Source organism: Zea mays, chromosome 5 (genome assembly GCF_902167145.1).
Source record: "Zea mays cultivar B73 chromosome 5, Zm-B73-REFERENCE-NAM-5.0, whole genome shotgun sequence".
NCBI classification, from domain to species: Eukaryota; Viridiplantae; Streptophyta; class Magnoliopsida; order Poales; family Poaceae; genus Zea; species Zea mays.
Genome location: NC_050100.1, coordinates 212800592 through 212942665, shown reverse-complemented (window position 1 = coordinate 212942665; position 142074 = coordinate 212800592). Strand labels below are relative to the sequence as shown.

The window sequence follows — 142074 nt, the reverse complement described above, 5'->3', positions numbered from 1 at the left end:
CATTCCGAAGACGTCATTCATTACCAAGTATGGTTTGTATGAGTTCACAATGATGTCTTTCGGTCTAACAAATGCATCGACCTTCTTCATGAACTTGATGAACAGTGTATTCATGGATTATCTTGATAAGTTTGTGGTGGTATTCATTGATGACATTCTGATTTATTCTCAAAGCGAAGAAGAGCATGCAGATCATTTGAAGATGGTATTGCAGAGATTGCAAGAGCACCAGTTGTATGCAAAGTTGAGCAAATGTGAATTCTGGATCAATGAAGTCATGTTCTTGGGTCACATAATCAACAAAGAAGGATTGGCTGTGGATCCGAAGAAAGTGGCAGACATTCTGAACTGGAAAGCGCCAACAGATGCTCGAGGAATCAAGAGTTTCATTAGAATGGCCGGATATTATCGGTGATTCATTGAAGGATTTTCGAAGATTGCGAAACCAATGACAGCGTTGCTAGGCAACAAAGTTGAGTTCAAGTGGACTCAGAAATGTCAGGAGGCCTTCGAAGCGCTGAAAGAGAAGTTGACTACGGCGCCTGTCTTAGTCTTGCCTGATGTGCACAAGCCCTTCTCGGTGTATTGCGATGCTTGTTACACAGGTTTGGGATGTGTGTTGATGCAAGAGGGAAGAGTTGTGGCTTACTCGTCCCGACAGCTGAAGGTTCATGAGAAGAATTACCCAATCCATGATCTAGAGTTGGCAGCAGTGGTTCACGCACTGAAGACATGGAGGCATTATCTGTATGGACAGAAATGTGATGTTTACACAGACCACAAGAGTCTGAAGTACATATTCACTCAGTTAGAGTTGAATATGAGGCAGCGAAGATGGTTAGAGTTGATCAAAGACTATGAGTTGGAGATTCACTACCATCCAGGCAAAGCGAACGTAGTGGCAGATGCTTTGAGCAGGAAGAGTCAAGTCAATCTTATGGTCGCTCGTCCGATGCCTTATGAGTTGGCCAAGGAGTTTGACAGGTTGAGTCTCAGATTTCTAAACAATTCACGAGGAGTCACAATTGAGTTGGAACCTACCCTAGAGCGGGAAATCAAAGAAGCACAGAAGAATGATGAGAAGATCAGTGAGATCCGGCGACTGATTCTAGATGGCAGAGGCAAAGATTTTCGGGAAGATGCAGAAGGTGTGATATGGTTCAAAGACCGCTTGTGTGTTCCCAATGTCCAGTCTATTCGGGAATTGATCCTCAAGGAAGCTCATGAGACAGCCTATTCAATTCACCCTGGTAGTGAGAAGATGTATCAAGATCTGAAGAAGAAATTCTGGTGGTACGGAATGAAGAGGGAAATCGCCGAGCATGTGGCTATGTGCGATAGTTGTCGAAGAATTAAGGCAGAGCACCAGAGACCAGCTGGATTGTTGCAACCGTTGCAGATCCCTCAGTGGAAATGGGATGAAATCGGTATGGATTTCATAGTCGGATTGCCTCGCACTCGGGCCGACTACGATTCCATTTGGGTAGTAGTGGACCGCTTGACCAAGTCAGCCCACTTCATACCTGGCAAGACCAACTACAGCAGTGCAGTATTGGCAGAGTTGTATATGTCTCGGATCGTTTGTATTCATGGTGTGCTAAAGAAGATAGTGTCAGACAGAGGAATGCAGTTCACCTCTCATTTCTGGCAGCAGTTGCATGAAGCCTTGGGCACACATCTGAATTTCAGTTCAGCTTATCATCCACAGACAGATGGCCAGACCGAAAGAACCAATCAAATCCTTGAAGATATGTTGAGAGCCTGTGCGTTGCAAGATCAGTCCGGATGGGACAAGAGATTGCCTTATGCAGAGTTTTCCTATAACAACAGTTACCAGGCCAGTTTGAAGATGTCACCATTTCAGGCGCTCTATGGAAGGAGTTGTAGAACTCCGTTGCAATGGGACAGCCTGGAGAAAAGCAGGTGTTTGGGCCAGACATTCTACTTGAAGCTGAAGAGAACATCAAGATGGTCCGAGGGAATCTGAAGATAGCGCAATCAAGGCAGCGAAGCTATGCAGACACAAGAAGAAGAGAGCTGAGTTTTGAAGTCGGAGACTTTGTCTATCTGAAAGTGTCACCGATCAGAGGAGTCAGAAGGTTCGGAGTCAAAGGCAAGCTAGCACCCCGCTACATTGGTCCGTACCAAATTCTCTCAAGGCGTGGAGAAGTGGCCTATCAGCTCAGTCTGAGAATTTGTCTGCTGTGCATGATGTCTTTCATGTGTCTCAGTTGAAGAAGTGATTGCGTGTGCCAGAAGAGCAATTGCCAGTGGAAGGTCTCGAAGTCCAGGAGGACTTGACCTACGTTGAGAAGCCAGTGCAAATCCTTGAGGTTGCAGACAGAGTCACCCGAAGGAAGACCATCCGAATGTGCAAAGTCAGATGGAATCACCACTCGGAGGAAGAAGCAACCTGGGAGCGTGAAGATGATCTGATGGCTAAATACCCTGAGCTCTTTGCTAGCCAGCCCTAAATCTCGAGGGCGAGATTCTTTTAAGGGGGATAGGTTTGTAACGCCCTGAATTTGGGGGTAGAATTTTTTCTTCTTCTTTTCTCTCACCAAATTCAGGCGTTACTCTTTCCTTTTCCCTTTTCTTCTCGCTAAGCCTTGATCTTTTCCAAAAGTTATAGCGAGAATTAGCTCGACATCTTGTGTAAGCAAAACCTAGAACTATTTTTGGTTGTTGCATCATGCCGGATTATGCACTCTTTTGTTTGTGGTTGAGTGAATTGAAGAATTAGGCATATAAGAATTAGGCATGTAAGAAAATATGGAAATTAGAAAAAGAAAAGCTCTCCCCCCTTCTCCCTTTTGGCCCAGCCGCCCCCTCCCCCTTCGCACCGGCCCAGCTGGCGGCCTAGCCGCGCCCCCCCCCCTTCCCCCTTTGGGCCCAAGCGGCCTAGCCGCCCCTCCCCCCCAAATTCCCTCTCTCCTCTCCCGCGGGCCCCGCCCGTCATCCCCTCCCCCAACTCCCTCTCCCCTAACCCTAGCCGCCGCCGCTCCCTCCCCCCCTCGTGATGAGGCCCCCCTCCTCCCCTCTCCTTTCCCCCCTCTCTCCCTCCTTCTTCCTCGCCCGCCCGGCCGCCCGGCTCGGCCGTCCCCGGCGAGCCCCGCCCCCATGTCCGGCGAGCCCGCCCCGCCCCAGCCCGCCCCGCGCCGCCTCGCCCCCGGCGAGCCTGCGTCCGCCCTCCTCCGGCGAACCCGCCCCTGCGCCGCCTCGCTCCGGCGAGCCCGCCCCGCCCCCGTGCACCGGCTCGGCCGCCCCGTCGCGCCCCGGCTCGGCCGCCCCCGTCGCGCCCCGGCTCAGCCGCCTGCCCCCGCGCCCGGCCGTGTCCTCGCCCGGCTGCGTCCTCGCTCGCCCGTGCTCGCTTGCCCCGCCGTGCCTTGCTCGCGTTGTGACGGCCCCGGCGTGGCCTCGAGTTTGGCCCAGCGTGCCTATGGCGCGCGGCCTCGACGTGCGCATGGCTAGTTCGTGGCGTGTGCGCGCGGCCTCGCGCGCGTGCTCGCGTAGTGCGCGTGCCTTGGCGCGACCCGTCGTGCCCCTCGTCTACCCCCCGTGTCCTATGCGCGCTAATCTTGTGTTTATATTAATAAGATAGGAGTCTCAATTTGGAAATTGGTTACGTTAGTTAATTAGTGCATGTAGCTAATTCTTTTGTTAGAACCAATTGGAACTAGAGCACATAACGTTTAGTTATTCGTTTACCCGTAGTGCGTCTCGGGCATAAGCTTTAACTCTCGCGAGACCTTTCCCCATTTCTTTCTAACCAAGGTAAATTCATTATCGTATGTGATATTCTATGCATATTTACTTTATTTGTTCCCTTGTATGGTGTACTATTTGTTTCCTAATTTGAATGGATGGATGTATGTATGCTTGCAATCGCATAGAGAACGATTCGGTCGAGGAGCCCGAGGAACCCGCAGGAGAAGCCCCTGAGCAGCAGTCGGTTGGTGGAGGCAAGTGTCCCTTGACCTATCTCTGTCCTATACATTCTTTAATTCACCTCCCGCATTATACATGTATACTTAAGGATTGACTAGCTTTTGTTATCCATATCCTTGTTTACCTATTTGGGTTGGATTATTATCGTTTAGTTGTATGCTATTGCTCAAACTCTAATCAATGAACATGATGAGATTATCTATGATACGTTGTTTTCCCTTCTCTTATTATGATGTTGTACTTGTGGCCTTTAAGGGGGCTCGAGCGGTTTCTCGAGTGCCTCTCCGTAAGGACCTGTTCTATGGATGACCGCCCGGGAAAACAGTGCAACCATGAGGGTGGAATGGGGTGCCCTTAGCTGAATAATTAGAGGATCCGAGGTGTAGTTCGCTTAGCCGTTGTGCCGTCAATGGGGCTCGGTGTATGCGGCTCGCTCTGCCAAGTTTGGGTTCGCCCCTTAGGGAGGAGTGCGGTACATTTAGGAAACCTAACGGGTGGCTACAGCCCCGGGGAATCTTTGTAAAGGCTACGTAGTGATGCCCTGCTGGGTCACCTTGGTAGTGATCAATGGAGAGTCATGATCTCCGGGCAGAAAGGGAATCACAGCTTGTGGGTAAAGTGCACAACCTCTGCAGAGTGTTTGAAAATTGATATATCAGTCGTGCTCGCGGTTATGAGCGGCCAAGGGAGCTCCAGTGATTAGTGGTACTTGATCAAAGATATTTTGGTTTACAGGTGGCAATGAGATTGATGGTTCTGGTTATGACTATGGTATTGGTAAGTGGTATTCTTTCCGTTTGGAAAGAGTACATCGGGCTAATAACTTGGGTTAATGCTAAAACCTGGCTTTCTATTAGTAAATAATAATCTGACCAACTAAAAGCAACTGCTTGACTTATCCCCACATAAAGCTAGTCCACTACAGCCAAACAGGATACTTGTTAAGTATGTTGATGTGTACTCACCCTTGCTCTACACACCAAACCCCCCCATCCCCAGGTTGTCAGCATTGCAACCACTGCTCGGGAGAAGATGAAGCCGTGGAAGGAGACTTCCAGGAGTTCCAAGACTACGACGAGTTCTAGGTGTGGGTTAGCGGCAACCCCCAGTCGGTTGCCTGTGAAGGCCGCGGTTATCTATGTTTCGTTTTCGCACTTTGATTTATTGTAAGGACTATATGGACGTCTCAGACATATGATGTAATCGACTATTATTTCCCTTTTTAATACTATTTGAGCACAGTGTGATGATGTCCATGGTTCGCATTCGGTTTGCCTTCTAAAACCGGGTGTGACATTAAGCCTCTTTGAAATCCTTAAGGGTAAATGCTTAAGATGTTTCTAACATGCTTTCATAAGTGCATAACCTGTCATGAGCATCACACTTATATTATGACACAATGCACTTCACATTCTGTATGATATAGATATGTTCTCATTAACCTAATTATGTACAGTTGGCATTTAAGGCCAAAATATGTGTTCCTCTCCATGCACATATTTAGGGGGAGCAATCTATATTATATAGAACTGTTTAAGTTTAAATGACATATCCTTTTAATCATGTCTCTTTCCTTTGGTACATTTGCATATTTCCTATCTCTATTGTGCCAAGGCTAAGACTAATATGTTTTCATGAGCATCTCATGTATTAAGTCTTAGATTGAAAGGGAAATGGAGTATTCGGCAAATACATCGCTTCCACTGGTATTATCCACTCTTTGCCGATATTCCGCATGATTCTCCGCCTTGGTATAATCTTCACTCATATTTATTTGTTTGCCAAAGGGGGAGAGAAAATAAAAAGGGCTTATATTTCACTCAAGTATCCGTTTTTGGCGATTCATGCCAAAGGGGGAGAAAGTATTAGCCCAAAGCAAAAGGACCGCACCACCACCAATTTTCAAAATTTTGAGTTAAGAAAAGATTTTTCAAATTGGTGATTTTTTCAATCGGTATCTTATTAGAATTTCAAATTGGTACAACCCTTTCAAAACTAATATCTAAAATCCTCTTGAACATTAAGAGGAGGAATTCATTAAGTGGGAGTTTTGTTTAGTCAAAGGAAAAGCATTTGAAACATGGGGAGAAAATTTCAAATCTTGAAAATGCTTCTGAAAAACTTATTCATATACCTTTGACTATTTGCAAAAGATTTTGAAAAAGAATTTCCAAAACATTGCAAAACAAAACAAGTGGTGCAAGTGTGGTCCAAAATATTATAAATAAGAAGAAAGCATCCATGCATATCTTATGAAATGAATATTGGTTTAATTCCAAGCAACCTTTGCACTATCTGAGAGCACCTAGAGGGGGGGAATAGGTGATCCTGTAAAACTTGAACTTAATGCCACAAAAACTTGATTAGGTGTTAGCACAATAATGCCAAGTGGCTGGAGAGGAGTCTCAACAAAACACAATAACCACAAGAGATCAATCACAGAGATGGCACAGTGGTTTATCCCGTGGTTCAGCCAAGACCAACGCTTGCCTACTCCACGTTGTGGCATCCCAACGGACGAGGGTTGCAATCAACCCCTTTCAAGCGGTCCAAAGACCCACTTGAATACCATGGTGTTTTGCTTGCTTTACTATAACCCGTTTTCGAGGAATCTCCACACTTTGGAGCCTCTCGCCCTTACACTTGAAATTCACAAAGAAGCACGGAGTAAGGGAGGGATTAGCAACTCACACAAGACACAAAGATCACAGCAAATACGCACACACAAGACCCAGACTTAAGCTCAAAAGACTAGCACACTAGAACGAAGCTCAAATCACTAGAATGTCGAACAAGTGCGCAAGAATGAAGTGTGAGTGATCAAGAGTGCTCAAGGAATGCTTGGTATTCTCCTCCATGCGCCTAGGGGTCCCTTTTATAGCCCCAAGGCAGCTAGGAGCCGTTGAGAGCAATCCGGGAAGGCAATTCTTGCCTTCTGTCGCCTGGCGCACCGGACAGTCCGGTGCACCACCGAACACTGTTCGGTGCGGATTTCTTTCCTTATTTGGCGAAGCCGACCGTTGGTGCCTTGGAGCCGTTGGCGCACCGGACACTGTCCGGTGCACACCGGACAGTGCGGTGCCCCCTTCTAGCCGTTGGCTCGGCCACGCGTCGCGCCCGGATTAAGCGGCCGACCGTTGGCCCGGCGACCGTTGGCTCACCGGACACTGTCCGGTGCACACCGGACAGTCCGGTGAATTATAGTCGTACGCCGTTAAATTCTTTCCGAGAGCAGCAAGTTCGCCTGAGCCAGCCTGGCGCACCGGACACTGTCCGGTGCACCACCGGACAGTCCGGTGCACCACCGGACAGTCCGGTGCACCCAGACAGAGCTGACTTTGGCAGAACAAAGTCATCTTTATTTTCAACTTGATTTTTCCTGTTCCCAGTACTTAGACACAATACATTAGTCTCAAAAACAATGTACTAAGTCTGAGAAACATACCTTTATACTTGATTTGTTCTTTGTCCACCATTTGACACTCAGGCACTTGTGTTGGACACTAAATCACCAAAACACTTAGAAATGGCCCAAGAGCACATTTCCCTTTCAATCTCCCCCTTTTTGGTGATTTATGCTAACACAACATAAAGCAAGTAGGACAAGTACAAAATCAATTTCAAATAAGAACTCAAATTTGCTTTGAATCAATTTTGGCATATATGGATCATTCTTTGCCACCACTTGGTTTGTTTTCGTAAATCAAACTCAATTTCCTATCTCTAAGTCAAACACACATATTGAAACATAAAGACAGATATTTCACGAGAAATTGATCAAGGATTCAAAAACTTCCCTTTTTCCATAATTAAACCTTCTCCCCACAAGAGACCAACTTTTGACAATAAGAGGCAAACAAGAGTATTTTGACAAACAAAAACTTTAACTCTACTATTTTCAAAGTTCACAAGTGGTAGCTGATCCATTTCTTGCTTTGGCCTTATTTTCTCCCCCTTTGGCATCAAACACCAAAACGGGATCAATCTTGGCCCTTGACCCCATTGCCTCACCAAAATCTTCAATTAAGAATACAAAGGCAATAGGAGTACATGAGATGAACTTGGAATAAGTTACCCTCTCATCGGAGTGCAGTGGAAGTCTTTCATGGTCCAAGTCCACCTTTTCCCTTTCAATCCACCTTCGAGACTAAATCAGGCAAACTCAAGCACATAGTTAGTCTCAAAGGGGTCAAGTTGTAGCACATCTCCCCCTAAATTTGTGCATCACTTGCAAAGGACTTGTGAGGTCTGGGGAGTGCATGTACAACTTGAGCACCATAAACAACACAATGCAAAAGGAACATGATCAAAGGCATAAACACATGTGTGCTATAAATCAATCCAAGTTCCGCGAATCTAAGACATTTAGCTCACTTCGCAACTTGCAAAAGGTCTGCTCATCTAAAGGCTTGGTAAAGATATCGGCTAGCTGGTTCTCGGAGCTAACATGAAACACTTCGATATCTCCCTTTTGCTGGTGGTCTCTCAAAAAGTGATGCCGGATGTCTATGTGCTTTGTGCGGCTGTGTTCAACAGGATTATCCACCATGTGGATAGCACTCTCATTATCACATAGGAGTGGGACTTTGCTCAGATTGTAGCCAAAGTCCCTGAGGGTTTGCCTCATCCAAAGTAGTTGCGCGCAACACTGTCCTGCGGCAACGTACTCGGCCTCAGCGGTGGATAGGGCAACGGAGGTTTGTTTCTTGGAACTCCATGACACTAGGGACCTTCCTAAGGATTGGCACGTCCCCGATGTACTCTTCCTATCGACCTTACATCCAGCATAGTCGGAATCTGAATATCCAATCAAGTCAAAGGTAGACCCCTTTGGATACCAGATCCTGAAACAAGGCGTAGCGACTAAATATCTAAGAATTCGCTTCACAGCCACTAAGTGACACTCCCTTGGATCAGACTGAAATCTAGCACACATGCATACGCTAAGCATGATATCTGGTCTACTAGCACATAAATAAAGTAAAGACCCTATCATAGACCGGTATGCTTTTTGATCAACGGACTTACCTCCTTTGTTGAGGTCGGTGTGTCCGTCGGTTCCCATCGGAGTCTTTGCGGGCTTGGCGTCCTTCATCCCAAACCGCTTGATCAAGTCTTGTGTGTACTTGGTTTGAGAGATGAAGGTTCCATCCTTGAGTTGCCTCACTTGGAACCCAAGGAAGTAGCTTAACTCGCCCATCATCGACATCTCGAATTTCTGAGTCATCACCCTGCTAAACTCTTCACAAGACTTTTGGTTAGTAGAACCAAATATTATGTCATCAACATAAATTTGGCACACAAAAAGATCACCATCACAAGTCTTAGTAAAAAGAGTTGGATCGGCTTTCCCAACCTTGAAAGCATTAGCAATTTAAAAGTCTCTAAGGCATTCATATCATGCTCTTGGGGCTTGCTTAAGTCCATAGAGCGCCTTAGAGAGCTTACACACGTGGTTGGGGTACCGTTCATCCTCGAAGCCAGGGGGTTGCTCCACGTACACCTCCTCCTTGATTGGCCCGTTGAGGAAAGCGCTCTTCACATCCATTTGGAACAACCTGAAGGAATGGTGAGCGGCATATGCTAGCAAGATACGAATGGACTCTAGCCTAGCCACAAGAGCAAAAGTCTCCTCAAAGTCCAAACCTGCGACTTGGGCATAACCTTTTGCCACAAGTCGTGCCTTGTTCCTTGTCACCACCCCGTGCTCGTCTTGTTTGTTGCGGAATACCCACTTGGTTCCCACAACATTTTGCTTGGGACGAGGCACCAGTGTCCAAACTTCATTTCTTTTGAAGTTGTTGAGCTCCTCCTGCATGGCCAACACCCAGTCCGGATCTAGCAAGGCCTCTTCTACCCTGAAAGGCTCAATAGAAGAGACAAAGGAGTAATGCTCACAAAAATTAACTAATCGAGACCGAGTAGTTACTCCCTTGCTAATATCACCCAAAATTTGGTCGACGGGATGATCCCTTTGAATCATTGCTCGAACTTGGGTTGGAGGTGCCGGTTGTGCTTCTTCCTCCATTACATGATCATCTTGTGCTCCCCCTTGATCACATGCCTCATGTTCATCATCTTGAGTTGGGGGTTGCACCATTGTTGAGGAAGAAGGTTGATCTTGCTCATCTTGTTCCTGTGGCCGTACATCTCCAATTGCCATGGTGCGTATTGCGGTCATTGGAACTTCTTCTTCATCTACATCATCACAATCAACAACTTGCTCTCTTGGAGAGCCATTAGTCTCATCAAATACAACGTCGCTAGAGACTTCAACCAAACCCGATGATTTGTTGAAGACTCTATACGCCTTTGTATTTGAGTCATAACCTAACAAAAACCCTTCTACGGCTTTGGGAGCAAATTTGGAATTCCTACCCTTCTTCACTAGAATGTAGCATTTACTCCCAAAAACTCAAAAATACGAAACATTGGGTTTGTTACCGGTTAGTAGCTCATACGACGTCTTCTTGAGGAGGCGATGAAGGTAGACCCTGTTGATGGCGTGGCAAGCCGTGTTCACGGCTTTCGGCCAAAAGCGCTCGGGGGTCTTGAACTCTCCAAGCATCATCCTCGCCATGTCTATAAGCGTCCTGTTCTTCCTCTCTACCACACCATTTTGCTGTGGTGTGTAGGGAGCGGAGAACTCGTGCTTGATTCCTTCCTCCTCAAGGTACTCCTCCACTTGAAGGTTCTTGAACTCGGACCCATTGTCGCTCCTTATCTTTTCACCTTGAGCTCAAACTCGTTTTGAGCTCTCCTTAGGAAGTGCTTGAGGGTCCCTTGGGTTTCAGATTTATCCTGCAAAAAGAATAGCCAAGTGAAGCAGGAAAAGTCATCAACTATAACAAGACCATACTTACTTCCTCCTATACTTAGATAGGCGACGGGTCCGAAGAGGTCCATGTGAAGCATCTCCAAAGGTCTTGATGTGGTCATCACATTTTTGGTGTGATGAGAGCTTCCCACCTGTTTGCCTGCTTGACAAGCTGCACAAGGTCTATCTTTTTCGAATTGCACGTTAGTTAAACCTATCACGTGTTCTCCCTTTAGAAGTTTGTGAAGGTTCTTCATCCCCACATGTGCTAAGCGGCGATGCCACAGCCAGCCCATGCTAGTCTTAGCAATTAAGCATGCATCTAGACCAGCCTCCTCTTTTGCAAAATCAACTAAGTAAAGTTTGCCGTCTAATATACCCTTAAAGGCTAATGAACCATCACTTCTTCTAAAGACAGACACATCTACATTAGTGAATAAACAGTTATATCCCATATTGCATAATTGACTAACAGATAGCAAATTATATCCAAGAGACTCAACTAAAAACACATTAGAAATAGAGTGCTCATTTGAGATTGCAATTTTGCCTAAGCCTTTCACCTTGCCTTGATTCCCATCACCGAATATGATTGAATCTTGGGGATCCTTGTTCTTGACGTAGGAGGTGAACATCTTCTTCTCCCCCGTCATGTGGTTTGTGCATCCGCTGTCGATAATCCAGCTTGAACCCCCGGATGCATAAACCTACAAGGCAAATTTGGGCTTGGGTTTTAGGTACCCAACTCTTGTTGGGTCCTACAAGGTTAGTCACAATGGTTTTAGGGACCCAAATGCAAGTTTTATCTCCCTTGCATCTTGCCCCTAATTTCCTAGCAATTACTTTCCTATCCTTTCTACAAATGGCAAATGAAGCATTGCAAGCATGATATATTGTAGAAGGTTCATTAATTTTCCTAGGAACATTAACACCATTTCTCCTAGGCATGTGATTAATAGCATTTCTCCTAGCTACATTTCTACCATGCATATAGGAAGAACTAGAAGCAAACATAGCATATGAATCATAAACATGTGAATCAAAAGCATCATAACTTCTATTTGCATGTCTCTTATCATGATACATAAAAGCATGGTTCCTTTTAGCACTACTAGCCATAGGGGCCTTCCCTTTCTCCTTGGCGAGGATGGGAGCCTTATGGCTTGTTAAGTCCTTGGCTTCCCTCTTGAAACCAAGTCCATCCTTAATTGAGGGGTGTCTACCAATCGTGTAGGCATCCCTTGCAAATTTTAACTTATCAAATTCGCTTTTGCTAGTCTTAAGTTGGGCATTAAGACTAGCTACTTCATCATTCAATTTAGAAATTGTAACAAGGTGTTCACTACAAGCATCAATGTCAAAATCTTTACACCTATTGCAAATCGTAACATGTTCTACACAAGAGTTAGATTTACTAGCTATCTCTAACTTAGCATTCAAATCATCATTTATGCTCCTTAAGCTAGAAATTGTCTCATGGTAAGAAGATAGTTCACAAGAAAGCATTTCATTTCTTTTAACTTCTAAAGCATGAGATTTTTGTGCCTCTACAAATTTGTCATGCTCTTTATATAAAAGGTCCTCTTGTTTCTCTAAAAGTCTATCCTTTTCATTCAAGGCATCAATCAATTCATTGATCTTATCTATTTTAGTTCTATCCAATCCCTTGAACAAACTAGAGTAATCTATTTCTTCATCACTAGACTTATCATCACTAGAAGAATCATAAGTGCTAGTGTTACGAGCGCTTACCTTCTTTTCCCTTGCCATGAGGCAAGTGTGATGCTCGTTGGGGAAGAGGGATGACTTGTTGAAGGCAGTGGCGGCGAGTCCTTCGTTGTCGGAGTCGGACGACGAACAATCCGAGTCCCACTCCTTGCCAAGATGTGCCTCGCCTTTTGCCTTCTTATAGTTCTTCTTCTTCTCCCTCTTGTTCCCTTGTTCCTGGTCACTATCATTGTCGGGACAGTTAGCAATAAAATGACCAACCTTACCACATTTGAAGCATGAGCGCTTCCCCTTTGTCTTGGTCTTGCTTGGCTGCCCCTTGCGACCCTTTAGCGTCGTCTTGAAGTGTTTGATGATGAGGGCCATCTCTTCATCATTGAGCCCGGCCGCCTTGACTTGCGCCACCTTGCTAGGTAGCACCTCCTTGCTCCTCGTTGCCTTGAGAGCAATGGGTTGAGGCTCATGGATTGGACCGTTCAACGCGTCATCGACATATCTTGCCTCCTTGATCATCATTCGCCCGCTTACAAATTTCCCAAGAACTTCTTCGGGCGACATCTTGGTGTACCTAGGATTTTCACGGATATTGTTCACCAAATGTGGATCAAGTACAGTAAAGGACCTTAGCATTAGATGAATGACGTCGTGGTCCGTCCATCGTGTGCTTCCGTAGCTCCTTATCTTATTGATGAGGGTCTTGAGCCAGTTGTATGTTTGGGTTGGCTCCTCTCCCCTGATCATTGCGAATCTTCCAAGCTCGCCCTCCACCAACTCCATTTTGGTGAGTAAGGTGACGTCGTTCCCCTCATGTGAGATCCTGAGGGTGTCCTAGATCTGCTTGGCATTGTCCAAGCCGCTCACCTTATGATACTCGTCCCTGCACAAAGAGGCTAACAACACAGTAGTAGCTTGTGCATTTCTATGAATCTGTTCATTGATAAACATAGGACTACCCGAGCTATCAAATTTCATTCCACTTTCCACAACCTCCCATATGCTCGGATGGAGAGAAAACAGGTGACTACGCATTTTGTGGCTCCAAAATCCGTAGTCCTCTCCATCAAAGTGAGGAGGTTTGCCAAGTGGAATGGAGAGAAAATGAGCATTTGTACTTTGCGGAATACGAGAGTAGTCAAAAGAAAAGTTCGAATTAACCGGTTTCCTTCTCTCGTAGTCGTTGTCGTCGTTGTCCTTTTGGGAAGAAGTGGACTCATCGCTGTCGTCGTAGTAGACGATCTCCTTGATGCATCTTGTCTTCTTCTTCTTCCCATCTTTGCGTTTGTGGCCCGAGCCCGAGTCGGTAGGCTTGTCATCCTTGGGCTCGTTGACGAATGACTCCTTCTCCTTGTCATTGATCACAATCCCCTTGCCCTTAGGATCCATCTCTTCGGGCGGTTAGTCCCTTTCTTGAAGAGAACGGCTCCGATACCAATTGAGAGCACCTAGAGGGGGGGTGAATAGGTGATCCTGTAAAACTTGAACTTAATGCCACAAAAACTTGATTAGGCGTTAGCACAATAATGCCAAGTGGCTGGAGAGGAGTCTCAACAAAACACAATAACCACAAGAGATCAATCACAGAGATGGCACATTGGTTTATCCCGTGGTTCGGCCAAGACCAACGCTTGCCTACTCCACGTTGTGGCATCCCAACGGACGAGGGTTGCAATCAACCCCTTTCAAGCGGTCCAAAGACCCACTTGAATACCACGATGTTTTGCTTGCTTTACGATAACCCGTTTTCGAGGAATCTCCACACTTTGGAGCCTCTCGCCCTTACACTTGAAATTCACAAAGAAGCACGGAGTAAGGGAGGGATTAGCAACTCACACAAGACACAAAGATCACAGCAAATACGCACACACAAGACCCAGACTTAAGCTCAAAAGACTAGCACACTAGAATGGAGCTCAAATCACTAGAATGTCGAACAAGTGCGCAAGAATGAAGTGTGAGTGATCAAGAGTGCTCAAGGAATGCTTGGTATTCTCCTCCATGCGCCTAGGGGTCCCTTTTATAGCCCCAAGGCAGCTAGGAGCCGTTGAGAGCAATCCGGGAAGGCAATTCTTGCCTTCTGTCGCCTGGCGCACCGGACAGTCCGGTGCACCACCGAACACTGTCCGGTGCAGATTTCTTTCCTTATTTGGCGAAGCCGACCGTTGGTGCCTTGGAGCCGTTGGCGCACCAGACACTGTCCGGTGCACACCGGACAGTCCGGTGCCCCCTTCTAGCCGTTGGCTCGGCTACGCGTCGCGCCCGGATTAAGCGACCGACCGTTGGCTCACCGGACACTGTCCGGTGCACACCGGACAGTCCGGTGAATTATAGCCGTACGCCGTTAAATTCTTCCCGAGAGCAGCAAGTTTGCCTGAGCCATCCTGGCGCACCGGACACTGTCCGGTGCACCACCGGACAGTCCGGTGCACCCAGACAGAGCTGACTTTGGCAGAACAAAGCCATCTTTATTTTCAACTTGATTTTTCCTGTTCCCAGTACTTAGACACAATACATTAGTCTCAAAAACAATGTACTAAGTCTGAGAAACATACCTTTATACTTGATTTGTTCTTTGTCCACCATTTGACACTCAGGCACTTGTATTGGACACTAAATCACCAAAACACTTAGAAATGGCCCAAGAGCACATTTCCCTTTCACTATCTTACGCAAACTAGTTAAATTATGCACTTCTATACTTGCTTTGGTTTGTGTTGGCATCAATCACAAAAAGGGGGAGATTGAAAGGGAAATAGGGTCAAACCTTTTCCTAGATGATTTTGGTGGTTGAATTGCCCAACACAAATAATTGGACTAACTAGTTTGCTCTAGAGTGTATGTTCTATAGGTGCCAAAGGTTCAGCTCAAAACCAATACAAAGATTAAAAAGGGTTCAAGAATATAGGAGCAAAGGAAACCGAAGTGCTCCCTGTTCTGGCGCACCGGACTGTCCGGTGTGACACCGGACTGTCCGGTGTGACACCGGATAGTGTCCGATGCACCAGGGAGAATCGACCTCAAACTCTTCACCTTCGGGTTTCCCAGGCGCACCTCCGCTATAATTTACCGGACTGTCCGGTGCCACCGGACTGTCCAGTGCACCAGCGGAGCAACGACTACTTGCGCGCAACGGTCGACTCTGCAAAGTAAACAGTGCAATTCAGATGTCAGAGCAGATGGTCAGAGGGGCACCGAACTGTCCGGTGCCGCATGAGGACAAAGCCTCCAACGATCGACCAGCTCCAAGCCGTAACGGAAGGATGACGTGGCGGCGCACCGGACACTGTCCGGTGGCGCATCGGACTGTCCGGTGCGCCCATCGCCAGCAGACTTCACCAACGGCTACAATTTGGTTGGTGGCTATAAATACCACCCCAACCGGCCACTTCAAGGTGTGGGAGCCCAAGCAACATTCCAAGTCATCTAGTTGACATATACAAGCCCTCCCAACCACCTCTATTCATTGATCCATCCTATACACAAGATTTAGACCACTACAAACCACACAAGTGCCACAAAAAAGAGAGCAAGCAAAAGAAAGCCTCTTGTGAGAGTTTAGCTCTAGTGCCTTGTGAGATTGATTGAGAGATAGCGTGTGCTACATCTTTGTGTTCATTTGCGCGTGGAGTTTTGACTCCCATTGAACTTCCTCCAAAGTTTTGGAGGCTTGTAAAAGCTAGCAAGAGACACCAAAGAGTGTGGTGGTCCTTGCGGGGTATTAAGTGATCCTTGAGAAGAAGAAGAGCTCGTCGGTCTTTGGTGATCGGTGGAGAGAGGGAAAGGGTTGAAAAAGACCCGTCCTTAGTGGACTCCTCAACGGGGACTAGGCCTTCGAGGGACGAACCTCGGTAAAACAAATCACTCGTGTCTCATGTGCTTATTGCTTGTGATTTGTTTGCTCTTTCCCGTTCTAAGTTTTTCTTGCACTATTATTTGCTAATACTATTTAGTGTTGCTTTAAGTTAAATTCTCATTTAGTGAAGCAACACCTTCCAAGAAAAAACTTGTGTTATTACTCTTCTTATCTAAGCCCTCGTGATTTATTCTCATAGACTTATTAGTAGTACTAGGTATGTGCCCGTGCGTTGCAACGGCGTATAAAATATTTAACAAAATATGAGTGTTAGAGCAACTCTAACAAATGTCTCTAACAAATGTCTCAAACGGGGTCAAACTAGAGATGGCAATGGGTAAAAACCCGCTGGGTATTACTTGCCCAAACCCGTACCCGCGAAGACAAAATACGCCCACTAAAAAACCCATACCCATGACGGGTATAAAATTTTGCCCAAACCCATACCCATGCGGGTTTCGGGTACCCAACGGGTTTCCCATACCCACTAACATCAACATAAAAAATAATTCATCATGTAAATGACAATCAATACATTAATAAGCTAGCATAAAAGAAACAAGTGATAACTAATTTTAGCCTAAAAATTTGGTACATGAAGTTTATTTCAATTAGAACATATTCAATTAATAATATTATGAGACATATTTATAAGGAATGTTGATTTTAAGGCGGGTTTTAAAAACCCACGGGTTTATACCCATGCGGGTTTCGGGTACCCAACGGGTTTCCCATACCCACTAACATCAACATAAAAAATAATTCATCATGTAAATGACAATCAATACATTAATAAGCTAGCATAAAAGAAACAAGTGATAACTAATTTTAGCCTAAAAATTTGGTACATGAAGTTTATTTCAATTAGAACATATTCAATTAATAATATTATGAGACATATTTATAAGGAATGTTGATTTTAAGGCGGGTTTTAAAAACCCACGGGTTTGCGGGTTTGGGTAGTGGAAGAACAAACCCATGCCCACGTACCCGTTGGGTTTCCATTTGAACCCATTAATAAACCCATGGGTAGAGAAATTGACCCAAACCCATACCCTAATAGAGCAAAAACCCACCGGGTTTCGGGTAGCGGGTACCCATTGCCATCTCTGGGTCAAACGGGGTCTCTTGTATGAGTGTTACAAACTTTCTGCAACTCTATAGCACACTCCAAGAACACAGACGCCTTGAGAAGTATGTCCACCGAAGCTCGTTTGTTATCTAGGAAGCCTTGAGAAGTATGTCCACGGAAGCTCGTTTGTTATCTAGGAAGCGGATGCGAAATCAAATTTGGTAAAAGCAAGCAAAACAAAAAGACTTCATCTCACAAGATACCGCTTAAATTGAAAGGATATATATTTTTAGCACTATTCTTATAACAGATCGTACCGTTTCGACAACTTTAAAATTCTCGATATTGTAAAAAAATCATATGCGAGTTCAAACAGATTAAAAGGTGATGTCAAATTATCATTTTGATAGCTTTAAACTTTTTCATATTGTAACAAAAACCAGAGGTCAGTTTGAGCAGATTAAAAGGTGATGTCAAATTACCATTTTCGTTTTGGGACTGCATGTTATGTCTTTGATCGTGGCCACTGTGGTCTCTTCACCCTTCTTAGCAGTCTTTGTATTCTTTGGTTGAGACATGTATCTGCTCGACACCTCAAGGCACACCAAGTTCAGCTTCGAACAGACCTCGACTTCATGTTATGTCTTTGGTCTTGGCCACCGTGGTCTCTTCACCCTTCTTGGCAGTCTTTGTATTCTTCATCTAAGACATGTATCTACTCGACACCTCCCTGCACACCAAGTTCAGCTTCGAACAGACCTCGGCTTTTGTCTACCATCAATAGTTGGACCGGCTCTTTTTTGGCATCGTGCTTATGAATAGAGCCTTAACGACAGTCCCTTTCTCGGTTGCAGCAGCCAAGTTAGAGTTAGCTAATAATTAAAGTTAGAGTCACCTGGAACACATGTGCTTTATATGGTGCTGCATGATCACTACTATATAAAGTAGTGCTATTTCGTTGAGTATAGAAACTGAAAAATAAGAGCGCAATTACTAAAATAGCAAGAACCTCTCCAAGGCTAATATATCGTAGCTTCGAGAGAAGGCAAAGTAGAAAGGGTTTTGCTTCCTCTTTACGAAACTATAAGAAATACTTCAGCAAATAAACAGATTAAAATTGAAATTTATTCAAAAAGATAAGCACAACTGGGAACTCATATTAGTATTATTGCTATTGAACTTTAATCATTGTAAAAAACTGCCTTGCAAGACAACGAGGCATCGTGGGGGTGGACTGGTGGAGCAGGTCAAGGCCAAGCAAATCACCAATTGGTGGTGGAGCGACGACAGCGGATGTAGGAGCATGCGTCGTCAGTGAAGAAGCAGAAGGGGTGGAGCAGGTCAAGGCCAAGCAAATCACGAGTTGGTCGTGGAGGGGCGGCGCGACGTAGAAGACGAAGGACACTCCCGAGAGTCCGTGTTGCGATGTTTCTAGGAGGTCCACAGAAGGAGCGAGGAGAGGCCTCCATCGGCCAAGCGTCAAATCAAACAGAAGCATCCAGAGGTGTAATGAGCGAGGGAGCAAGAGGAGCCGTAAACCATTGATTGATGATCGGACGGTTTCAAGCCTTTTTGACGACGTGGATAGCCTGGTCGAAGCCGTTTTGAACCAGCTTTAATATATAGTAAATGCATTTGCAGATTAAAAAATATAAAATAAACTATGCATTTGCATGCGTTTTTGTTAAGTTTGCCCCTGTCGGTGTTTTGGGTCCGACCGCACACCCGGGGTTACCCCTCAAGGTGTTTTTAGGAGTAGGACGGTGTCAACGACTGTAGCAAAATGGTTCGTGCCGATCGCACGAGGGACAGTGGACAAGATTTGCAGGTTCGGGCCGCTTAGAGATGTGTAACACCCTACGTCCTGGTGAGTATTCGAGTGTGATTACAAGAGGGCTCTCTGGATTGAAGGCACAGAGAGTTTACGTGGGTGGCTAAGTAAAAATAGGGTCGATCGATCTGAAGGGGTGCCCCCTAGGCCTTATATACTCGACCGTGGGGTAGTACACGTGGACATGATAACAACAAGTAGCTGAAAGATAGTGAACCTCTTGAGTTTATCCCTACGTAACCATTGCCGACTTATCCTCGCATGGCTCTGTTGCATGGGGGCTTCAGCGCGGGAAAGTCGGGTCTCTGTTGCGATTTACTCGTTCGACGTTGTGGGCCGTCTGGGTTTGCTTCAGTCCAGTCTTACATCTTCACTGCTTTGTTGGTCGTTTCTCCTCAGGCCCACGAAGGAATGACCTTACGATTTATTGGGCTCTTGGGCCTTTCGTGAGGTCTTTTACTCCTTTAGTGGACCCGGGGGATATCTATCCCCCACAAGCCCCCGATCTTTGGGTTGATTTAGAGGTAATCAACCCAAAGATCCAAGGTCCAAAAAATGACTTCCTGCTGTCTTCTCTTGCTCCGATCACTCGTTCGACCGAAGTTTAGTTCTGTGCTTGTGCCTTAGAGGTCGGCATTTTGACTCGTAGGATTCTGAACTTCATTGGGTGCACCGGAGGTGCACCCAATGGGTGTAGCCCCCGACCTTTGAGTAGATTTTAGAAGATAATCTACTCGAAGGTCTTCCCCAGAAATTATCTTCATGTGCGCTCATGTACCTCGGTTGAGGATTGGTCTTTTCAATCTTGTCCCATGCCTTAGAAGTCGGCACTATATCGGGTTAGAATGATAATCCATGGGGTGCACCGGAGGTGCACCCAATGGGTGTAGCCCCCGACCTTCAAAGGGATTTTTTAAGGATAATCCATTCGAAGGTCTTCCTTTTGCTTGTAAAAATTGACGTGAAGCCATTCACATTATGCTTTGGAGGTCAGCATTATGTCATCAAAATTTTGCTGCAGAGGTCAGCATATATTTTGTCTTTAGCAGCCGAGTTTGCAATCCCTCCATATCTTGCTAGGTAATGCAATTTATTTGCTTCTGCGACTTGATTGGACGTTTGATGGACGTTCTCTGTCTAGTCCTCACATCGCTTCTGTCGGCCATATCTTGTACTTTGCTGGCTATATTTGGCTTTCCTCTGATCCTTACTGATATCTCATTTTTGTCTTGAGGTATTTACTGTGTGCCCTGCACGGATGTGACCGTTTTGAAAAATATACTGATAATTCCTGGGCGTCCCCCCCAATGGGTGTGGGCAAGGGACGGCTTGGTACGCTGAGTGTTTTAGCCGGCTGCTTCTGAGTAGTAATGTGATGGGACGGCTAGTGTAATCATATCCTTTGCGCTATTGACTGGAGTCCCAATGGGTGTAGTGTTGCATGAAACGGCGTCTGTCGTCTGTCGTGTCTTCAGATGGGTGGAAGTGCTTATTGAATGCTTTGCGACTGTTCAGTGACCGCGGTTGGAAGTGAGCGGTTGTCTTTCCTTTCTATAAATAACACCCTTGCTCCTCTGGTTTTTTCACATCTCTTCGCTGTTCTTTACTGCGTCCTTCTTCTCCCCTCTGTCTGCTTCCACCATGGGCAAGGGTACCAAGCGCAAGCGCGAGCCGACTCCTCCGTCGGAGGATTTCGGTGACTCGGAATACTCGGAGGAGGAGTTCTCCTTCGAGTCCGAGGGATCTCCGGCTCCCGTCTCTCCCCCGGCGTCGTCTGATGATTCAGACGACTCCCAGGGGATTGCCGTGGAGGTCTGGACGTATATCCGGGCCGTCGAGCGCTCCGGGCTCGAGGGCTCAGATGAGTCTGAGTTCTCCTCGGACGAGGAGGACTCGGACGGCGGCGAGGATGACGACGACGACGACGGCGACGATGACGACGGTGGCGACGGCGACGGTGACGGCAGCAACGACGGCGGGGGCAGCGGCGGCAAGGGCAGCACAGAGGCGGCAGCAGTACGGGCAGCACCAAAGGCGGCAGCAGTACGGGCAGCACCAGAGGCGGCAGCAGCAAGGGCAGCACCAAGGGCGGCGGTGGCAAGGGCAGCAGCAGCAAGGCTAGCCACTGGTCTTTAGATATTAGTATAGTGTAGTTAGAATAATGTAGTAGTAATGTAGAGTAGTATGTGTAGTTTAGTAATAGTAGTAATGTAGAGTAGAAGTAGGGAAGCACCAACTCGTGAAGAGTTGGTTTGTAAACTTATTAACTTCCCCTTAATGAAGAACTGTCGTTGGCCCCTTCTCGATGACTCGCTTTCTCTGATTGTTGAACTGATTCTTTTGATATAGTAGATGAATAACTTGCGCATCGCCTTGACGCTTCCAGAAGTAGCTGCCGAGTAATATTGTAGTCGGTATCGGCGTTTTAGAAGCAACGCCGAGCGATTGAAGGTTGACATCAGCGTTTTAGAAGTAACACCGAGCAATCGAACGCGAGACCAACGTTTTAGAAGCAACGCCGAGTCAGTGAAGGTCGGCGTCGGCATTTTAGAAATAATGTCGAGCGATAGAATACGAGTTCAGCGTTTGGGAGGCAACGCCGAGTGATTGAAGGTCGGCGTCGGCGTTTTAGAAGTAACGTCGAGCGATTGAACACGAGGTCGGCGTGTTAGAGGCCACGCCGAGTGACTGAAGGTCGGCTTCGGCATTTTAGAAGTAATGCCGAGCGATTGAATACGAGGTCAGTGTTTTGGAGGCAACGCCGAGTGATCGAAGGTCGGCGCCGGCATTTTAGAAGTAGTGCCGAGCGATAGAATACGAGTTCAGCGTTTTAGAGGCAACGCCGAGTGATAGAAGGTCGGCGTCGGCATTTTAGAAGTAATGCCGAGCGATTGAATACGGGGTCAGCGTTTTAGAGGCAACGCTGAGTAATAGCCGGCCGCGCGAGTTATTTTGAGGATAATAACCGAGTGATGAAGTGGCACGTCGGCTTTTTCGGAAATAACTGCCAGATGTCCACGTGGCAGGCTGAGGTTTTAGAAATAACTGCCGGGGATGACTGGGCACTTTTTGAAGCGGTATCTGGCTCAAGAATATCCCATAAGAGTTGCGCTTTTAGCCGCCTTTGCTTTCCGTGCCCTAGTTCTTGCATTTCCGCATCTGAATCTTCTCTGCCACTCGCCTCCTACTCTGTTCGCCAGTGAGAAGCAAGATGGCGCCCAAGAGGAAAACTGCGAACTCGTCTCCTGCGGTGATCCCCGCAATCGACCCCAACAGTCAGTTACCCTTCGCAGGTAACCATATGTCCGTTATTTCCGAAGTTGAACTTCTCCGCCTCGTCTCCATCGGGGTTCTTCCTCCGCGGGAGCTCTGTTCTTGGCGGATTTGCCACGGGACAACTGTCCCAACAGAGGATACCCACGAGTCTGTAGTTTACGCTCCTTTTCTTCTCCGCGGCCTCGGCCTTCCCATCTCTCCTTTTTTCCGTGGCCTCCTTGACTTCTATCATATCAACTTGACCCATTTGAACCCTAATTCCATTCTCCAAATCTCCATTTTCGTTCACCTATGCGAAGCCTACCTCGGTGTGCTGCCGCATTTCGGTTTATGGAAGTATCTGTATCATTGTCGCCCTGGGATGGCCGGGGGGCAACATCAGCTGGTCGGAGGTGCCAGTTTGGAGATGCGCCGTGGGCGGAAGACCGAGTATCTTGAGATTCCCCTCAAAGATAGCATTAAAGGGTGGCGTCTGGAGTGGTTTATAGTTGATAATTATGGAAATTCTCTCCCCTCCCGGTCAGGAAGACAGCCAGACGTTCGCACTCCGAGTTGGACTGAGTCTCCCACAGATCAGGAAGTGGCCGAGGCAGGCGTGTTGCTTACTGAAGTCGGATTACTGAAAGAGAGAGGTCTGACTGCCGAAGCTGTGGTCACTGATTTTGTTTTCAAGAACATTCAGCCACTGAAAGACAGGGCCTATCCGGCATATCTGTATCGAGGGCTGGCCGACTCAACTCGGGTTACCAATAGGAGAATTCCTTCTGTTGACTTGGTAAGCCGACTTGAAATGATCCTCAGGGGTAAAGTTTCAAATGTTGGTGCTCCAGTGGCATACTCGGCTTGGAACCTACCTCCTCCCAGAGCTTTCACCCTTTTTGTGTCAAATCCGCCTATGACTGATAGCAATTTGGGCCTTAGAGTGCGACCCTCTGCTGAAGAAGTCAGTGCTTTGGTTGCTTCGCTCGGGGCGATTCCTGATGATGAACGGCAGGTTTATTTTGAAGTGCCTCTGAACCCTAGTGATGCAGACATAAATGACATGCTTGATCTGTTAGCTGAGGATTCGTCCGATGTTGCTCCTGATGGTACGTTGGCAGTGGTGCCCCTTCCAGAGGTTGATACAACTTTGGATGTCCCGAAACCTGTCAGTACTCGCCCGAGACGCCCTAGCCGAACCAGTCAGCCCGAGCCTTCTGCTGATGAGCAAAAGAAGAAGAGAAGACGCCTCCGGCGAGTATCCAGTTTTGATGAGGACGCCGGTACCTTAGCTCCTGCTGCCGAAGAAGTGCCTGCAACTGGTCTTACTGACCCTGATCCCAATGGGTGTGCCCAAACTGTTGCTGATCCCAATGGGAGTGCTGCTTGCGTTGCCGCTGTGGAGGATGAAGAGGAAGAAGATGAAGCTCCTTTAACTCGGAAAAACAGTCGGCAGTTCATCGCCAGCGGTGGAAGTAGTGGAGTTCCTTCTCGTGCTTTGTCTGCTCTTATTGGTCTGCAAGAACTGCCCATGGCCAACTTTGATCAAACTCTAGAGGATATGGTCCCAGAGGATTTGCTATCAGAGCCTGTGGATGTTGATGCAACAGAGACTTGTGCTGTCGTGCCCGATGCTGGGTTGAGGTCATCCCGTGCCTCGTCGACCTTAGAGCATGATCTCGAGGGTCGGGATGCTGACTTGGATTGTTCTGGTCCCATGGAAGTAGCTGAAGGCCCGTCAACCTTAGAGGTGGTTACGGCAGAGAGCTTGGACCCCTTGAATAGTGCTGACACGTGCCCAGCCCCCGAGGATGTCGCCGGGGAAGACTTAGCTCGGGTGAAGAGTATAAGCCACTGCCCAGCCCCCGAGGGTGTTGCCGGGGATGATCCGGCTCAAGTGGGCAGTGCCAACTGTGACCCAGCCCCCGAGGGTGTCCGAGCAAGGTCTCCTTCCTGCACTTCCATGGATGTTCATGCGGGTTCACCTCCACACTCTGGCGGTATGGTGGTGGCCCAAACTCTGGATCAGGGAGTCGCTTTAGAGGGCAGCATCCCCGCTGGTCTGGCGTTAGGCTCTGTTGAATGTACTGAGCTCGTTCCTGCTGGTCTGTTGCAAGCTGCTTCGGGTGGTGGTCTGGCACCTGGTTATCAGCTGATTTCTCCTGACTTGGGGATCCCTTCGTTCTTTTCCAACCTCCAGGTACTGTGCTGTTGCTTTAGCTTGATCTTTACGTTGCATGAATTTTTGTCATTATGTTCATCCGCTCTTCTCATCAGGCTTTGGTGGATGGGATGGCCAGCCAGCTGAGATCGCAGGGTGCTTCCATCCCAGAAGTGGCTTCATCTCTTGAGCGTTGGAATCCGGTGTCGCTTCATCGTCGTGTATCCGAGTTGGAGGCAACTAATGCTGGTTAGTGCCCTTCTTCTTCTTCCTTGCCTTTATTCGTGGATTGTTTTACCTTCTGACCTCATTTCGTTTGATTACCTCTTGATAGGAATGACTCGGCAGATTGCAGTTTTTGAGGAAAAACATTCCCGAGATCAAGCTGAAATAGCTCAACGGTGTGCTGACTTCGAGGAGAAGTATTCTCAGAGCCAGACTGAACTGAATCAGGTCTCCGCTGCTTTGGATGACGCCAACGCTCTGAGTTCTTCTCTTCATGCTCGGCTTGACTTTGAAAAGGTAACTTACAAAACCGTGCCTTGCCTTGCTATGCTCTTATTACTTGCTTGGATTCTGAAGGAGTTGATTTTTGTTTGTAGGAAGAAAAACGTATCCTTGCTGCTTCTCGCGACAATCTGGACAGATTGTATCGAGATTCTAACAACTCGCTGACCATCTTAGAGAGGAGTCACCGCTTCACAATGGAGGAACTGGACAATCAGCGTTGTAGGTTGCAAGAATCTATGGATGAAGTGACCAGCCTTAGGCGATTGCTATCAGCGAAGGATGCCACCATCAAAGAACTCCGAGCTTCCAAGAAAACCATTGCCCAGGAGTTGGAGGCCGCTCGGCTGGCTGCTAAGGTTGCCGAAGAGACTGCAGCTACTCTCAAAGCTCAGCGTGATAAAGCCATGGACAAGGCTATTCGGGCAGGACGAATCTTGATGAGAAGACCCGGCGTGGTTGTCCCTGAAGACATAAAAGCCGATGTGAATGCTGCCCCCGATTCTTCGAATCGCCCTTCTTCGTCAGTCGTTCCTAAGAAAGACATTGGAAAATAGAGAAACATTTCGCGTGCTATGAGCGCGCGGTTAGCATGATCAAGTACTCGTTAGGGGTTATCAGCTTATCATTCAAATGATATGATCACTCTCTTATTGTATCAGAATTTATTAATTCGCAAGTTTGTGGTAATGCTGCATGATGATTATGAAGTTTGTTTTCGGGATATGGAAGTCATCCCCTGAATTGCATAAGCGCGAGTATGTTGCACCGGCTTAAGCCATCGCTGACTTTTAGCCGATAGTTCCGTTGGTAGGGCATAGTGGTCGCCCTGGGTTAAGTAAGCGTGAGCATGTTGCACCGGCTTAAGTCGTTGCCGACTTAAGTCGATTGCTCCGTTTGTAGGGCATAGTGGTCACCCCGAATTAAGTAAACGTGAGCATGTTGCACCGCCTTAAGTCGTTGCCGACTTAAGTCGATTGCTCCGTTTGTAGGGCATAGTGGTCACCCCGAATTAAGTAAGCGTGAGCATGTTGCACCGCCTTAAGTCGTTGCCGACTTAAGTCGATTGCTCCGTTTGTAGGGCATAGTGGTCACCCCGAGTTAAGTAAGCGTGAGCATGTTGCACCGCCTTAAGTCGTTGCCGACTTAAGTCGATTGCTCCGTTTGTAGGGCATAGTGGTCACCCCGAATTAAGTAAGCGTGAGCATGTTGCACCGCCTTAAGTCGTTGCCGACTTAAGTCGATTGCTCCGTTTGTAGGGCATAGTGGTCACCCCGAATTAAGTAAGCGTGAGCATGTTGCACCGCCTTAAGTCGTTGTCGACTTAAGTCGATTGCTCCGTTTGTAGGGCATAGTGGTCACCCCGAGTTAAGTAAGAATGCAGGTCAATTGTAGACGAGCTGAGTATCTTTGAAATCTCTCTTTATTGATGACGTATTTCCATTTTACAGAATACATGGTCGCCCCAGCTGTTTTGAAATACAGCTAGGGGTAAAACTTTCTGAGGTGCTCTATGTTCCAGGAGTTCCCAACTTCTGTGCCATCCATCTGGGTGAGGCGATACGATCCGGGCCGAGTGACCTCTGCTACTATGAAAGGCCCTTCCCATAAGGGTGATAACTTGTGTCGTCCCTCCCCCGTTAGAATTCGGCGGAGGACGAGGTCTCCTATCGAAAAGAAATGTTGCCGCACAGCCTTGTCGTGATAGCGCCTTAGAGTCTGCTGGTACCGTGCTGATTGGATTACTGCATTCAGTCGTTCTTCCTCAAGTATATCAATATCCTCCAGCCTGGTGGCCTCGGCTTCTGCTATGCTTTCAAAGATCAATCTTGGCGCCCCAAACTTGAGATCAGCAGGTAGCACTGCCTCCGACCCATAGACCATGAAGAAAGGAGTGTTTCCATGCAGGGCTCGGCTAGGTTGGGTTCTCAAGCTCCAAACGACATAAGGCAGTTCTCTTATCCATTTTCCTGCGAATTTTTCATTCTTATCGAAGACCCTTTTCCTGAGTGCCTCCAATATCATTCCGTTGGCTCGCTCAACCTGCCCGTTGGCTCTTGGATGTGCTACAGATGCGTACTTGATCTGAATGCTCTTTTGCTCGCAGAAGTCAAAGAATTCTGAACTGGTGAAGTTGGATCCCAAGTCAGTGATGATACTGTTTGGTATCCCGAATCTGAATATTATGCTTTGTATGAATTCCACGGCTTTAGCAGAGGTTAAAGAAGCAATGGGCTGGAACTCTATCCATTTAGTGAATTTGTCAATCGCCACCAATACATGGGTATATCCTCCTTGAGCTTTCTTGAAAGGTCCAATCATATCCAGTCCCCAGCATGCGAAAGGCCAAGTTACTGGTATGGTCTGTAGCTGCTGTGCTGGCATGTGCTGTTGCTTTGACAGGTATTGGCAAGCTTCGCATCTCTGAACTAACTTGGCTGCATCGTTCTTCGCCGTCGGCCAATAGAATCCTGACCTGAAAACCTTCCCGACTAGTGTTCTGGATGCTACATGTACTCCACACTGCCCTGCATGGACTTCCTCCAGAAGTTGCTTCCCGGTGGACGGGAGAACGCACTTCATGAGAACGCCTGACGCGCCCCTCCTGTACAATACCTCCCCAATGAGTGTATAGTGAGCTGATTGTCTGGCAATGCGCTCTGCCGAGTTCTTGTCATCTGGTTCTTCTTCATTCTTTATATACTTAATAATCGGTCGTCTCCAGTCATCAGAGTCTGACTCGGGTTGATTTATGATGTTGCATTCTTCTGTTTGATCCATTAAGATACTCGGCTAGAGAATTTCTTGCACGAAGACCCCGGGCGGGACCTGAGTCCGACCGGATCCGAGCTTGGACAGTACATCGGTCGCCGTGTTCCGATCTCTTTCTATATGATGAAACTCCAAACCCTCGAATTTATCTTCCAGCTTTCGGACGGCAGCGCAGTATTTTCCCATTGAATCACTTGAACAATCCCATTCCTTGTTTATCTGGCTGATGACTACCAGAGAATCTCCATATACCATCAATCTCTTGACGCCCAGTGACGTGGCGATGTTTAATCCGTGTATCAAAGCTTCATACTCGGCTGCATTGTTAGAGGCCGGGAATAGCAACTGGAGAGCATACTTGAGGTGTTCGCCTCCAGGTGCAGTGAAGAGAATCCCTGCTCCTGCTCCCTGCAGCTTCAGCGAGCCATCAAAATACATTCGCCATACTTCTGTCGTTTCTGGATTGTCTGGTACTTGCTGTTCTGTCCATTCTGATACGAAATCAACCAGTGCTTGAGTTTTGATGGCCGTGCGAGGTCGGAACTCGATATCATGGGGTCCCAACTCGCAAGCCCACTTGGCTATTCGGCCAATGGCTTCCTTGTTGTGAAGAATGTCCCCTATTGGAAAACCAGTAACTACTATGACTTTGTGGTCGTCAAAGTAGTGACGCAGCTTGCGGGCAGTTAGAAGTACTGCATATAATAGCTTCTGAACCTGAGGATACTTTTTCTTCGAGGGGCCTAGAACTTCACTGATGAAGTAAACAGGATGTTGTACTGGGTAGGCATGCCCTTCTTCTACTCGCTCGACTACCAACGCAGTGCTTACCACGTGAGTCGTGCAAGAGATATACAGCAACAAATCTTCAGCCGGTTGAGTCGGCGTAGCTCGCCGGGGTGGTTTCAGTACTGGTGGTGTTGTCAAGAATTTCTTCAGTGCATCTAGAGCGTCTTGTGCTTCTGAAGTCCATTGAAACTTATCCACCTTCTTGAGTAGCTTGTAAAATGGCAAACCTTTTTCTCCCAGCCTGGATATAAATCTGTTCAGAGCTGCCATACATCCGGTGAGTCGTTGAACCTTCTTTTGTGACCGAGGAGCTTCCATCTTCATGATAGCTTCAATTTTATCTGGATTAGCTTCAATTCCCCGGTGGCTAACGATAAACCCGAGCAACTTTCCTGCTGGTACCCCGAAAACACATTTCTCAGGATTGAGCTTCCATCTATATCTTCTCAGGCTGTTGAAAACCAGCTGTAAATCTTCGATGAAATTTTCCGGATTCTCTGTTTTGATCACCACATCATCTACGTAAGCCTCCACACGCTTGCCCCAGTGATCGGCTAAGCATGTTTGAATGGCTCTCTGATAAGTCGCTCCAGCGTTTTTGAGGCCGAACGGCATGGAGGTATAACAGAAAGCACCAAACGGAGTGATGAACGCCGTTTTTTCCTCGTCTTCCTTTGCCAAACTAATCTGATGATACCCGGAGTAGCAATCTAAGAAAGACAGCACAGAACACCCAGCGGTGGAATCCACCACCTGATCTATCCTCGGGAGCCTGAAGGGATCCTTCGGACAGTGTTTGTTGAGATCAGTATAGTCGACGCACATGCGCCAATCCACTTTATTCTTTTTGAGTACAAGAACAGGGTTGGCTAACCACTCGGGGTGTAATACCTCTCTAATAAATCCAGCCGCGACCAAGCGAGCTAACTCGGCACGAATGGCCTCTCTCTTGTCGGGCGTGAAACGACGTAGCTTTTGCCGGATCGGCCTCGCCTGAGGATAGACCTTCAATTTGTGCTCGGCCAGTTCTCTTGGGACTCCCGGCATATCCACAGGTTGCCATGCGAATACGTCTCGGTTATCTTGTAGGAACTGGACGAGCGCGCTTTCCTATTTGTCGTTCAAACTGGAGCTGATGATGGCCGTCTTGCGCTCATCAGCAAACCCCAGGTTGATTCGCTTGGTTTCTTCAGTCGGCCGCATAGAGGTCGCAGCCTGAGCTTCGTTTGCCGGTACTGCAAGGTCCTCCTCAGGCTTAGAGTTCGCCAGTGTAGAAGGAACCGTTGACGGCTTGGTGGTGAGGGCTGCTTGGATGGCCACTCGGAAACATTCTGCGGCGCCTTGGAAGTCAGTGCGCACAGTTATGATTCCTTGCGGTCCTGGCATCTTCAGTACCATGTATGTATAGTGCGGAATGGCCATGAATTTGGCCAGTCCCGGCCTCCCGATGATGGCGTTGTACCCGCAGTCGAAGTTCGCCACCTCGAACCTCAGGAACTCGGTTCTGTAATTCTCCGGAGTTCCGAAGGTGACCGGCATGTAGATGTGGCCCAGCGGGTATTCCCCTTCCGTCGGCACGATGCCAAAGAAAGGAGTGTCTGACTCGTGGAGCTCTTTGAGGTGAACTCCCAAGCCTTGGAGTGTCCGGGGGAAAGTGACGTTGATGCTGCTCCCCCCGTCCACTAGCACCTTCTTTACCCGGCTCTCTCGGATCACCGGATCGACGAGGAGCGGGTATTTGCCTGGATGGTCGAAGTTGAGCCATTGATCCTCCCGAGTGAAAGTAATTGGGTGCTCCGACCACCGGTATGGGGCGGGAGGGCCGGTGGTCGCCACCAGTATCTGGCGATCGTTGAGCTTTTGTTGTCTTTTGTTCTCCTGCGACCCATGTCCGCCGAAGATGACGTTGACCTCCCTGTCAACGCGTGGGAAAGCTCCTCCTCCCCCCTCCTCCTGCTGATGGGGCTGTCGTGGTTCATCTGGTCCTCCCCTGGGCGGAGGAGGCGGTAGAGGTTGGAAGGGTCGGCCATGCCCGACGGAGTGCTTGAAGTCCCGGCAGTTACGAAGAGTGTGGCGCATGTCCTTGTGGTACGGGCACTGGGCGTCGAGGATGTCGTCCAGCGTGCGCTCGCCTCCACGAGGTCCTCCTCGGGCGCGAGAAGCGGGTGGTCCGGCGGCGTGTACTTCCTCACGAGGCCTCTTCTCCCAGCATTTGTCGGATGGTTGGTTCGCGTCACGTCGCGGTGCTGCTGGTGTAGGCTTTGCTCCCCCGATGAGATCCTGGGCCCGCTCGTCGGCGGTGATGTAGAGGTCGGCTTCCCGGAACAGCTCCTCGGAGGTAGTCGGCGCCTTTTGTAGTATGGCTCGGACGAAAGCCGAGTCATTGGATCCTCTGTAGAAGTCCTCGATCACGGCCGCCTCCGTGACCTCGGGGATACGGTTTCTCATGGTCTGGAACCTTTTGAGGTACGACCGGAGAGTCTCGTCCCCCCGGCGCTTGATGGATTTGAGGTCCCATGGTTGCGCTGGTTTGTCGGAGAGGGACTGGAAGTTGGCGGTGAAACGTCGACTGAAGTCTCCCCAGTCGTCGATGCAGTGTCGGGGTAGATGTCGTAGCCACTGCAGCGCATCTTGCCCAAGGACGATGGGCAGATACGCGGTCATGACGTCCTCGGATGCCCCGGCAGCCCGAGCGGCGGTGGTGTAGACGGCTAGCCAACCCCCTGGATCCTGCTTAGGCTCGTATTTGTCGACATTGGATACCTTGAAGTTGGGAGGCCATTGGACGGCCCTAAGGCGTGGAGTAAGAGCGGATACTCCGCACGTGTCCTCCTGTCGTCGGGGACGACGTCTGTCCTGGGGAGGGGAGTGGTGGTTGTGGTTCCTCGACCGTCCCCGGGTGGTACCGCCAGTTGAAGCTGTTGCCGACTCAGTCCTGGTGGCCTGGCTTTGAGTCGGGAAACCATGATCTTGGTCATACTCCTCCCAACGGCGAATTTCGTTTTCATGCCGCCGTTCACGCGAAGCGTTGATAGAGCTTCGCGCATCTCGGTGACTGTTGATGGCGTGTCATAGGTCGTTCGGCGGGTGAGCGAGCGGTAGAAGATGGTTGGTCGCCTGAGTGAATAGTCGCCGGTATCCTTCGGCGTCGGGAGTCCGAGGAAGTCCATCAGCTATCCGAGCTAGTACGCCTCCGACTTCGCTTGGCGTGTTCATAGCTCGGGCGAAGTCGGGGTTCAGGTTGCGCCCGAAGAGCGGATTCTCCCGGCGTTGCCTCGCATCTTGCTCGGCTTGCTCCTGAGTCCGTCGGCGATCACGTCGTCGGGAGTTCCTTCGTTCTCTGAAGACGCGTTCCTCCGGAGTTTCTCCTATCTCCGAGACCTCGTCTCGCGAGACAGGCTGCTCCGGATCCCGTTCTCCGGTCGCGTGATGTCGTCGAACGTTCCTGCGTCAGTTCCTCCGTCGGCGGGATTCTCGTTGAGGTGGTTCTTCTCCGGGCGCGGTTGGTTCGTCGTTAGAGACGGCGGGCGACTCCACTCTCCCGATGAAGAGGACGTCGGGGTAGAATGGTGCTGCTGTCGCGGCGACTTTCTTTCCGTTCTCCTTTGAGGCCGGAGGAACGGGAAGAACGACTTGCCTTTCCTTGGTCTCCTTCTTCCTCGCGATCCGTGTCCATTCTTTCGTCGGGGAAGTAGACAGCGGAGTCTTCCGGGTTAGCGAGCTTCCAGCTCCAGCCTTTCCGGAGACGATCTTTTTCCGAAGAGCTGGAGGTAGCGTCTTTCCAGCATTTTCGGAGTTCGTTGGAGGAGACTTCTTTTCCGGCAGATCTGCGATGCGGTGTAGAATTCCCTCTTCATCCGCTACAGATGAGATTGTCCCGAAGCAGAATACAGATCCGGGACGCACGATGATCTTGCTGTGGAAGGTGACGGCCATTGAGCTAGCTTGGATCGTCGACACACCCCCTACCTGGCGCGCCAGCTGTCGGTGTTTTGGGTCCGACCGCACACCCGGGGTTACCCTTCAAGGTGTTTTTAGGAGTAGGACGGTGTCAACGACTGTAGCAAAATGGTTCGTGTCGATCGCACGAGGGACAGTGGACAAGATTTGCAGGTTCGGGCCGCTTAGAGATGCGTAACACCCTATGTCCTGGTGAGTATTCGAGTGTGATTACAAGAGGGCTCTCTGGATTGAAGGCACATAGAGTTTACGTGGGTGGCTAAGTAAAAATAGGGTCGATCGATCTGAAGGGGTGCCCCCTAGGCCTTATATACTCGACCGTGGGGTAGTACACGTGGACATGATAACAACAAGTAGCTGAAAGATAGTGAACCTCTTGAGTTTATCCCTACGTAACCCTTGCCGACTTATCCTCGCATGGCTCTGTTGCATGGGGGCTTCAGCGCGGGAAAGTCGGGTCTCTGTTGCGATTTACTCGTTCGACGTTGTGGGCCGTCTGGGTTTGCTTCAGTCCAGTCTTACATCTTCTCTGCTTTGTTGGTCGTTTCTCCTCAGGCCCACGAAGGAATGACCTTACGATTTATTGGGCTCTTGGGCCTTTCGTGAGGTCTTTTACTCCTTTAGTGGACCCGGGGATATCTATCCCCCACAGCCCCCTCCCACGAAGAAAAACTAAACGAACAACTGCACAATCTAAACACAAAGTGGTTGATGTTGTCTACTTCACGACAGGATCTGTCCTTCAGAATCCTTCCCCTGCGTGCCTCTGCGACTTGGGAAACACGCATTTGTGATGGAATGAAACTGACCCAGAGGGATAAGTGAGGGCAACTCTTTGTTCTTCTTTCTTTTTCACTGAGCTTAGAGTAACCTTCGTTTTCCGGTGGATGAACCTGGCGCTCAGCCTCCTCCTCGGCCTGCCGCCGGATTAGCGTCCAGGTGCATCATCCTCCACTTGTACAGGCACGAGCTCTGCCTCTGCTCGACTGCTCCCAAAATACCTAGACGAAAGATCCACGACAATCTGACCCTAACAGCGTGTTCCCTTCCCTGTCGAAAGCTTCGTATAGACGGCAAGAAAAGCAAGCGTCTCACTGACTCTTTTCCTAAATCTTAGTGATCCACCGTGCTCATCTCTCTCACATAAGAAGAGTAAGCCATACAGAGCAAAGTAATGCCAACTACCTACCATAGTGTGTAACTGAAAGAAAGAAAACAAAACAGAAGAAGAAGGACACCACACCACAGACGGACAACCTAAGCTCGGATTGGTTGCTTGCTCACCAGATTACAGATTCCTCATCTCTATTTACAGTTACAGTCTACACAAACACACACAAACAAAAATCCTAATCCATGGTTGGCTTCAAAGTTTAAAGACTCGAGATGCCATGATTCGCCGGCGGGCGAGCGGGATGGTGGGTGAGCAAAAAGGTTGGTGGGTCAATAATACCAAGCTGCAATTAGAAACCAGCCGTCGGCTGGCTCGACGGCCCCGCGCGGTCGGTTTGTGCGCGGCGGCGGCGGTGCAGCGGCGCTGGTAGAAGCTGGGGACGCGGTCCATGCACTGCTACACCGGCGGGTCGACGATGAGGCTGGATTTGACGCAGTCCCTGCAGGCCGGGTGGCACCTGCGGGGGTGAAAGGGAATTAGGCTTACACCTAGTTCCTAAATAATTTTGGTGGTTGAATTGCCCAACACAAATATTGGACTGACTAGTTTGCTCTAGTGTATAAGTAATACAGGTGCAAAAGGTTCACATCTAGCCAATAAAAAGACCAAGTGTTGGATTCAACAAAGGAGCAATAAGGCAACCGAGGGCACCTCTGGCTGGAGGCACCGGACTGTCCGGTGTGCACCGGACAGTGTCCGGTGCGCCCGTAGACTTCGTTTTCTACCCTTCGCCAGAGGACTTCGACTTCAACCCTTCGCCCTCGGGAATTCGCGGAGGCCGGCGCGCTATAATTCACCGGACTGTCCGGTGTGCACCGGACATGTCCGGTGCGCCAACGAACCGCGGCCTCCGGAACTCGTCATCCTCGGGTTTTCACGACAGCCGCTCCGCTATAATTCACCGGACTGTCCGGTGTGCACCGGACTGTCCGGTGTGCCAGCGGAGCAACGGCTCTCTGCGGCGCCAACGGCTCCCTGCGCAGCATTAAATGCGCGCGCAGCGCGCGCAGACGTCAGGGCTGCCCATACCGGTGCACCGGACATCAAACAGTGCATGTCCGGTGTGCACCGGACACCTCGGCAGGCCCACAAGTCAGAAGCTTCAACGGTCAGAATCCAACGGCAATGGTGACGTGGCAGAGGCACCGGACTGTCCGGTGTGCACCGGACTGTCCGGTGCGCCATCGAGCAGACGCCTCCAGCCAACGGTCAAGTTTGGTGGTTGGGGCTATAAATACCCCAACCACCCCACCATTCATTGCATCCAAGTTTTCCCACTTCTCAACTACTACAAGAGCTAGGCATTCAATTCTAGACACATTCAAAGAGATCAAATCCTCTCCAATTCCACACAAAACCCTAGTGACTAGTGAGAGTGATTTGCCGTGTTCATTTGAGCTCTTGCGCTTGGATTGCTTCTTTTCTTTCTCACTTGTTCTTGTGATCAAAACTCCATTGTAATCAAGGCAAGAGGCACCAATTGTGTGGTGGCCCTTGCGGGGAAGTTTTGTTCCCGGCTTTGATTAGAGAAGAGAAGCTCACTCGGTCCGAGGGACCGTTTGACAGAGGGAAGGGTTGAAAGAAACCCGGCCTTTGTGGCCTCCTCAACGGGGAGTAGGTTTGCAAGAACCGAACCTCGGTAAAACAAATCTCCGTGTCTCTCTTGCTTATTCGCTTGGGATTTGTTTTGCGCCCTCTCTCTCGGACTCATTTATATTTCTAACGCTAACCCGGCTTGTAGTTGTGTTTATATTTGTAAATTTCAGTTTCGCCCTATTCACCCCCCCTCTAGGCGACTATCAATTGGTATCAGAGCCCGGTGCTTCATTAGAGCCTAACCGCTCGAAGTGATGTCGGGAGATCACGCCAAGAAGGAGATGGAGACCGGCGAAAAGCCCACTACAAGCTACAGGAGCACTTCATCGGAAGAGTCCCGCACCAAAAGGAGGGAGAAGAAGAAGAGCTCCTCCAACAAAGGGAAGGAGAAGAAATCTTCTTCTCACCACAAAGAGAAGAAGGAAAAATCTTCTTCCCACAAGCCGCATCGGAAAGGCGACAAGCACAAGAAGATGAGGAAGGTGGTCTACTACGAGACCGACACTTCATCAACATCGACCTCCGACTCCGATGCGCCCTCCGTCACTTCTAAGCGCCAAGAGCGCAAGAAGTATAGTAAGATCCCTCTACGCTACCCTCGCATTTCCAAACATACACCTTTACTTTCCGTCCCACTAGGCAAACCACCAACTTTTGATGGTGAAGATTACGCTAGGTGGAGCGATTTAATGCGATTTCATCTAATCTCGCTCCACAAAAGCATATGGGATGTTGTTGAGTTTGGTGCGCAGGTACCATCCGTAGGGGATGAAAACTATGATGAGGATGAGGTGGCCCAAATCGAGCACTTCAACTCTCAAGCCACAACCATACTCCTTGCCTCTCTAAGCAAGGAAGAATACAACAAAGTGCAAGGGTTGAAAAATGCAAAGGAGATTTGGGATGTGCTCAAAACTGCGCACGAGGGAGATGAGCTCACCAAGATCACCAAGCGGGAAACGATCGAGGGGGAGCTCGGTCGGTTCCGGCTTCAAAAAGGGGAGGAGCCACAACACATGTACAACCGGCTCAAAACTTTGGTGAACCAAGTGCGCAACCTCGGGAGCAAGAAGTGGGATGACCACGAAGTGGTGAATGTTATTTTAAGATCTCTCATTTTTCTTAATCCCACTCAAGTTCAATTGATTCGTGGTAATCCTAGATATACTAAAATGACCCCCGAGGAAGTTATCGGGCATTTTGTAAGTTTTGAGTGCATGATAGAAGGCTCGAGGAAAATCAACGAGCTTGGCGACCCATCTGAAGCCCAACCCGTTGCATTCAAGGCAACGGAGGAGAAGAAGGAGGAGTCTACACCAAGTAGACAACCAATAGACGCCTCCAAGCTCGACAATGAGGAAATGGCGCTCGTCATCAAGAGTTTCCGCCAAATCCTAAAGCAAAGGAGGGGGAAGGACTACAAGTCCCGCTCCAAGAAGGTTTGCTACAAGTGTGGTAAGCCCGGTCATTTTATTGCTAAATGTCCTATATCTAGTGACAGTGACCGAGGCGACGACAAGAAGGGGAGAAGAAAGGAGAAGAAAAGGTACTACAAGAAGAAGGGCGGCGATGCCCATGTTTGTCGGGAATGGGATTCCGACGAAAGCTCAAGCGACTCCTCCGACGACGAGGACGCCGCCAACATCGCCGTCACCAAGGGACTCCTCTTCCCCAACGTCGGCCACAAGTGCCTCATGGCAAAGGATGGCAAAAAGAAGAAGGTTAAATCCAACTCCTCCACTAAATATGAATCCTCTAGTGATGATAATGCTAGTGATGAGGAGGATAATTTGCGTTCCCTTTTTGCCAACCTCAACATAGCTCAAAAAGAAAAATTAAATGAATTAGTTAGTGCTATTCATGAAAAGGACGACCTTTTGGATTCCCAAGAGGATTGTCTAATTAAAGAAAACAAAAAACATGTTAAGGTTAAAAAGGCTTATGCTCTAGAAGTAGAAAAATGTGAAAAATTATCTAGTGAGCTAAGCACTTGCCGTGAAATAATTGACAACCTTAGGAATGAAAATGCTATTTTAAATGCTAAGGTTGATTCTCATGTTTGTGATGTTTCAATTTCCACTCCTAGAGATAATAATGATGATTTGCTTGCTAGGATTGAAGAATTGAACATTTCTCTTGCTAGCCTTAGAGTAGAAAATGAAAAGTTGATTACTAAGGCTAAAGAACTAAATGTTTGCAATGTTACAATTTCTGACCTTAGAACTAAAAATGATATGCTGCATGCTAAGGTTGTAGAATTAAAATCTTGCAAACCCTCTACATCTATTGTTGAGCATGTATCTATTTGTACTAGATGTAGAAATGTTGATATTGATGCTATTCATGATCACATGATTTTAATTAAGCAACAAAATGATCATATAGCTAAACTAGATGCTAAAATTGCCGAGCACAACTTAGAAAATGAGAAATTTAAATTTGCTCGTAGCATGCTTTATAATGGGAGACGCCCTGGCATCAAGGATGGCATTGGCTTCCAAAGGGGAGACAATGTCAAACTTAATGCCCCTCCTAAGAACTTGTCTAACTTTGTTAAGGGCAAAGCTCCCATGCCTCAGGATAACGAGGGTTACATTTTATACCCTGCCGGCTATCCTGAGAGCAAAATTAGGAAGATTCATTCTAGGAAGTCTCACTCTGGCCCTAATCATGCTTTTATGTATAAGGGTGAGACATCTAGTTCTAGGCAACCAACCCATGCTAAGTTGCCTAAGAAGAAAATTCCTAATGCATCAAATGATCATGCCATTTCATTTAAAACTTTTGATGCATCTTATGTGCTTACTAGCAAATCCGGCAAGGTAGTTGCCAAATTTGTTGGGGGCAAACACAAGGGCTCCAAGACTTGTGTTTGGGTACCCAAAGTTCTTGTTTCTAATGCCAAAGGACCCAAAACCGTTTGGGTACCTAAAGTCAAGAACTAAAATTGTTTTGTAGGTTTATGCATCCGGGGGCTCAAGTTGGATACTCGATAGCGGGTGCACAAACCACATGACAGGGGAGAAAAGGATGTTCTCCTCATATGAGAAAAACCAAGATCCCCAACGAGCTATCACATTCGGGGATGGAAATCAAGGTTTGGTCAAAGGTCTTGGTAAAATTGCTATATCTCCTGACCATTCCATTTCCAATGTTTTTCTTGTAGATTCCTTAGATTACAACTTGCTTTCCGTTTCTCAATTATGTCAAATGGGCTACAACTGTCTTTTTACTGATATAGGTGTCACTGTCTTTAGAAGAAGTGATGATTCAATAGCATTTAAGGGTGTGTTAGAGGGTCAGCTATACTTAGTGGATTTTGATAGAGCTGAACTCGACACATGCTTAATTGCTAAGACTAACATGGGTTGGCTCTGGCATCGTCGACTAGCCCATGTTGGGATGAAGAATCTTCATAAACTTCTAAAGGGAGAGCACATTTTAGGATTAACAAATGTTCATTTTGAGAAAGACAGGATTTGTAGCGCATGCCAGGCAGGGAAGCAAGTTGGAGTCCATCACCCACACAAGAACATCATGACGACCGACAGGCCGCTTGAGCTACTCCACATGGATCTATTCGGCCCGATTGCTTACATAAGCATCGGCGGGAGTAAGTATTGTCTTGTTATTGTGGATGATTATTCTCGCTTCACTTGGGTATTCTTTTTACAGGAAAAATCTCAAACCCAAGAGACCTTAAAGGGATTCTTGAGACGAGCTCAAAATGAGTTCGGCTTAAGGATCAAGAAAATAAGAAGCGACAACGGGACGGAGTTCAAGAACTCTCAAATTGAAGGCTTCCTTGAGGAGGAGGGCATCAAGCATGAGTTCTCCTCCCCCTACACGCCACAACAAAATGGTGTAGTGGAGAGGAAGAATCGAACTCTATTGGACATGGCAAGAACCATGCTTGATGAGTACAAGACACCGGACCGGTTTTGGGCCGAAGCGGTCAACACCGCCTGCTACGCCATCAACCGGTTATATCTTCACCGAATCCTCAAGAAGACATCATATGAACTCCTAACCGGTAAAAAGCCCAACATTTCATATTTTAGAGTTTTTGGTAGCAAATGCTTCATTCTTATTAAAAGAGGTAGAAAATCTAAATTTGCTCCTAAAACTGTAGAAGGCTTTTTACTTGGTTATGACTCAAACACAAGGGCATATAGGGTCTTTAACAAGTCCACTGGACTAGTTGAAGTCTCTTGTGACGTTGTGTTTGATGAAACTAACGGCTCTCAAGTAGAGCAAGTTGATCTTGATGAGATAGGTGAAGAACAGGCTCCATGCATCGCGCTAAGGAACATGTCCATCGGGGATGTGTGTCCTAAGGAATCCGAAGAGCCTCCAAGTACACAAGATCAACCATCCTCCTCCATGCAAGCATCTCCACCAACTCAAAATGAGGATGAGGCTCAAAATGATGAAGAGCAAAATCAAGAAGACGAGCCACCTCAAGATGATAGCAATGATCAAGGGGGAGATACAAATGATCAAGAAAAGGAGGATGAGGAAGAACCAAGACCGCCACACCCAAGAGTCCACCAAGCAATCCAACGAGATCACCCCGTCGACACCATCCTCGGCGACATTCATAAGGGGGTAACTACTCGATCTCGGGTTGCTCATTTTTGTGAACATTACTCTTTTGTTTCCTCTATTGAGCCACACAGGGTAGAGGAAGCTCTCCAAGATTCGGATTGGGTGGTGGCGATGCAAGAGGAGCTCAACAATTTCACGAGGAATGAGGTCTGGCATTTAGTTCCACGTCCTAACCAAAATGTTGTAGGAACCAAATGGGTCTTCCGCAACAAGCAAGATGAACATGGTGTGGTGACAAGGAACAAAGCTCGACTCGTAGCCAAAGGGTATTCACAAGTCGAAGGTTTGGATTTCGGTGAAACCTATGCACCCGTAGCTAGGCTTGAGTCAATTCGCATATTATTGGCCTATGCTACTTACCATGGCTTTAAGCTCTATCAAATGGACGTGAAAAGTGCCTTCCTCAATGGACCGATCAAGGAAGAGGTCTATGTTGAGCAACCTCCCGGCTTTGAAGACAGTGAGTATCCTAATCATGTCTATAGGCTCTCTAAGGCGCTTTATGGGCTCAAGCAAGCCCCAAGAGCATGGTATGAATGCCTTAGAGATTTCCTTATTGCTAATGGCTTCAAAGTCGGCAAGGCCGATCCTACACTCTTTACTAAAACTCTTGAGAATGACTTGTTTGTATGCCAAATTTATGTTGATGATATTATATTTGGGTCTACTAACGAGTCTACATGTGAAGAGTTTAGTAGGATCATGACACAGAAATTCGAGATGTCGATGATGGGGGAGTTGAAGTATTTTCTAGGATTCCAAGTCAAGCAACTCCAAGAGGGCACCTTCATTTGCCAAACGAAGTACACTCAAGACATTCTAACCAAGTTTGGGATGAAGGATGCCAAACCCATCAAGACACCCATGGGAACTAATGGGCATCTCGACCTCGACACGGGAGGTAAGTCCGTAGATCAAAAGGTATACCGGTCGATGATTGGTTCATTGCTTTATTTATGTGCATCTCGACCGGACATTATGCTTTCCGTTTGCATGTGTGCAAGATTCCAATCCGACCCTAAGGAATCACACCTTACGGCCGTAAAACGAATCTTGAGATATTTGGCTTACACACCTAAGTTTGGGCTTTGGTACCCTCGGGGATCCACATTTGATTTACTTGGTTATTCGGATGCCGATTGGGCGGGGTGCAAAATCAATAGGAAGAGCACATCGGGGACTTGCCAGTTCTTGGGAAGATCCTTGGTGTCTTGGGCTTCAAAGAAGCAAAATTCGGTCGCTCTTTCCACCGCCGAAGCCGAGTACATTGCCGCAGGACATTGTTGCGCGCAATTGCTTTGGATGAGGCAAACCCTGCGGGACTACGGTTACAAATTAACCAAAGTCCCTTTGCTATGTGATAATGAGAGTGCAATTAAAATGGCCGACAATCCCGTCGAGCATAGCCGCACTAAGCACATAGCCATTCGGTATCATTTTCTTAGGGATCACCAACAAAAGGGGGATATCGAGATTTCTTACATTAATACTAAAGATCAATTAGCCGATATCTTTACCAAGCCACTTGATGAACAATCTTTTACCAGACTTAGGCATGAGCTCAATATTCTTGATTCTAGAAATTTCTTTTGCTAAGCTTGCACACATAGCTCATTTAAATACCTTTGATCATATCTCTTTTATATGCTATGACTAATGTGTTTTCAAGTCTATTTCAAACCAAGTCATAGGTATATTGAAAGGGAATTGGAGTCTTCGGCGAAGACAAAGGCTTCCACTCCGTAACTCATGCTTCGCCATCACTCCGAGCAACTCTCTATTCCTTGGGGAGAAATGAGCATCAAAGAAAAGGACTTCATCCTTGGGGGAGAGAGTAAAAGCTCAAAAGCAAAAGGACCGGACTTCATCTTTGGTATAATCTTAACTCGTTACTTATGACCAAAGGGGAAGAAATTACTTCGAGGGCTCTAATGATTCCGTTTTTGGCGATTCATGCCAAAAAGGGGGAGAAATGAGCCCAAAGCAAAAGGACCGCACCACCACCGCCAAATTCAAAAACTTAGTGCTTTCCAAAAGTCTTTATCATTCGGTATCCTATTGTGTTCAAAAGGGGGAGAAAGTAGTATTTCAAAAATGGTATATCAAAACCCTCTTGAACACTAAGAGGTGGATCTCTTTTAGGGGGAGTTTTGTTTAGTCAAAGGAAAAGCATTTGAAATAGGGGGAGACAATTTCAAATCTTGAAAATGCTTTGCAAACTCTTATTCATGTACCTTTGACTATTTGCAAAAGATCTTTGAAATGGATTTACAAAAAGAATTTGCAAAAACAAAACATGTGGTGCAAACGTGGTCCAAAATGTTATATAAGAAAGAAACATTCCTTGCATATCTTGTAAGTAGTTATATTGGCTCAATTCCAAGTAACCTTTACACTTACATTATGTAAACTAGTTCAATTATGCACTTCTATATTTGCTTTGGTTTGTGTTGGCATCAATCACCAAAAAGGGGGAGATTGAAAGGGAATTAGGCTTACACCTAGTTCCTAAATAATTTTGGTGGTTGAATTGCCCAACACAAATATTGGACTGACTAGTTTGCTCTAGTGTATAAGTAATACAGGTGCAAAAGGTTCACATCTAGCCAATAAAAAGACCAAGTGTTGGATTCAACAAAGGAGCAATAAGGCAACCGAGGGCACCTCTGGCTGGAGGCACCGGACTGTCCGGTGTGCACCGGACAGTGTCCGGTGCGCCCGTAGACTTCGTTTTCTACCCTTCGCCAGAGGACTTCGACTTCAACCCTTCGCCCTCGGGAATTCGCGGAGGCCGGCGCGCTATAATTCACCGGACTGTCCGGTGTGCACCGGACATGTCCGGTGCGCCAACGAACCGCGGCCTCCGGAACTCGTCATCCTCGGGTTTTCACGACAGCCGCTCCGCTATAATTCACCGGACTGTCCGGTGTGCACCGGACTGTCCGGTGTGCCAGCGGAGCAACGACTCTCTGCGGCGCCAACGGCTCCCTGCGCAGCATTAAATGCGCGCGCAGACGTCAGGGCTGCCCATACCGGTGCACCGGACATCAAACAGTGCATGTCCGGTGTGCACCGGACACCTCGGCAGGCCCACAAGTCAGAAGCTTAAACGGTCAGAATCCAACGGCAATGGTGACGTGGCAGAGGCACCGGACTGTCCGGTGTGCACCGGACTGTCCGGTGCGCCATCGAGCAGACGCCTCCAGCCAACGGTCAAGTTTGGTGGTTGGGGCTATAAATACCCCAACCACCCCACCATTCATTGCATCCAAGTTTTCCCACTTCTCAACTACTACAAGAGCTAGGCATTCAATTCTAGACACATTCAAAGAGATCAAATCCTCTCCAATTCCACACAAAACCCTAGTGACTAGTGAGAGTGATTTGCCGTGTTCATTTGAGCTCTTGCGCTTGGATTGCTTCTTTTCTTTCTCACTTGTTCTTGTGATCAAAACTCCATTGTAATCAAGGCAAGAGGCACCAATTGTGTGGTGGCCCTTGCGGGGAAGTTTTGTTCCCGGCTTTGATTAGAGAAGAGAAGCTCACTCGGTCCGAGGGACCGTTTGAGAGAGGGAAGGGTTGAAAGAAACCCGGCCTTTGTGGCCTCCTCAACGGGGAGTAGGTTTGCAAGAACCGAACCTCGGTAAAACAAATCTCCGTGTCTCTCTTGCTTATTCGCTTGGGATTTGTTTTGCGCCCTCTCTCTCGGACTCATTTATATTTCTAACGCTAACCCGGCTTGTAGTTGTGTTTATATTTGTAAATTTCAGTTTCGCCCTATTCACCCCCCCCTCTAGGCGACTATCAGGGGGCCGCATCCAGGCACTAGCACCACGACGGCTCTGACCTGGTGCACCCGCCGCAGCTGTCACAACACGGCCACGCGCGCGGCGCCGCCTTCGCCTGGCTCGCCAGCTCCCCTCCTCCTCCTCTAGCTCCCTGCCCTGAAACAAGAGTCCTGAAAAAATAAAGCATCATGTAGCACATGGAGGACTTTGAGTTTGAGAACATTTCATTCATCAGATTTCAAACAAACACAAATACCCACTCAACACTTCAACTGTAAAATAAGATGTGGAATATGAAAATATAATGCAAGAAAGATACTGCATAGAATTATAATGGACTAAAGAAGCATCCGAACATGTCATTGTGTAAATTAGGATTCTGTTCATAGGCAGGGTATGCTGACAGGCCCTATATAATGGTTTCTAGAAGTTGGCCATGTAACTTCTCTAATTAATTGTAAACTTGAAGCCGATTTCTCTAACTCTATATATCCAGAAGCCAATGGATACTGACCATTGACAGGGAAGAAGTTGCACCTAACTACCAGAAAGAAATTCAAATTACAAATGCCCGATAAAAGAAGTCTCCCTGTCACAGCTTATTAAGCAGATGGTGAGCTCAAGTAGATACGTCAGGTTATGACTCAACCAGCTAAAATTGCGCTCAAGGGCCAGTAGAAGAAAGTTGATTCCATCTAGTAAGCTAAATTTCATATAATCAACAGATGGTGACTCCCCATAGGTGAATAAAAAGTATCCTTCTATGAATATGTGGCAAATCCCCGATGATGAATAAGAGGTATCCCTCAACTACCATAACTATGACTGAGTGTTCTGTATCTATTACATATGGTTCTGGTAGTCATATGGGCCTAGGGGAGTCAAAACACTAACAAAGCCGACGAAAGGCACACATAATAATGAGGCGTGATGCTATTATAGAATTGAATTAACTGGGAGGTGAAAGGAACCAGTAGTAGATCTCTAGAATAGTTTATGCCAAGAACAGGTAGTAGATCTCATGATTAGATGTTGCACATGAATAGGGTGGTGGGGGAAACCCCAAGCCCAATCATGGTATCTAGCAGTTTTACAACATGGAATAGTATCAATGAATCAGCTATCAAACTATCAGTACAACAAACAAACTCAGTAGTATTATTACAAGATACACAAAAACATTTATAGAGAACATGTTCTTACTTCTGATGGTGCAGAACAGAGCATGCAAAAGCAGTGGTAGTTTCTTTCTGGATCAGATATTTGACAGACACGGGATCTTTCAACAAGATAGGCCCTTATAGCAGCTCCTGATATCTTCCCATTTGCATCAAACTAAATCTCAACATTTTTTTAAAACAACTGTAAAAAACAAAGATAAGTTGAAACACCAAATCAGGAAGTTACATAAGCAGTTTTGTAACCACCCAAAATTGTGGAGTAACCACTTGGTTCATTACCTTGAATTGTTCCTGATAGTTTTTGCATTGCCAAATGCCTCAAGAACTGGTTTGTTTAGGGCTTCCCCTACTGTTTTCGCTAAAAAACATAGGCAAATTAGAAATATATGTAAATGATTCACTGCTTATTCTTAATACTAACATGTTTGATGATTCGATAACATAAACTTTCCTAGTTCTTAGGTAGGTCATAGTAGTATAGTACTTGTGCTAGCAGCAAAAAGAAAGAGCACCAATGTAAGTGTGCCAGTGCAAAACCCACCTGTGAGAATCAGGGAGAACCAGAGGGAAGAGGGCACGCATTGAAGGGGAGACACCACACACGTAGAAACACCAGAGACATGATTCTTCTCTCTCAGTGACAGCTCATGCTTGACCAGCAATCCTCTATAGAAGGCATGGAGCTCAGATACCCAATCATTTTTTTTAAATTTGAAAACATACAAGGTGCAAAAAATGAAAAGAAAATATAATGTGCACTACTTACATACAAAACACTCTGGAAACTCAACACATGTTTTTATTTGATCTTTGGCATAATTAAACCTTCATAATCTCACCCTACAACAAGAGAAAATATTTCAAACCATCAACTATGTGTTAGCACCCTACCAGCATATAGCTAATGAGTTGTGCTATGAATTGTAACCAAAAGCGCATCTACATATACCACCATCTAATCTAATATACAAGTAAGAAAAAAACTGACCAAGCTATCATCCAAGAAAAAAGAAACAATAGAATGCCATTAAAGAATGTCTAGCACATGATGTGAAGATATACCTTTTTTTGTCATCCCTGTACCCGCTCACCAACATGAAGATATACCTTTCTTTTTTTGTCATCCCTGTACCCGCTCACCGGCATGAAGATATACCTTTCTTTTTTTATCATCCCTGTACCCGCTCACCGACGTGTAGTAGCTCTTCACCTCCGCGATGGTGCTGTCGTATTTCCCCTATACCAGTCGGCAAACTCAAACAGATAGAGAGATACACCAAAAATGATTTAGATGAAAATATGAAGGTGATTCAATCAAAACTGGTCTCATAACTGTCATGGGGAAAAGACACATATTGGTAGCAAGTGTCATGTAGCAGGTATAAAAGAATCGAATTGAAGATGTAGCATCATAGTATAGTATATAACATCATTATATGTCTGAGTTCACTACGGCTACAAGAACATGAGGTATTGTTTACGTTGAGTGTAACAAAGAAAACTTAAATGAACAAGCCTAGTGTTGGCTTTGTTGCAATACCATCAAATTAGTTAAATGTAAGCAAAGCCTTCTTAAACATGTATGTAAGCAAAGCGCCGTGCAATACCATCAAATATAGAACAAGTATGGATTATAGAAAATGATAAGGCTCAAGAACAAGTGAACCACTAATAGTTCTTACCAAGGTTAGCGACACCTCCCAAATCCCAACTATGTGCATAGTTTAGTACACACTTTAAAATAGATTTGCAACATAGGTACAATACTTATAGAGAAAAAAATAGACTTGAACTACATAAATTATTGAATTATTAATATAATTGATCCTTAACAAAAAAATATCAAAAATCAAACTATCCTGGCAGCACACTTGGCTAGAATGTTTTTTTGATGATTTTCGTTCTATATGCCTACTTCCAGAATTTAAATCCTTTGAAATGAGAAAATATTAGAATAACAAGAAACTGAAGCACAAGAAATGAAACACAATAGTGGCCGATCGAATGGCAAAAGACGGATTTCTGAAACTTTACATGAACAGCAAGCATGGTTTGCAAAATAAGCATGTTCGTACCTGTAGTAGCTCTCCACTGAAAGCGCTGTGACGACGTGCTCCTGCAGCAGCTCCAAATTAACACAACTGAAACTGCGAGATGGAAAATGTAGAGAAACAATTATAGGACAATTAGCTGCTCTCAAACCCGATCCTCTATCTAAGCACAAAGTTAGCCCTTTTTCCGGTTGCTGAAACTTTCACAAATGGATCTACGTATATTGGCATGCTGGGGTCCTAATAAGTCTCTGAAGCACCAGTGACCAGTCTCACTACCCTATTTATATTCGTGGCTCCCTCTTCCACTTTCCTTTTTCATCGATAAGCCACTAAACCATCGACCACCAGATGTCTCTACACATGTGATTGTTGCAGCACCAACCGGCATAGATAAAAAACATCTCAATAGGGGTGACATTTGGAACATCAACTGGCATAGATAGAGGATCTGGTTTGAGAGCAATGGAACACGGTAATTACCCCACTTAGGAGAGCAAAGAAATTTGTGCCACGCATGCATGCATAAATCTTGAGGGAAATCCTTGACGCAAATAAAGGATGCCATCAGTGGCCGCACAGGAAAGAATCGAGTTCCAGGTGTCCTCCTCCTGATGCACATACATGAGGATACTGTTTGATTGTGAAGACAAACTCTGGACCCAAATCTACATAAAAGGAAGACAAATGTTTTAGGTTATCTGAAATTTCACAGCTCACAGTGACAAATGCATCAAATGTGTTGTTGTGCAATTTCACCTTGTGGTATGGAGGCGTGCCAGACATTGAGATTATGTACTAACATCACTTTTTTAAGAGAACCGAGACGTACTAACTGAACAAGAGCCTAATAGATACACCATTTATTGAAGCACAAAGATAAGCACACATTGCAGTTTGGTACAAAAACAATCTCAATGCAGTCTAGAAAAGTTGGTTACCTCCTCAACGATTGCTGTGATGTCAAGTTGAAGGATCCTAGAGCATAATGACCAAACAGAGACATGTTACTTTAGCCTGTTTACAAAGATAGAGAAATCATTATGCCAAGTTGAAAAGATATGGTAGATCATCTGCAGCTCGTATCAAATTCAATTGTAACTATGGCAGAAGTGATATGTAACACATGTTTATTAAAGAAACTAAATATTTATATTTATTACACATAAGTTACACATAAGTTATTTTAGACTCAAAACACTATGGCATAACTCACTTTTAATCAGAACTACTACTATCTAGAAACTAAGTGATCAAAAAAATCAACAATCCAGCTTAACGTTATATCAGGAGCAAGAATAATGTACCCTTGATTCCAAGTTCATCAGAACTGTAGATTTGATTGCCTCTTTAGCATAATCAAGTTGTTCTTGTGTAACTACAAGAGGTAAAAGATGGAGGACAAAGGAACGCAAACGATAATGGTCAATCCAAAATTGAAATAGGATAGTTGGCAAGAAAGAAGCCTTTTCCAAGAGGCACAATCTCTAGCACTCCCCTGCTGCCAAATCCATAACCTTCGTTGAAAAGTCTAGGCTCTGATAAATGATAATATTAAAAAACCAGTCAGCTATATTAATTGTTTGAACAAGGGCGTACACAATTTAGATTATGCTCCAGGAGAGTGCTAGCTTGTCGGCTTGTCCAATTAATTAAATTGATCTTACCTTGACTCATATAGGTGCTAGCTCAAGTTCCAATAAATCTGTGGAGTTTAAATAGACCATTGTTGCCAAAATACTTTACAATATCATCATGTGCGCTATCATGTTGTGTTAAGGTAATAATTAAAACTTACTAACCTAAGTTAGGTGCCTATATAGTTAGCTCGTTGCCTGCCCAGGAGGGATGAACCTCTACTGGTACTTTTATTCTCTGAAACGAACAACTAAACCTTACTCTCCTTGACCATGCATCACATTACCACCATCGCATTAGGACATTCCTTCTACATGCATACCTAATGCTCTACAGACGCCTAGTTTGCAGTGCATGCAATTGTAGACCTGTAGGAAAGATACATGCATGCACCAGCCGCCATTGACATCGAGCAACATTGACATGTTTCTCCTTGTAGTTCGCAAACAAAGAATATAATGACTTGGCCTCAATCCGTGAATGCAGACAACTTCGTCAGTCTCCACATCACAATTGACTCGGTCTATGGCCCAGATTATTTTACACTTACATTATCCTGGACATCCAAAACCAAAGCCTAGCAAAGAGTAATGCATGTGAGATTTTAATTCACTGATCAGCGCAAGCGATCGGATTGAGGCGAGTTCACATTGAATAGGAGGGGATGGTGGTTACCGAGATGGGAGGCCGTGCCTTGGTGACATGCGCAGCGTGATGGAGTGACTCGCCTCGCCTCCATCTTCTCGACCGTGCACAGCCCCAACTTAGCCCCGACTTCAGCCACCAGCGAGCGCATCCCTTGCAGCCCCACATATTCTCCTCTTCAGTCGCCTCCTCCGGGCCTCCGGCCGCCGAGAAGCCTACGGTGGCACCGTTCAGGCCCTGGAGGTCGCCCATCACTGCGGACATTGTGTCCGGCGCGGATAGGCGCCTCGACGGTATCGCTCTCGCTAGAGATAGACGTCGTTTCTAGATCGAGGGCCACCCCGAGGAGAAAGGGTAAATGAAATCCGCTTCCGAGTGCGAATGGTGGGAGCTAAGACGCCAGCCGATGGAGAAGCTCATAGGGAACCCCATTCAAGACTTACAGGTGGTTCCATAGCAAATAGAGCTATTGTTCTGGCCCCAATCTCGCGAGGTTGCTCTGGCTGCGACTGTGGTGTCCCTAGCTCCACCGCGCGCTCCACCGCCCGGAGAGGGAGGAGGCCGAGGACGCGAGGCGGTCCACGTACTCGCGCAACCAGCCGCGGGACTCGGCTGCCTCCGCTAGCGCCTCTCCGGGCGCCGCCTGTGTCTCCGACTTGGCCGCCGCATAAATCGGAGTCCGCCCCGCCGCCGCAGAAATCGGCCCCAACCTCGCGAACGAACACGACGCAGGGAGCAGAGATCTGCTGCGTGAAATGTGGAGGCCGTGGAGCACAGGGGAGCACGAGATTGGGGGATTATGGCGGCTGCGGGATGCTATCGCGACCGAGATTCTGGAGGCGGTGGTCGCGGGATGGAGATGCTATCGCGACCGAGATTTCCGGATGGAAGTCGCGGCTGCAGGCGGCTGCCTGCGGGTTGCGGCGCGGGGCGGCTGCGGGGCGGCAGAACGCTGGCAGTGTGGACGCCTACACTGCTAACATATAGAGTAGTAGAGATTGATTTATCAATTCCGCATTATTTGAAAGCAATACTCTTTACAAGCAAGGACTTAGTTTTTATACTTCGATAATTGTATATCTTGTTCTAACCACTAATCAAGGGATCTAGTTGGGGGATAAAGTTTTAATTTTCAGGTTTCGCCTATCCACCCCCCTCTAGGCGACTTTCAGGACTCATAACCGGTTTCACTACTTCAAAACCCGTTATACACAGCCGGTCAAAAAGAAATAAGGCTATTCTCAATGGTGGTTCTAAAGTGGTTTCATACGTATTTAATAGTATGCCACATCGGATTTATTGATGACATAGCATAACATTTAAGAGGATTAAGTTTCATGGGATGAAACCATATCAACTCATTTCTAAGGTCTTGGAAACCGTGAGAGTGATTTATTTAATCTTTACATATTTTACCAATTTCTATTAGCAATTGCAACATTTAATTTGTATGTTAGCCTATAAAATAGTGAAGTGAAATACTTTATTGAGAGGTATTGTTTCATTCGTAGTTTCATATCACTTATGACGATGTAGCAATATTGAAAAGAGTGCTACGAAACTCTTGTTGAGAATAGCCTGATAGAGGCAGGCAACACACCTTTCTCTGATTCAAAATCCGTTAACTAGAGTTTGTAGAGACGATACTCACATTTATTAATAAATAAAGTAAAAAAAATAACCCGTCGATTAGGATCACGAAGCTTATTAGGCCTTGTTCGGTTAATCCCGTTACCTATGGATTGGATGAGATTGAAAAAAATTGTGAAGAAATTTGACTTGCTTGGGATTTAAACCCACCCAATTTCACTCAATCCACATGGATTGAGAGCTAACCGAACAAGCCCTTAATGAGCTAGAGTCACCAGCAGGACAGAACGCAGAAGGCTTTTTACTATTCGTATTCGATTAAAAAACTGGTGCTTTTCGTCGAATGTACCTACGAGTACGAACCACGCGTTTGAAACTTTGAATAGTAAGTTTCAATTGACTCTATCATTGAATGACAAGCCCAAGGAGAGCGTGAGGAGGAGGAAGCGACAAAATTTGAATAGAACCGCTAAAGATTAGTTTGGATACACCTATTTCTCATGGGGTTGAGAGAGAGATGAACTATTTTTCTTCTCAACCCCCTCCACCTCGATTCAAAATATTATAAGTGTTGTGATGTAGTTTCATTGTATTTGTCATTCATCAAGGAGAGCGAGGAAAAGACTAAACGGTGATTTTTTTTGTTAACCTATACAACGTGGTGAAAAGGCTAAAGGATTGGTCGATTGTAGTGTAGTCCAAAGGAACGGTGATACACACGATCATTTATCCTTTCTCCACCAACCCCATTCCTGACTGTGCATACGGCGGCCACAAAACATCTTGAGAGAGAGGAAGGTAGGAATGCAAGTGACCCAACTAATATAATTATCTCTCCCGGCAGACACTTTGCGTATCATTCCACATGTCACTACCATACCACTAAGCGCAGAAAATTCGAAAATCAGGTACTACAAGTTCCAGAACCTTCGAGGTTCCCAGGTCACTCGTAATATCGCCCGCTTAGTTTAGTCGCAACGAGGGGGGCCAGCATATAAAAAGCCGGAGCCTGATTGGACCGAGCACTGCCCTCCCACGCTCCACTCCCGACACCTGTTCCGTTTAAAATCTCCGGCGTCGACGTGGCCGCGTGCGCAGCCACAAACCCTCCCTCCCGCCGCAATTAACAATCCGCTAATCAGCTCGGCGCAGCCCGAACCCTCCCTCTAATCGCCCGCTAAACCGCTCCCTCCCTCCGCCAAAAGGCCAGTCCGGGGGCTTTTCCTATCTCCACTTGTTGGCGACTTGGTAGTAGACTCGCGGATACGATCCTTCTAGACACTTCGACGCGCCCGTTATAAAGGCCGGCGCATCCGGGCCATGACCACACAGCCCCTTGCTCATTGGCTAGGGCGGGGAAGGAAATTGCGGGAGGATGCGAAGGTACGAGAAGTTTCTAGACGCCACTGTTGTCTTCTCTTCAATCTTCATCCATTCCTTGTGAGATCCGCTAGAGAGACTACGAGTTTTCGACGCCATTTTTCCTCTTCGGGTGTCGTGTGATGAGCGGTGAGGGCGGCGGGGGTGCTGCACGGGTGTTAGATGACTTAGATCCGAGGTTTGGCTCTGCTATCCTGGTTCGAACGTGGCTAAATCTTCCTGTACGAAACCTAGCTGCTCAGCCCGCCGTCAGATAAGCTCCAGTCCACAGTCGGATTTCAACTCAAATTTTGGCCGTCCGACAACATATATGTTTGCTAAATCCTTTAACGCCAGTCAGATTCTGACTCGAGTTTCGGCCGTTTGACAAGATATGTAACTGCGTACTTTGATGCCAATGAGCTTGCTCAGTCCTAGTACCGTTTAAACCTGTGAAACCAATCACTATGATGTTGGTAATTTAATTATCGCATTTTGGTGATTTACCCCTTGTTTGTTAGAAGTAGCACGCACTGGTTTACCTTCGTTGATTCATTGTCAGCATCAACGTTTTAAATAGCTATAGCCAGATTTAGCCTCTAAGAGGACTGGAGGCTAATCTAATCCTAGTGCTAGATGCTACTTGCCGCTATTTGCTAGATTGAGCCTGCTAAATAGCACTTAATTTAGCCCCCTAGTTAGGGGGGTATGAACTGATGTTTATGTCGGGGACATATCCTGAGAAATGTTGGGGATATATCCTGTGCAATCACTCATTTGGTGCAAGCCTAGAATCAAACCATTCAGAGCATCCCATCTAGATACAATGTTTTCATATGAAAGGGGTTAAATGTAAAATATGTACTAGATTTCAGGTGGAAGGGATTAAATGAAAAACAACAATCAATGTTGGATTTTGATTGGATGCACTAGATCACTTGATTGAATACAAATATGATTGATTGCACATGATATGTTTCCGTGTTTATCAAACTACCAAAAAATACTCGGTCAGTAGGGGGAAAGACTGCCCCCCACGATATTATATTAAGAAGAAGCTCAATCAGAGCTCCGACCGAAAAAGGTCATGAAAGCTAGCCCCTGTGCACCATGAGGGTCCGCCATCTATAGGCTAGCCTAGCCCCTACATGAGGATCCACCCCCTATAGGTCAGTTTATCTCGTGTGCACACAACCAGGGGAACCAAAAAGTGATCTTTTTTAATCTCAGGCTAAAATTTGCTCCCACTGGAATTCAAACTTAGGACCTAAGGAGTGCTACTTTGACCATCTAACCAACTTAGTTATCATCGGTTTGTTTGTGATATGTATCATGTAGGAATTGATGTGTTTGTCAAACTATCATTTGTTAGTTGCTATTTGTGATGTCCAATATATTTTATATTTATGTGTAAAATTTCTTGATATTAGACATGTCTTTTGCTAAGCCCCTAAAATGGGCTTAGCTGGCTATTTAGTCTGTTATAGCATTCTTACAGCAACTCTAAGAGTGCATCTATATCTTTCCTTGATTTTGAACTCCAAATATTATTCTCTATTCTGAATTTCTTCTCAACCAAAAATGGAGAGCGGCATTGATTTTTTAGAAGGAGTACAATATATTTTGAATTTTTAGCTAACCAAAGATGGATCTCTGTAGAGGGAATACAAGATATAAAAAAACTGTTAGGGTGAAAAGATATGAGACCGTTTTTTATTTATAGAGTGAGTTTTAAAAAAGAAAGACTTCTGCTCTTGCCTCTTGGAAAGCTAGTGTCTAAAAGTCATAGCCAGCTATTTAGAACATTCGTTAGCATAATGCGTTCGCTGCAGCTATGCAGCCCCAGCAGCTGCTGCAGAGAAGGCCTACCGAAGCTATTCGTTTTTTAAGCAGTTCAAAATTTATTTGCTGGCTGATCTAACATTTTTTTACTTTTTCATTCATTAGCCATTGGTGTATTGCATATGGTGGCACCAAGCATGAGGCAGGAACTGCATTACTTGCAAGAAAGTCACAAGTAAGAGATGAAAGCTTGTAGTTCATTTTAAGGTGTTCTATTGCTGCCTCTTTGGTTTCTCCAACCTCTTGTTCCACAAATAGCACTTTGTAGATTTTATATACTCCTGTACTGTGATCACAACCTTTATGTGCCTGGAGTTCACCATTATGGACCTTCCTCCTCCTGTGTATATCCTGTACAGCTCAGGATTTGTAATTTCCCTGATGATAAAGCATGAGTTTTTTTTCCTAAACTATGTGAACGAAAAAGCAAACATGATTTCTGTTGAAGTGCGCTTCAACTAAAAAACTCGAACCCTTGCCTCACCCATGTGAGAACGACCGCAACCAGACAGACGAGGGGATTTTCTTCGACCACAGTCTGAAATTTGCTCCCACGGGGATTCCAACTCAGGACCTCAGGAGTGTTAATTAAACAACCTAACCAATTTAGCTAGAGGCCCTTTCGCAAGTGTGCTTCAACTAGAACACATGATTCTTTCAAATAAAACTATTAAAAGAGCTGCTTAGGATTATGGACCAACTAATAGGATTTATCAAAGAAATAATGAGTCCACTTTCGTGCCGGGCTGCTAGCTGTTGGGATGCTATCTGACCCACAGCCTGCCAACCTCCCTTACCCATTAGAGTTCCAGTAGCATTAGGAATAAATGTGCATCCAGTTTCAGTTCCAAACCATGAAACTTATACAATTCCTTATTGCAAAGTTCAATCATCAGTGAAGCAAATCCATATACATCATGCAAATGCCAAGTGAAACCCAGTACACTTTTGATGCAGAGGAGCCTCATGCCCTCATGTAACATTATTGGTCCTACACATTTTGTACACAAACTATTTTGCTCATACAGCTGGTTATATATCATAAATATTCATGCAACCGGAGTGCTCTGCATTGTGTGCAATTGGTGAAACACAATGGTATTTTCCACCTTGTACTGCATCTTCTTAGGGCAGTTGAAGTCTGTAACATATCAAAGCATAGATTTTTTTAGTATGCTTCTTCATGCTTGGAGTAACTCATTTTTTTATACTGGGAAGAATAGTTACCCCAGTTCAGGAGCCATAAATTCTTGGCACCGATTTCCCTCCTTTGGTTGCGAGTGCCTCTGTTCAAGATTAACAGGGGCATCTGCTTGTTGTGTTGCAATACAAAAGCTGTAGGGAGTGCTAGAGCTTGCACCAGCAGCACCTCTTGGTTCACTGGCCTGGAGCTAAAATTAATTCATTTAGCTTCCTGTTGACAAAGCATCTTTATTTAGTTAAAGTTTCTGCAAAGATCATTCATCAAACCTTCCTATATAGTTCCTCTTTTTGCTGTGACATGAAATGTACTCTTCTACTGAGCTCCATGTTTTCCTGGTGAATTAGGCTGCCCTGTTGCGATGTCCATGTCAGTAACTTCCATGCATGATCATCCTTTTGAAATAAGAAAAGGGACATTGCTTTTAGGGATTAACCTTCCTCTGTAACACTTCAATTTCACTTTTCAAAAGATGGTCCTGTTTGACATTACTGCATATTAGATTGAAGTGAATAGAAAACTAAAACGTGAAAAATAAGTGGATAATGAATGACCTTCCTCATTCTGATACTATGCAGGCTCATTCCAATCTGATTCTCTAAACTTTGGAGGTCTCTTACACCTAGGCCTGAAAGCTCCTCTCCCATTAGTTGCCTACAACATTGGAAAAGAGTTTCTCACATTATCTTAGGTAGGATACTAAAACTACCCAGCGTAAAATTACATGGGTACACAGGTGGAAGCAAAGGAACTTATTATTTTGTTAGGAGAAAGTCACTATCAGTTTCATGTCTTCAATACTGGATATTTATTTCATCCTTTCCGGAAGAGTTCCTTTGTGTGTGTGTGTGTTTTGAATGTTCTTATGGAGTCCTTCAGGTGGCATAAAAAACTTTCTATTGATGAGTGTTCCTTTTTTGTTGCAGAATCCATTGCAAGATCATACTTGTGGCTTTCTTGCAAGTTGTGCAGTTGTTGCCTCAAGCTTGCTGCCTCCCTTTGCCAGAGCTATCGGTAAAACAGGAAGTACTGTCAGTTTCCGAGCTACAAACAAGCTATAAGTTTAGAAAAATAATTTAGAAATGTACAACAAAGTCTAGTAATACATTGTTAAAGATAAATCAATACTCAATAAGTTCCTCATGCTTTGGATTTGGGGATAACATACCTGTTTTATTTACATGCTAATATTTGGACCAACAAAAAATACCTTAGGAACAGCCATTTGAGAAAAAAACAAAGCCTTTTAGTCCTAAGCAAGTTAGCATAGCTTAGAGTTGCAACTTCTACATGAGCACAATAAACAGAAAAGAAAGAGAAAAGGAAAATAAATATATATGGCACCAAAAGCTATTACCATGTTATAATATAAATTTAATGACCGAAATTATAAACATTTTTACAATCTTAGCAAACCTCTCAACGTGTAGTCTGAATCGACAGAACATCAGTAGAGTAATTTTTGTTACATTTATAGTCCCCAATGTCGTTTCAAGGCAAAGTTTGTTTGGTTTCTCTGTTTTCCTAAACACTGGCTTCTCAATTGCATTCTCAATGTGCATCTGTACTAGTTTGACATCTGTGGCTATTGTGATTCTTCCTGGAATATCATCTGTCCATCACCTTTAAAGCATAACATTACCCTGATGGCCATGTGATCTGTAGGTCCCTAGAAAGGAAAATCGTGATTTGGAAAGGAAATTCATCAACAAACCTGAGTCGGAAGGATGCTTAGGAAGCGGGTACTCCCTATGTTCCAGATTATAGTTCATTTAGATTTGATGTAAGCTTAACTTCTCTAACTTTGATAAGTCTATAGAAAAATGCACTAACGCATGCATCCTCGAATTAGTTTTACTAAATTTCCATGAAAATATCTCGATGGTGCATTTAATTTAACTTATAGATGCTATTTTTTAAAACTTTAGTCAAAACTAGGGATGAAAACGGTCAGAAACGGTATTTATTCGGTAATAAGTTTTTTAGTCATTTTTCTTTGATTGTGAATAAATAGGATATAGAATCTATAATACAAATTTGTATTCTTGTTTTTAACATTCAGCTTCTAAAGATTCATAAAAGGTAAACCTCAAATTCATCATATATTTTTTTAAATAATAGATATAAACTTCGGTATGGATTCGAAAATAAATTCGGTAATTTTTTCAACTTTTTGTGTTGTAGGGAGCAAATAATACATAAAGCAATTTATGTAATATTTTATTCGTATTTGTACTAATGTGCTTGATAACATAAAAAAAGATCAATATTAAATTTTATACATATCTAATTTAAAATATTAAATTTGTTCTAACCGTTCGAATTACCATTTTCATCCCACTCAAAACTAGAGAAGTTTGGAGCATGTTATACTGTCTGTCATGTGCGTGTAGTTTCCATGAAAAAATAGTATCTAAATTTCCATGAAAAATGCACTAATGCCAGCTTTGCTTGCCTGTCCCTACCAAGCTAGGCCAGCCTTGCCAAGTGCGAGCCGTGGGGAAATCTTGAAATCACAATCAAAGACCAACGCCACCCCCCCCCCCCCCCACCCCCCAAAAAAAAACAACAACCGTGTGCCAATTTTTTCACCTGGCTAGGCAAGGAGAGGGAGCGGCAAAGGTTCCAAATGGCTCTTTAAAAACGACGTGAACTATAATTTGGAACAAAAATGAGTGTATTGGTGGCCTTCGACTCCTGGATAGGAGCCTTATCAAATGGTTCGGTAGAAATAGTTATTTACGGCCCTTTTTCATTAAAAAGGGAGGAGCTAGAGCCATTTTGAAAAACTCTTGAGCCTTATCAAATGGTTCGGTAGAAATAGTTATTTACGGCCCTTTTTCATTAAAAAGGGAGGAGCTAGAGCCATTTTGAAAAAACTCTTGAGGGCCTGTTTGGCCCTTTTTCATTAAAAAGGGAGGAGCTAGAGCCATTTTGAAAAACTCTGAGGGCCTGTTTGGCAACAATGTTTTACACATGATAATACCGTAGTTTTGGTAGCTCCAAAAATAACATGGTTTTGAGAAACATTGTTTGGAGACAATATTATAAACCATGGTATTAGGCAAAAGCTAGTCATGCCATAAAAACTTTAGGTTGTAGTGGAATCTCCAATACTCTAAAAATATCATGGTATCTATAAACAATGGTTTTGAAAACATAGTTTTCAGGAGTGCAACTAAACACCTCATGACATAAAATACTACGGTATTGTCCAAAACCATGGTATTGCATAGAAACTATAAAAAAAATATTTTGCTCTCACACAGACCTAAACTCTTCCAGCTCCTAAAGTTTCTCCAGGTTGAAATGACAATCTTATACTGTCTGTCATGTTGTACTATAAATGCCTTGGTTTTTCCATTGTTTGGTATTTTACTGTCCTGCCAATAGACAATTTCACTTTGAATTTTAAAAAGTTTTGACATAAAAATTTAAAATGGACACTTTGCCATAGCAGGTGTTATCACTGTGCATACTCTAAAGCATGGCGGTTTAAGATAGTTAACAAGCTTGGTGATATTCAATTAATCATTGCTGACGTATTTTGTTGTTAACAGGATTCAATCAATTATTTCTGGGGTGGTCTACAGCCAATGCATAGTCTCTATCTGTGTGTGTGTTTTGTGTTTCCCGTGCACTCTATTCCTTTCGAGAGGCACTCTATGTCAGGTGCCTGAAATATGGTTTAGCTTCAGGCAATGAAGTGGACGTCGGATGGAGATCCGAGTGTCCACGATGACAGAGACCGGGTTTTGAATCTCTCGTCTCTCCATCTCTCATGCGTTCCCAACTTCCAACTCCAATGCCGTCTCCGCTGGCTGATCAGTGATCACCTCTGACCCTCTCTGGTGATGTGTACCCATTGTTAATCTCTCCAATGAAGCTACCCTGCCTGACCAGGCCCACAGGCTGTCTCCTGCATACGGTGGCAACACACCAACACTGCTGGCCTGCCCTAAGACACATCTTCGCGTTGCGTCCACTGGATACCTGCTTTCTTAGTCAGCAGCATGCCGAAACCCTCCATTTGTGAAACCTCAGGTGCGCGTAGTTTAGGAGGTTAGATTTTACTTAATCGACCTTCGCATTGGATAATATGCCTAACATGGTGACTTTGGATCGCTTGTTTTCTAGCGGTGATAGGCGGTGGTTGTCGAACGCTGGCATGAAGGTGTGAGCTCCCAACTGCTGAATCGTGTTCCTCTTTTACATGCACGTGTCCAACAAGAACCAAGGTGGAACTGTAAAGCCTTGTGTCTTTGAACTTTGCAGCCACGTATTCAGATTTTTTTTTGAGTTATTGTAATTTATTTACATTCCCTCTAGAACCGAGATTAGCGCTACCTCAGTACACTGCCGGTGCAAGATAAACGAAGGAAGCTGGGATTGCATGGCACTGCGGTCTGTTATGTAGCCGTGGAACAGCAAGACAAAAAGACATGGATATTCCTTGTTTGGATTGGGGTGTTTGATCCAGAAACAGTCTCATTGCTAATTGTTTCATTATTACTACAAATCTTGGTCGAGGCGTGAATATCCTTGCTCTTGATATAATTATAGTATTTTGAATCCCTATTGTGTTTTTTACTTAAGTGATAAATGTTGCAAAGAAACCATTAGATAATTGTTGAATGATTAGTTATTGATTACATTGATTGATTTTGATTTAATGAATCTTAAATAAACCAGAAGATTCATGTGTATGAATATTTGTGTTGGGAATTTCTTGGTCACATGTTTTCCGCATAATAATATCATAAAACTGTGGAATGAAACAGCTTTTGCATATTCCGCTATAACTTTTTATAGCACCCCTATCAAATTTATGGGGTGTTTGGCATGCAAAACTCGAGTCAAATATTTCAACTCAAGAGTTACAAGTTTTGTGGAGTTTCTAGGAGCTCTATTACAACTTTTTGGAGGGTCTTTTTGTTGCTGGTATGTAATATTTTAAAAAGCAACATAGATATAGAAACTATCTAAACAATCATTGCCACTAGTTATAGACTCTAGAGCAAAGCTGTTGTACTAAAAGTTTATAGAGTAGAGCCGCTCTAGGGTGGAGCAGAATCAATGCTAAACACGTCTTTATTGTTATTTTTACACTAGTTAGATCTATTTTGAAAGGTTAGCTCTAGTCTCTTTCTATGCTAACAAATTTTAACAATATACCAACTTCTCCCAATAGAAAGGGAGCGTCTTAGCAAACCGGGTCCACTTGGTGACTGCCCAGCCGGACCTGGACATCTCTAACCTCTTCCTTTATTTTCCGGCACGTAGTTAGATGATATATTTGTGTGCGAAGTTAGCTTTTGTATGTGATTTCTCGTGAGAATTCCAAATTGTTTTGCAGATGTCCCCCCTAACGGGTAATGGTATTTGGTTTTTGGCTAAGAGCATCTCTAAGAGAGACTTTAAACATGGTCCTATTTTAAATATAGAGTTAAAATCATAAAACACTCTTCTAACCGTAGCCCTATTTTATAAAATTTCATCAAATAATTATAGGGCTCTCGGTCTCTCGGGTCCTTCTCCGAATCCTGGTCTCCCATCATTAACGGATCGGTGTCAACCATCCACACAGGATATCGTAACCCGAGATCGAACCCAAGACTTGGAGGTGCTACTCAGAAGTCATTAACCACTAAGTTAGAGGACATTTCGCGATTGAATAATTAATCTTACACAAAAAAAATAAGTAAATTATGATAAGTTAGGCAACATACTAAATAGACCTTATCTATTGTACTTCTTTTATATTTCTCACCACACGTCTGATTTTTTTGTTATTCAAAAAATATATAATTTTTCCATTATCATTTTAATTGCACTAGTTGATCATCTAAAATTGTTATGTGAAATTTTGGACACCTAAAATATAGCAACTTATGAAAGAGCCTCTAGGCTGGTTAGATGATATGAGCAGTACTTCTTAGGCTTGAGTGTAACTTTATGTAAGAGCAAATTTTAGATACAAGGTTGATTGAGTTTAAAAGCAAATTATAGGTTTTAAAACTCTATCGTCTCCTTAGATTTGAGTTTAACTCTCATACTAGAAGGTTTTTAAATTCGATCAAAGTTTAAAAGGTTGACTTCAATCAACTCTCGGAATCTATTTATTCAAGGAATCTACTTATTCAAAGAGTGATAGAAAATGTATATACTATGCATTCGATGTTTGGTAAAACGATTGGGTGTTTCTAGGAATACCAATGATCCATCCATGTCGCTACTAGATTATTTTTGGTAGAGCTTTTTATTTGCAAGAGAATTAATTATTGCAAGAAATCAAGAGCAACTAGAATATACACATGGATCATTACCGGAATCCGGCTCTTTGCCGAGTGCTTTTTGTCGGGCACTCGGCAAACTCCTGCTCTCGGTAACGGCCGCATTTGCCGAGAGCAGGACTCTCGGCACATAAATACACTCGACAAAGAAATCTTTGTCGAGTGCTAAACACTCGGCGAATGGCGGCGCTCGGCAAAGGGCCGTCAGCAGTCGTCTATAGCTGACGACCATTATCTTTGCCGAGCGCCAAGCTTTGGCACTCAGCAAATAAGTTTCTTTGCCGAGTGTCTTACGTCTGACACTCGGCAGAACATGCTTTACCGAGTGCCATGCTTGGGCACTCGACAAAGTATTTTTTATTTTTTTCTTTTCTCAACCAAACTTTTTGTGGTATGTTCCTACACTGTATAGACCTACATGTATCATTTTGTCATAATTATAAAAGTGTTTTCTATAACTATTAGATTTAGTTCGTTTAATTGAATTTCATTCTCAAATTCATATTTGAACTGCAAGTCACTCGAAACATGGAAAATTGTGCATACAAAAATTATATCCATGTTATATAACACAAGTTACGACTGATTTCAGGAACATACTGGAATCTTCGAGCACCATACTCACGAAATATGACTGTGAACTTGCCAGCAAGTTGTTTAAAAAATGTATAAAACACAAATAAAGTCAGAAAATCATGAAACTTGTCCACATGTCATGATATCATATGTAGAGGTTGTGATAAAATTTTGAAATGTTTCGAGAAAGTTGTGACGCACTATGTGTAGAAACCTAAGTGACCTACACATGAAATCATAGAGTTTTATTGTAGACCAGCGAGGTTTCTACACATACTGCCTCACAACTTTCTCAAAACATTTTCAAATTTTTATCACAACCTCTACATATGATATCATGACATGTGGACAAGTTTCAGGATTTTCTGACTTTGTTTGTGTTTTATACATTTTTTAAACAACTTGATGGCAAGTTTACGGTCATGTTTCGTGAGCATGATGCTCGAACATTCTGATATGCTCCTGAAATCGGTTGTAACTTGTGTTACCTAACATGGATATTATTTTTTCATGCACAGTTTTCCGTGTTTCGAGCGACTTGTAGTTCAAATCTGAATTATCCTAAAAAATTCAATTAAACGAACAAAATCTAATAGTTATAGCAAACACTTTTAGAATTATGTAAAAATAGAACATGTAGGTCTACATAATGTAGGAACATACCACAAAAAGATTGATTGGGAAAAGAAAAAATATATATACTTTACCGAGTGTCCTAGGAGGACACTCGGCAAAGAAGTCTTTGTCAAGTGCCTACGGAGGAACACTCGGCAAAGCTAAGTTTAACAAATAAATGAATCTTTGCTGAGTGTCAGCCAGAGGACACTTCGGAAAGAAGGCTTTGCCGAGTGCCGGATCGTGGGCACTCGGCAAAGTATATTTTAAAATTTTTAAAAAAATCTTTATCGAGTGTTAGATCGTGGGCACTCGGCAAAGAACACGTACATAGCACGTTGCATCGTCCTTTTTCTTTCTAACTCTCTCACTCTCCTCTGAGCCCCACGCCGCCGCGCCCTCGGCCGCCGCCACCTCCACCGCCGCCCCACGCTGCCACTCCCTCGGTCGCCAAGTCCGCCGCCACCTCACGCTGTCAATCCACACCGCCGCCTCATCGTTGTCTTCAACCTCGGATCACACGGTGAGAAACTCCACACGAGTATCTATATTTTTTGTGGATGAATTAATGACTTGTTGTATATGTAGTTGATTTATATGTGGATTTGTAGTGCATAGATTGAAGTATATGTGGTTTAGGGTTTAGGGTATATGTGGTTGGTCGCATGTTTTGGAAACCACCCCGTGCATTACATGTTTATATTAAACTATACTCGGTTTAGGGTTTATATGAAATGATATGGTTTGATATTGAGTCAAATTTATATATGTTAGTTAGCTAGCTAGAGGCATCTCATTATAATATAAATGTAGTTTTGCATGTGGCTATGTAGTTATGTAGTGTTGTTGTGCTATCTCTCATGGATTGAATATATATAGATGTGATTGTCGGCCATCGTACCATTGAAATATGCGTGGATGTCAGCCATCGTGTTGATACTTTTATTTGCAGGTTTTAGAAACCTCCCCGTGCAGGGGAGGTGCTGTCAAAATTTTCTATTGATAGGCTTCGGTTATATATGCTAGAGGATGGAGGACCGTGAGTAGATGTACATGGGTCATGTAGGAAGGAATGATGTCACCCCTGAGTGGATTAGAAAGACCGATGATTTTGTGGAACGGGCATATGGCGAAGCTGCTAAAGGAGCGAGTCTAGTCCCATGCCCGTACAACAAATGTGCCAAACAGAAAAGAAAATCAAAGAAGTCCATGGTATAACATATTTGGAAGTATGGATTTACGCTGGGCTATACTAGGTGGATCTTTTATGGTGAAGCGCATCGTACGAGAGAGGAGGTGCTGAGACAACGCGTCGAGCTTTATGATGCCGATGTAGGGGTAGTGGATATGTTGAACGACTATCATGAGGCACAGTACGCCGGAGGATGTACGAATGATGAGCCAGAGCCGACTGCAAAGGCGTTCTACGACATATTTGACGCGACACAGAAGCCCCTTCACAACCACACAAAGGTTTCTCAACTGGATGCCATTGGGCGTGTGCCCGATAAAAAGTACTCGGCAAAGAAGCCGTTGTCGATGTACTGTTCGCCGAGATCTCTTTGCCGAGTGTCACACTTGGCAAAGACTTTGTCGAGTGTTTTTCAGTCACTCGGCAAAGTGTTCGATTCCGGTAGTGGATGTACATACTATATACTCAATGTTTTGGTAAATTTATTGGATGTTCATAGGAATACTAAGAATCTATTCATGTCGCTGCTTAGAGTCTGTTTGGTAAAGCTCTCCCTACTCTATATTCTCTGTAGAGGAGGCTGTAGAGGAGGCTGATTATATAGGAAGCTGATTCTTTAAGAGAAATGATCCTCTCACTGTAATATGTTTTTTTGTACATTTCTCTAGGATAAACTCTATGATAAGCTACTTTTTCCGGCTTCTGGTCTTCATTTCTAGAGAATCACTTCATAGAACTAGCATAATCACTTGCTAAGAAAAAACCATTTGATAGAGCTCCCTCTAAATTCAACCTAGCTAGAAGCTACTCTAGGAGCAATGACAAATAGGCCATTATTGTGCACAACAAATGTGCTACCATTCATTCTATCCCAGCAAAAGTTTCATTAGATAACATAATGGTTTTCAAATATAGTTTTGATTATTATTTTTATAATACATTAAAAAAATATAGCATAGATTTACTATTATATATAAACTTATACAAATATATTATGAAGTACCTTTTATTAAGACAAATTTACTAGTGTCAACTTTAAATATTGAAACTCAATACAAAAAAGTAAATTTATAATCAAAATTCTGAATAGCTCGAGTGTTTGACCTATGGGTGGTAAGGCAGCTCTATACATTATTATATTAAAAATACATTCTCATGTAGATCGAGAAAACCCTCGAATCTCTATCCTCATTATAGATGTCCAACGTGTCGTGCCGGGCCGAGTTGGCCCGCGGGCTGGCTGACGCGGTCCAGGCCCAGCACGATTATTTTTACACGGGGCCGTGCCGGGTCGGGCCCGGACCCGTAAACAAAAAAACACTCCAAAATTCAGAATTTAAAGGTAATATTTAAATTTATTTTAGATTCAATTAATTATATTTATAATTTTAGATACATACTTAGATAAAGAATTTCAGATACACATATAAACACATATCACAATTCAGAATGCTCTCGTATAATAACAGAATCATCAATATTATAGCTAAAAATAGACTGGCCGTTACAAAATTAGTCCCTCAAACGAGCTGTTAGTGTGCCTACCTTTTAACCGTGCCGGGCCCGTGCATGCACCGCAGGCCATACGGTCGGCCCAAGCCTGGCACGACTATCGGGTCGGGCCAGCCCGGGCACGCTTCTAGTCGGACCGGGTCGTGCTGGGCCACGACCGTGCCGGGTCACGGGCCCACTGTCGGGCCGACCCATTTGGACATGTATAATCCCCATGACTGAAATTTGCTTTCACGGGAAGTCGAACTCCGAGCACGAGGAGTTCTACTTAGATCAACTAACCAACTCAGCTAGATGTACTTTCGCAAAATTTTTGAAAAGCTGATTAGCTAAACACAACAAATTGTCATTATTTGTGAGTAATGAAGGACTAAACTTCTGATCTTGGTCCGACCAACATACATCATATGGCACGTGTGTACTACGACCAATAACTGCTAGTTAGCTAGAAATAGGTATACATTTTCCTCACCGTACCATGAGTTCTGAAGTTGCATCGTTCTTGCCAAGCTGCTCGTCTTTTGCCTTCCCATATCGGTCTATCACAGCTTTCATGCTAGAATAAAAAGTGGAACGAAACAGTATCGTTAGTGCGTTAATTTGTATCTGAACTTGTAGGCAATGTATGATCAGCTCTTCCGGCCGGTTTATAATCGTGAATACTCAATAATGATATGTGTATATATAACCTGTTTTGATTTTACACATCTTAGTTTTCGAGCAAACTCACTAGGATATATAACTCTTCCCTGTTAAGATGAACATGGAGTGGAAATATTGGTCTCTCGATCTAGTCTTAATTGTGTAAAGAATAATTGTGTAAACAAAACAAAAACTAATTAAGGAACTCAAGATCCGTCCTTGTTAACTGAACTTAATTAGTTGAATAAATAAAGGATCATGTACACACTAATATTTTTTGGCGAAAAAATAGTAGGCCCCTCAGATATTTGTTTAATCTGCTCATACATCTAGCTACTAGAGATAGCAAGTTAATTAATTATACGCAAAGCAAATTACAGATCTGTTAAAGTTGAACCAAGTCTGATCATCGGTAAGAAATTACATACAGATATATGTCTAGCTAGCTAGGGAGAGTCACGACGTAGATGAATCGTACTTGGTGTTGGAGAAATCGTAGAGCCTGCCGGTGCTGGAGAAGATGATGAGGCCAACCTCCGCGTCGCAGAGGATAGAGAGCTCCTTCGCCTTCTTCAGCAGCCCGCTCCGCCTCTTGGAGAAGGTCACCTGCCTGCTCGTGGAGTTGTCTATCCTCCTTATCACTATCTTCCCCCTCCCCATCCCTCCTTCTATCTCTCAGATCTAGTCTAGGCCGGACCGGATGGGAAGGAAGGATCACACGGGAAGACGAAGAGCTCGCCGGCGGCCGGGGGGACGAGCGATGACTGGTCTGATGGGGGAATTAAAGGCGGAAGCTATAGCCTAGCTACTAGAGGCCGGTTCCATTCCTAGCCACCTTCCAAAGAGCGGAACGGGAAGTGCCGATGATTAGGTTTTATTATGCACGCACGAAGTTGAGATGCAAGTAGCGCAACTAGTAGTCCTTCTCTATACATATTATAGCTTCTCACGGAGGCTACCTGCCTAGTATTAATTAGCATTAGTGTTATTTCTATTACTGATGTGATGTAGTAGATAAACTAATCGTACGTAGTGTGTTATATTCTGTTGGTAGCATAAATGGAAAACATCCAAGTGATTGACGTGGCCATGTGTATGTTTAGAGAAATTTTACTGTGCTTGAGAGTTTTTGTAGCCGTCCATCGATCTATTAGATCCGGTGGTTAGAAGAAATTGCTGGCTGAGACGGCGAGGAACTAACTCATGTTCGCCGGAAAGGAATAGCAGCAGGAGGTTTCCAAAACTAACTGGATTATTGCAAGGCCGCTGATCCCTGTGTCCAGCCGGGCGGTGTCAATTTCAACATATATAGATGACAAAAGAAATCGATTTCAACATATAGATGACAAAGAGGACGTACGTACATGAAAGTAGACATAATAAAGGATCTAGCCTTTCTCTCTACAAGTACTGGCACCTAAAGCCATGGTGTCCTTTGGCAGCTCCAGACGGCCGGCCTTAATTCTGAAAAAAAATATTCTCGCTGTTCTGAAATAGCTGAGCCAATTGTTTTTAACTTTATAACCAAATACATACTTACAGTAATGATTATTACCAGCAGATAGATCTTTAAACATATTTTTAAATAAACTTATTTAGAGCTACAAATGTTAGTAATATTTTTTTTATGAATTTAATTAAATTTAAAAAGGCATTGGCAACTATTTTGAAACGGATGTAGTATAGTACTATATATAGTATAGTATATGGGGATGTCGACATCCTATCAACCAGCTTACCTCGTACAATTACAATGCCGCCTGCTTTCATGTCTCTGAAAGGTCGTCCTTGTTAATTTGTATGTTTATAATAGTGGTACTATTATAGTATTCTGACACCATTGGTGGCATCTAGCTAGGCTCTTTTCTTCCCCGTCTAGGTGAGAGGGGAACACAATAATAAATCAAATGATATACCAAGAAAAGTACGCCATCATCTCAATAACCTAGTCCAATATTCTCTCTTAGAGCATTTCCATTTCCAACAGTCTTTATAAAACTCACTCTCTTTAAATCATCATTTGAAAGAATTCACTTTATATATGTCTTTGCTCTTCAACAGTTTTTTCTATATCTTGTTGTCGGTCTTTATCTTTTATCTAGCAAGAAACCATAATAGATGATGATGTCTATATTTAGATATCTAAATAAAAAAGGTGTCGAAGTGCAATTTGTATCAGAAAATCATTTCTATAGAAACGAATTGCTAGAAACAGATTTTTTTTTTTGATAAAAAATGCACTCCATCACCCAACGATCTATCTGGTTTATTATTTTTTTATTGTTCGTACAACCATGATCCCTTAGTGCATCTCAAGCATTTTTCTGTGTATTTCCTTTACCGTTAAAATGACATGTCCCTCCCTTACATAGGCCTGGGGGAAAAAAGGAATCATATTCTGTCCGTTGCGACGAACTGCAACCATTCTAGAATAGCACGTTATATATATCAACAAAAAAAAAAACTCGGTAGAATAAACGGAGAATATGTTGGGAATAACACCCACGTAGCAGTACAGCTAGTACTATTTTTCATGCAAGAAGTGATGTGTGGGCCTTCAGCAACTAACGTATCTTATTTTCCGAATAACATTTTTTTGTGTGTGTGCTCGAAATCAATGCCGATCGAACTAGCGTGCACAGTGTTTTACGGCTAAGCAAGTAAGCATGAGAGCTACTGAGCATGAAATCTACTGCTCCTCGTCCTGTCTTTTCTATACCACTGTATAACTTATCGGTTTAAATTTTACAAAACACACGCAACAAATTACCATCACACTCAAAACATCCACTAAATCTATCAAATAAATTACACCCAGACTTAACACACCATCAAAACCAACATTTTAGATTGTTAGATAATCCTCTTTCTCCTACTCAATCCAATGGATAAAATTTAGGAAAGCTGATTTCAGTCCACAATTTTGTGCTCCAATATCTACATTCAAATGGGGTATAAAGTTTTTTTTTATCTAAACATAAAACTATTATTAAAAAGGATTTGTTTTCAAAAATGGTGACATACCTCCCATATATACTTTGGAAATACTCTCTAGCGGACTATAATTATTCGAGAACTGAGGTAGTAGTTTGTATTCAAACAAGTCCTTTAGTATCTGTCAGCGATGACCACTAATGCCGGTAGAAACAAGTACTCTTCATCGACGGGCCGGGAGCGTGCATGTTTGCACCATGCATGATGAGTTGGTGACCACGCACGGCACAGTACTATAGTAGGAGAGAGGAGAGAGAGAGAGAGAGGAAGGGAGGAGATCGCTTGGAGAGATAGATTGTCCTCGTGGTAGACTGGTGGTGGTCCGGAGCTGCGCCTGGTTGGTCGCGCAAACCACGTGGTACGATGGTCCATGCATGCATGGGGCCTCGCCAAACGGACCAATGGAGCTGCGGTTTCGTTCTCGATGATCGCGCCAATCGATCATGCACGGATCAGCAAAAGGGGATGCTAGCGACCGTCCTTCCAAGTTCCGAGGTTCCCTTTGGGGCTGGAACGCGTGTACTAGTAGTACTGTATTTTCGTGCACCAAGGTGGCCGGATAAGTGCCACCGTATGATGAGACAACACCTGTCGAGAAAGGCGTTGGGATGCACAGCGAGCCAACCGCCAGCAAGATGCATAGGAGTGCAACTGCGTGGAGGCTATATATTTTATTCTCTTTTGTTATAACATATTCTGGCTGACTGGATTATTCCATCTGAATACATTCGCCACTTCAAAAGCAAAAGCAGAGTCTCTCCTTGTTGCTGAGAACAAAAACATAGTATTCATAAGCTAAAATATTCGGCGATCCAAAGAGAGATCGAGTCTCTATAGTCGGTGATCAGGACGTTTACAAAATCTAGTTGGATCGTCAAGCAATTCGATGCTACTAGCACTCTATTCAATTTCTCGATTCTTTATTATTTAGGTACAATTAATCCTCACTCTAATGTTGGGAAATGATCTTTATCAAATATATTAGTATATCGAGTCGTGAGCATATCACCACTTTAGGGCTCTAAATATTAGATTATGAATAGAGATTTATAATCGACATGTACCCCAACTTGTGATGGGTCCCATAGATGTATGCTAGGGTGGTGATATCAGTATGGATACATCACAATCGAATTTAAGCAGATGGAAAACCACTGGTTGTTGACCATGTGTTAATTAGTGGGTCGAAACAGAGTGACAAATAGATGGTCTATAATTGATTAAGGTTGTAGTGTGCAAAAGTGTGTGTCCCCAACAGCTGGTTAGGAGTCTAAGTGACCTAGCAATAGGATTTGTTCCTTTAATTAATGACTTGGTGAGTCCATTCTATGTGTTCACATGGGGCATAGAGAGCTCTATATTTATGTTCAGAGCAAGACAATAGTCATTGAAGGCCTTGTAGGTAAACACTTTGGCGACCATTTTGATTCTAGGAACCTCGCATGCAAATGGATAATCTAGGCAATTTTTTTTTGCAAATTATGGTTTCGTGTGGACAATATGCACACATGCTCCACTTAGAAACATTTATAAGAACAATTAAATATACGAAGGGCCCTGACAGAGGGTGAATTGGATCACATATGTCACCCTGAAGTAATTACAGTAAACTCGGGGACTCTGTCTTAATTTTTAGGAAAGATGGCTTAGTTATCAATTGTCATGTATTATACGAGATGCATATAAAGTCTTTAGAAATTTATGTGGTTTTCATGCCATGGCTAGAAATTTATGTGGTTTTCATGCCATGGCTAGCAGAGCTAAGTATGATGCTCTATATCACCCTTAATCTAGGGTGTCCTAGAGTCTTTCATGACATACCCAAAAAAGATTCAAGATTCCTAAATATAGTAGACATCACAACAAATTTAAGGGGTGGTTTAATTCTAGACTAGTACAACCGAAAGGAAGTTCCTGGAGTGTTCTCTACCGCTTCCGTCTGATATAGTGATATGGAGGTATTCAATATCTTCCTCACACATAGTTGTAACATGATAGCCACTATGACAGATATCTTTGAATGTGAGGAGAGTACGAGTTGCTCTTAGATACAATAGCACTTCTTCAATGAAGATTCTAGTATCATTAGGGAGGATGACAATGACTTGACCGGAGCCTACAATGCAGCCAATATTGCCTCTGATTGTAGTAGTATTCTCGGAGTATCTTAAAGTATTTTGTCTCTCTATGTATTGAATTTGTGGTTGCGCTATTGATCAGACATGATTCATCGTCTGTCTCCATCACGGAAAGTGGAAGTATTATTCTAAATAGTTATATTAATTTAATTTATCATTTACGATGATAACATATAGTAGAACAAACATAATAAATTTGTTCTAAAGATGCATCGATGCATGATGGGCTCATCCAGCAGACGCACCGAGGCATGAAGTGTCTTAGGGTGCGAGGGATCCTGGGAGCTTATATTGTTACTAGGTGAGTGCCCGTGCGTTGCAACGGAAACATATAATACCACGATAACTTATATACAAACGTGTGTTATACTTCATTTATGATCCTAGTTATACATAAATTTTATTATTTTAATCTAGCTATTTCACCACTATATTACAACCTCATACACCGTGCGTGTTTTAGTATAGAATATAAAACATACTTTGTGTATTCTATTGGTTATATAGGTGTTAATGTGAGTTTGGAACCAACAAGCATGATTTAAATTCACATATTCAAATCCATATTTAGGTGAACCTACTTTATAGTAGCAGAGACTTATTGTCTGTAAGTAGTTTTTTATTGAAAAGAACTTATTATTTGTTGGTATTAGGGAAAAACCCAAAGCTCTTTACGGGTGAGTACGAGTAGAATCCCACGACGATAATGATAGTAACTTTTTGTGAATCAACAACACCACTTTGATGATTTAGGGTATACAATATCTTGCAAGTAGCCAGGGAATCACTACAATGTCCAAATCAAAGATTGCTAGATAAGACAGTGTCCTTACACCTAAGAATCAGCTTCTTCAAATAAAATCATGTAAGACTTACTACTTATTAAGAAAATATTTTATCGGCCTATAAATTGGCTCCAGCTCTTCTTCAGATTGGTGATTATAGATGTACAGGAAGCTCAAAGTCCAACCCGAAGCACGTTTTTTTGGCCCGGTACCAGTTCGGTCCGGCCCGCTTTTATACAGGCCCAAGCCAGCATGACACAAATAAGCGAGCCACACCCAAATAGAAAACCAAGCCCAGTAGGCTAGCCCGGCCCTAGCTCTAAGCCCGTCAAGCCCCCTTTTTGCTTAGCACGATTTTCGACCCATTTTTACTGTGCTTACCAGGTCGGGCCAGCCCATTTAGACCCACAGCGGGCCGGACTCGGTCAAGGAAATGAGCCCACGGGCTTGAAAGGCCTGGCCCGATTTTCTTAACGTGCCTGGCGGGCCGGGCTTCATCGGATTTGAGCCAGGCCGGACGGCCCATTTGGCCATCTCTATTGGTGATACTACACCACTATTCGGTGTTAAGCTTAGGCCATAGGCTATCATTTCGCCTGTTGACAAAAAATCAACCAACTGTGCATCAGTAATATAACACATATGGACAAATTACAAAATATTTTTTAAGGTCTCACTCACATGTCAACTGCATTAGTAATATAACACATATGCACATACTCCAGATCCAGTATATCCCTCACCTAAGAAATAACAGAATATTTAGTAGCCTTAATTCAATTCGTAAGTTGTAAGTGTATTTAATGAATAGAAAAATAAAGAAAAGAAGCCTAACAAAGCATATTAATTCCTCTCAGGGTGAAGTTTTACAAGAATAGTGATTGAACTGTTCTATCTAATTTTTAAATGAATGCTGAAAACGGCGCCACGATATTAGATAAATGGCACCGATAAAAGTGTTTAGCTAAAAACACATGGGAGGACAATAGTATCCCTTGGTTCTTGGAGGCAAAAAACGCATTCTTTCCATGGATCATTTGCATCAGCGTCACCTTCCATGGAATTCCCTATGCCATATATTTCTTGCAGTTCTGATTTTAATATTCAAGCAACAAAGCATGTATGATAGATTATGGAATAAGAAGCTATAGGGAAGATGAATTCTGAGAATATACGGAAGACAAATTCTGAAGTTTTTCGCTCATCCTGCATAAAAAAATTGAAAATGATATGTTGTTTCATACTTTTAGATGGAACAATTGTATTTTCAACAATGAAAAGGGCGACAGCCCCACCAAGCAACGTGCATGGTGCTTAAATGGATTGAACCTGACTTCCTTCTAGCCCACCAGTATTAGTAATCGCGACGCGGACATATCAGAGCATAAATCGTATCTCAGATGAGTAGATAACAAAGCACCAAGAGGTTATTCTGGCACAAAATAACTACAGTTCAGTGTCCATACATGTGTAGGGCCATGCCTGCGCCATGAAGGCGGCGGCGAACATGCGTGTGCGTGAAGCGCTCGACTGAACCCATGGCGGCCAGCGGCACCCGCCCAGACTTCTATGTTCGGCGGACGAAGAGCTTAAGGAGACGAAAACAAAAACACAATTATAAATATATCTTGCTAAACCTTGGCATAAGCGAGCTTAAGAACAGAGATTGCATCAATCATCTTATCGACAAACGCTTCCTCATCACTTCACAATAGCAACTACAACCATTTGAACAAATTACTTAATAATTACTTCATTTTACTTTGGTACAGATGCAAATTCAGATTAGCTGGAAGTACTGATCTATGAGAACATATGCTACTCTTTCCTTAGTTGCATTTTTTGCTACCATGTGCATCACTTTTTGGAAGTGGTATATGTTTTCAACCAGCATGAGACCATGTCCTACATGATATGCAAGTGTTATTTACTATATAGTCGTGAACTACCATGAACTCACTTTGCGAGCAGGTGTGTGTACAGTGTACCTTCCTCAACTTGTCAATTTATCATACACAGGGGCCATGAAAAGAATGCCCAAGATAAACTCTAACATCAGTTATGATTGGTTACAACAGGATATTTTGTTCAGATATTCACGTCAGCACATAACTAAGCAGATGAAATTAATGTATACAACAATTAGCTATGGAAACATGATTCAGATGCAAAATCGAACACACCTGCAGTTATCGAGTTGCATCCTCATATACACACCTCCAATGCACAGCAACAACCTTAGTACCTGACGTCCAGCACAATCGATGCAGCACGAAGCCACGAATACCAGCATCTTCCCAACCCTGTTAACGCGATGCCGATCATATCATGGCCCGAGAGCATAATAAGAAGCTCCCGAAATGGATGGGTGTGGGCTGGACGATGGCTTAGGGCCTTCCTCTTATGCGTGGGCAGCACCACTGTCAACATCTTGGCGGAGTCCTTGTTGCTCGCCGCCTTCTCCTTGCAGTCGGATGCAAAAATCCAAATCTGGTCAAATGTCAAGATGATTGGAATATAAAGGGGACAACAACCAAATAGATGAAAAGAACAAGTCACTCAATAACAATGTTGTTCAACACCAAACAATATCCGTTACTCCACAGTAAGCAAATTAGTTGACAACACAACCTAGTGAATAAAAAAGACAAGCTCGCGGCTGAACATTATCGTGGGCTTTGGTGCTAGCATGACTACTGAAATAAGTGGTATTAGCTTGGTTAACTTGTTAATCGTTGATCTGCTACAGAGGAGCTATGTAGTATTGTAGTAAATTTTTAATGTCAGTGTATGTTTGATTGTATTCAGATGCTACTAATTGTTTGCTACCTAAGCATGCAATCACTACAATTATGTGTGTGAAGATGCCATTCAGGGTATGGAGGCTTGCTATTCAGGGTATTAGCGTGTGTCTACATGCGTAGCTGGAATATGGAGGCTTGCCATTCAGGGAATATGGAGGCAAAGAGGAGCACGAAGGCGGCGTGGTAGGCGGACAAGCGGTAGATGCCGACGCCGCCCAACGGAGCTCCTCTCGCTCGCACTCCATGCCTGCCTGGGATTCGGTGGTGGAGGTGGCGGGCGGATCGACGGTTGGAGACGATCCGCGAAGTAGACATCGTCGGTGGTGCAGCGGATGGCGGGGCGCCCCAGCTGCTCCCCCTCCACGATGCCGACGCCGCCCAACGGAGCTCCTCTGGCTCGCACTCCATGCCTGCCTGGGATTCGGTGGTGGAGGTGGCGGGCGGATCGACGGTTGGAGACGATCCGCGAAGTAGACGTCGTCGGTGGTGCAGCGGATGGTGGGGCGCCCCAGCTGCTCCCCCTCCACGATGCCGACGCCGCCCAACGGAGCTCCTCTGGCTCGCACTCCATGCCTGCCTGGGATTCGGTGGTGGAGGTGGCGGGCGGATTGACGGTTGGAGACGATTGGATTTGGAGGAGACGGAGAGGGGAAGCGGTGGCATGCGGATTGGGGATTTTCTCGCGCTCTCCTCTGGCTTGTCGCGATTGGGATGAGGCTGGATGACCTGGAGGTGGGGGTGGGGCGGAGGTCGCGGCGGACATGGTGTGGGGCGCCGGTGTGGGGCGCCGAAGACGGGAGGACAAGGGCGCAGAGGTTTCCTTGCGGTGATTCCTTTCTGGATCCTGGTGGAGTCGACGCACATCTTCCGGTCGGGCGCGGGCGAGGCCCCGACCGTGATCTGAGCGGCGCTGGCCAAGGCGTTGGCCTTCTTCTACCCGCAGGCGGGGCGTATCGCGGAGGGGGAGCAGCCGGGGGTCGGGCGCAGGCGAGGCCCCGGCTGTGATCCGGGCGGCGCTGGCCTTCTTCTACCTGCAGGCGGGGAGTATCGCGGAGGGGGAGCATCCGGGGCGAGAGAGCGCGCATATTTGGAGACAGCAGAGAGGAGATGGCGGGCGGGTCTGGCGTCAAGAGAGCGCGCAAATTTGGAGACACCGGAGAGGAGATGGCGGGCGGGTCTGGCGGCGAGAGACCGCGCAGAGAAGAGAGCGGCGACGCGGAGATGGCGGCCAGAGAGCGCGCAGATGGCGGGCGGGAGAGACAGCAGAGAGGAGAGCGGGGTCGGACCTTCCATGGAACTATGCGGACCTTCCATGGTTGGAGATTCCCCTTCCACGATGGCTGCCGAGAGAGCGGGGGCGCGAGAGAGGAGAGCGTGGGCGACGGTAGACGGCAGAACCAAAAATTGTGCACGCCTACGCTAGGGACTTAAGTAGTAGTAGAGAAGTGTCGGTCTCATGGGGCTTATCCTGTCAGGTACCCTGTTGCGCAAGAGGCCTCAGGTGCTTGTAACATTAGGTGTTCTGGATTGTGAGGGACCCAAGGACTTATCCTGTTATGTGCCCCGATGCTTGAGAGACCTTAGAGGCTTATCTCATCAGGGTTCCTAGGCGCGGTCCAGAGGCTTATCTCTATATGCTACGCTATGTGATCTAGTGAGTTGTGTTAGAGATTTTCTTGTGTGATTTGTAGTTAGTATGGAAATCTTCCGCTTCTTGAGATTAGGGTCCCCTGGTCCTAGAGTACAAATCGTGTTGACCTCGTGGAATGTAAGGTCAATCCTCTTCGATGAGGGTCCTTTAGCGCGTCTTGGCTTTAGTTGGGAGTATATTCTTCCTGAGGTGAAAAGATGTAAGGTAATTAAAAAATAAATATTTAAATTGGCTATGCCTATGAGATAGTTTCTCTGGGAACGGAAAAGAATTGGAGGAGGGGGTGAAGAGCCGAGCTGAGCACATGTTATCCTTGTCCACGTTGCAGTGAACAGATGGGCAGGCAGTTTGAGGCGCTTCCATGAACAATTTGGCGCTCTCGATGCTCTCGCCGTCGACCTCAGGTTTCCCGCCAAGCCCCCTACCCTCCAAGGCCGCCACGAACGCCACAGCTCCCCGATGCCGCGCCGCGCCCTCGGGCGACGCCTCGCTGTGCGCCTTCCGCGCGCACCACAGCGCCGGCCACGCCCTCCACACTAACCCGGCTCTGATGCCCGCGCTCGCCGCCTGCGCGCGGCTGCCCTCCGCCGTGGCCGAGGCCGAGCAGATCCACGCACTCCTCGTCAAGTCAGGCGGCTCGCGGGCTGTCTCCCACGTCCAAGCCTTCACGTCCCTGATTCGCGCCTACGCGAGGCTCGGCCGCGTGTGCGACGCGCGGAAGGTGTTCGATGGAATGGCCGACCGGACGGTGGTCACCTGGAACGTGCTGCTTGATGCGCTTATCAGAGATGGCGACTTGGACGCTGCGTGGGAGGTGTTTGTGAAAATGCCGCAGCGCAATGCGGTTTCTTGGAACACCATAATTTCTGGTTTTGCAAGGAACGGGTGGGCGCCGGTGGCAGTGGACTTGTTTATCGAGATGACTGTGGCTTATGGTTTAGCGCCAGATGAGGCCACGATGGTTGGCTTCGTGTCGGCTGTTCGGGACATTGGTCTACTTGCAATTGGGAAGAGCGCACACGGGTATGTTCTCCGTCGGGAGTTCTCACTTGATGGTCCTCTCGGGGTTGCACTGGTCAGTATGTACACGAGGTGCGGGAGCATGGGTGCTGCACACAGTTGCTTCTTAAGTGTCACCACCAAGAATGTGGAGCATTGGACCTCTTTGATCGCAGGTTTCGCAGCACATGGTCAACCAGAGAATGCCTTGAGGTTGTTCGTCGAGATGAGGCAGGTGGGCATTGAGCCTAATGGTGTCACCTTCGTAGCCGTCTTGAGTGCCTGCAGCCATGGCGGGCTCGTCGATGAGGGCTTCAAGTACTTCGACCTAATGAGGAGCATGGGCATCAGGCCGATGATCCAGCACTATGGCTGCTTGGTTGATCTCCTTGGCCGTGCTGGGTTCTTGAAGGAGGCTTTCAATCTTGCCAGCAATCTACCTGAAGATCCTGGTTTTGTAATCTGGAGCTCGCTACTAGCAGCCTGCCGTAGCCATGGCAACGTCGAGATGGCAGAGCTCACTGCGTCGAAGTTGGCAGAGGCAAAACCAAGTCATGGCAGCTCGTATGTGCTGCTATCGAACACATATGCACGAGCGGAACAATGGGAGGACTCGAAGAGGACGCGGAGGAGGATGGAGGAACATAGAGTAGCCAAGAAACCTGGGCTCAGCTGGATAGAGATAGATGGAAGCGTACATTCCTTTGCCACTGCAGACAAGCTGCATATAGAAAGCGAGGGTATTTATCATATGTTGGAGGATTTGAAACATAATTTTACATCAGCTGCATATGAACCTGAACCGTTCGCTATTTCTGAACAATTGTAATAAATTTCTTTGGAGGAAGATTATCACTTGTTAATAAAAAATCCATCATATCATAAATATTAAATATATATTCAAACTTACGAGCAGGAAAAAGCCTGTATCTGAGAATGATTTAATTAAGTAGAAGTTAGTAATCGTACACTTCAGCTGCATTTACATATTTTTTTGCTGGGAGTATTCATTTTCTAGCAATTAGCACAAGACAAGGGCACTGAACTACAATCAGATCAGGCGGCTCGGCATCCCCCAGCAATTCCTCGCTCTCGTGCTTATCTCTACTCTACAGCTGTAAGTTCTGTACATATAACAGTCATCTAGCCTGATAGTGTGGTCGAAATGCTTGATTAGATCCCCCAGATAGACGGTCTCTCGATCTAGTTTTAGCAACATCAACAACTATCATCCAGCCGTTTATGATCTGCAGATAAAAGTATAACCGTGAGTTTCAAGAGGTTTGCAAACATCATACAACTGAAACAATGCTAGTCGTGGAATAGGAATTCTAATCACCTACCTGTCCATTCATTGCTTTTAGAGCAGCACCTCCAGCTTCCTCGGTAGTGTATTCTACGAAGGCATAACCTTTTGACCTTTTTGATATCCTGTCCATAATTATCTTCACTGTATGTGACAAAGCAGTCAAATGAGTCAGAAGACGCAAACGATAAATGAATGTGTTAAAAAAATTTGCTACCCTATCACAAACCTTCAACGAGCTCACCGAAAGGCTCAAACGCTGCCCGTAGAGTCTTCTCAGATGTATAAAATGAAAGCCCTGCCATACATTTTACACAAAAGTTAGGGACAGTCAAGATAGAAATAGATCTGAATAAAGAAAGGCTAATGATACATGAACAACCAAATGAGCTGAAATGTACAGAAAAGTATATGTTGTGCTTCACCTGTAACAAAGAGCCTTTTAGTTTTGATATCGACCGCTCCAGTCCCTTCAGATGATTTCACGCCATCATCACCTGAAACTATCTAAACCATTTATGGAGTGTTTGGTTTGAGGAATGACGTAGTCCATCATCTTCTCTCTTCGCACTTTTTTGTTTGGTTTGTGGAATGGAGTGAGTTAATCCATCACCACCTCATTCCACATAGTTAGTTGTTTAGTACTAATATATGGAATGGAGTCATCCCACCAAATTTTAGAAATGGACCCATGATGCATCACTTTATTTTGGATAGAGTGATTCATCAAACCAAACACCTCATTACTGTCTGGGCGATTTATACAAGCTCTCTTAGAAGCATGGACATTCAAGTCGCCAGATGCACCCAAGGCATGCTAGGTACAAGTTCAATGAGAGTAATAAAGTGTAAGAGAATCAAATGTACCAAATTAAGTCCTCCAAGGATTAATAACAAATTGGAATATGGATGGCGTCATCTTATTATTGACCATGCCATAGAAATTGATAGAGGGAGAAGTCCTTCATACAATAGTGATTGGAGATATGGTTACATATATGGGCTGGTAGGCTAGGGTTACAATCCTAAAGGGCCTCTTGGGTTAGGCTCTAGGCCCAAGACACACTAACAATCTAGCACACCCACGGTCGAAACTCTAGCCACGACATATGTTGAGACTAGATCAAAACTCCGAAAACGTCGAGAAGGGTAGGCCCTTGGTGAAAATGTTAGCACACTGCAAAGTTGTCGAAACGTGGACTCAAACATCCTCGATGGTGACGTGCTCATGAACGAAGTGGAGATCAATCTCGTCATTCTTCGTGCGCTTGCGCTGAACGAGGTTGATGGAGAGGTAGATCGCGTAGTAGACAATGGTACTCCTGGTGAGCGGGTTGTGGAGCTCCTACAAGACCTGGAAGAGCTAGCCTCGGCCATACCATTTGCCACCACATGATATTCGGCCTCGATGCTCGAGCGGGAGACCATAGGCTACTACTTCGACGACTAGGAAGATGAGGTGCCCCTAAGGAACACGACATATCTGGAGGTGGACCTACGCGTGTCCAGGTAACTGCCCAGTTAGCATCAGTGTGACGACGAGCTCGGTCGGCGAGGAACAACGGAGAAGAAGGTCATAGTCAAGAGTACCTCGAAGGTACCGAAGAATCCGCTTTACATTGGTAAGGTGTGGCTCCCGTGGATCATGTATGTGGAGGCACACATGTTGAATGACATAAGAGATGTTTGGCCTAGTGAAGGTAAGGTACTGAAGGGCCCCCCCCCCCCCCCACAAGAGGGTAGGCAATGGGGTCACTGCCTAGAGCACTAAACCTTCGCCTAAGCATCCAAGAGCATCACCAGTGGTCGACGACTGTTCACCCCGAGCTATTGCTTGGCTCCATAAGCTAGCAAGCAAGAGCATCACCAGTGGTACGCTCTTGCTCCTAGACGAGAGCAGCAGCCTGCTCACACTCCCAAGCAACAGCAACAACAACGACAGACTTGATGGTGGTGATGGCAGCAACAATGGCGGAGTGGGTGGCAAGAATGTCATCGAGGGAAAGTGACCCGCAGTGGCACCGAGTGGGGCCAGGACGACATTGGGTTGGATAAGAGTGGAATGAGGGGGCCTGTGACAGGGTAACGTGGAAGCAATCATGCCTAGGACGACCATGCCCACGCCCACGACGGTAGCAGCCAAGGCGGTGCGTGCCTCGGCAGCACTCACGCCTGTGGAGGTCACACACACGGTAGTGTCTAGGCTGACGACTACAGTGAGGACGGGCGGCGTGCTAGCCGCGTCGGATGCCCAAGATGGGCAGCGCGCTGGCCAGAGGGAGAGACATGCGACAACAACATCAGAGGAGAGGGGCATACTGACCATGGTGCCGGCTGCGGGGGCCGCAAAGGAGAAATTTGTCAAAATGGGTCGCTCTACGTTGCCGCTCTCTAAAATAGGTTATGTCTTATTGCACTTGTCAAAATAGGTCGGTCTAGTCCAACATCTTTGCCAAAATACCCCAACCAATATTTATAATGACTGACAAGTGGGTCCTATTTAATGTTATGACCAAATTGCCATCCCCTTTCTTTCTCTCCTGCCTCTCTTCTTGCTCGATTCCAGCAGGCTCTGGTTCGCTCTGCCGCTTGAAATTTCGTGAAACCTTCCTGATTGGGCAGTCTCCCTCGTCGTGTACTCATCGCGAAGCAGCTCCCCCTCCTGTCGGTCTCCCGTGCTAGCTAGCTGGTGTCAGGAATAAGAAGTATGTTCATTATGGGATTTGAAAATGACACATGATCCAGGTACAATCTGTTGCTGCACCCGGCACTTGTGCTCTCAATGAAGACCCCACGATCAATGAAAATCATCAGGGTGAGTGAGTGAGTGGTATACTAATTAAGTAATTAGGAAGAGCTTAGCTATGCAAGTGTCAAGGCATGCAGTAGGATTCCTCTTGATCGAGTTCCTAGATCTTCTCCTGCCGATGGCTGAAACGGCTAGCCTTTGGTGATTGTTCTAGAAACGACGTACATGCTATGTGTAGGTACTTCCTCGTTGAGTGCAGCCTCGTGTTCGTGGTGGCGTTCCTCATCAAGGTCATCGTCACCGGGTCCATCTGCAATGCGGACAACCTCTTCTCGGACGACGCAGACGCGTGTGGCTACCTCACTCAGCAGTCGTCGTCTTGGCGCTCACGGCCGCCTACCTCGTCTTCGTCGTCTACCTGGCGTTTAGTATGGGTATTTCGGACATATCCATGGAAGGGACCCACTAGTGAGACGTAAAAAATATCAGGTGACCTATTTTGACAAACATCCTGCACTCAAACAGGCCTTTTTTTACAAGTGCCACGAGATCCGACTTTTTTGAAGAGAACCAACTGAGAGGGACCCAATTTGACAAATTTCTCGCTGCAGGGCTCTAGGAGAGAACCTGTTAGAGGGACAAATCTTTCATACAAAGTGATTGGAGACAGGGTTACATATATGGGTCGTAGTCTAAGGTTACAACCCTAATGGGCCTCTTGGGCTGGGCTTTAGGCCCAAGACATACTAACAGTCTAACATAAATGGACCTCACAAAGGACCAACAAAAGAATACAATGTTGTGTAGGGGAATAAATAGGATTTTAGTTTTGGCCTATGATAAAAAAAATATAGAACCTTGCTTGTTCCAGGCTTGTAGAAACTGACTGGTTTTCAACTTAGTTCATAAGAATTGCTTATGGTTGACTAATCCAAATTTTCAAATCATTCACTCTAGATATCTTGTTAAAATGGAAAACAAGGCCAAACCTAGGCACAAGATTGGTATAGCAACATTGGTGGTTTCATGTATGGAAATGCACCAATAAAGGTCTTGGACAGGAAGAAAATAATTTTGGCTGCCAATGATGCACATAGAATGATGGGAATGGGACTTAAGATAACGGCGTTAAGAAATGAGTGGGTATTAATCATAATCAGAAGAAATGAGAACAAACCTTTGTAATTTTTGTTGTCTGATCCAAAGTTCGTATCGGGTTGAACAGATAACACTCCAGGAACATCTGATATACAAAGTTAATTTGTCAATGGCTTAGTGCATTCAAAGACATGGATTTGTCATAACTCTATACAAAGGGGTATGAAAGCCCAAGTTGCTCACCAGCTAACTCTTTTGCGCATTCTTCATCAATATGACAACAGAAACCATAATCCCTATCCCATGAAACGTGATATATACTAACCTGAGCATCCTGTTCGCTGAAATTTGAGAGATGACAACAGTTTTATCATGCACAACATACAGATACTAGTAAAGTAGTAGCTAGGTTGATGAGATTACATACTTCCCCAACACTTTCATAAGGATTTGGGTGTAGTGATCCACCATTTGGGCCTTTGTCACAACTTCAACTCCGGGCTTCTCCATCCGGACAAGCCAAAACTCATTTTTCCCACTTGAAGATGTAGAAGCACCATCACTAATGCTTACAAGGTTAGCTGTCGAGAGACTCAAGCTGTGATTATCCTTCTCTGATTTGTTACCCATATCTAGTTGAACAGATAACACTCCAGGCATCTCTGTAAATTGAGAAGAGCGAAAGAAGCAAATATGTATGAGTTTCAGTATGTGCCTCTCCAAATGTTTTTCACTTTGTCAATCAGAAGTTCTAATTTTCAAATGCATCATCGAAATCAGCCCAATGGGTGGTGCAATCCCTAAACCAATAAAGCAATTTAAGTATACCTTGGCATGCTAAAAAACTACTTCGGAATAGTATGTCTGAGTCTGAAATAAGGAGAACAATTGCAAACTAGATTGATTCAGAGAATGACATGATGAGAAAGACATCTGTCTGCAGTTATCGACAAACTCGTATAACTGTTTCCAGTTTACACATCTCTCACTCTGCAGGATTAAACTCAGAAGGGTAACGTGACGCTTTCTCACAAAATTATACTAATAAGAAGCACCAAAGCACGTCAGTTTTTTTTTTCACACTGCACTTCACCGAGGGATTGGAGGTCATACTTGCAAGCTCCTTCGATGCATCCTCGTCGATCTCGCAGCGGAACTCGTAGGTCCCATCCCACGAAGCCTCACATATGCGCATCTGCGCCTCCTTCTCACTGCCATAATTACCCACAATATTTTCAGCATAAAAAAACGTTGAAATAAAAAAAGAACGGTAACTGCTCTCGTTTGCTACAGAATGCCAAATTACTCACCTTCCAACAACCTGGGCCAGTGTGGCTGCGTAGTAATCCACGGCCTCTGCGCGGGACACCCCGCTGCCTCCCGCGGCGGCAGGGGGCGTATCCATCACAACCACCCACCTGGAGGAACGCGACTGGCTCTCAGTCGAAGCGGCGGCTAGTTGCGCGGGAGGAGACTCGGAAGATGATGCAAGGAGGGGCAAACGGCGCCGGTTCCGATGGCGAGCGGTTAAACGGAGGGAGGAGGTCGAGAGGTGGGAGGAAATGGATTGGCTGCCGGCTTTAGTGGCGGTGGAAATGGAGACGGACACGGAGAGTCCGCCGCCTATGAGGACGGAAGGTAGAGCGGTGTCCATGGCTGGCGCGGCGGCGTGCCGCGTGTGTGGTACCGGCAAGCGGCCAGCGGGTAGGAAGTGAGAACGAGGCAGATGTGATTGCGAGCTCGCGGCAGTAGTTCAGAATTGACTTGATGATGAAGTTATCCTAGGGTGCCTTGATGTCAATTTACTTGATGTTAGAGTGTGTTTGGTTTGACTTCTGGTTTTGGCTTTTGTCTCTTAAAAGTTAAAAGTCAACCAAAGGGTTGTATCTAAAAGCAGTTTTTTCTAAAAGATGAGTTTCTCACGGTGCAACCCCTGAACCTGCTTTTAGTGGCTTTTCGGATAGAACTGTGAAAACATGTATCGAAGAACTTTTAACGACTTTTAATGGTTTTTATCAAACAGTTTTTTAGCTTTTTAACGGCTTACAACCTACAACAGCTTTTTCCATAGCTCACAGCCTACAATAACTTTTTTCACAGCCACAACCCAACCAAACAGACCCTAAGTCTCTCCACTACTCTTAATGAAACAAATTCTTATACCAGAATCCATGATTGTGTCTTGGTGGCAGCTAGGGCTGGAAACGAGTGGCTCGGCTCGATAGTGTCCCTGTTTGTTTCGGCTTTTCGCATCTTCTGGCCACCAAAAGCTGCTGCGGACTGTCAAACACTCAGTTTTTCAGCCAACTTCTATAAAATTCGTTTGGGTAAAAATCATTCAAAATTAACATAAACATATAATCGGTTGAGTCGTCGAAATAGTAGTAATACGTCACTTTATAAATCCTGAGCCTTATGGACAACTTTATCTTCCTCCGCATGTAATCCTAATGATACTCAGATTTTTTACACAGCCAGATTCTCCACAGAGCTAGATTCTCGGAAAAGCTGGTCAGAAAAAAGCTGAACCAAACAGGCCCAGTATTGTGAGCTCGGAGATCAGGCTCGGGCTCGATCCGACTCGCGAGCCACCACACTAAATCCAGTTTAAGATATAAAGTGTATATTTTTTATTATATATAAAATATAAAATATATACCAAAAATGAAGAATATATTTAAAACTATATCTAGCATTAGATCTATAAAAATTAAGAAAATAAATCAATAACGTAGTACTGTAATAATGGTAGGCTCGTCTCATCTCGTCTTGCTGTTTGAGAGAGCCATAAAAGTAAGCTCAGCTCGGGCTCATTCAGGCTCATGAGCCTTGTCGGCGTTTCGAGACAGGGGGGTCCCTAAGCCGACGAGTGAGTGTGCTGCGTGCCCCAGCCCAGATGGGTCGAGCGCGTGGGCGAGCGCGAAGGGGGGAGAGGCGAGGCGGCCGGAGCCGAGCGTGAGAGAGGTGGAAGTCCCGCGGCCTTCGTGTTCGTCCCGCGCCCAGGTCAGGTGCGCTTGCAGTAGGGGGGTTACAAGCGTCCACGCGGGTGAGGGAAGCGAGCAGCCCCAAGAGAGCGCCTGTCCCGTCCTCGGTCCCGCGCGGCCAACCTCCTCTGAGAAGGCCCTGGTCCTTCCTTTTATAGTCGTAAGGAGAGGATCCAGGTGTACAATGGGGATGTAGCAGAGTGCTACGTGTCTAGCGGAGGGAGAGCTAGCGCCCTAGGTACATGCCAATGTGGCAGCCGGAGAGATCTGGGCACCCTGCTGGCGTGATGTCGTGGCTGTCGGAGGTGCGGCGGAGCCTGATGGAGGGACAGCTGTTGGTGCGGTCGAGTCCCTGCTGACGTTGTCCTGCTTCCGTAAGAGAGCTGGGGGCCGCCGTCGTCATAGAGCTTGTACAGCGCCATCATTGCCCCTCTGGCGGAGCTGGCCGGATGAGACGCCGGTCTTGTTCTCCGTGACCCGAGTCGATTCGGGGTGGGATGATGATGGCGCCTCCTGTTGACGTGGCGGTCTGTGCCCTAGGCAGGGCGACGTGGGGGTTCCTCCGAAGCCGAGGTTGAGTCTGCCTTCTGTTGCCGTGGCCGAGCCCGAGCCGAGGGGTCGGGCGAGGCGGAAGTCGTTCGGCCGAGGCCAGGGCGGAGTCCGGGCCCTGGGGTCGGGCGAGGCGGAGTTTCGTCGTCTTCCGGGTCTTAGCCCGAGTCCGAGCCCTGGGGTCGGGCGGAGCGGAGTTCGCCGTCTTCCGGGTCCTAGCCCGAGTCCGAGCCCTGGGGTCGGGCGGAGCGGAGTTCGCCGTCTTCCGGGTCTTAGCCCGAGTCCGAGCCCTGGGGTCGGGCGGAGCGGAGTTCGCCGTCTTCCGGGTCTTAGCCCGAGTCCGAGCCCTGGGGTCGGGCGGAGCGGAGTTCGCCGTCTTCCGGGTCTTAGCCCGAGTCCGAGCCCTGGGGTCGGGCGGAGCGGAGTTCGCCGTGGCGCCTTTGGCAAGGCCTGATTGCCTGTCAGACTCACTCTGTCGAGTGGCACTGCAGTCGGAGTGGCGCAGGCGGCGCTGTCCTTCTGTCAGACTAGCCAGTGGAGCGGTGGAGTGACGGCGGTCACCTCGGCTCTGCCGGGGGCGCGTGTCAGGATAGAGGTGTCAGGCCACCTTTGCGTTAAATGCCCCTGCAATTTGGTCAGTCGGTGTGGTGATTTAGTCAAGGTTGCTTCTGAGCGAAGCCAAGGCCTTGGGCGAGCCGGTGATGTGTCCGCCATAAAAAGGGGGCCTCGGGCGAGACGGAAGTCTCTCGAGGTCGGCTGCCTTTGGCCGAGGCTAGGCTCGGGTGAAGCGTGATCGAGTCACTCGTGTGGACTGATCCCTGACTTAATCGTCCCCATCAGGCCTTTGCAGCTTTATGCTGATGGGGGTTACCAGCTGAGAATTAGGCGCCTTGAGGGTACCCCCAATTATGGTCCCCGACAGTAGCCCCCGAGCCTCGAAGGGAGTGTTAGCACTCGCTTGGAGGCTTTTGTCGCACTTTTTTGCAAGGGGACCAGCCTTTCTCGGTTGCGTTTCGTTCCGGTGGGTGCGCGCGAGCGCACCCGCCGGGTGTAGCCCCCGAGGCCTCGGAGGAGTGGTTACACTCCTTCGAGGTCTTAATACTTCGCTTAACGCTTCGGCTGGTCTGGTCGTTCCCTCATGCGAACTGGCCGTAGCCCGGGTGCACGGTCGGGGCCCAAGCTCTCGGGCTGGTATGTTGACGCTGTCAACGATTTGGCCGGAGCCGGTTTTTGCGAGAGCAGCCCCCGAGCCTCTGCACAGGGCGAGAGGACGATCAGGGACAGACTCGGCTTTTTACATACGCCCCTACGTCGCCTTTCCGCAAGGAGGAGGGGGGGGAGTGCGCCACGTTACCCTCGATGGGCACCGAACATGGTGTCTCCGGTGAGCTGCAAGCGGGTAATCCGAGTGGACGTTCGTGCCCCGTTCGTTGGGGGTCGGCTAGGGGCCCAGAGGCACGCCCAAAAGTACCTGCGGGTGATTTGCCGGACCCGGTCCCCTGGCGACGGGGTCCGAGGGCTCGATGCCTCCCTCCGATGGGATTCCGTTACAAGATCGTTCCCGCTGGTCTCGGAAATGTCCTAGGGTACCTCGGGAGCGCAGCCCGAGCCTCGGTTATGTATCGAACGTACCCCTGGTCATCCCTCGCTCGGTGTCTGAGGCGACTGTGAACCCTTCGGGGGCCAGCCTTCGAACCCCTGATCAGTAATGGGCGCGGAGCCCGAGTAGCCTGAGGCGGCCATGAAGCCCTTCGGGGGGTTGGCCTTCGAACCCCTGACCAGTAGTGGGTGTCGGGCCCACGCGATCTGAGGCGACTGTTGAACCCTCGGGGGGCCAGCCTTCGAACCCCTGATCAGTAATGGGGGGCTCGGAGCCCGGTTCCTTCGCGGAGAAGGATCCCTTTCGGGGTATCCCCCTTTCCCGGTCCCTGTTGCAAGAGATAGAGAAAGAGGAAAACGGAAAAGGATACGAAATCGGGCGACGTGGCGTACCTTTTCTGACGCGGTTATTACGGCGAAGGTGAAGCGTCGCGCGCTCCTCCTACCAGAGGCGCCGCGTGTCCCGCCGCGGAGTTAATGCGACGGGGCGAGTGGTTGGCGGGGCGGCCGTTGCGCGCGTGCGATCCGTTCGAGGAACGGGTCACGGGTGCACCGTCTTCACGCCGTGAGAGGAGGCTCTCTTGCTGTCTCAAGATGGGACGTGACCCTGGCTGACGACTTGACCGCTGCGCCCGCCCGCCTGCCACCGCTATTACTGCCGGCCCACTTTCGGTCGCTTTGACCGACGCGTCAGTCTGGCGCTGTTGGGTCGCCTCGAGTCGTGGCATAGGCTTCGCAACCGAAGAGGCGCGATGGTGGCACAAGTGGCGGTGCGGTTGCTTGCATGCAGCAACTGGCGCGCCGGTTGCTCGACGCGTGGGCCTGGGTTCCAAGCTGGCGTGTCAGAAGTCGGAGAAGCGCGTCCATCTAGCGCGGTTGCATGCCGCCTGCATGGCTGCCCGCCCCTTCTGCCCGTTGGTCTGGGCGAAAATAGGGGGTCGCTTGTAACCGCTGGACGGTCGTGCGCATCATGCGCGGCGGTTTGGCTTCTTCTGCCCTGAGCCGGCTTGCATGACATGCGGGACCCAGCCCCCGAGTCGCAGGGGAGGGCCTTGGAGCGTGTTGGAGAAGACTCGGCCCGCGGCGCCTGGGGGCGCACGTAGGGGGAGTTGCCTTTAAAAGGAGGGAGGCTCCTTTCGTAAGGCAACCATGTCTTCTTCCTCCCTTAAGCGTCGGGTCTTCCCGTCTTCCAAGCCCCCGGATGGGGGGTATCCGCCGCCTTTCCGCCTCCTCGTTGGAGGAACGCAACTCCATGGGAGTTGGTACCTCTCAGCCATCGTTCGGCTTCAAGGATTTTCATCAGGCAGCCTGGTTGCTCCCTTCCGCCGGTGGCCACCCAAGACGGTGACCTCCAGCTCCTGGATGGGGAGAGACAGACCAGGCTGTGATCCCGCCCTCGGCGTCGGGTGTGTTCGTCATCCTCGCTGGGGCGGGGGCCGAGGCGAGCCGGGGCTCTACCTCGCGTGCGGGTCGGCGAACCACCTCCTCTTCCAGCTTCTGGTGGTGGCAATCGTCCTCCCGCGCTGCGACGGAGTCGTCCTCCAGTCATGCCGGGGAAGGCGAACTGTTGCTGTCCAGCTAGGATGCAACATTCCGTCTTCCCCCTCGCATTCGGGGCGAGGACGGCAGCGAGGATCTACCGGAGCGCTTGGGAGCGGCCCGCTCTTTGGCTTTGATGGCTTGTTCGCATCCCTTGAGTGGGACCGCGAACAAGAGCCTTCTAGTGACTGCGTTCACCTGGGGCCATGGCTGCCGCTGCAGAGGTCGTCGCCCCGCAGGCCCGAGGTCGCTCGTACCCTCGGGGACGGAACCGGAGTCCCGTTTGTGATGGCACCTTGGATGCCAGTGTTTTTGTCCATTGTGGCTGTCGAGGCCTGAACGTGTATGTAATTTTGGCACGGAGCCGTGTTTTTTCCTCATTTTCGAGCACTAAGTCTCGCCTGTTTGATTATCTGAACCGCTTTTCCAAGCATGAGTTGCCCCGTGCCAAGGTGACGGGTGAGGTATCCGTATCCCGGAGGCGTAGGAATCCCTCGGCCCGTTCGGCCTTGTTATGTGAGGCTCCTCCAGCTTAGTTGAAGAGACCCCTCGGCCGCCCTTCGGTGGATCGAGGCCGGGGGTAGCGATATCAGTATGAACAGAGGCGGAGTTGGCTCGAGAATGGGGAACCTGGTTGGCCGGAGCCTAGCCGTGTTGTCCGTCAGCGGAGCCGACACCAAAGTCGGTCAGTCGAGGCCTCGGATCGGGCTGGCGCCCTTGGAAGCCGGTTGACCGAGGCCCCAGGGATAACCGGTTGAGCCGCCTGCTCGGGCCGGATTCCCGGAGGAGTCCCTGGACCGCGGCGCCGCCCGAGGCTGGGTCGGGCTTTGCTGAAGACGTCGTCGATGCCGAGGGTGCTACGGCTCACTTCAGCGTGAAGACCCGAGCCTGCAGGATCGGATCATCTTGTAGCGTGTGCTTTCTGCGGCCGCCGAGGCCAGAAGAACACGCCCTCGCCGCGCTCGCAAAGCTGCGTCTTTTTTCCTCCTGTTTCGAGCATCTGGACTCTGTCGGTAACAGGGATGTTTGTGTGAGCGAGAGTTGCTTTTCGCGGAAGGGACGAGTGAGGTATCCGTATCCCAGAGGCGTGGGAATCCCTCGGCTCGGTCGGCCTTGCCGCTTACGCGTACTTTCACCCGTCCATGAGGCCCTGTCCCCGACTTTAGTCGAGAAAGCTTGAAGGACTGCTTCGGCAGGAGAGCTTCCGAACGTGATGACTCGTTCGGTCCACGGAGTCGCTTTATCCGAGCGCAAGTTACTTATCGCAGAAGGGGACGAGTGAGGTATCCGTATCCCGGAGGCGTAGGAGTCCCTCGGCTCGGTCAGCCTTGGCTGCTTACGTGTACCTCGTCGTTTCCAGGGTCCGCTTTCCGAAGTAGTCAAGAAGCACGAAAGAAATCCTGCTAAAAAGAGATCCTTTTTCGAGGAAAAATTCGACGCAGAGGGGGTCTCCCCCCTTTTAGCCCCCGAGGGAGGGTCGGGCTTTGCCGAGGCTAGGCCGACCCTTCCTTGACGACTAAACTTTGCGTAGGTGCGAGGTATATGAACAACTTGAAAACATCTTTAAGGGTAGAAGCGACGTAGCTGTTTGATGTTCCAAGCGTTACCGTAGATCTCGCCTTGATTGTTGGCCAGCTTGTATGTTCCGGGCTTCGGAACTTTGGCGATGACGAATGGCCCTTCCCAGGGGGGCGTGAGCTTGTGCCTCCCTCGTGCGTCTTGTCGCAGCCGAAGCACCAGGTCGCCCACCTGGAGTTCTCGGGACCGGACCCCTCGGGCGTGGTAGCGTCGCAGGGACTGTTGGTACCGCGCCGAGTGTAGCAAGGCCCTGTCCCGAGCTTCCTCCAGTTGGTCCAGCGATTCCTCTCGGCTAGCTTGGTTGCTTTGTTCGGTGTAGGCCCTCGCCCTCGGGGAGCCGTATTCCAGGTCAGTGGGCAAGATAGCTTCAGCCCCGTAGACCAGGAAAAACGGCGTGAAGCCCGTGGCACGACTCGGCGTCGTCCTTAGGCTCCAGACCACCGAGGGGAGTTCCTTCATCCATCGCCTGCCGAACTTGTTGAGGTCGTTGTAGATCCGAGGCTTGAGCCCTTGTAGAATCATGCCGTTGGCACGCTCTACTTGCCCATTCGACATGGGATGAGCCACAGCGGCCCAGTCCACCCGGATATGGTGATCCTCGCAAAAATCCAAGAATTTTTTGCCGGTGAACTGGGTGCCATTGTCGGTGATGATGGAGTTCGGGACCCCGAAGCGATGGATGATGTTGGTGAAGAATGCCACCGCCTGCTCGGACCTGATGCTGTTCAGAGGTCGGACCTCGATCCACTTAGAGAATTTGTCGATGGCGACCAGCAGGTGCGTGTAGCCCCCGGGCGCCTTCTGCAAGGGACCGACGAGGTCCAGACCCCATACAGCGAAGGGCCAGGTGATGGGTATTGTCTGCAGAGCCTGAGCGGGCAGGTGTGTCCGCTTCGCATAGAATTGGCACCCTTCGCAGGTGCGGACAATTCTAGTGGCGTCAGCCACCGCCGTTGGCCAGTAGAAGCCTTGCCGGAAAGCATTTCCGACAAGGGCTCGGGGCGCTGCGTGGTGGCCGCAAGCCCCCGAGTGTACTTCTTGCAGCAGTTCCCGACCTTCGGCGATGGAGATGCATCGCTGGAGGATGCCCGAGGGGCTGCGATGGTAGAGCTCCTCTTCGTCGCCCAGCAAGACGAACGACTTGGCGCGTCGCGCTACCCGCCGAGCCTCGACTTGGTCGAGGGGTAGCTCTCCTTGACGGAGATATTGCAGGTACGGGGCCTGCCAATCTTGGTCCGGCGTGGCCCCGCTCTGCCCTTCCTCGATGTTCAGAGCCCCGCCCTCGGGGGCCGAGGGTACCTCGGGCTGGGCCGAGGGTGACTCGGGCTGAACCGAGGGTACCTCGGGCTGAGCTGAGGGTACCTCGGGCTGAGCCGAGGGTGCCTCGGGCTCGGGCGCGTCGTCGAGCTTGACGGAGGGCTGATGCAGATCCCGGGAGAAGACGTCCGGGGGGACTGTCGTTCGCCCCGAGGCTATCTTAGCCAGCTCGTCTGCGGTTTCGTTGTAGCGCCGAGCGATGTGGTTGAGCTCGAGCCCGAAGAACTTGTCTTCCAGGCGCCGAACCTCGTCGCAGTAGGCCTCCATCTTCGGGTCGCGGCAGTGGGAGTTCTTCATGACTTGGTCGATGACGAGCTGCGAATCACCGCGGGCGTCGAGGCGTCTGACCCCTAGCTCGATGGCGATCCGCAATCCGTTGACCAGAGCTTCGTACTCGGCCACATTGTTGGACGCCGGGAAGTGGAGGCGCAGCACGTAGCGCAAGTGCTTTCCGAGGGGCGAGATGAAGAGCAGGCCCGCGCCAGCCCCCGTCTTCATCAGCGACCCGTCGAAAAACATGGTCCAGAGCTCCGGTTGGATCGGAGTCGTTGGCAGTTGGGTGTCAACTCATTCGGCCACGAAATCCGCCAACACTTGGGACTTGATGGCCTTCCGAGGGGCGAACGAGATCGTTTCGCCCATGATCTCCACCGCCCACTTTGCGATCCTGCCCGAGGCCTCTCGGCACTGGATGATCTCCCCCAGGGGGAAGGATGACACCACAGTTACCGGATGGGACTCGAAGTAGTGTCGTAGCTTCCGCCTTGTCAGGATCACAGCATACAACAGCTTTTGAACTTGTGGGTAGCGGATCTTAGTCTCGGACAGCACTTCGCTGATGAAGTAGACCGGCCTCTGAATGGGCAATGTATGCCCTTCCTCCTGCCTTTCGACCACAACCGCGGCGCTAACCACCTGAGTGGTCGCGGCGACGTAGACCAAGAGGGTTTCTCCGTCCGCCGGCGGCACCAAGACAGGCGCCTTTGTAAGGAGCGCCTTCAGGTTGCCGAGGGCTTCCTCGGCCTCAGGGGTCCAAGCGAAACATTCGGCCTTCCTTAAGAGGCGGTACAGAGGCAGACCTCTTTCGCCGAGGCGTGAGATGAAGCGGCTCAGGGCCGCGAGGCATCCCATGACCCTCTGTACCCCTTTTAAGTCCTTGATGGGTCCCATGCTGGTGATGGCTGCAATCTTCTCCGGGTTGGCTTCGATGCCTCGCTCGGAGACGATGAACCCTAGGAGCATGCCTCGGGGTACCCCGAAGACACACTTCTCAGGATTAAGCTTGACTCCTCTCGCCTTGAGACACCGGAATGTCGCTTCAAGGTCGGAGAGGAGGTCGGAAGCCTTCCGTGTCTTGACTACGATGTCATCGACGTAGGCCTCGACTGTGCGACCGATGTGTTCGCCGAACACATGGTTCATGCACCGCTGGTACGTCGCGCCTGCATTCCTCAAGCCGAACGGCATGGTGACATAGCAGTACATGCCGAACGGCGTGATGAAAGAAGTCGCGAGCTGGTCGGACTCTTTCATCCGGATCTGGTGATACCCCGAGTAGGCATCGAGGAAGGACAGGGTTTCGCACCCAGCAGTGGAATCCACGATTTGGTCGATGCGAGGCAGAGGGTAGGGAACCTTCGGACATGCTTTGTTGAGACCAGTGTAGTCTACACACATCCGCCATTTCCCCCCTTTCTTCCTCACAAGCACAGGGTTGGCAAGCCATTCGGGATGGAATACCTCTTTGATGAACCCTGCCGCCATTAGCTTGTGGATCTCTTCGCCAATCGCTCTGCGCTTCTCCTCGTCGAATCGGCGCAGAGGCTGCCTGACGGGTCGGGCTCCGGCCCGAATATCCAGCGAGTGCTCGGCGACATCCCTCGGTATGCCGGGCATGTCCGAGGGACTCCACGCAAAGACGTCGGCGTTTGCGCGGAGAAAGTCGACGAGCACTGCTTCCTATTTGGGGTCGAGCCCGGAACCGATCCGGATCTGCTTGGTGGTGTCGCCACTGGGGTCGAGGGGGACGGCCTTGACCGTCTCCGCTGGCTCGAAGTTGCCGGCATGGCGCTTCACGTCTGGGACCTCCTTGGAGAGGTTCTCCAGGTCGGCGATGAGGGCCTCGGACTCGGCGAGGGCCTCGGCGTACTCCACGCACTCCACGTCGCATTCGAACGCGTGTTTGTACGCGGGGCCGACGGTGATGACCCCGTTGGGGCCCGGCATCTTGAGCTTCAGGTAGGTGTAGTTGGGGACGGCCATGAACTTCGCGTAGCATGGCCTCCCTAGCACGGCGTGGTAGGTTCCTCGGAACCCGACCACTTCGAACGTCAGGGTCTCCCTTCGGAAGTTGGAGGGTGTCCCGAAGCAGACTGGGAGGTCGAGTCGCCCGAGGGGCTGGACGCGCTTCCCAGGGATGATCCCGTGGAAGGGCGCAGCGCCTGCTCGGACGGAGGACGGATCGACGCGCAGAAGCTTGAGGGTCTCGGCGTAGATGATGTTGAGGCAGCTGCCCCCGTCCATCAGGACCTTGGTGAGCCTGACGTCGCCGACAACGGGGTCGACGACGAGCGGGTATTTCCCCGGGCTCGGCACATGGTCGGGGTGGTCGGCCCGGTCGAAAGTGATGGGCTTGTCGGACCAGTCCAGGTAGACTGGCGCCGCCACCTTCACCGAGCAGACCTCCCGGCGCTCTTGCTTGCGGTGCCGAGCCGAGGTATTCGCCGCATGCCCTCCATAGATCATGAAGCAGTCGCGGACCTCGGGGAACCCCCCTGCTGGGTGATCTTCGTTCTTGTCGTCGTCGTGGGCCCTGCCACCCTCGGCGGGTGGCCCGGCCCTGTGGAAATGACGCCGAAGCATAACGCACTCCTCGAGGGTGTGCTTGACGGGCCCCTGATGGTACGGGCACGGCTCCTTGAGCATCTTGTCGAAGAGGTTTGCACCTCCGGGGGGCTTCCGAGGGTTCTTATACTCGGCGACGGCGACAAGGTCCGCGTCTGCGGCGTCGCGTTTCGATTGCGACTTCTTCTTGCCTTTCTTCTTGGCGCCGCGCGGAGCAGACGCCTCGGGAGCTTCTTCCGATGGGCGGCCCTGGGGCTGCTTGTCCTTTCGGAAGATAGCCTCGACCGCCTCCTGGCCAGAGGCGAACTTGGTGGCGATGTCCATCAGCTCGCTCGCCCTGGTGGGGGTTTTGCGACCCAGCTTGCGCACCAGGTCGCGGCAAGTGGTGCCGGCGAGGAACGCGCCGATGACATCCGAGTCGGTGATGTTGGGCAGCTCGGTGCGCTGCTTCGAGAATCACCGGATGTAGTCCCGGAGCGACTCCCCCGGCTGTTGCCGGCAGCTTCGAAGGTCCCAGGAATTCCCGGGGCGCACGTATGTGCCCTGGAAATTGCCAGCGAAGACTTGGACCAAGTCGTCCCAGTTGGAAATCTGCCCCGGAGGCAGGTGCTCCAACCAGGCGCGAGCAGTGTCGGAGAGGAACAGGGGGAGGTTGCGGATGATGAGGTTGTCGTCGTCCGTTCCACCCAGTTGGCAGGCAAGGCGGTAGTCCGCGAGCCACAGTTCCGGTCTCGTTTCCCCCGAGTACTTTGTGATAGTAGTCGGGGGTCGGAACCGGGTCGGGAATGGCGCCCGTCGGATGGCCCGACTGAAGGCCTGCGGACCGGGTGGTTCAGGCGAGGGACTCCGATCCTCCCCGCTGTCGTAGCGCCCCCCCACGCCTGGGGTGGTAGCCTCGGCGCACCCTTTCGTCGAGGTGAGCCCGACGGTCGCGTCGATGGTGCTCGTTGCCGAGGTGGCCCGGGGCCGCAGACGCGGTGTTGCGCGTGCGCCCGGTGTAGACCGAGGCTTCCCGCATGAATCGGGAAGTCGCGGCGTGAGGTTCCGAGGGATATCCTTGCCTCCGGGATGCAGTGCTCTCGGCCCGCCGGGCCGCAGCGCCTTCCAGGAGATTCTTGAGTTCTCCCTGGATTCGCCGCCCCTCGGTGGTTGACGGCTCCGGCATCGCGCGGATGAGCATCGCTGCGGTTGCCAGGTTCTGACCGACCCCGCTGGATGCGGGCGGCGGCCTGATCCTGACGTCGTTGGCGACGCGGTACTGGAGACCTTGGGGCAGATGACGTATTTCTCCGGCCAGGGGTTGGCCCACCCATGCCTGTCCGACGTCCCGACGGATCGGCTCAAGCGCTCCTGTTCCCTCGTTGAGCCTGGCCTGCGCCTCGCGGACTTGCTCGAGTTGTGGGTCGTAACCCCCCGCCGGAGCGGGGACCACAGCTAGCTCCCGTGGGATGTCGGCGCGAGGCACCGGCCTAGGGAGATCACCATCCTCCGGCATGCCAAGATGGTTGCCTTCGGTGGGATCCCCTAGCTCGATGTGGAAACATTCGCGGCTTGGGCCGCAGCTCTCGTCGCCAAGGCTGCGGCTTCCGTCGGAACAGTCGGATAGACAGTAGTCACATGCGGTCATGAAATCCCGCACGGCACTGGGGTTGCCAAGTCCGGAGAAATCCCAACCGATGCTGGGATCGTCATCTTCCTCGGACCCAGAGGGCCCGTAGGTCGAGACGTCCGTCAGTCGGTCCCAAGGCGACCGCATACAGAACCTCAGTGGGGTTGCACTCGCCTCAATGAGAGCGCCCGCCAAAACGAGGTCGTTTGGCGGGTTGAGGCCGAGTCGAAATGACGCAAGATGGGAGTTAGTCGTTACCTTTTGGTCGACGAGGAGCGACGTAGTCACATCGGGGACTGGTTGCGCCGTCATCTCTGGTTCGAGGGCGACGTCCTGCAGGCTTTCCGCGAGCGCGCCGGCGTCGTCTTCTTGCTCGGGGTCAGCGTGCCGCGGGGGGACGGCGCTTGCCTCCGTCTCGAACGCGAGGTCGACGTCCGGCGTGCCTTCCGTCGGGACGTCGGGGGCGTCGATTCGCTCGACGGCCGGTGAAGCGTGGCCTCCCGTCTGGCCTTGACGGCCCCGCCTCCTCCTCCGTTGGCGGGGGAGAGAACGGAGCAAGCCCGAATGTTGCTCTTCCACCACGCGGGGTAGACGTCGTCGATTCCGCCGCCGGCGGGCGGGTTGTCGGCCGCCATTGTCGTAGTCGCGCGGCGGTGGAAGAAGTGTCATGTCGTAGCTGCCGTCGAAGGACATGAACTCAAGAGTCCCGAAACGAAGCACCGTCCCGGGCCGGAGAGGTTGCTGGAGACTGCCCATCTGGAGCTTGACGGGGAGCTGTTCGTCAGCACGCAGCAGGCCCCTACCTGGCGCACCAACTGTCGGCGTTTCGAGACAGGGGGGTCCCTAAGCCGACGAGTGAGTGTGCTGCGTGCCCCAGCCCAGATGGGTCGAGCGTGTGGGCGAGCGCGAAGGGGGGAGAGGCGAGGCGGCCGGAGCCGAGCGTGAGAGAGGTGGAAGTCCCGCAGCCTTCGTGTTCGTCCCGCGCCCAGGTCAGGTGCGCTTGCAGTAGGGGGGTTACAAGCGTCCACGCGGGTGAGGGAAGCGAGCGGCCCCAAGAGAGCGCCTGTCCCGTCCTCGGTCCCGCGCGGCCAACCTCCTCTGAGAAGGCCCTGGTCCTTCCTTTTATAGTCGTAAGGAGAGGATCCAGGTGTACAATGGGGATGTAGCAGAGTGCTACGTGTCTAGCGGAGGGAGAGCTAGCGCCCTAGGTACATGCCAATGTGGCAGCCGGAGAGATCTGGGCACCCTGCTGGCGTGATGTCGTGGCTGTCGGAGGTGCGGCGGAGCCTGATGGAGGGACAGCTGTTGGTGCGGTCGAGTCCCTGCTGACGTTGTCCTACTTCCGTAAGAGAGCTGGGGGCCGCCGTCGTCATAGAGCTTGTAGAGCGCCATCATTGCCCCTCTGGCGGAGCTGGCCGGATGAGACGCCGGTCTTGTTCTCCGTGACCCGAGTCGATTCGGGGTGGGATGATGATGACGCCTCCTGTTGACGTGGCGGTCTGTGCCCTAGGCAGGGCGACGTGGGGGTTCCTCCGAAGCCGAGGTTGAGTCTGCCTTCTGTTGCCGTGGCCGAGCCCGAGCCGAGGGGTCGGGCGAGGCGGAAGTCGTTCGGCCGAGGCCAGGGCGGAGTCCGAGCCCTGGGGTCGGGCGAGGCGGAGTTTCGTCGTCTTCCGGGTCTTAGCCCGAGTCCGAGCCCTGGGGTCGGGCGGAGCGGAGTTCGCCGTCTTCCGGGTCCTAGCCCGAGTCCGAGCCCTGGGGTCGGGCGGAGCGGGGTTCGCCGTCTTCCGGGTCTTAGCTCGAGTCCGAGCCTTGGGGTCGGGCGGAGCGGAGTTCGCCGTCTTCCGGGTCTTAGCCCGAGTCCGAGCCCTGGGGTCGGGCGGAGCGGAGTTCGCCGTCTTCCGGGTCTTAGCCCGAGTCCGAGCCCTGGGGTCGGGCGGAGCGGAGTTCGCCGTTGCGCCTTTGGCAAGGCCTGATTGCCTGTCAGACTCACTCTGTCGAGTGGCACTGCAGTCGGAGTGGCGCAGGCGGCGCTGTCCTTCTGTCAGACTGGCCAGTGGAGCGGTGGAGTGACGGCGGTCACCTCGGCTCTGCCGGGGGCGCGTGTCAGGATAGAGGTGTCAGGCCACCTTTGCGTTAAATGCCCCTGCAATTTGGTCAGTCGGTGTGGTGATTTAGTCAAGGTTGCTTCTGAGCGAAGCCAAGGCCTTGGGCGAGCCGGTGATGTGTCCGCCATAAAAAGGGGGCCTCGGGCGAGACGGAAGTCTCTCGAGGTCGGCTGCCTTTGGCCGAGGCTAGGCTCGGGTGAAGTGTGATCGAGTCACTCGTGTGGACTGATCCCTGACTTAATCGTCCCCATCAGGCCTTTGCAGCTTTATGCTGATGGGGGTTACCAGCTGAGAATTAGGCGCCTTGAGGGTACCCCTAATTATGGTCCCCGACAAGCCTCTCCGAGCCGAGTCGAGCCTGAGCGAGCTCGAGCTGGCTTGCGAGCCTCGAGCTTTTCTTTCAGCTCTAGTGACACCCAAATGTATGACCTTTCTTAGACACGGATAGATGCCTCTAGGTCCACTATAGAAGTGATCCTAGACACGAGCCCATTTTTGCTTTCTAGACTTAATGGCATGTATAGTGGAGAGGCACTAAAACGGTTCTTTAAGCACTAGAGATAACTAAGAGACTTTATTATACAATGAAGTGTCTAGAAATGTAGTCTATTAATAAATACAAAAGTAAATACGTTTGTACAGCATCAGATCGATAAAACAGATGACGAATTCGTACGGTGAGAAGTGAGGCGTTTGTTGCTACTTTGGTTACGAGCCAGAGACGTCTCTTCGCGGAGAGACGATTCCACAATTTTTTTTGTAAATATCCCTTTTAAACACCTCAAATAACTTTATATTAAACACCACTGTGTATGTTGAGAATGCTCGGTTCGAGACTTTACATCTCATCGTTGAGAAAGCCGACAAGCATCATGATGATTAGGTCCCTAGGGTGACTAAGCATAAGTGGATGATCGAGCTTGGTTTAAGACATGTACAATTTAGATACAATTTTGTGGTTCTCTAGTTATAAGATATAACTTGCTACAATGAAGTGTATCTAAGTCTGGTATCTTAATAAATATATCTGGATTTTTTTTGTAATGAATTACGCTTGATTAAACGTGCACATAACTTTGTATACAAATGTGCGGCGACAAACTGCATTGTGATCAGAACAAGGGTGTGCTCATTACTTCTTGTTAAAACCCGCTGGGGTTTCACGCTCCCTCCTCATTTCACGGCTCCAGCCTCTCATGCGTGCCGACACGTGCCCAACCAATCCAGGTGCTCGGACCCAAAATTTTTCTTCAATTCAATGGAGCCACGCGTGAGCTACATCACGTCCGCGGTCCACCCCTCCCCATCCGACACTCCATATACCCACGCTGTTCCTCCCGTCGCGCCCCTTCCTCCTCCCAACCTCGCAGCCATCGCCCATGTCCCTGACGTGTTCGCCGGCGCCAAGCCCACGGTCGCAGGTGGCCTTGTGGCGCCACGAGAGCCAGAGCTCTGGGAAGACGTGTAGCAGGTCCAGTAGGAGCACCACCGGCCTATCCTCGGGGCCCCGCTCAGCAACATCGAAGGAGACGCTGTTGACGTTCGCGTTCCAGTGCCGCACTTCGCCCTCGGGGTCCCGCTCAGCAACGTCGAAGGAGACGCTGTTGACGTCCGCGTTCCAGTGCCGCACCTCGCCCGCGTCCATGTCCTTGGCAAAACCAGCAGTGTTCCTCTGTACGACTGCAAGGTTAGTACCTTCCTTCTTCCCTTTAGTACTTTCCCCTCCTCGCCCCCTGTTCGCATATGGAGCCCTAGATCTAAACTTTTCCCAACTCCGTCTCCCTCGTGCATATGTAGGCAGCATCAGCAGGCAAGAATCCAAAGCGGAAGGGTTTATCTCCCATCTATGGTTCATCGGTTGCGGCAGGCTACAATGGGGCACGAAGGAGGCTGCTGGCAGACGTGCCACCGTCGGACTGGAGCGCCGGGTACCTCAACGGGTGGCTGTCGTAGCCGACGCCTGTTTTGGGGCTCCACCTATGGCTACTCATCGCCATCTATGGTATGTTCTTGTAAGAAGAACGACAACGACTAATTGTGTATTGACGATTCAGTGAATTGTAGATCATCAGTGTGCCGAGAGTGGAGTCACCCTGGTGCTTCCTTGATTGCCAAGGATCATTCTAGGTAGGGGAAACCATGTTGCTGGCTGCATGACACTAACCAAATATTTGCAAGCACGCATGTAATGTGTGTTTCTTTGGTGTCCCCATTATACTCATATTTCTAGAGACTGAATGTCACTTAGTAGTTATGCATGCTTCGTGAATTACAGACTGCAGACTTGCTGTTATCTCTTTATTCAACTTTTGTTATAGAGGCTTGACATGGTTTTAACAAGGTGCGTTCAAATTCTCTATTTTTTTACTTTTATTTTCATTAGCTAGGTACGAATATATGTTTGAAAATTGGCAATTTACAGTATTTGGTAGGTACTAAAGTAATTGGGCTTATGAATAAAAATGATTAGGTCTTGCATAGAAAATGGATTCAAAAAAATTGCAACAAAAAACATAGGCGGGTAATACATAACAAACACAATGCGCCCCTGCAACGTGCAATGGCCGGTCAAAACCAATACAACATGTCCTCATCAATTGAACAGAGTATACATAGCTTATTATATGAATCTGATGACTAAATAAGTTACAGTGTACTATGCGGCTATACCCACGTTCATCAGGGCTTATTGTTGTTTATCTGACTCAGTTCATATTGATCAGCTTTATCTTCTACGTGTGTGTTCTGATGGGTTTATGGATTAAACCTTGATCTTATTTTTCATATCCAAAACTGCAGGTTAGGTTTTCACTGAGCTGGTTGGAAGTCCATACTATGTTGCTCCTGAGGTACTACACAAACATTATGGAACAGAAGCGGATGCGTGGATAGCTGGAGTGATACTACATGTTTTGCTCTTTGGCCATGTTATTTCTATTCTCAATTGTTATATTCAGCAATTCATGGCAACTATATGTCTCAGTAGCTAATCAACACAATCTGTTTTAGCAAAGACACAAGGCAGTGTATTTGACCCCTAAAGGGGCATATTGATTTTTGAAAGGGAATTAGGCTTACACCTATTTTCCTAATTGATTTTGGTGGTTGAATTGCCCAACACAAATAATTGGACTAACTGGTTTTGCTCTAGTGTATAAGTTATACAGGTGCCAAAGTTTCACACTTAGCCAATAAAAAGACCAAGAATTGGGTTCAACAAAGAGAGCAAGGGATAACCGAAGTGTGCCCTGGTCTGGCGCACCGGACTGTCCGGTGCACCACCGAACAGTGTCCGGTGCACCAGGGGACTTCACGCTGAACTCCTCACCTTCGGGAAAATCCAGAGGCGCTTCGCTATAATTCACCGGACTGTCCGGTGTACACCGGACAGTGTCCGGTGCCCAGGGAAGAGCGACTCTGGAACTCGCCAGCTTCGGGAATTCGCTCCGATATAATTCACCGGACATGTCCGGTGTACACCGGACTGTCCGGTGAGCCAGCGGAGCAACGACTACTTCGCGCCAACGGTCACCTGCAGAAGCATTAAATGCGCGCCAGGGCGCGCAGAAGTCAGGCACGCGCGAAGTGGCGCACCGGACACTCTACAGTGCATGTCTGGTGTGTCACCGGACATCCAGGCGGGCCCAGCAGTCAGAGCTCCAACGGTCGGAACCCAACGACCTGGTGACGTGGCTGGCGCACCGGACACTGTCCGGTGTGCACCGGACTGTCCGGTGCACCATGCGATAGACAGCCTCCACCAAACGGCTAGTTTGGTGGTTGGGGTTATAAATACCCCCAACCACCCCACATTCAAGTCATCCAAGTTTTCAACCTTCCAACCACTTACAAGATCTAGGCATTCAATACAAGACACACCCAAGTGATCAAATCCTGTCCCAAATTCCACACAACGCCTTAGTGATTAGTGAGAGAGATTTGCTTGTGTTCTTTCGAGCTCTTGTGCTTGGATTGCTTTCTTCTTTGATTCCTTCTTGCAATCAACTCAATTGTAACCAAGGCAAGAGGCACCAATTGTGTGGTGGCCCTTGCGGGGAAGTTTTGTTTCCGTTTGATTGAGAAGAAGAAGCTCACTCGGTCCGATGGACCGTTTGAGAGAGGGAAAGGGTTGAAAGAGACCCGGTCTCTGTGACCACCTCAACGGGGAGTAGGTTTGCAAGAACCGAACCTCGGTAAAACAAATCCGCGTGTCACACTCTTTATTCGCTTGCGATTTGTTTTGCACCCTCTCTCTCTCTCGGACTTGATTATATTTCTAACGCTAACCCGGCTTGTAGTTTGTGTTTAAGTTTGTAAATTTCAGTTTTGCCCTATTCACCCCCCCTCTAGGCGACTTTCAATTGGTATCAAAGTCGGTGCTTCATTAGAGCCTAACCGCTCGAAGTGATGTCGGGAGATCACGCCAAGAAGGAGATGGAAACCGGTGAAAAGCCCACTACAAGCCACGGGAAGGCTTCATCGGAAGAGTCCTGCAAAAAGGGAAAGGGGAAGGAGAAGAAAGCTTCTTCCCGCAAGTCGCATCGGAGTGACGACAAGATAAAGAAGATGAGGAAGGTGGTCTACTACGAGACCGACACTTCATCACCTTTCACCTCCGGCTCCGACGCGCCCTCCATAACTTCTAAGCGCCATGAGCGCAAGAAGTTTATGAAAGGGAATTAGTCTTACACCTAGTTCCTAAATAATTTTGGTGGTTGAATTGGCCAACACAAATTATTGGACTAACTAGTTTGCTCTAGATTATATGTTCTACAGGTGCCAAAGGTTCATCTATAACTATACTAAATCGACTGTCCGGAATACCGTAGATTATTCCGGACAGGAGAAGCTTTTTGGAAAAACAGGCCAAGCGCGGACTAAACACATAGCCATTCGGTATCATTTTCTTAGGGATCACCAACAAAAGGGAGATATCGAGATTTCTTACATTAACACTAAAGATCAATTAGCCGATATCTTTACCAAGCCTCTTGATGAACAAACTTTTAACAAACTTAGGCATGAGCTCAATATTCTTGATTCGCGCAATTTCTTTTGCTAAATTACACACATAGCTCATTTGTATACCTTTGATCATGTCTCTTTCATATGCTATGACTAATGTGTTTTCAAGTCTATTTCAAACCAAGTCATAGGTGTATTGAAAGGGAATTGGAGTCTTCGGCGAAGACAAAGGCTTCCACTCCGTAACTCATCCTTCGCCGTCGCTCCGCGCATCTCTCCATCTTTTTGGGAGAGTTCAAAGCAAAAGGACTTTGTCTTTGGTACAATCTTCACTCATTTATTTATGACCAAAGGGGAAGAACGTAATTCAAAGGGCTCTAATGACTCCGTTTTTGGCGATTCATGCCAAAGGGGGAGAAAATATTTGCCCAAAGCACAAGGACCGCACCACCACCTAATTTTAAAATTGGAGATTTTCAAATTGGTATCTTATTGTGTTCAAAAGGGGGAGAAAGTAGTATTTCAAAAATGATACATTAAAACCCTCTTGAAACACCAAGAGGAGGATCTCATTTAGGGGGAGTTTTGTTTAAGTCAAAAGAAAAGCATTTGAAACAGGGGGAGAAAATTTCAAATCTTGAAAATGCTTCGTAAAAATCTTATTCATTTACCTTTGACTATTTGCAAAAGAACCTTGAAAAAGGATTTACAAAAGAATTTGCAAAAACAAAATCTGTGGTGCAAGTGTGGTCCAAAATGTTAAAAATAAAGAAACAATCCATGCATATCTTGTAAGTATTTATATTGGCTCAATTCCAAGCAACCTTTGCACTTACATTATGCAAACTAGTTCAATTATGCACTTTTATATCTGCTTTGGTTTGTGTTGGCATCAATCACCAAAAAGGGGGAGATTGAAAGGGTATTAGTTTTACACCTAGTTCCTAAATATTTTTGGTGGTTGAATTGGCCAACACAAATTATTGGACTAACTAGTTTGCTCTAGATTATATGTTCTACAGGTGCCAAAGGTTCATCTATAACTATACTAAATCGACTGTCCGGAATACCGTAGATTATTCCGGACAGGAGAAGCTTTTTGGAAAAACAGGCCAAGCGCGGACCGTCCGGGCCCCTGCGGCGGACCGTCCGCGACACCAGGATACCCTTCGGACAGAACCAATGCAAAAATACAAGTCTCCACTACGGACTGTCCGGAGGAAAAGCAAGGACCGTCCGAGCCCTCGCGCGGACCGTCCGGCCTCAGGCGCGGACCGTCTGGTAGGTGAGAAACCGAAAAACCCGAAGGTGACGGGTTCGGAGAAATGAATTATAGCGGCCTCGCGGACCGTCCGGGGTGCACGACCGGACCGTCCGCGACTGGCTTTATCTGACATCTGACGACGCATTAAATGCAATATAGCCGTTACTGCTGACCGTTGCGTTTTCAGCCGTTGATCTACAGGCGCGGACCGTCCGGGCCAGGCGGGCGGACCGTCCGCGGTCGGCAGAATGAAGCAACGGCTAGGAAGTGGTTGGTGGCTATAAATACAACCCCAACCACCTCCATTCACCTAACCCAAGCATTCCAACCTTCAACATTCAATACAAGAGCTAGCAATCCATTCCAAGACACATTCAAAGCCTCCATCTCTCCAAGTTTCACAATTGAGAAAAGAGATCATTAGTGATTAGTGACTTGAGAGAGAAAGTGATCCGTGTGTTATTTGTCGCTCTTGTCGCTTGGCTTTTGCAATCGTGCTTTCTTTGATTCTTCATTGCGATCAAACTCACTTGTAATTGAGGCAAGAGGCACCAATCTTGTGGTGGTCCTTGTGGGAACTTTGTGTTCCAAGTGATTGAGAAGAAAAGCTCACTCGGTCCGAGGGACCGTTTTGAGAGAGGGAAAGGGTTGAAAGGGACCCGGTCTTTGTGACCACCTCAACGGGGAGTAGGTTTGCAAGAACCGAACCTCGGTAAAACAAATCCACGTGTCTCACTCCTTATTCGCTTACGATTTGTTTTGCACCCTCTCTCGCAGATTCAATTATATTTCTAACGCTAACCCGACTTGTAGTTGTGATTATTATTGAGAATTTCAGTTTCGCCCTATTCACCCCCCCTCTAGGCGACTTTCAATTGGTATCAGAGCCCGGTGCTTCATTAGAGCCTAACCGCTCGAAGTGATGTCGGGAGATCACGCCAAGAAGGAGATGGAGACCGGCGAAAAGCCCACTACGAGCCACGGGAGCACTTCATCGGAAGAGTCCCGCACCAAGAGGAAGGAGAAGAAAGACTCCTCCAAGGGGAAGGAGAAGAAGAAAGACTCCTCCAAAGGGAAGGAGAAGAAATCTTCTTCACACAAAGAGAAGAAGGAGAAGTCTTCCTCCCACAAGCCGCAACGGAGTGGGGACAAGAAAAAGAGGATGAGGAAAGTGGTCTACTACGAGACCGATTCTTCATCAACCTCCACCTCTGGCTCCGACGCGGCATCTGTCACTTCTAAGCGCCAAGAGCGCAAGAAGTATAGTAAGATCCCCCTACGCTACCCTCGCATTTCTAAACATACACCTTTATTTTCTGTCCCATTAGGCAAACCACCAACATTTGATGGTGAAGATTACGCTAGGTGGAGTGATTTAATGCGCTTTCATCTAACCTCACTCCACAAAAGCATATGGGATGTTGTTGAGTTTGGTGCACAGGTACCATCCGTAGGGGATGAAGACTATGATGAAGATGAGGTAGCCCAAATCGAGCACTTCAACTCCCAAGCCACAACCATACTTCTCGCCTCTCTAAGTAGAGAGGAATACAACAAGGTGCAAGGGTTGAAGAATGCGAAAGAAATTTGGGATCTACTCAAGACCGCGCACGAGGGTGATGAACTCACCAAGATTACCAGGCGGGAGACGATCGAGGGGGAGCTCGGTCGCTTCCGTCTTCGCCAAGGGGAGGAGCCACAAGATATGTACAACCGGCTCAAAACCTTGGTGAACCAAGTGCGCAACCTCGGGAGCAAGAAATGGGATGACCACAAGGTGGTTAAGGTTATTCTTAGATCACTCATCTTCCTTAACCCCACTCAAGTTCAATTAATTCGTGGTAATCCTAGATATACATCAATGACCCCCGAGGAAATTATCGGGAATTTTGTGAGCTTTGAATGTATGATCAAGGGCTCAAAGAAGATCAACGAGCTTGATGATCCCTCCACGTCCGAAGCACAACCGGTGGCTTTCAAGGTGACGGAGGAGAAGAAGGAGGAGTCTACACCAAGTAGACAACCAATTGACGCTTCGAAGCTCGACAACGAGGAGATGGCTTTAATCATCAAAAGCTTTCGCCAAATCCTCAAGCAACAGAAGGGGAAGGATTACAAATCCCGTTCCAAGAAGGTTTGCTACAAGTGTGGTAAGCCCGGTCACTTTATTGCTAAATGTCCATTATCAAGTGACAGTGACAGGGATAACGACAAGAAGGGCAAGAGGAGAGAAAAGAAGAGGTACCACAAGAAGAGGGGCGGCGATGCCCACGTATGCCGCGAGTGGGACTCCGACGAGAGCTCCACCGACTCCTCCGACGACGAGGACGCCGCCAACATCGCCGTCACCAAGGGACTCCTTTTCCCCAACGTCGGCCACAAGTGCCTCATGGCAAAGGACGGCAAAAAGAAGAAGGTTAAATCTAAATTCTCCACTAGATATGAGTCCTCTAGTGATGATAATGCTAGTGATGAGGAAGATAACTTGCGTACCCTTTTTGCCAATCTTAACATGGAACAAAAGAAAAAAATAAATGAATTAATTAGTGCTATTCATGAAAAGGATGACCTCTTGGATTCTCAAGAGGACTTCCTAATTAAGGAAAATAAGAAACATGTTAAGGTTAAAAATGCTTATGCTCTGGAAATTGAGAAATGTGAAAAATTATCTAGTGAGCTAAGCACTTGCCATGAGACAATGGACAACCTTAGAAATGAAAATACTAATTTATTAGCTAAGGTTGATTCTCATGTTTGTATTGTTTCAACTTCCCATCCTAGAGATAATAATGATGATTTGCTTGCTAGGATTGAAGAATTGAACATTTCACTTGCTAGCCTTAAAATGAAAATGAAAAATTGCTTGCTAAGGCTAAAAATTTTGATGTTTGCAATGTTACTATTTCTAACCTTAGAAGTGAAAATGACATATTACATGCTAAGATTATAGAATTAAAATCTTGCAAACCCTCTACATCTATCGTTGAGCATGTATCTATTTGTACTAGATGTAGAGATGTTGATATTAATGCTATTCATGATCACATGGCTTTAATTAAACAACAAAATGATCATATAGCAATATTAGATGCTAAAATTGCCGAGCATAATTTAGAAAATGAAAAATTTAAATTTGCTCGTAGCATGCTTTATAATGGGAGACGCCCTGGCATCAAGGATGGCATTGGCTTCCAAAGGGGAGACAATATCAAACTTAATGCCCCTCCTAAAAGATTGTCTAATTTTGTAAAAGGCAAGGCTCCCATGCCTCAGGATAACGAGGATTACATTTTGTACCCTGCCGGTTATCCCGAGAGCAAGATTAGGAGAATTCACTCTAGGAAGTCTCACTCTGGCCCAAATCATGCTTTTATGTATAAGGGTGAGACATCTAGTTCTAGGCAACCAACCCGTGCTAAGTTGCCTAAGAAGAGAACTCCTAATGCATCAAAGGATCATGACATTTCATTCAAAACTTTTGATGCATCATATGTTTTAACTAACAAATCTGGCAAGGTAGTTGCCAAGTTTGTTGGGGGCAAACACAAGGGCTCCAAGACTTGTGTTTGGGTACCCAAAGTTCTTGTTTCTAATGCCAAAGGACCCAAAACCGTTTGGGTACCTAAAGTCAAGAACTAAAATTGTTTTGTAGGTTTATGCATCCGGGGGCTCAAGTTGGATACTCGACAGCGGGTGCACAGACCATATGACAGGGGAGAAGAAGATGTTGTCCTCCTACGAGAAAAACCTAGATCCCCAACGAGCTATCACATTCGGGGATGGAAATCAAGGTTTGGTCAAAGGTCTTGGTAAAATAGCTATATCTCCTGACCATTCAATTTTCAATGTTTTTCTTGTAGATTCATTAGATTACAATTTGCTTTCTGTATCTCAATTATGCAAAATGGGCTACAACTATCTTTTCACTGATGTAGGTGTCACTGTCTTTAGAAGAAGTGATGATTCAATAGCATTTAAGGGAATGTTAGAGGGTCAGCTATACTTGGTAGATTTTGATAGAGCTGAACTCGACACTTACTTAATTGCTAAGACTAACATGGGCTGGCTCTGGCATCGCCGACTAGCACATGTTGGGATGAAGAATCTTCACAAGCTTCTAAAGGGAGAACACATTTTAGGACTAACAAATGTTCATTTTGAGAAAGACAGGGTTTGTAGCGCATGCCAAGCAGGAAAGCAAGTTGGTGCCCATCATCCTCACAAGAACATCATGACGACCGACAGGCCGCTTGAGCTACTCCACATGGATCTATTCGGCCCGATTGCTTACATAAGCATCGGCGGGAGTAAGTATTGTCTTGTAATAGTGGATGATTATTCTCGCTTCACTTGGGTATTCTTTTTACAGGAAAAATCTCAAACCCAAGAGACCTTAAAGGGATTCTCGAGACGGGCTCAAAATGAGTTCGGCTTAAGGATCAAGAAGATTAGAAGCGACAACGGGACGGAGTTCAAGAACTCACAAATTGAAGGCTTCCTTGAGGAGGAGGGCATCAAGCATGAGTTCTCTTCTCCCTACACCCCTCAACAAAATGGTGTAGTGGAGAGGAAGAATCGAACTCTACTGGACATGGCTAGAACCATGCTTGATGAATACAAGACTTCGGATCGGTTTTGGGCTGAGGCGGTCAACACCGCCTGCTACGCCATCAACCGGTTATATCTACACCGAATCCTCAAGAAGACATCTTATGAACTCCTAACCGGTAAAAAACCCAATATTTCATATTTTAGAGTCTTTGGTAGCAAATGCTTTATTCTTGTTAAAAGAGGTAGAAAATCTAAATTTGCTCCTAAGACTGTAGAAGGCTTTTTACTAGGATATGATTCAAACACAAGGGCATATAGAGTCTTTAACAAGTCCTCCGGACAAGTTGAAGTTTCTTGTGACGTTGTGTTTGATGAGACTAACGGCTCTCAAGTAGAGCAAGTTGATCTTGATGAGATAGGAATTGAAGAGGCTCCGTGCATCGCGCTAAGGAACATGTCCATTGGGGATGTGTGTCCTAAGGAATCCGAAGAGCCTCCAAATGCACAAGATCAACCATCCTCCTCCACGCAAGCATCTCCACCGACTCAAAATGAGGATGAGGCTCAAGTTGATGAAGGAGAAGATCAAGTAAATGAGCCACCTCAAGATGACGGCAATGATCAAGGGGGAGATGCAAATGATCAAGACAAGGAGGATGAAGAGCAAAGGTCGCCACACCCAAGAGTCCACCAAGCAATCCAACGAGATCACCCCATCGACACCATCCTCGGCGACATTCATAAGGGGGTAACTACTAGATCTCGTGTTGCACATTTTTGTGAGCATTACTCTTTTGTTTCCTCTATTGAGCCACACAGGGTAGAGGAAGCACTCCAAGATTCGGATTGGGTGGTGGCGATGCAAGAGGAGCTCAACAATTTCACTAGGAATGAGGTATGGCATTTAGTTCCACGTCCTAACCAAAATGTTGTAGGAACCAAATGGGTCTTCCGCAACAAGCAAGATGAGCATGGTGTGGTGACAAGGAACAAAGCTCGACTTGTGGCCAAGGGATACTCCCAAGTCGAAGGTTTGGATTTCGGTGAAACCTATGCACCCGTAGCTAGGCTTGAGTCAATTCGTATATCATTGGCCTATGCTACTTACCATGGCTTTAAGCTTTATCAAATGGACGTGAAAAGTGCCTTTCTCAATGGACCAATCAAGGAAGAGGTCTATGTTGAGCAACCTCCCGGCTTTGAAGATAGTGAGTACCCTAACCATGTTTACAAACTCTCTAAGGCGCTTTATGGGCTCAAGCAAGCCCCAAGAGCATGGTATGAATGCCTTAGAAATTTCCTTATCGCTAATGGCTTCAAAGTCGGAAAGGCTGATCCTACTCTATTCACTAAAACTCTTGAACATGACTTGTTTGTATGCCAAATTTATGTTGATGATATTATATTTGGGTCTACTAACGAGTCTACATGTGAAGAATTTAGTAGGATCATGACACAAAAGTTTGAGATGTCTATGATGGGGGAGTTGAAGTACTTCTTGGGATTTCAAGTGAAGCAACTCCAAGAGGGCACCTTCATTAGCCAAACAAAGTATACTCAAGATATTCTAAGTAAGTTTGGAATGAAGGATGCCAAACCCATCAAGACACCCATGGGAACCAATGGACATCTCGACCTCGACACGGAAGGTAAGTCCGTGGATCAAAAGGTATACCGGTCGATGATAGGTTCTTTACTCTATTTATGTGCATCTCGACCGGATATTATGCTTTCCGTATGCATGTGTGCAAGATTCCAATCCGACCCTAAGGAATCTCACCTTACGACTGTAAAACGAATCTTGAGATATTTGGCTTACACTCCTAAGTTTGGGCTTTGGTATCCTAGGGGATCCACATTTGATTTGATTGGTTATTCCGATGCCGATTGGGCGGGGTGTAAAATCAATAGGAAGAGCACATCGGGGACTTGCCAGTTCTTGGGAAGATCCTTGGTGTCTTGGGCTTCAAAGAAGCAAAACTCGGTCGCTCTTTCCACCGCCGAAGCCGAGTACATTGCCGCAGGCCATTGTTGCGCGCAATTGCTTTGGATGAGGCAAACCCTGCAAGACTACGGTTACAAATTAACCAAAGTGCCTTTGCTATGTGATAATAAGAGTGCAATCAAGATGGCGGATAATCCCGTCGAGCATAGCCGCACTAAACACATAGCCATTCGGTATCAATTTCTTAGGGATCACCAACAAAAGGGAGATATCGAGATTTCTTACATTAACACTAAAGATCAATTAGCCGATATCTTTACCAAGCCTCTTGATGAACAAACTTAGGCATGAGCTCAATATTCTTGATTCGCGCAATTTCTTTTGCTAAATTACACACATAGCTCATTTGTATACCTTTGATCATGTCTCTTTCATATGCTATGACTAATGTGTTTTCAAGTCTATTTCAAACCAAGTCATAGGTGTATTGAAAGGGAATTGGAGTCTTCGGTGAAGACAAAGGCTTCCACTCCGTAACTCATCCTTCGCCGTCGCTCCGCGCATCTCTCCATCTTTTTGGGAGAGTTCAAAGCAAAAGGACTTTGTCTTTGGTACAATCTTCACTCATTTATTTATGACCAAAGGGGAAGAACGTAATTCAAAGGGCTCTAATGACTCCGTTTTTGGCGATTCATGCCAAAGGGGGAGAAAATATTTGCCCAAAGCACAAGGACCGCACCACCACCTAATTTTAAAATTGGAGATTTTCAAATTGGTATCTTATTGTGTTCAAAAGGGGGAGAAAGTAGTATTTCAAAAATGATACATTAAAACCCTCTTGAAACACCAAGAGGAGGATCTCATTTAGGGGGAGTTTTGTTTAAGTCAAAAGAAAAGCATTTGAAACAGGGGGAGAAAATTTCAAATCTTGAAAATGCTTCGTAAAAATCTTATTCATTTACCTTTGACTATTTGCAAAAGAACCTTGAAAAGGGATTTACAAAAGAATTTGCAAAAACAAAATCTGTGGTGCAAGTGTGGTCCAAAATGTTAAAAATAAAGAAACAATCCATGCATATCTTGTAAGTATTTATATTGGCTCAATTCCAAGCAACTTTTGCACTTACATTATGCAAACTAGTTCAATTATGCACTTTTATATCTGCTTTGGTTTGTGTTGGCATCAATCACCAAAAAGGGGGAGATTGAAAGGGTATTAGTTTTACACCTAGTTCCTAAATATTTTTGGTGGTTGAATTGGCCAACACAAATTATTGGACTAACTAGTTTGCTCTAGATTATATGTTCTACAGGTGCCAAAGGTTCATCTATAACTATACTAAATCGACTGTCCGGAATACCGTAGATTATTCCGGACAGGAGAAGCTTTTTGGAAAAACAGGCCAAGCGCGGACCGTCCGGGCCCCTGCGGCGGACCGTCCGCGACACCAGGATACCCTTCGGACAGAACCAATGCAAAAATACAAGTCTCCACTACGGACTGTCCGGAGGAAAAGCAAGGACCGTCCGAGCCCTCGCGCGGACCGTCCGGCCTCAGGCGCGGACCGTCCGGTAGGTGAGAAACCGAAAAACCCGAAGGTGACGGGTTCGGAGAAATGAATTATAGCGGCCTCGCGGACCGTCCGGGGTGCACGACCGGACCGTCCGCGACTGGCTTTATCTGACATCTGACGACACATTAAATGCAATATAGCCATTGATATAGCCGTTACTGCTGACCGTTGCGTTTTCAGCCGTTGATCTACAGGCGCGGACCGTCCGGGCCAGGCGGGCGGACCGTCCGCGGTCGGCAGAATGAAGCAACGACTAGGAAGTGGTTGGTGGCTATAAATACAACCCCAACCACCTCCATTCACCTAACCCAAGCATTCCAACCTTCAACATTCAATACAAGAGCTAGCAATCCATTCCAAGACACATTCAAAGCCTCCATCTCTCCAAGTTTCACAATTGAGAAAAGAGATCATTAGTGATTAGTGACTTGAGAGAGAAAGTGATCTGTGTGTTATTTGTCGCTCTTGTCGCTTGGCTTTTGCAATCGTGCTTTCTTTGATTCTTCATTGCGATCAAACTCACTTGTAATTGAGGCAAGAGACACCAATCTTGTGGTGGTCCTTGTGGGAACTTTGTGTTCCAAGTGATTGAGAAGAAAAGCTCACTCGGTCCAAGGGACCGTTTTGAGAGAGGGAAAGGGTTGAAAGGGACCCGATCTTTGTGACCACCTCAACGGGGAGTAGGTTTGCAAGAACCGAACCTCGGTAAAACAAATCCACGTGTCTCACTCCTTATTCGCTTACGATTTGTTTTGCACCCTCTCTCGCAGACTCAATTATATTTCTAACGCTAACCCGACTTGTAGTTGTGATTATTATTGAGAATTTCAGTTTCGCCCTATTCACCCCCCCTCTAGGCGACTTTCAGTTTAGTAAGATCCCCCTACGCTACCCTCGCATTCCTAAACATACACCTTTACTTTCCGTCCCATTAGGCAAACCACCAACTTTTGATGGTGAAGATTATGCTAGGTGTAGTGATTTAATGCGATTTCATCTAACCTCACTCCACAAAAGTATATGGGATGTTGTTGAGTTTGATGTACAGGTACCATCCGTAGGGGATGAAGATTATGATGTTGATGAAGTGGTCCAAATCGAGCACTTCAACTCCCAAGCCACAACCATACTCCTCGCCTCTCTAAGTAGGGAGGAGTACAACAAGGTGCAAGGATTAAAGAGCGCCAAAGAAGTTTGGGGCGTGCTCAAAACCGCGCACGAGGGTGATGAACTCACCAAGATTACCAAGCGGGAGACGATCGAGGGGGAGCTCGGTCGCTTCCGTCTTCGCCAAGGGGAGGAGCCACAAGATATGTACAACCGGCTCAAAACCTTGGTGAACCAAGTGCGCAACCTCGGGAGCAAGAAATGGGATGACCACGAGGTGGTTAAGGTTATTCTAAGATCACTTATTTTCCTTAACCCTACTCAAGTACAATTAATTCGTGGCAATCCTAGATATACACTGATGACTCCCGAGGAAGTAATCAAGAATTTTGTGAGCTTTGAGTTTATGATCAAGGGCTCACGGAAGATCAACGAGCTTGACGATCCCTCCACGTCTGAAGCACAACCGGTCGCATTCAAGGCGACGGAGGAGAAGAAGGAGGAGTCTACACCAAGTAGAACACCCATCGACGCCTCCAAGCTCGACAACGAGGAAATGGCGCTTGTCATCAAAAGCTTTCGCCAAATCCTCAGGCAAAGGAGGGGGAAAGACTACAAGCCCCGCTCCAAGAAGGTTTGCTACAAGTGTGGTAAGCCCGGTCACTTTATAGCAAAATGTCCTAATTCTAGTGACAGTGACAGGGGCGACGACAAGAAGGGGAGAAGAAAGGAGAAGAAGCGGTACTACAAGAAGAAGGGCGGTGATGCCCATGTTTGTCGCGATTGGGACTCCGACGAAAGCTCTAGCGACTCCTCCGACGACGAGGATGCCGCCAACATCGCCGTCACCAAGGGACTTCTCTTCCCCAACGTCGGCCATAAGTGCCTCATGGCAAAGGACGGCAAAAAGAAGAAGGTTTATGCATCCGGGGGCTCAAGTTGGATAATCGACAGCGGGTGCACAAACCACATGACGGAGGAGAAGAAGATGTTCTCCTCCTACGAGAAAAACCAAGATCCCCAACGAGCTATCACATTCGGGGATGGAAATCAAGGTTTGGTCAAAGGATTGGGTAAAATTGCTATATCTCCTGACCATTCTATTTCCAATGTTTTTCTTGTAGATTCTTTAGATTACAATTTGCTTTCTGTATCTCAATTATGTCAAATGGGCTACAACTGTCTATTCACTGATGTAGGTGTCACTGTCTTTAGAAGAAGTGATGATTCAATAGCATTTAAGGGAGTGTTAGAGGGTCAGCTATACTTGGTAGATTTTGATAGAGCTGAACTCGACACTTGCTTAATTGCTAAGACTAACATGGGCTGGCTCTGGCACCGCCGACTAGCACATGTTGGGATGAAGAATCTTCATAAGCTTCTAAAGGGAGAACACATTTTAGGATTAACAAATGTTCATTTTGAGAAAGACAGGATTTGTAGCGCATGCCAAGCAGGGAAGCAAATTGGTGCCCATCATCCACATAAGAACATCATGATGACTGACAGGCCACTGAAACTCCTACACATGGACCTATTCGGCCCGATAGCTTACTTAAGCATCAGTGGGAGTAAGTACTGTCTAGTTATTGTGGATGATTATTCTCGCTTCACTTGGGTATTCTTTTTACAGGAAAAATCTCATACCCAAGAGACCTTAAAGGGATTCTTGAGACGGGCTCAAAATGAGTTCGGCTTGAGGATCAAGAAAATTAGAAGCGACAACGGGACGGAGTTCAAGAACTCACAAATCGAAGGCTTTCTTGAGGAGGAGGGCATCAAGCATGAGTTCTCTTCTCCCTACACCCCTCAACAAAATGGTGTAGTGGAGAGGAAGAATAGAACTCTATTGGACATGGCAAGAACCATGCTTGATGAGTACAAGACATCGGATCGGTTTTGGGCCGAGGCGGTCAACACCGCCTGCTACGCCATCAACCGGTTGTATCTACATCGAATCCTCAAGAAGACACCATATGAACTCCTAACCAGTAAAAAGCCAAGTATTTCATATTTTAGAGTCTTTGGTAGCAAATGCTTTATACTTGTTAAAAGAGGTAGAAAATCTAAATTTGCTCCTAAGACTGTAGAAGGCTTTTTACTAGGATATGATTCAAACACAAGGGCATATAGAGTCTTTAACAAGTCCACTGGACAAGTTGAAGTTTCTTGTGACGTTGTGTTTGATGAGACTAACGACTCTCAAGTAGAGCAAGTTGATCTTGATGAGATAGGTGATGAAGAGGCTCCGTGCATCGCGCTAAGGAACATGTCCATTGGGGATGTGTGTCCTAAGGAATCTGAAGAGCCTCCAAATGCACAAGATCAACCATCCTCCTCCACGCAAGCATCTCCACCAACTCAAAATGAGGATGAGGCTCAAGTTGATGAAGGAGAAGATCAAACAAATGAGCCACCTCAAGATGACGGCAATGATCAAGGGGGAGATGCAAATGATCAAAACAAGGAGGATGAAGATCCAAGGCCGCCACACCCAAGAGTACACCAAGCAATCCAACGAGATCACCCCGTCGACACCATCCTCGGCGACATTCATAAGGGGGTAACCACTAGATCTCGTGTTGCACATTTTTGTGAGCATTACTCTTTTGTTTCCTCTATTGAGCCACACAGGGTAGAGGAAGCACTTCAAGATTCGGATTGGGTGGTGGCGATGCAAGAGGAGCTCAACAACTTCACTACGAATGAGGTATGACACTTAGTTCCACGTCCTAACCAAAATGTTGTAGGAACCAAATGGGTTTTCCGCAACAAGCAAGATGAGCATGGTGTGGTGACAAGGAACAAAGCTCGACTTGTGGCCAAAGGATACTCCCAAGTCGAAGGTTTGGATTTCTGTGAAACCTATGCACCCGTAGCTAGGCTTGAGCCAATTCGAATATTATTAGCCTATGCTACTTACCATGGCTTTAAGCTTTATCAAATGGACGTGAAAAGTGCCTTCCTAAATGGACCAATCAAGGAAGAGGTCTATGTTGAGCAACCTCCCGGCTTTGAAGATAGTGAGTACCCTAACCATGTTTATAAACTCTCTAAGGCGCTTTATGGGCTCAAGCAAGCCCCAAGAGCATGGTATGAATGTCTTAGAGATTTTCTTATCACTAATGGGTTCAAAGTCGGAAAAGCCGATCCTACTGTATTTACTAAAACTCTTGAGAATGACTTGTTTGTATGCCAAATTTATGTTGATGATATTATATTTGGGTCTACTAACGAGTCTACATGTGAAGAATTTAGTAGGATCATGACACAAAAATTCAAGATGAGTTGAAGTATTTCTTAGGATTTCAAGTAAAGCAACTTCAAGAGGGCACCTTCCTAAGCCAAACAAAGTATACTCAAGATATTCTAAGCAAGTTTGGGATGAAGGATGCCAAGCCCATCAAGACACCCATGGGAACCAATGGGCATCTCGACCTCGACGAGGGAGGTAAACCCGTCGATCAAAAGGTATTACCGGTCGATGATAGGTTCTTTACTCTACTTATGTGCATCTCGACCGGATATTATGCTTTCCGTATGCATGTGTGCAAGATTCCAAGCCGACCCTAAGGAAGCTCACCTTACGGCCGTAAAACGAATCTTGAGATATTTAGTTTATACTCCTAAGTTTGGGCTTTGGTATCCTAAGGGATCCACTTTTGATTTAATTGGTTTTTCGGATGCCGATTGGGCGAGGTGTAAAATTAATAGAAAGAGCACATCGGGGACTTGCCAGTTCTTGGGAAGATCCTTGGTGTCTTGGGCTTCAAAGAAGCAAAATTCCGTAGCACTTTCTACCGCCGAAGCCGAGTATATTGTTGCAGGCCATTGTTGCGCGCAACTACTTTGGATGAGGTAAACCCTTAGGGACTATGGTTACAAATTAACCAAACTTCCTCTTCTATGTGATAATGAGAGTGCAATCCGCATGGCGGATAATCCCGTTGAGCATAGCCGCACTAAGCACATAGCCATTCGGTATCACTTTTTAAGGGATCACCAACAAAAGGGAGATATCGAGATTTCATACATTAATACTAAAGATCAATTAGCCGATATCTTTACCAAGCCACTTGATGAACAAACCTTTAACAAACTTAGGCATGAGCTAAATATCCTTGATTCTAGAAATTTCTTTTGTTGATTTGCACACATAAGCTCATTCATATACCTTTGATCATATCTCTTTCATGTGCTATGACTAATGTGTTTTCAAGTGAATTTCAAACCAAGTCATAGGTATATTGAAAGGGAATTGGAGTCTTCGGCGAAGACAAAGGCTTCCACTCCGTAACTCATCCTTCGCCGTCGCTCCGAGCAACTCTCCATCTTTGGGGGAGAAAAGGACTTCGTCTTTGGTATAATCTTCACTCATTTATTTACGACCAAAGGGGGAGAGAGTAATTCTAAGGGCTCTAATGACTCCGTTTTTGGCGATTCATGCCAAAGGGGGAGAGAGTATTAGCCCAAAGCAAAAGGACCGCACCACCACCTAATTTTAAAACTAAGGTTTTTTAATTGGTATGATTTTTCAATTTGGTATCTCCTTGTGTTCAAAAAGGGGGAGAGTATAGTATTTTCAAAATCAATATCCTAAAACCCTCTTGAACACTAAGAGGAGGATTTCATTTAGGGAGAGTTTTGTTTAGTCAAAGGAAAAGCATTTGAAACAGGGGGAGAAAATTTCAAATCTTGAAAATGCTTTGCAAAATCTTATTCGTTTACCTTTGACTATTTGCAAAAGAACTTTGAAAAGGATTTACAAAAGAAATTGCAAAAACAAAACATATGGTGCAAAGCGTGGTCCAAAATGTCAAAAATTGAAGAAACATCCATGCGTATCTTATAAGTATTTATATTGGCTCAATTCCAAGCAACCTTTGCACTTACATTATGCAAGCTAGTTCAATCATGTACTTCTATACCTGCTTTGGTTTGTGTTGACATCAATCACCAAAAAGGGGGAGATTGAAAGGGAATTAGGCTTACACCTATTTTCCTAATTGATTTTGGTGGTTGAATTGCCCAACACAAATAATTGGACTAACTAGTTTTGCTCTAGTGTATAAGTTATATAGGTGCCAAAGTTTCACACTTAGCCAATAAAAAGACCAAGAATTGGGTTCAACAAAGAGAGCAAGGGATAACCGAAGTGTGCCCTGGTCTGGCGCACCGGACTGTCCGGTGTGCCACCGGACAGTGTCCGGTGCACCAGGGGACTTCACGCTGAACTCCTCACCTTCGGGAAAATCCAGAGGCGCTCTGCTATAATTCACCGGACTGTCCGGTGTACACCGGACAGTGTCCGGTGCCCCAGGGAAGAGCGGCTCTGGAACTCGCCAGCTTCGGGAATTCGCTCCGCTATAATTCACCGGACTGTCCGGTGAGCCAGCGGAGCAACGACTACTTCGCGCCAACGGTCACCTGCAGAAGCATTAAATGTGTGCCAGGGCACGCAGAAGTCAGGCACGCGCGAAGTGGCGCACCGGTCACTCTACAGTGCATGTCCGGTGTGTCACCGGACATCCAGGCGGGCCCAGCAGTCAGAGCTCCAACGGTCGGAACCCAACGGCCTGGTGACGTGGCTGGCGCACCGGACACTGTCCGGTGCACCATGCGACAGACAGCCTCCACCAAACGGCTAGTTTGGTGGTTGGGGTTATAAATACCCCCAACCACCCCACATTCAAGTCATCCAAGTTTTCAACCTTCCAACCACTTACAAGAGCTAGGCATTCAATACAAGACACACCCAAGTGATCAAATCCTCTCCCAAATTCCACACATCGCCTTAGTGATTAGTGAGAGAGATTTGCTTGTGTTCTTTCGAGATCTTGTGCTTGGATTGCTTTCTTCTTTGATTCCTTCCTGCGATCAACTCAATTGTAACCAAGGCAAGAGGCACCAATTGTGTGGTGGTCCTTGCGGGGAAGTTTTGTTCCCGTTTGATTGAGAAGAAGAAGCTCACTCGGTCCGAGGGACCGTTTGAGAGAGGGAAAGGGTTGAAAGAGACCCGGTCTTTGTGACCACCTCAACGGGGAGTAGGTTTGCAAGAATCGAACCTCGGTAAAACAAATCCGCGTGTCACACTCTTTATTCGCTTGCGATTTGTTTTGCACCCTCTCTCTCGGACTTGATTATATTTCTAACGCTAACCCGACTTGTAGTTTGTGTTTAAGTTTGTAAATTTCAGTTTCGCCCTATTCACCCTCCCTCTAGGCGACTTTCAATTTTGACTCGGACCCATGACCTAAGATGTCTGAAAGTGCGAAGAACCTCATAAGAAAGATGCCCTGCCTTTGTCCTTCAGAGCGTATGGAAGCCCATGAAATACTGCGTAAGTATGTCTTAAATGTTGCCTACATTATCTTCAGGCAATTCAGCTGTTGTTGTCCAGCTGTTAGCACTTTTTCCAGCATAGGTTATGCTCCTTTGAGTTATTTAGGAATCGCCATATTCATAGATCTTTACTGGCGAAACTAAAATAAATGCTTGCCAGGCCATCCTTGGATCTGTGGAAATGGTGAGGCAACTGATCAACCAAACTGATGCTCTTAACTCTAGATATCACAGCCACGGAGCTCTAAATTTCTGAATCAAGTTGGCGAGGGAATGCCCCACATTATGGCGCCAAAAAGGATCTTTACCCCGAATAGCAAGTTTCTTTTATTCGCCTTCTGAATCAAGTTGGGGAGGGAATGCCTCACATTATGGCGCCAAAAAGGATCTTTACCCCAAATCGCAAATTTCTTTAATTCTCATTTTAGCTTATAACAACACCAGATGTTAAACTCCCAAGAAAATACTCTGTTTGTCCCAAAATAAAATTCGTTTTGGTTTTTTAGTGGATTCATACAATATTTGGTGTGTGTGTGTTCTATATGTGTCTACATTCATCATCATTTGAATATAGACATAAAAATCAAGAGCTAAAACAAATACTATTTTGGAACTGTGGGAGTAAAACTTTTGGCTTGTGAAAAAAGATGCTTTATTTGGTATATCTGTATGGGGGACTTCTTTTGGATAAATTATTTAGGATCTAAACTTGTCATGTCACTGATGGAAAGTTTAATGCATGAGTGCATGACCAACTGTTGGCATGACCAATTTGTCTACCTCATGCCTCAAGAAATGGTAACCAAATGCATTTCTTTTTATGCACATGGTGAATGGTTTCCTTCGTGTTAATTGTTCTGAGTCTCGTGAAAAATAAAAGGAAAAATCAATACGGGATAATTTGCACCCATTGCTTTGGTTGCCACCTGTTTTGAAAGGTTCCGTTGAGTGGCCAATGTTAGGCAAAATCAATGGAAGACCCATCTAGGTTGAGTATGCAACTATATCACCATATGGCATTGTGTTGTTGAGCGACGGTTTAATTACTTCTGTACTACGCGCAACGGGTCCGGTGTCATGTCATCGGCATTCAACCAAAAAATTGTTTTCACAACAAGCTCTCGACATTGATTATCTAATTCTTTGCATCTGGGATTTACAGTTCACTTGCCTCATAACAAAAAGAAAGGGTCACTGAGTAATAGACTTGAACAACACATATACCTTTTACCTGATCAACTATCCACGAAAGAATTATTTTTATATAACTGAATTTTGTGTTGTATTTTCTACTTTGTAGTGATGACAGAGGGAAAACAATACTAGGATTAGAGATCCTAAGCTACTAACTGATCTTATAAAATATCAATCTGTGTACATTTGTCTCAGTGTTGCTGAATTTTGCTTAACTTGGCATCCGGAAACTGGTTCGTCCCTTCTTATATTAGGCCAGCTATTTTCAACTCAACTCTGAATGAAGCTTCAGAGGCAGGAACACAAGCACAAACTACTGTCCAGATTGACGAGGAGCCAGGTTCTGATGAAGACGACGATCTTCCACCACTTGAAGCAAACACCAACAGGAATAGACCATATGAACTAATTTATCAACGAAATAACTAATTGAATTTTTTGTCCAGTGCAAGATATTAGTTGTGTAACAAATTGTTAAATTCTCACATGTCAGATAGTGGTGCATTTCATGGCTTGATCTGTCTCTTTTTACTCTAGGCCAGCGGCAGACGCGCCGCCTGCCTCCCCTGGCTTGCTCCTGGCCATCTAGCGTCTGACATGTGTTCTGCCTGATGGTTTTTCTCCTTTTTTGCATATGCCATCTGTTCTGCCCATCTGTTAATTGCCGCCACTGTTTTCAGGAAGGTTTAGAGATTGAGGCTGAGTTTGGGCAGACCTCATCATTGTTAGTTTGTTTGGTATGGAGTAAGGTAGCCCAGGGGAAAAATTGTGAACCTGGCAGATGATGGTATGGAGTAACCTGTTGTTCCATGCAATAGGACAATCTGAGATGGTAGAGATGTAGTTTCAGCACTTATTTTTTGGGCGACAATTTTAGGGGAGTAATGTGGCAGTGATTTCTCTCCCTTTATTATGATGAAGTTGTGGCTTGTATCAATGTTGTATCTGCAATTTGAAATATGTATATATGCCATGTCCGATTAGCAACACAAGACATTGGGATCTCCAAATTTCACGGCATTGATTCAGGTGTGTGCACTTCTTTTCTTGTTACGTGCTTGTTTTATACCTTCTTTTTGAATTGATGATTTTTCATAGGATATAATTCTCTGGCCAGTAGACTGGCCTACTAACTTCATTTATGGACAAAAATCAAGGGTGTACATCATCCTTATGGCTTATCTGGAAATGGCTTGCCATGTTTCTCAATTCTCTCCTAGCTGCTACAACCACTGCTTGTACCCTTCACGCTTTCCTCAAGGTACGAATCTGCTTCAGGTCCTCCTATTTATGTGCCATTGGTTAATTAGAGTTCTTATGTTCTTTTAGATGGCTGGTTCTGCTTTCCTGTTTATGAATTATGGGCGCCTCATGTTTTACGGGCGCCTCATGTTCTAGTGTATATATATGCACGACATCATTGTGAGACTGAAACGGACTGGTGAAACTGAAACACACTAGTGAAACGCATGCTGAAACTGAAACACACTAGTGAAACGCAGTAGTGAAACTGCAAATCACTTTCCTTGCATGGCTGCTATAACTGAAACGCACTGACTAAAATGGACTAGTGACGGTGCACTGAAGAAACGCACTACTGAACTGAAAACTTGAACAAACGCACTAGTAAAATGAAGAAAATTTTGCATTAGTGAACTGAAGAAACACACTAAACAACTGTTGTAGAACAAGTTACTCAACCAATTCAAACCTCACTTGCAGTCCGCATCACTGATTGAAAAACTGCACACATGTTACTTTTTCATGATCACTATGAACGCAGAAACTACTGAACTGAAACTTGCACTCTATAGAAACGCACTGGTCGTCATTTCAAATTGCTATAACTGAAACTTGCATTTAGATATAGAACTGGATAAAATTTTAGATACAGAATAGATAAAATTTCAGATACTGCTATAACTGAAGATTGCTATAACTGAAACTTGAAACTGAAACATGCACTTTACTAAACCCCAGCTTGCTGCAGAACAGGTCACATAAATTAACCATACACATATGAAACCAACGCCCTGGGGCCACGAAGGGGCTGCGCACACCAGCGCCGCCGACCCCATGGTCGCCGGAGATGTTGAAGAATGAGCGGTGTTCACCGGTGGGTGAAGATCCCTGGTCGAATGGACGGTGTGCACCCAGCAGCAGAATCTCCCTCTGCGATGGACAGCGTGCGGCCTGCGAGCTTGTCGAGTCACTAGCACTGGAGCGAGCAGCGTCCGAGCTCATGGCGTCGGACCTCACCATGCGGATGGAGTAGATGGGCAGGGAAGACAGGGAGAGGAAGAGAAGAGGCGCGAGCACAGATTGAAGACGAGTTGTGAATAGAAGAGAACAGACCTGGAGCAGATGACTTAAGCACGGATCCAAGACGGGGAACAACGGATCTGGAGGAGACGGCTGCAATCTCTCCAACGCAGAGACGAAGATGTTTCTTCTTGTCGAACATCGAGCCAGAGACGTTCCTCAGCCAACAGTACACTCTTGGCAAATTTCACACTTAGACCCTGTTAGTTTTGTGTCAATCCATTGGGATTGCGGGGGATTAAATCCCCTACAAGTCAAAATCCTCTCCAATCGCTATGGTTTTGGGATCAAACGAATATGGCCTTAGCCGATACAACACATCAGATACATACCCAACGTGATTGGTTGGCTTCTCTACATACCCAACGTGATTGGTTGGCTTCTCTACTCATGCACTTGAACCAACGGAGTCTCAAAGCATTGTCCGTTTGGTTTACGTATCTCTATAGTTGTCCAAACGGGCGGTCCGACCCGGCCCGGCACGGGCCCGTTAGGCTTGACGGATAATCGGGTCATGCCTGATCAGCCCGCGTGCCGCGGCCCAGGCACGACCGACCTGGTAGCTAAATCAGGAAAAATAGCAAAAAATTGTGTGTAAGTGAGGTTTTGAACCTACAACCCCCTCTACAAGACTGAAAACGCTACATAAAGGAGACTAACTAGTAGAACTCTGGTGCATTTGTTGTAATTAGCAAATATAAAAATCTATATATATATACTATGTTTTATAAAATAAAAAATATATAAAATCCATTTAATATTTGTATTCCTCGTATTTTTGTTAACAAAACTAAATCACTCATGATAAATATATAAAGATTTGTTTATACAATTTTCACTAATACACATTCGGTGCAACCGACCAAACTAAATCTATATTTAATCTGCACGAGTTTATATACACAACCAAACAAAAGTGTTTGTACGAACTCATCTTGGTTCTACTAATACACTTATACGGACCTGGCTCGACTTCTACGGTAACCAATCACACATAGACCATGATTTTAGTTGTCCCTTGGGTTCTGCCACTGAGTCTTACAATTGTGCCATACAGGGCCAATTGTCACGGTCATTGCCAACTTCAGCTTCGAAGTCGAAGCACCGGTATCAGTCATGCTCTATGTACAACGAGAATCCAATCATTAGACATGAATTTAATTTACCATTGATTTCTCGATGGGGCAATCAATTTGATAAACCTCACAGACTTCGAGCGAGATCTCATGTCCCGAGCGTGCATGATAGAGCTGCCACATCATGTACAACAAGAATCTTGAGCGTAATCACTATAGTGGCTAGATTGTTTCGCATGTACATCTATCATGTTGCATGGCTCGCCTTTTATGTACTAGGTCGTGCGATCCTTTGGGTTTTCGGATAGAAGGAGAGGAGGTAAATACTTTATCCTTTTCATGTAAACTAGCAATCTTTAATTTCAGCCTTTGCCTTCGTCAATCGTCTTCCTCTTGTGATAATACATGCGTAAATTAAAGCTAAAATAGTGAACGCTATTGGTATTCTAGAATTCATTATTAAGTAGAGCCTGCCCTTGTGTATGGTATATCGTTCTACTTCTACGGGGGGCTGTCAGAAATCATCCATTTGTGTTGTACTCTTCTGTCATGTGTATATACAGTGCTGTATACTTGTATGATGTATATACAGTGTTATCTGTCTATTGTACACATTTGACCATCCACTCAATTCCTGGGTGGTTTTTTAACCATCCTCGTCACTTGAACCAAAAAAAAGTTATGTATTCTAGCTAAAACCCCGGGAGTCTCCCTGCTGATTGTAGAAGGTTCCTCCACAGGGTCCTTGAAGTTAGCCTTGTCGCTCAACTCTTCAAATGCATCAACAAGATTCTGGAGCCGGGCAACAAACTCAATGAGGAGCGATGCGAACGTGGCCAGCGACAAGGCGCTTGCGCTCTCATAAATTCTTGATTCCTCAATTTCAAATGGAAGGCTTGGGTGGAAAGATTGCCGAGCAGGCCACGATGACTGCGCCTTATATAAACCGCCCGCCGTTGATCCCGAATCGTATCTGCCGAGAAACGGGTTTGAAGAATCGTATCTGCTGAGGTACAGGTTTGAAGCGAAGCTGGTCGACGTGTGCACTGAATCGGCAGCGGCGTTCTCGGGCGATTCATCCTTGTCAGGAGCACTGGCACCATCGTGAGTCCTTTCTGTATTGACGAGAAGGTAAGACTTCTCATCGATCTTCTTCTGCAGCTCTTCAGCTGCCAAGTGCACTTCTGAAAGAATGTTTGGAGAGCTCAGCTTCGTCATCGTCTTGACTCTCTGCCCAAGTTCGCGAAGCACTTCAGCACCTTCTTGGCCCACTCTGTGAAGCTCCGCACAGAAAACCTTTCTGCTCTCCGGTGGTGCCTAAAATTTGCAAAAGGTAAAGTTAGCAAGGAAATCCGTGTGGTCAGTGAGTGGATCATCTATTGCTGGATGAGATGCGCCAACCTGGATCTCTGAAAGTATGCACCCATGCAATGCCATGACTGAGAATGAGCAATGCCTCAACGCACCACCAACTTTGGTGTAGTTCTTCCACGGATATTTCACCATCTTGTAAGGTCCATGCGGTGGCTCCCATATAGCAAATCCTAGCTGCGAGCACAGGACACCACGCTTTGCTTAAAAAAAGCAATAAAACAATCGTAGATGATGCGTGCATTTCGAGAGATAACTGACCAAGGTTTCCTCCTGTGCTGATGCTTCAACAGCTGCCCTGTACCCGCTGTAGACAGGATCATCGTCAGATGCTTCGTACGTGAGTATCTTGGATGGAACCCTCTCATATTCCATGCAGGCCAGATATCCATCAACACATCCTGCAATGGAGAGTATGATTGGATTTGATGTATATAGGAGAACAAACTATGGAGCCAGCAGAAACACAAACCCTTCTAGTCATTCGCTTCTAAGATCATCGTACCTTCTAAAGATTTTGCAACACCAGAAAAATTCCTGGCCACCAACAGGTGAAGGTCCTCTCCTGCCCAGATTGGGTGTATGCATATGTTGATGCCGAGACTGACAGCGGCACCAAGAGCGATCAGCACAAATCTGCTTATAGCCGTAGCCGTGAATTCTCCCGTGTTGTACCCAGAGACCGTGACGTAGCAGAAAGTCAGCAAGAACACGCGAAATCCATACTCGTATGGTTTCATCTTGGGGTGCAGCTTCGTCAAGGTGGCACAGAACGCTGGTAATCAGAGAATATTTTTATATACGTCCAAATATCATAATATCATTATACACTTAGTGATCTCAGCAATTTCCAGTACTCACCAACTACAAAAGTGCTTATGATGAGGACCAACATGTCATATTTTCCCATTTGTGCCGCTAGCTCAGCGACCAATAGAGCAAGGCCCCCTGCAATAAGAGTACCCAATCCCCTGTTGAACCCTTTGCTCAAAGTTGCACCTGTTTAACATTAAAAAACCGAGTTAGAGATTGAATATGTAAAAATAAACAAGTAAAACATGTTTTCATTTATGTGAGGTTGTTCAGACTCATGGAATATGGTAATGACTAATGAGTATGTCCTAGTAGCATATAACTCTATCAAACATAGCTGCAAAGGTTAGCAAACATTGTGACCTGACCATATATCTTCCTAGAGGGATTTTTTAAAATGATCTTCATAGAGGGAATTTGACATGGTTCAGTCATGCACCGAGATTTCGAATCGACGGCGACGGCGACGACTAACGGTTTCGGGAAAGAGAGAGGAAACGTCGGCGATCGCGAAGCAAGGGTGCAGCAACGTACCGATGCTGAACTCGAACACGACGACGACGGTGAGTATGGCCCATACAGAATGGCTGGCGATATCGCTGGGCTCGCGGAGGAAGACGAGCAGCGTGATGAGCGCGAGCGCCACGGCAACCTTCGCCGCGAACACGGGCTTCCGCGGGTCCTTGCGCGCGAACTCCCACATCTCGACGACCAGCGAGCGCACCGCCCTGGCCGCCCGCCGCAGGCGCCCCACGACGCCCCTCGCGGAACCGTCACCCACCCCCCACGCCGCTTGCTCCCCGGCGCCACCGTCACCGTCGGCGACGCTCCAGTCGAGCCCTAGCAGCGGCTCCTGCGCCCCGCGCTGATCCGGCGTCGATCGCAGAGTCCCCAGATGTGGCGGCAGCGGCGGCAGGCCCGCCGGCAGCGCCCCCATTGCCTCGACAAGAGATCGCGCGGCCGCGGCGCAGGGCGGGGCGTGCCTTATTTTCTCTCCGGCCCCGCTACAACGTACGCGGCGGGCGCGGTTAGGTCCGCAGTCCGCTACGATACAGGATGCGCGCGCATCGATCGGAGGAGAGTTGGGGTGCTCGGGAGCTCCTGTTTTATCGGAGTTTGGTTTCGTCTCAGGTGGTTCAGGGTCCGGATTCGTTTCCGAATGGTACACAGCAGCGAGCAGCCGAGCACCAGCGATGGCGAGGCGCGGCCTAAACCGAGTCTTGCGCCCCTCCACACGGGACGACGTGACACAGAGGCTGCTGTCTTTGTGCTCTGAGCTCTGAATTTACTGAACTCTGATGAAACCAAGCCGTGGCCGTGGCCGTGGCCGTGGTCGTCCGTCGTCGACTCGCCGTGTGACTCACGAGGCCACGACGGCATCGCGCACGGAACTCGGGATCACATAATACGGCCCGTAGAATTTTCTTGGCCCGCGGAAACCATTGAATTGATGGCCCAGAACGCACGAGCCTGCTAAACCTCCTGCCCTAGTCTCCTCTCTGTCTCACAGCACAGCCCCTGCTTTCCCCCCACCGTCCCACGGCCGCCACGCCGCCACGCTTCTTCTTCCCTTTCCCGTCCAACCTCCAACCCTGCCGGCTGCCGCGGCGGCGGATTAACACAATACCTTGGCGAGAGACGTAATAGTTTCTGAACTCACCGCGCTACGCCCGATGTCGGAGACGGCGGCGCCGATCGGCCTGTCATGGGCTCCCAAGCTTCCTTCCTTTGCAACGACCAGCGGCGGCAGCAAGATCGACCACGCGCCGGATCCGAGCACCGCGCAGGGCTCGCTCTGGAAGCGCACGAGCGAGCTCGTGGACGGGCTGTTCGTGCCCCCGAGGGACCCTAGGCAGCTGAATAAGCTGGCTAGGAAGAACGTCAAGGACACCGCCGGCAAGGGCTGGTCAGTTTTTTTTTTCCGGAATTTACCCTTGTTTTCATGATTGATTGCGACCGCATGGTAGGCCTCATGTGCGCTTTGCTGCTGCATTTCTCAGGTTCGACATGCCCGCGCCGACCATCACTCCCGAGTTGAAGAAGGATCTCGAGATTTTGCAGGTGTGGTGTTACTCCTATTCAGTTACCTTACTAGCTGTAGGATGCCATAATAGCCTGTAAAACGGATTAACGGACAATATGCTGTCAAGAAATTCGGGACCAACGTATGATAAAGCAAGCAAAACATACCTGTGCAGCTGCCCTTGGATCAGTGTGTAGGAGACTAGTAGGGCGAACATGGAGAGCAGTTTACTGCAACCATCTGACAGTGTAACCATCTGATCGAAGCTCTTTTACTTTTGCAAGAAAGAACTGGAATTGTTTTACTTGAGATTCAAGCAGTGTTAGATGTGCCTATCTCAACTCAATTGGTATTCTGTGTTTAGTGATCCTGGTTTATCCTTTGGGATGCTTATGTGATAGTATGGTTGCCATCTGTTTTTGCAGCTGAGGCATGTAATTGACCCAAAAAGGCACTTCAAGCGGGCAGGAAAGTCCAAGGCCCTTCCCAAGTACTTCCAAGTAAGTAGAGTAATCACCATAATGCAGATTTATTCAGCATTTTTTATCAATCCTTATATGTGGAAATCTTTATCTAGCTCTTCTGTAGCTGACGTACTGAATATTTCAATGTTGGCTTTAGGTTGGTACGGTTGTTGAGCCTGCATCTGAGTTCTACTCAAGTAGGCTGAAAAATAGGGAACGCAAGGCAACATTGGTGGACGAGCTGCTATCAGATCAATCTCTTAAGAGCTACAGGTATGCTCTATTGCTCATCATACTTTTGCATGTACATGAATGGACAGTGACCTGTTTTTCAGTGCAAGATTTTCTGTATCAGTTGCATGTGATGCGACCTGTCAGATCCCTAGCAACTCATTAAATGTAGTTATATAGCATTATATGGAAAAAAATGTATGTGGGGATAGTCGCAACCAGAGAAACCCATTCTAGATGTACACATCACATTAGAGCCCTGCAAGTATTATGTTGACTGGACTCGAAGATGAGGCTCCGGCACACAGAAATTCAGAATGGCATCCTAGTTTCAAGAATCGATTTCCTTGTTCCATTTAGAGTCCAGAGCATGGTACCTTAGCCGTTTCCCCCATCTTTGATAATTCAAATAACCCCAAACTGAGAACAGAATAAAACTGATATTGTGCCGGACCTTTTCCACAGCCAGTGCTTTCTTCTTTTCTTCTTCTGAAATTGAATGTGGCATTGATCTCCAACAAAATGCAGGATGCGCAAGGTACGGGAAATTCAGGAGATCCGTACACCAGGAGGCAACCAAAAGTGGAAGAACAAGGGCAAGAAAACACTGAAGAGGGCGAAGGATAGGAGAAAATGAGACTGGTGCGCCCAGCTTTGTGCTCCAGTTGTGAGGGAACCAAGGAACGCCTTCAAGTCGCTCTAGTGCTTTTCTCTCAACTTTGCAGTATAGATTCTGGTTCCAGTGTAGTGTTGTGGACTTCATGATGAATTGATTTGTATTTCTATAAATTTTATAATATTGCTGTAACAGCGGAATTCAGAAATATGAGTTGGTAGACTCTTTCAAGTTAGCTAGCTTCATATATGGGAGAAGCACTGTCTCAGCTCATTTTTCTTGCTGTGCTGTGTCTGCTTATGATCATATCTACAGTTTCATCTTTCTTTTGCTTTTGAGAGCCCATCTGGGACAGAGATGTTGCATGAGAATGTTTTCAATCGGAATTTTTATTACCAAATGTTTTCATTTTCAGCGGTGTACTGATGATTCTAGATCCCCAATTATCACACTGTAAGGGTATCACATTGGGTCGTGAATTGAGTTGACTGTCCACCCATCGGAATGGAAAGTACAGCACTACTACTGTCTTCTATAAAAAAAACATACAGTTTTAACATACTCCCTCCCTCCATATGATTTAGTCATTTTGGTTGTCCTAGGTCAAATTATTTAAACTTTAATTAACAATATATATATATATAATTACATTATTTTAAATTAAAAGAATTACATATTATGGTAGCTCATGATGAATCTAGTAATTGTTGTAAAATCTTATAAACAATCTGGTATAATGGATCAAAATTGATAATGATTGATTTAAGATAAATCCAAAACAACTAATTTGTGGACGGAGAGTACTGCCGAGTCAATTCATGTTAATATGGCTATTTATATTATATATAAATATTAATACTATTTTCTACACCTTTAATAACTAATTTGAAGTCAGTAATAATTCGTATAAGGATAGAGATATAATTAAATCTTTTCGGCACTGAGCTGATACATACCAAACATCTTTTACGGTTCACTCGTCGAGTCGGTCACCGCCTCAGACACTACGGTGCCTGCGGCGCATTCAAAAGGTAAAAAAAAAATGTCAAACGTGACCATACATCATAGATGAAGATGACCCACGTGACCAGCTGTAGTAAAAAGAAAAATGTCAAACGCTATGATGCTGCCACGCTAGCCTCGGTCCACTAGACCACTATTGTGCAAATCAGCCAGCCGTCCTGGCCGGCCTGCCACCGCCACCCATGAGCCGAGACACCGCACATGTCTTGCTCTAACTACAGTGCCAGCACTTAGCGGCAACTCCACAGTCCAAATCATCGCCCCCAACAAATTCACGTCGAATGAGATCAAAATGCATTTCACTTACTACATACACTTATTTCTTTTTTTACTTTATGTAGTAGCTACTCTACTTACCCACAAGGCTGGAGCTGACATTTTAGATCTTAGAGACCTGGCACGGACTCAAATATCGGAGCCTCTTCTATACAAGTATAATTTCTTTTACTTAATATGCACACAATTTTAGCTGATATTTTAGAGACCTGGAGGACTTAAATCTATATAAGTATAATTTCTTTCACTTAATATGCACGGTATAAATTAACATAAAATTTAAAATGTTTATAATTATTTGTACAACATTTTAAAAGTTTCTTGTAAGATGTCTTGATGCAAAAGTCATCAATAAGGGTGTAAATATTAATCTCAAACAATATTTTTTCAATACATAAAGTTGTTAAATCATTAAGTCGTTCTTGAGACATTGTAGACCTTAAATACTTCTTCAATAATTTTAATTTTAAAAAGTTTCTTTCAGAGTACGGTGGATAAGATCCAATGAGTAATAAGTATATTAGAATAAAACTGTTTCTTTTTTATATAAAAAAAATAGAAGACATTGATGTTTTTTTGGTAAACTATACTTCAGTCTTTTATCTTTTTTAGATTATTTAGCGGGTTAAAATTAAGATAATAAATATATAAGAAAGATATAGGAAGGAGCCCGTCGGATTAGGGGCCTAGGGCCCTAGGCCCTAGGGGTTGCCGTGGTGGTCGTGTACCCAAATCTGGCCCTGCTTCCAAATCTCTATTTTCATTCAGGAGTCATAATTACTACAGTTTAACTCTTAATTCGCCTTTAACCACCAAACTAGGTGTGAATAACTTGTCCTTTCTTTTGAAACAAGGGCACTTCAAATTTCTTAGTTCCTGTGGGTAAATCTAAAAAATTAGGATGTATATATACGAAGGTAAATCTCAAAGTTTAGGATGTATATATACGAAATATACTAAACCATTTAATATATTGTACATATCAAAATGAAATGACTGAAGCTTCACTCGACGGAAATGACTGAAATTTACTCCGTCATTTTACAGTAATAACTAAAGATCAATTAGTCATTTCACAATAATAATTGAAGATCGCTCAATCATTTTACTATAATGGTTGAAGATAGTTCAATAATCGTTAGGTAAAGTTTCACTTATACACGCATACTATAATAATATATAAAATTATGATATTTTTATTTTTTTTAACATGGTAAAATTTAGTTTTAATGTAGTAAGATTTAGAGTATCCTAAAACTTTAATTTTTAATATAATGAAATTTGGAAAAGTTTAGTTTTAAGATTTAGAAATCTTCAATATTTAGAAAACTAACTTTTAATATAGCAAGATTAACTTTTAATGTAGTAAGATTTAGAAAACTTTAGTTTTTTACTATAGTAAGATTCAAGTATGAACAAGTATTTATGAACACACTCAAAACGAAAAACAGTTGATAAAATAATAAATACACACTTTGTTTATTAAAGATAGGCCTATACGCAAGGTGATTTATTAAAAATAGAAGTAGACCCAAGAAGAACAAGAAAAATACACGCTATATTTATATATGTCACCGCCAGTAAAGAGTCCAATGACCATTATCACCAAGCTCTTCTACCAAAATTCCAGCTTTTCTGTTGCACTTGTCAATGAGGAGATTGTACTCCCCTCGACTGCTCTCTCTATCGCTCCTCTCCTTACAGTTACAGCTACAGAAGTGCTCCTCGACTAGTTATTGCCATTGTAGCGCACGCTATAACTACTGCGGAATCGCAGCCCGTTCTGCTCGTACGGCGCCGCGTCCCCATGGTTCACGGCCTTGATCTCCACGGGACGGCGGCTGGTGTCCCCTTCCTGCACGGCTCCGAAGACGATCTCCTTCGTTGCATCGCAGCTCGGCTCGTAGTAGGTCTGCGGCCCGGCCGAGTACTGCCTGTGGTGTTGCACGTACTGTTGGTGACGCACCTGCTGCGGCTGCTGCTGCTGAGGTGCTGCCTCTCCGGTCCAGCCATGTAACTGAGGCCGGCCGTGCCGGATGTGGTGGATCTTCTCCGGCTCCTTGGACATGAAGGCGTAGTTTTTGCGAGGGGTGGGCGCCCTTGTGTCCAGCGGCGGTGGGGTCTCGTCCCGCGGGATGGCATAGCTTTCTTGTGCTGGCCAGGAGGTTGGCCTACCCAGCTGATGATGATGAACGTTCACTCGCTTCTTTCTGGAGAATGCGGCGCCAATGATCTCTGCAATTGATGATTTTGCTCCACCCACAAGCTTGCCAATTGACGTGAAGAGCCCTTCTTCCTCCTCTTGTTTCACAGGTTCGTCGTCATTTGGAATTAGCAGGGGGTGAACATAAGGCTTCAGTGGCTTCTGGTATGGAGGTGGAATGCTGGTTAATTTTGCTTTTACTGGGCTCTCGTGGTCCTGTTCCTGCATAAAATTTGCATTCAGAACAATATACTGCAAGGAGAATACAAGTAGGATGGAGAGTATCGACCAGTACTGAATTTTGAACTGGAGTACTGGACAATCCGAATAAGGATAAACTAAAACTGAACAACTGTGCGGTTCCTTCTGTGTGTGTGTGTTTTTTTTTTGGGGGGGGGGGGGGGGGGGGGGGTGGGGGGGGATAACAGCAAACAAGAAGATAAGTTGTTTTAGTACTCTACCCTCACTCGGAATTAAGCAGAACAATATTAATGTAGACATCATTTTTTGGCACATGGTAGCAATTCTTGTCTGGCTGGATGCATTTGGGGGTGGGGAGGACCCAGACCGAGGCCAATGGATGATGGACACCAATACCAGGAGACAAGAGACTGATGACAACAAAATTCATGTGCTGGCCTGCTGGGTTACAGCAGGCTCGCGGACCACTGTAGTCCTAGCCATATTTGCTAACCTTACCAATCTGCAAGGGAAGTTACATGTTTTTTTCCTTAAAAAAATAAAGTGCTAGGCACTTCATACTTACATCTCCATTTGAATACATCCCTAAAACTCGGCGTTGGAGCAGTGCAAGCATGTAGCCAAAGAAAGCGGCAGCGAGAAGCAGTGCGACTCCTGCAGGCATAGAACCTTAATATGATCAGACATATCATAGAGTTTAAACAACATGTTTAAGCTGTAAGCTTTAACCATAGGCTTTTCTTTTTCATTCCAGCAATGATTGCTGGAAAGAAAGGGCAGACCCAATACCAGAGGCTCCCACGTGAGTGGGGTCTAGGAAAGGGATAAACTGACACAAGCCTTCCCCCACAAATGCGGAGAGGTTGCTTCGAACCCGCAACTTGGTGACTCAGTAAGACAGTCTCACCACTATGCCAGGCCTGCTACGATAGGAAAGGAGCAGTGTATAATATACCTAGAGGAAAACCAGCTTCATACTGGTACACACAGTCATCAAAGTGGAGCTGAATCTCTCTAATTGCTTGGTTTCCTCTGTCAATCACCAGAAGGGAGCAGCTACTGCCAATGTAACGGACTTCAAAATCAGTAGAAAATTTTGCCTCATCACTTGGTCCGTCAACATGCCCTCCTCTGCCTGATTTCCCCCCAGCAATAGTTGTAACCCCTAAGAATCATAACACAATATGTCAGGCAGACAAGAGCTCGTTCTTTACTAGAGATTAGATAAGGAGAAAGTATGCATAATGATTGCAGAAACATCCAAAATCCAAGCATAGTTAGGATCATGCGTCTAGCTAATTTGAACTTGAAGAATACAATAAAATTTATCCATGCAGAAATAGTATTGGAGCAAAAAGACACAAGCCTAAACAAGTCAACAATATATATGTATATATCAGTATTCAAGGTACACATTAGGCTAGAAAATAAGAAAATATCAGTTAACAAATTTCCTATGTGATTTTAGAACATAGTCTCTACGAATCGCTAAGTATGCATTCAAAACTGCAGTTTTGTTATTCACTGATGTCTTTCGAATGCCAAAGCGACTCTGTTCTGAAAAAACTTTCAGCAAAATAGCAAATCGTTTGATTTCTCTTCCATTCTGTAAAATGGAATGACAGGTTTGTCTATGGGAGAAGAAAAATGAGCCTTAGGCAATTAGCACTCAAATAAATATTTCATCTGGCCATCACAATGCAGTTCGGAGACTATACTCTAAACATATTTACTGAAAGCTGACCACAAAATGTCCATTGCCTAACAGGCATCATCTTTCGCAATGCAGTTTTGGATCCAGGTGCTGAATACATGACGGACAAGACCAGCAAACACAAAAAGGCAAACATAGGATACTCAAAGAACAGACAAAACCATGTGCATCTACCCTACCACAGGACATTTTAGCTTACCTGTATCACTGATCTTTCTAATGGCCATGTTCATGGCATCAGCCACATAGATGTTACCCCTGTCGTCCACTGTAAATCCCTTTGGATGGTTCATCCTCGCCTCTCGCAGCTTCCCATCAACATGACCAGGAAATCCTTCTGGAGAACCAGCAACAAGCTTTGGCCTGCTATCTGCATTGTTCAACACAGTTTCAGTAGATGAGATAAATCTTGTGCGACTCAAAAGCATCTGCTGGTGAATGAAACATGGACAGGTATAAAAAAATGATAGGAAAGATGTAGATCGCCGGTAATCAGTACAACTGCTTGGATCAAATGTCTATATCACAGACACAGAGGGGGTCAGCATGTAATGACGCACATCTTAGATTCTTAGTGGTAAACAGTTATAGCATCACCTTGACAAAATTGGATACCATTGCATAAGCATCAAAGTAGCACAGATTGGATTGACACCTTTTTTTAGGCCACATTTCTACAAGTGAACACACCGCATGAAAATGGAAGTAGCCAATTTGCATAGCTGAAAGCAACTGAAAAGCATTACGTAGACTGTGCAGGCTGCAAGCTAACAAAGACATCGCCATCAAAAGAATGGTCATGCCGGAATTGATGACACCAACCAATCCACAGCTTCGGCAGCACCAACTTCACCAAACACATAGCAGCATATAATTAGCGGGGCGCCGGGGGGCCCTCGGGACTAACAGCAAAACATGCCGGATTCAAGGGGGGCTAGGAGGAGGAGGAGGTCAGCCAGAGCGCACTCACATCGGGACAGCGGCAGCGCCATCCTGTAGATGTTGCTGTTCATGGAGTCCATTACGAGTAGCTCGCCACCCTGGGTGACCTCCACGGAGTAGGGCTCGATCCCCAGCTTGCTGCCGTCGAAGACCGTCTCCACGGTGTAGCCGCCCTCGTACTTCACCATCGACTTGCCCCCGCTCGCTGCTACAACACCAGAAGCAAACACGTGACGTCTCAGGAAAAAGAAAACGAATCGGAAGAACCGGGGAAGGAACAAGGCGGCAGGCAGACACAGATTTCAGCAATCACCTATCTTGGTGGTGGATTTGAGCGACCACAGCCGCTTCACCACCGCCGAAGCCGCATTGGAGAGGAACCCGCTCACCACCCCTGCGATGGCAACGAAACACACCCGTCAAATCAAACACAAGAAAACATCCCCGGGCGAGACTCGAGAGGCGAGCGCAACCAGAGGAACCCGAGCCTCGGCCGCTCACTCACTTGCGGGGTACGAGGACGCGGAAGCCGGAGCCAAGGAGCAAAGGAGGAGCGCGGCCACCAGCAGCACCCCCACCGGGACGCCCCTCGCGTTGCCTCCCTTGGTCGCCATTGGCAGCAGCAGCAGCAGGACAGCCGACAGGTGAGGGAAGCTTGATGCGGCGGAAGATTTAGAAGACACGGAAGGCGGCCATCTGGGCAAGGGGAGGGAGGGAGGCAGGGAAGCAGACAACGCTCAGATCGAGGACGGATGATGGGAGGAGAAACCACCAGGAATGCGAGCTTCTCTTGCGCTCCGGGAGGGGAGAAGGGGGATTGAACAAGTTGGGGGAAAGAGAAGCGGGGCTGTGTTCACTGCGGGCTGCGGCCGCAACTTGCTTTCGGCGATTTCGTGGGGTTTTGAGGGGAAGAGGAGAGAGGTCCGCGTGACGGTGGTCGGGGTGGCGATGACTGATGAGAGAGAGTGCCGTGCAGGGGAGTGGAGCGGGTCACGTGCGGAGGGTGATGCAGATGTTCACTCGTCATCACGGTTTCCATTAGCACGGCCCGACATCGCTAGTGTACTAGCGTATGCGTAGAGGTGCTTGCTAATAAACTAACACAAGTATAATAATGTAGGAGTAATGTAGATAGACAGTAAGAGATGACACGTTAGATTTACAATGATATCGTCGAATAAATAGAGAAAAAACAGATTGCTCACAAATAACCAATTAAGAGTAAACTGGTCAGATGCTATAAGACAACTCGGAAGATGAAGGAGAAGTCCATGAGAGAGCTATTGTATGAATAGATTTTTAGTTGGCCATATATATAATATGGTAATAATATAAAATCTGCTATATGACTATATATAAATAATATGGTAAGATTCATTAAAAAATTCTGAAAGTAACTTAAGATTCAAGCAGATTTGTTAGGGGTAGTTTCAACCCAGGAGCTATAGTAGCTTCAGTCTATAGTCATTAATTAAGATATCAACCAAATAAAATAATGATATAATATTAAAACTAAGGAAGAGAATGGGAAAATATTTTTATACAATAAATTATATCCACACATGAATTAGGATAAAAACAAATATGATAGGTAGTACAAAGTAGGAGAGAGAAAAGACGTGATCTGACAAAACTTATTTTAAACTTTTGACTGAAATATAGCTTCCACGTATATTGTGCCTGTTTGTTTTGGCTTTTGGCAGCTTCTGGCCACCAAAAGCTGCTGCGGATTGCCAAACGCTCGGCTTTTCAGCCAGCTTCTATAAAATTCATTGCGGCAAAAACCATCCAAAATCAACATAAACACATAATCGGTTGAGTCGTTGTAATAGTAGGAATCCGTCACTTTCTAGATCCTGAGTCCTATGGATAACTTTATCTTTCTCCACACGTAATCGTAATGATACTTAGATTCTCCTCACAACCAGATTCTCACCACAGCCAGATTTTCAGAAAAGCTGGTCAGAAAAAAGCTGAACCAAACAGGCCCAATTATATGATTCAGTATTATACAAACTATCTCATAGTTGTGATTAACTTAATACAAAGTATGTTTTAATAAAGCATAATCACACATGTGGGATATTTATGTTAGCTTAAGATTAAAATAAACTAAAATATGAAGCGGCACCGATTTTCATGGTTTCACGGTTTTCATTGTCGTCGTGCTTCTCCATATTTAGTGTTAGTTTAGAAACTCCATTTTCTCAATTGATTCCTATTTTTCTAAGAAAAAATATGGAAAAATAAAAATTCTTTAAAAAAATGTGGTTCCTAAACTATCCCTTAAATGATATAAAATGTTTTATGACATATGGAAACGTGTCATACAATGTGAGTTTTAATTCAAATATTAATTTTATTCTTATTAGATATTGAGATGTTTATTTCATCGAGCAAATAAATAATATCCCGGTCTCAACATCGTGAGATGCTTGTAACCATAAATTATTAGAAAGTTTTGTAATGGGAATATTTTGAGATGCTTGTAATAAAGAACACTCCGCTGTCCACATAGCATTCACACCATCAGCCAAACAAAACGACTGAGATAAGACAAAATAAATTTATCATAAACTTAATCTATTGCTAAACATTCATACGTATCTGACGGAGAATGAGAATATTTTGAGATTTAGTTGGAACCACCAGTGGATATTATATTCACTAAAATTTCTACTTATATAGCTTCTCTTAATTTGTCCACAATAAAACACACAATTTTTTTCATGTGGGGCACGCTGAGCATAGATTCGAGAAGGCGATATCCTGGAGCATCTTGGGCTTAGGCTGCCTACATCGGTTGTGTCTTAATTCCCTCTCTCCTTAATAGGGGACACAGTTTCCTATCACGTGTATCAGTTACTTCTCGAGATGTCCCTAGCCGATGGGACTACTCTCTCTTGATGTGGAGGGCCGCTATCTTTATTTCGACCGCGCGCGAAGCAGTTGGTCGAAACATCGAGAAAAAATCATCGCGTCGGAGCAACATCGTGTGTGCAACAACAGGACGAAGCATAGTTAGCAACTAAAACAATGGTCTAGCAACTAAAACAATTACCTCCTTCTCCAAATTCTTTTGACTCTTCTTGAGAGGTTCCCTAGCACTTAGACAAACATAGTTAACAACTAAAACAATTGCTTAAATAGTAGAATCATACCTTTTTCACCTCTTTGTAAAAAGATTTGTAATATGTCTAAACTCAAGCCCAAAAAATGTTTTTCTATACAAAATATGTTAGAGCCCAAACATAAGCACTAGAAACATTGTAAAGGACCTACATAGCATATTTAGAAGTGCAAACCTCACACTTATACCATTTTACACATAGTTGCATATTTAGGTCTAGGTTTGAGCTCTTTTGGACTTGATATCTTCAATTTACTTTCTTCTACAGCTGTGCTTATGCTCATACAAGTTCCTTTCTCTTGATTGCTCTATCAAGATATTATTTAGACTTAGATCAATGTCACAAGTGAGAATTCGAGACTTGGAAGAGATAAAAATTACAAGAAAATAAATGACACAGGAGGCATGATAATTTTTATCTTGTGGTTCGGTCAAGAGTAATATGCTTGCCTACTCCACGTTGTGGCGTCTCAATGGACGAGAGTTGCAGTCAACCCCTCAAGTGATCTGAAGATCAAACTTGAGTTACACGGTTCTTCCTTATCTTACTATGCCCCTGTTTGTTTCGGCTTCTGACAGTTTCTGGCCACCAAAAGCTGCTACGGACTGCCAAACGCTCAGCTTTTCAGCCAGCTTCTATAAAATTCGTTGGGGCAAAAACCATCCAAAATCAACATAAACACATAATCGGTTAAGTCGTTGTAATAGTAGGAATTCGTCACTTTCTAGATCCTGAGTCCTATGAACAACTTTATCTTCCTTCACACGTAATCGTAATGATACTTAGATTCTCCCCACAGCCAGATTCTCCCTACAGCCAGATTTTTAGAAAAGCTGGTCAGAAAAAAGCTGAACCAAACAGGCCCTATATCTCGTTTGTGAGGAATCTCCACATGTTGGAGTCTCTCACGTCTTACACAAGATGATCACAATAAAACCCGGAGTAAGAGGTGAGCAAGAACACGCACACAAGAGCACAACGTGGCAACAACACGCCAAATACCAAGAGACCGCAAGAACACAAAGACAGAGTGACAGCTCAGAAATGCGCTCAAATCTCTCTCAAACACTAGAACGACATGGTCGCGGAGTCTTGGAGTTGTAGAGTGCTCTTAGAATGCTTGGTGTTCTGGTAGAGGCGCCTAGGAGCCTCTTTTATAGCTCCAAGGGGACACAGAGTCGTTGCCTTCTCCACAAGGAAGATGAAAAACTTTCATGTCTGTGAGCTCACCGGACAGTCCGGTACGCCACTAGAATCTCGGCTAGCAACGGTCGATCGCGATCTAATTGGCTTGTTTCCTTTTCTGGTGTGGTACCGAACAGAACATATGCCACTGTAGCTAGTCGTTGGCGGCTGGCGCCTGCCCGCGGAGAGAGTTGTTGGAGTTAATGTCTGGTGCACCGGATAGTGCACTATTTATTGCCCGTGAATTTTATAAATAAAAGAAAAATCCCGAGAGTAGCGTCTTCGGTCGTACGCTTCACCGGATAGTCCGGTACACACCAAACAGTCTGGTGGGTCCCGAACTTGCCCAAGTTTGGCTCTTTTGAGCTAAACTTCTCCAACTTCTTTTGACTCTTTTTGACAGGTTCCCTAGCACTTAGACAATCATAGTTAGCGACTAAAACAATTAACTGAGTGGTAGAACCATACATTTTCTCCTATTTGTTAAAAGATTTACAATATATCGAAACTTAAGCCCAAAAATGTGCTTTTCACTACAAGATGTGTTAGAGGCCAAACACAAGTACTAGAAACATTGTAAAGGACATATGCAACATATTTAAAAGTGAAAAACACACACTTATACCATTTTACAAAATGTGTTAAGAGTTGCATAGTTGGATCCATGTTTGAGCTCTTTTGGATTTGATATCTTCAATTT

General features: G+C 46.5%; 6 protein-coding genes, 3 long non-coding RNA genes and 1 pseudogene across 23 annotated transcripts; 3 read left to right on the top strand and 7 right to left on the bottom strand.

The window, feature by feature from the left end:
- Positions 1-44999: 44999 nt before the first annotated feature.
- LOC118472102 (uncharacterized) lies at positions 45000-46006 on the bottom strand. The gene is made up of 4 exons (XR_004849702.1): positions 45804-46006; positions 45579-45703; positions 45317-45395; positions 45000-45218 (listed from the first exon to the last, which is right to left on the bottom strand). It is a non-coding gene; the product is annotated as an uncharacterized lncRNA (long non-coding RNA).
- Positions 46007-51990: 5984 nt separating this feature from the next.
- LOC100277944 (uncharacterized) lies at positions 51991-60057 on the top strand. 9 transcript variants are annotated; one of them, XR_004849701.1, is made up of 7 exons: positions 51991-52344; positions 54268-54337; positions 55942-56054; positions 56290-57105; positions 58924-59407; positions 59501-59601; positions 59693-60057. It is a non-coding gene; the product is annotated as an uncharacterized lncRNA (long non-coding RNA). The 9 variants fall into 9 exon arrangements; XR_004849698.1 differs by having other exon boundaries at positions 56290-57146; XR_004849700.1 differs by lacking the exon at positions 55942-56054.
- On the bottom strand, positions 55002-56371 carry LOC103627683 (K-box superfamily protein pseudogene; annotated as a pseudogene). 2 transcript variants are annotated; one of them, XR_004549206.2, is made up of 5 exons: positions 55918-56371; positions 55800-55841; positions 55633-55716; positions 55390-55547; positions 55002-55303 (listed from the first exon to the last, which is right to left on the bottom strand). The product of XR_004549206.2 is annotated as a K-box superfamily protein pseudogene, transcript variant X2 (transcript). The 2 variants fall into 2 exon arrangements; XR_004549205.1 differs by having other exon boundaries at positions 55390-55553; positions 55918-56011.
- Positions 60058-65901: 5844 nt separating the features above from the next.
- LOC103627685 (MADS-box transcription factor 57-like) lies at positions 65902-67080 on the bottom strand. Its single transcript, NM_001348154.1, is given in 2 exon segments — positions 65902-66107; positions 66672-67080. Coding segments are annotated over 2 exon segments (270 nt in total). The 5' UTR covers positions 66854-67080; the 3' UTR covers positions 65902-66019.
- Positions 67081-76836: 9756 nt separating this feature from the next.
- LOC103627686 (pentatricopeptide repeat-containing protein At3g22690) lies at positions 76837-78473 on the top strand. The gene has a single exon (XM_020538681.3). The coding sequence runs from the start codon at positions 76927-76929 to the stop codon at positions 78391-78393; it is 1467 nt and encodes a 488-aa protein (XP_020394270.1). The 5' UTR covers positions 76837-76926; the 3' UTR covers positions 78394-78473.
- ORRM1 (Organelle RRM domain-containing protein 1, chloroplastic) lies at positions 78442-84527 on the bottom strand. 2 transcript variants are annotated; one of them, XM_008645683.3, is made up of 9 exons: positions 84028-84527; positions 83831-83928; positions 83145-83379; positions 82961-83058; positions 82797-82862; positions 79296-79373; positions 79100-79168; positions 78908-79014; positions 78442-78811 (listed from the first exon to the last, which is right to left on the bottom strand). In XM_008645683.3, the coding sequence occupies exons 1-9, from the start codon at positions 84369-84371 to the stop codon at positions 78704-78706; spliced, it is 1203 nt and encodes a 400-aa protein (XP_008643905.1). In that variant the 5' UTR covers positions 84372-84527; the 3' UTR covers positions 78442-78703. The 2 variants fall into 2 exon arrangements, with proteins under 2 accessions (XP_008643905.1, NP_001159310.1); NM_001165838.1 differs by having other exon boundaries at positions 78485-78811; positions 79296-79367; positions 84028-84431.
- Positions 84528-123592: 39065 nt separating this feature from the next.
- On the bottom strand, positions 123593-124477 carry LOC103627687 (uncharacterized). The gene is made up of 2 exons (XR_553782.4): positions 124139-124477; positions 123593-123976 (listed from the first exon to the last, which is right to left on the bottom strand). It is a non-coding gene; the product is annotated as an uncharacterized lncRNA (long non-coding RNA).
- Positions 124478-125627: 1150 nt separating this feature from the next.
- On the bottom strand, positions 125628-128631 carry LOC103627688 (aluminum-activated malate transporter 9). Its single transcript, XM_008647981.3, has 6 exons — positions 127900-128631; positions 127414-127551; positions 127058-127327; positions 126814-126953; positions 126583-126729; positions 125628-126498 (listed from the first exon to the last, which is right to left on the bottom strand). Exons 1-6 carry the CDS (start codon positions 128300-128302, stop codon positions 125809-125811), a joined length of 1788 nt encoding a protein of 595 aa, XP_008646203.2. The 5' UTR covers positions 128303-128631; the 3' UTR covers positions 125628-125808.
- Positions 128632-128840: 209 nt separating this feature from the next.
- Positions 128841-130944, top strand: LOC100276488 (Fcf2 pre-rRNA processing protein). Its single transcript, NM_001150262.1, has 5 exons — positions 128841-129271; positions 129366-129426; positions 129814-129888; positions 130010-130125; positions 130612-130944. Exons 1-5 carry the CDS (start codon positions 129039-129041, stop codon positions 130718-130720), a joined length of 594 nt encoding a protein of 197 aa, NP_001143734.1. The 5' UTR covers positions 128841-129038; the 3' UTR covers positions 130721-130944.
- A 2588-nt stretch (positions 130945-133532) lies between these two features.
- LOC100381837 (NHL domain-containing protein) lies at positions 133533-138059 on the bottom strand. Of its 4 annotated transcripts, none has more exons than XM_008645738.4 (7): positions 137564-138059; positions 137372-137452; positions 137087-137266; positions 136316-136486; positions 135358-135567; positions 134968-135056; positions 133533-134423 (listed from the first exon to the last, which is right to left on the bottom strand). In XM_008645738.4, the coding sequence occupies exons 1-7, from the start codon at positions 137670-137672 to the stop codon at positions 133728-133730; spliced, it is 1536 nt and encodes a 511-aa protein (XP_008643960.1). In that variant the 5' UTR covers positions 137673-138059; the 3' UTR covers positions 133533-133727. The 4 variants fall into 4 exon arrangements, with proteins under 4 accessions (XP_008643960.1, XP_008643961.1, XP_035814610.1 ...); XM_008645739.4 differs by having other exon boundaries at positions 133533-134417; positions 137564-138032; XM_035958717.1 differs by having other exon boundaries at positions 133533-134417; positions 137087-137263; positions 137564-138027.
- Between the last annotated feature and the right edge of the window lie 4015 nt (positions 138060-142074).

Excerpts from the sequence above, each read along its gene's own strand:
- LOC103627686 (XM_020538681.3), top strand. The coding sequence starts at position 76,927 with ATGAACAATTTGGCGCTCTCGATGCTCTCGCCGTCGACCTCAGGTTTC.
- ORRM1 (XM_008645683.3), bottom strand. The coding sequence starts at position 84,371 with ATGGACACCGCTCTACCTTCCGTCCTCATAGGCGGCGGACTCTCCGTG. Across the intron at positions 82,863-82,960 it reads ATGCGCAAAAGAGTTAGCTG|ATGTTCCTGGAGTGTTATCT; the intron begins GTGAGCAACTTG and ends TTTGTATATCAG. Across the intron at positions 79,374-82,796 it reads AGACAACAAAAATTACAAAG|TTTCAGGTGATGATGGCGTG; the intron begins GTTTGTTCTCAT and ends TGGTTTAGATAG.
- LOC103627688 (XM_008647981.3), bottom strand. The coding sequence starts at position 128,302 with ATGGGGGCGCTGCCGGCGGGCCTGCCGCCGCTGCCGCCACATCTGGGG. Across the intron at positions 127,328-127,413 it reads CATAAGCACTTTTGTAGTTG|CGTTCTGTGCCACCTTGACG; the intron begins GTGAGTACTGGA and ends TCTGATTACCAG. Across the intron at positions 126,499-126,582 it reads GCATACTTTCAGAGATCCAG|GCACCACCGGAGAGCAGAAA; the intron begins GTTGGCGCATCT and ends TGCAAATTTTAG.
- LOC100276488 (NM_001150262.1), top strand. The coding sequence starts at position 129,039 with ATGTCGGAGACGGCGGCGCCGATCGGCCTGTCATGGGCTCCCAAGCTT. Across the intron at positions 129,427-129,813 it reads AGGATCTCGAGATTTTGCAG|CTGAGGCATGTAATTGACCC; the intron begins GTGTGGTGTTAC and ends CTGTTTTTGCAG. Across the intron at positions 129,889-130,009 it reads CCCTTCCCAAGTACTTCCAA|GTTGGTACGGTTGTTGAGCC; the intron begins GTAAGTAGAGTA and ends TGTTGGCTTTAG.
- LOC100381837 (XM_008645738.4), bottom strand. The coding sequence starts at position 137,672 with ATGGCGACCAAGGGAGGCAACGCGAGGGGCGTCCCGGTGGGGGTGCTG. Across the intron at positions 137,453-137,563 it reads CGCGTCCTCGTACCCCGCAA|GGGTGGTGAGCGGGTTCCTC; the intron begins GTGAGTGAGCGG and ends TTGCCATCGCAG. Across the intron at positions 134,424-134,967 it reads GGATGTATTCAAATGGAGAT|GAACAGGACCACGAGAGCCC; the intron begins GTAAGTATGAAG and ends AATTTTATGCAG.